The sequence below is a fragment of the Abrus precatorius genome, unplaced genomic scaffold (genome assembly GCF_003935025.1).
Source record: "Abrus precatorius isolate BTA unplaced genomic scaffold, Abrus_2018 Scaffold11, whole genome shotgun sequence".
Classification (NCBI taxonomy): Eukaryota; Viridiplantae; Streptophyta; class Magnoliopsida; order Fabales; family Fabaceae; genus Abrus; species Abrus precatorius.
The window spans coordinates 28,830,210-28,966,668 of NW_020874303.1; the positions used below are offsets into that span (position 1 = coordinate 28,830,210).

The window sequence follows — 136,459 nt, forward strand, 5'->3', positions numbered from 1 at the left end:
ATGAAATATTATTAGAAGACTTTAAATTATGATAAATGCTAATCAAACAGTTAAATTATTTCAACTAAAAAAATATAATAATGCAACTCTCATAAAATTTATGCAATCAAACATAAATTTTATTTGTTGATTTCTTAATTGTTGTTATAAAAATACCGCTTAACAAAGTTATATTTTTTAAATACTTGTTGTTTTTCTTGTTATTATTCTGAAAGCACTTGTTAATCACTATTCTTAGTTAACAAAATAATTATTTTTTAAAATGCTATTGATATTTATTTATAATAAATTTCACCATAGGAAATGTATTTTTTAATATAATTTTGTGTTGTTTTGAGAAATATTTTTAAAATAATATTTGAAAACAGTAATATTGTATCTTTCTATTACTATTTATTTAATCCTCTCTGTACTTTATTAAATACATGTATTTAATAACTGAAAAATATAAAATATATTTAATTTGTTTATCCGTGTAATAAGTAAAAGGACGTGTGAGAAATTAGTGTTATATATATATATATAAGAATTATTCTTTAAAAACGTTAATTTTAAATTATAATAGTAAGTGCACTGTTTTTAACGTACATGTATTGGCAACATCTTTTGTGGCACCTTTGTACAACAATGAGTGTCCAATAACAGTGCTACCCTGTGTTGACTCGTTTTTCGTGCCAAAATGTTCTCCAATCATCGTCATAACTTTTGTATAAGCTCAACAACACTTTAATTTGGTATTATTTAACTTAAAAAAAATATGGTAACATTTAATTTGTTAAATAAAAATTATTAATATCCGTATTTTTTTGCCATCTAATTTTTCAGGACCAGAAGCCAAACCATCCACCACCACACATGTTGCGAATCCACCGTCCCAAAGCTTCCTGGTGGATGGCGGCGAAGGTGGCGGTGCTCACGTGGCATTTATGTCTACATTTTCTTAATTATATAGCGAAATTATAGTTTATTTTAAACACAAACTAAAATTATCTAAAGACAGAGCTAGTTTTAAAATTATTAATTTATTCTATCTTTGAAAGAGAAGTTTTTAGCATTGACTGAGTTTTTTTCTGCACTAAACAAAAAGTATGATTTAGAGTCTCCAACTCGCCGTCCCATTATTATATAATAAAAATATTATTAAACAGGTTATATATATAATAAAAAAAACATTATTATAAAAATAATATAACTCTAAATTTTTGCATTAGCACGTTACTGCTTACCATGATTGCAACTATTATATAGATACATCGATTCAGTACTCTTCAGTTTTGAATTTTTTATGCAGATTCGTGTACTTCTGGTGTTGTTGCATGAACGCCATTAACTACTGTAGGAGCATATACACAGTTTGTTCATGTGTTTAGTGGACTCTATTTATTTTTGTTTTAAAATTTAATCCAAATAGAAGTACTGTACGTTTTTGTACTATTTATTGTTTCTATATATAGACTTGTTAGATTTTAAATATAAACGACAATATAAAAAATAAATCACTGGAACTATATATACATCTGTGTGTTTTTTAACTTGAATATATAGGGATTTTTTTAAGTCTGCATGTCTGAAAGTTTGATCTCAGTTGCAGAGGTTTCTGAATTCTGATGCCGCATGACTTGACTCCAGAGTTTGACCTATTTCTTGTTCCAACATAATCGTAGAACGAAATAAGAGGAGCCAACCATTAATTAATCATGATTTCTTCAGTATCTTCTTCATAATAAGGTACTATCTTGCATTTGTTTTCAAATATTAAAAAAAGACGAAGCTTATAGGATGTAATATTAGCTTATTTAAATTTTGATGATATCAAAATTTATAACTTTTTTTAATTTGTTTTTAAGTTACTTTTCTTAGTTTCTTAAAATGTTATAATATTTTCTAAAAATATTTTTCTCATTTAATTTTTTTTTTTTTTATAATACCCTTTATCTATATTTATATTTCTATGGATAAAGAAAAGGAGATACGGAGTACTATTGCGTTCACCTTTGTTCCACCCCCTCTTTTTTTTCCCTGTAATAAATACTACTTAATGGCAAAGATGAGCTGGGAGAGCACATTGTGACTTGGTCTTGCCATTTTCAAAACCATAATCATGGAAGAATAAAACAAGATAATGACAAAAGGAAATGTTTTTATATTACCATCTTTTTAAAGTTCATACGTGGTGCAGGCTACACAACCTCATCGAAAGCTGAACAAGCCAAAAAACAATGTAGTTCTGCTGTTCCCACATACTCTTTATATATTGAAACAATACAAAAAATATTCTTATACAATCAAATTGCAATATATATTTATAGAAACATTCATATTTCTTACATATAATAATATAATCAAGCATATTAAACAAACCAGACACATGTCAAGTGCAAAATATTCAATTTTATATTTTTAGCTTTCACTTGACCTATTCGTGATGCGCAGTGAAAAGCATCATAGTTACAAAATAACTTCACTCAATATTTTACAACGAAAATTAACCCCCAGACTTCAAGCTGAAAAGTCCAATTTTTAATCATTGCAAAAAGTCTTCTTATATACGACTTTAATTCTAATGTGAGGAAGGAAAATCGAATAGACCAGAATTATAATTTCAGTAATTTTTTAAGGCTAAGTTATCTAGTTTCAGTCATTTAGTCAATATATAAACACATTAAAGTAAATGATTTCATTTAAAGGGTGCACTTGTTTGCTATTATTGACCGTGGAGTCAACTTGAGCATGAGTACCGGCAAGGTAACGTTAGCCCATGTCAATGTTATTTATTTATTTTAAGTGCAAGGAGAGACTTATAACATGCATTATAAGGGGGGGGGGGGGAGAGAGAAAGAGAAAAATAAATAAAAGTTGGATGAATTGAATATTCATACTTATATTTATGGCTTGCAATTTTAATGAACTGGGTGATTATATGATATTAAATGTGTCCAATTTGATACTTGTAAGTTGAGGTTGATCCCATATTATAGTTGCGACGACATTAATAGTTTTTTTAATATTGATAATGACCATTGCGAAGTGAAAATGACAAGGCCGACCAAAAATTGCGCTTGTATAAGATACGGTGGTAATAAGAAAGGTGGAGAGGGGGCTAAGGATTTGGGAGTTTGGTAGCTTTGTCTTTGTAAATTCATAACCTAACAAATGTATCTGTTTGTTTAGATTTTAGTCCAAAGAAAATGTTGTTTGAGCGACATGTTTTTGGACACCATACGATATTATAACTAATTTAGCTATCTGGTAGAAGAAAAAGAGAGAAAATAAAAACAAATATAAAAATATTGTACAAATTAATAACAGAGGTCTTAATTTATTTAATATAGCCATGCAAAAAATGTCAGAATATTCAGCTTTTTTTTTTATAGGCAATAGTTACAATGATAACGAACAGAGAAGAATAAAAAAGAATTAAGGGAAGAAGGGAGAAGCTTTTAGCCATGCTGGTTGGAATTTAATCAATGAATCAATCATGTCACTGTAAAATTTGGGAAGCAGGGTAGGGAGGGTCCACTGCCTATGATGTTAAGTAACATAAGAGGACTTCTCTCATCCTATCATTCTCTTTCTCTGTTCCTCTCTCTCTAAATGCCTATGTTACATTACATATCTATCTATCTGCATATACAAATGATACTCTCTTTTTACATGGTTGCTTTTCCACCCCCCTTTTTCTGCTTACTTTACGAGAGAAGGGAAAGGCAAGGGCAGTGTATATATATAAACAAAAGTTTATAGCGAAAATAATTGAACTTGGTTAAAAGCAAAATATAAACATTAAACAATAAATAGAGAAAGAAAGGATTTTTCTGGGGTTGAGAAAGAGAACAGAGGAAAAGACAGAAAGCGCAACGTCAGAGTTAGCCGTAGGGTTCTCCTTGGTTTGTGGTTTCTGGTATTGTTTTGGTCTGGCTGAGATACAGAGGGAATCCCTCTTCTCACCACATCTTCATCTCTCTCTCTCTCTGATTATGAACTTTGAGTTACTGAGTCTATATTTTTGTTCATATTAGTGTGGTCATCACTGGATTTTCTTGGCAAAAAAAAAAAACGAAAATTGTCTCTTGGGTTGGTGCCAAACAAGTAGTGGAAACCATCTAATTAAGTTTAAAGTATTTTGCTTCACAGATGTAGAGAACTCTCTCCACTTTTTTTTTTTCTTTCCCATATACTTTGTTTCTTTGCTGGGATTTCAAAGACTATATTCCTGAGTTGTATATCAATTTTGACTCTTTGTTCTGTTATTTTTCTTACTACTAGTCCAGTTCGTGCTTCAAAAGTCCAGCTTTTTTCTTCCTTTCTGTTATAGGTAAGGGTTGTCCTTGGATCCCAGAAGCAAGACTTGTAACATACGGAAAACTCAGATCTATGGCTCATGACACATACTTGGGATTCCAAAATGTTCATATATGAGAAAAGGTGATGAAGGGTTTGGTGTTCCAACAACAACCGCAGCAGCTACCATTAGTGGAGGAAAACATGTCTAATTTGACTTCTGCATCTGGTGAAGCTAGTGCTTCCTCAGGCAACAGGAACGAAATTGTTACTGATTACTCTCAACAATACTTCGCTCCACCATCAACTCAAACTCAGCCTCAAGTTAAGAAAAAGAGAAACCTTCCTGGCAACCCAGGTTTCTTTTCTCTATTCAAACAAAGTTCTAAGCATCGTTTGTTTTGGTTTGTTTTTTGTATGTCCTTGTCTTGTTTATCTGAATTGGGTATTCTTTTTCCTTTTTCTATTTAAATATTTATTTAGACCCAGAAGCTGAAGTTGTCGCCTTGTCTCCAAAGACTCTTCTGGCCACCAACAGGTTCATTTGTGAGATCTGTAACAAAGGGTTTCAAAGAGATCAGAATCTTCAGCTTCATAGAAGAGGGCACAACTTACCATGGAAACTGAAGCAGAGAACAAACAAAGAGATAAGGAAGAAGGTGTATGTGTGTCCAGAACCCACATGCGTGCACCATGACCCATCAAGGGCCCTGGGGGACCTAACTGGTATCAAGAAGCACTTCTGCAGAAAGCACGGTGAGAAGAAGTGGAAATGTGACAAGTGCTCCAAGAAGTATGCTGTTCAATCAGACTGGAAAGCTCACTCCAAGACCTGTGGCACAAGGGAGTACAGATGTGACTGTGGAACCCTCTTCTCAAGGTAACTAACCTAAAACCCTTACTCTTACCAATGACCACCTACCAGTTTCAGCTTCAGTTTACAAGTCAGACATCATTCATTTATGGAGGATGCTATTTGAATCCGAGGTTGACTCAAATTCACATCCTTTTCTTTTGGGCTATTCATATTTTCAACAACAATAAATTAAATTCACATTCCTTATCCCTTCTCACAATAGAGAAGAGTTGATACTTGATACATTGATATAGCAGGCACATAGGTACCTAGCTATAATATTAATCACACCCTTCAGAAAGAAAGAGAAAATGAAACAATTTTAATGCACCGCCAGGCGCCTAACATGGTCTATCTGTCCAAAGTACTGTGGGAGAGTGACTAAAAAAATGGTTGGAAAACTGAAAATGTTACAGCACTTTAGCATATATAGTGACAACTTTTGGTTTTGTTTTTTTGTGTGTGTAAACAATATGCATGTTTTGTTTTGTTTATGAGTTTCAGGAGGGACAGTTTCATAACCCACAGAGCCTTCTGTGATGCATTAGCAGAGGAGAGTGCAAGAGCAGTGACAGGGATAGGGAACCCACTTCATCACCCTTCTCCAACTCCACAACCACAACCAGTGAACCTTGAAGACATGCATGGTTTCCCACTGAAGAAAGAGCAACAGAGTTTCATACCCCCTTGGCTTGCTCCACCCACCGTTGATCTCTCTTCATCTTCATCATCATTCTTCACCACTCCAAGGTTGGATCAAGTTCAAGACCATGAAAACCCTAACCCTAGACTCGGTCCCACTCTCCCAGCGTTCCAACCAGCACCTTCCTCTCCTCACATGTCAGCCACAGCGTTGCTTCAGAAAGCAGCACAAATGGGTGCAACCATGAGCAAAACAGGTTCCATGATTAGGACCCACCAACACACTCACGTGTCTGCTGACTCAAGTTTCAATTTGTCCTCACGTGATGACCAGATCATGACCACCACTAACCATGCCTTGGCACCTTATGCCCATAAAGCTGCTTCTGCTGGTGATGCTACTGGTGGTGGTTCTGGTGGCGGTGGTGTTCCTTCATCACTCCTTCATCATGTTATCGATTCTTTCTCTTCTCCCTTTGAAGGGACTTCTTTTGAGGATGCTTTTGCTGGCCACGGTGCCATTGCTAAAACAACCGCCGCCGATGATGGCAGCGCCGGAGGAAGTGAAGGGTTGACGAGAGATTTCTTGGGTCTTAGACCCCTCTCTCACACTGATATCCTCAACATTGCTGGCATTGGTAACTGCATGAACTCCTCCCAACATAACCAATCCCAAAAGCCTTGGCAAGGTTAAGGTTAGCTTTATATATCTTATCTTATCTTCTTATATCTGTCGATTTTATTTTTCTTTATTTCATTATTATAAATTATTTATTTTCTCTTTCTTCTAAATTTTACTGTTGTTTATGTTATACTGTCAGTCTTCCCAAAGGGAAGGAAAGAACCTTTCTGAATCCGAATATTTTCGTTCCCTATAATTAGTTATTATTTTATAAACTTAATTTTCCCTTAATATTGTTCAGTTTTAATGCAATTAATGTAATTTTGATGTGTTTATAGGTTAAATATAAAAACCTGGATGGTGCACCGCGGCATTCTGCTATATTCTATTCATGATAATTATTTGTTGGTCGGTTGTTAATTATTGAATGCGAAATTCAGAAACTAGCCAGACAATAAAATTAATTTTAGCCATATCTAGAAACTACATGAATACTAATACCTGAAAAAGACACGATATAATAAGATTTTGTTAACTAATGTTCAAATCAATAAATAATATGATTTTATTAATAGTTACATTCAAAATATATTAAAATTCATAGAAGGATTATTTTGGTATACATTTTAATGAAGAATCCAACTTTTAATTTCTTAAATAGCATTTAAATAATTTTTAAACACGACTTTAATTTTGATACATCATTAGCACGAACAATTTTACAATATTAATATGGTTTTTATATTAATTATAACAGAAATAATGATTCTTTTATATATCAATGTATATTTAGATGATAGTGTAATTTTTTTACAATCCCAATGTACTTACACTAAATTTACATAATAAAAGCGAACACATTAATTTTTCATAAATCAAATTTGGTTAATATAAATACAATAAGATATTATACCATCCTTTTAATTATTAATAGACCTATTTGTATCTTTCTTCCCTCTTTATCTCTCTTACATTGTAAGATGCAAACAAATTATGTAGGAGAAAGGTTACTCATTTTTTAAGGTACCATGTTTCTAGCATCTTGTATTAGTAATGACATCCGTCAAATAATTTTTTGTGTTCTTTAAAATACCCTTGAAACCCTGAAGTGAATTAAATAATTTTAAAATTAAGTTTTTCATTCTGTGTAATTATAATAATATTCATATTATAAATTCACATAATACTCTTAAATGAGAATGATTTTAAAAACTATCCTGAGTTATATATGTAATTTCTTTCATGTTGAATATCAAATTTTATTTTATTTTTACGATCTTTTATTCTTTTTAAGCATTATTACTGAAATATAATTTTGACCCAATTTAAAATTTGATCTTAATGTATTATATCAAATCGAAGATATTTTTAAAATAAAATAATTCTAAGATAAGTATCATCCTAGTCAAATGTAATTTAAAATTTAAATTTTCATATATATATTAACAAAGATAATACATCCTGATTCAACTATATTTTTATAATTTTTTTAATTGAGAAAATTTATCTTTTAATTTATTCTTACTTTAAAAAAAGTAAATACTCATAATCAATAGACAAATATCTATTGAATTTTTTAAGCATAAATTTTGTTAATACCAATACACGGGAGTGGTTTCAATCGATTTTAATATAACGTGGTTAGACAATAATAAATTTTGCGTAACAAATATTCACCTTTTTTTTTTCCCTTCTTTTTTCCCCCATTTCTAGAAAGGGATGATGATGTTTCTTTTAATCTTATTTTCGGATTTAGTTTAATATTTTTTTCTGACAATATTTTGTCTTTTATGCTTTCTTGCCATTGGATTGAAATTGAAGTATGTTGGTTGTGATAGGAATAACAAGATCCGTCCTTATCTCGTTCTCTTTGCCTTCTTTATTCTGTAGTCCACGCAGCTTTACCATCGTTAAAGAAAGTACATAAACATTGATTAACTACCATCATAAATGGCATTCCATAAATTGTGTCGATCAGTGTTCATATCTACTTTTGATGTTCAGTGAACCCTCTTATAAAGCAAGCTAAGTAATTATTAAATAATTGAACTTTTTGCATGAAGAACATCCTCACCCCAACAAAAAGTCACCCATTTTCACCTGAGTTTAAATGGAGTTGATTACAAGATAAATGAATTCATGTGGCGTAAGATTTATCAATCAAACCCTTCCCACTCCAATTCTTCAGTGGCACTATTTAATGGGAAAGATAATTAACACGTGGTTTGAACCAAGGATTTTAAGCAACTTTTCACTGTAGTAGGATATATTATTATTTTTAGTTCAAGTGTTAAACACAAAAATAAACACATTTTTTTTAAAAAAGAGAACAGTAGTATATATCTGACGAAAAATTAGAATATATATTTAAAATTTGAAATTTCACATAACAGATTAACTAGATGGAGAAAATGTAACAGTAAGACTGGGTATGTGATCTTCTAAGAAATCTCAAGAGACTCACTTTTAGTTGCATTGGTTCTCTAATGCCTAATAACAAAGGGTTGTTTTTCAAATAATAATAACATCAAAAGTAGTGGAATCTTTGAGTAAATCTACGATGTGTCATTGACTCAATGTGTGGTGTTAATGTTAATCCATCCTGTGGACCACTCAACGATCAAATCGGCAGAATATCCTTTTACCATTGATCAATAATTCGTTATTTAGTTTTGGCAATTATGAACTAATGAAATGTTCTCATGATAGAGCTCTGAATCTTTATAAGGTGGTCGACGAGAAATGTTATCCTACCCTACTACTTTATCCTAGTTCTTAATCATTAGCCTTTTTCTCTCATCACTTATACCAAATGTATTTTAATCATTAACCTTTTTCAGATCTCTCATCACTTGCTCCGAACTTAGTAGTGAAAACCCAACTTTTCTAAGATCAATGGGTAAGTTACCAGATCAAAACAAAACAGTATATATAACTGGACACAAAAGATGGTTTTCATAGAGATAGAAAGTTTGTTCTTTATTTTTACAATGTTAAGTTGAATTTATTGAAAAATTGATAACAAACTTGGTAGTAAGTGAAGTTACTCAAACTATGTTGAAGAATAAATTATTACTAATTAAAGGAAATTAAAAAAAAAAACACTTTAGCTCAATAAAGAAAGCAACAAAACATGGTCATGGAAGCAACATTGATATGATCAGAATTTATAAAAGAGTTTGATCATGGGGACGTATGCATGTGCTGTGAGTATAAAGTTTGTTAAGGGATATACTATGGAGGGGATGGGTTGAGTATATAAAAAAGCATTGGATTCTTTGTGAGGGGAAGGAATCAGGACTATGATATGCATGTTAGCTTAATTTAGATTTGTTGCTGTGATTTTTGAGGAACTAAAAGGAAAGAAAGATGCCCTTTGATACCCGATGGAGGCACAAGTGGGATTCAATCCCGAGGGAGGATTCTTTATATCCATCTTTTGTTTTTCTTATTTTAATTTCTAAAACAAGAAGAACAAATTTGCTACGATATTTCCTTTTCATACACACATATCATATTATATATTCTTTCTTTTTCTTAGTCATGTTGTGGTTGACAATGCGGATTATTTTGTCTTATTTTGGAACGTTATGAGAAAATTGAAGACCATTTCACGTGTTAATATTGTCTAAATTTAATAAGGCTAATTGATGATGAATTTAAATCAGAACTTAAAAAACTTTATATTAGAACAGTCATACACAAACATTTCATGATTAAAATTAAATTAAAAAGTTGTCTTCATCTTTCGTTTCCCCCCATGTGATATAAGTACGAAAAAAACTTGTATTATTTACATTTATTAAATGAGACTAAAAGCTATTTAAATAATAAAGAGTAGTAAAATGGAAACACAGTAATGATCAAAGTTAATCAATTAAATTAAATAACCTCACAACATAATTATATTACAACAAACAATTATTTATGTAAATAACTACGAACCCAATTAGCTGAAAAGTCAGTAATTATTAGTATTTAAACAATTCCAACATGGTTTGTAGTGCATATGAATATTGATTTTGTTTTTGGAATTGGAGGTGTCGTTTGCACAATGGTGGTGTGGTGTTTCAGTTCTTTAGAATATACGAAATGTGAAACAGACCGTCATCCCTGCCCTAAGATTTGCTATGTTAGGTCAGTATATGTGGATATTCATATAAGAAGCAAGTTTTGAAAGTGGTGTTGGCACCTCTCTTTTCATTGGCTTGGCAAAGGCAAAACATCTCCGCTGTTGGAAGATTCCTTTGAATCCCAATGCTCTACGCTCATGAGACTTCATCTTACACATGAAAAGGAAAGGATAAAAGAAACAAAGATAATCAAACAGATTTGAATAGTAAGATCAAATAGTCACAAAAAAAGGTTTTAGGTTCAGATCTTTAATCACACAATGAAGATTAACAATTGCATTGAAAAAAGTGGTTAAGGGTATGAAAAAAGAAAATATTTAATTAAAAATAATAATAATTTTATTAATTTAATAATTATTTAAGAGTTAATTTTTAAAAATAATGAGAAACATTGTATAAAATGTATTCAATGATATACGTAATGAAAGGGTGCCTTTAAAATGCTTTTGTAATAAATAACAGGGTGAAGATGATAACAAAAGGATAATTGCATGGTTGTCAAATTTGTGTAAAGTGCTGAGATTCCTTTGTCGGAGACAGCTAAACAACGTAAAAGGAAAGGGAAAAGAGGTAACTATGTAGAGTGAATAAAGCACAGTCCCCCAAGAGTATGTGGAGCTAGTGTTACTGTTAGCAATGGTTTAAAATGTTATTTGTTGGGGCTGCTTTTTGTCTGCAGTGTGAATTAGAATAAGTAAAATTAACAATATGCGATTGGTACCTCCAAAAGCTGAGAATTGGCAGAATGATTGGGTTGTGGGCATAGGTAGAAGCCATAACCCCAGTTGACTTGTCATTGTAAAGATGCTTCCCCACACTCCCCTTTGCCAAAAAATAATGTCACCTTTTCTGTTTGACCCAAGCCCATGTCACTTTCTTTCTTACCCTCGATCCTATATATGCTACATGTATCATGTATCATGCATCATGTCTGTCACCTTTCACTTTTCTCTCTCCATCCCCCACTTCATACCACAATGGTGTATTCATGAATATGCACCCACAATGTCTTGGATTCACGAGCCCATGCCCAAGCCCAAGGAAACTTCTCACTGCTTGCATGACTAGATTGGGCTGGAGTTGATCAATGGACTCGATGGGCTTTGGTCTCAAAAGCAAAAAATGACTCATGCAAATGGTTTGGATGTGCATATTATCCGTGAATGCTTGTTCAAGTTGTGTAGAGTTGGTAAATCTTTTTCTATGTAATGTTACCCCTTTATAACTAAGCACTTTTTTTATATTATATTAAAATTAAATGAAGTAATAAAAGTAACCATGAACACAAAATGATGTATGTCTAAGTTTTTACCCCTTCCTTTCCGATATGCTTAGTACATTAGTTGCCGTGGGATGCTATTCTACCACTCATTCTAAACCCTAAAAATCTTTAACCTCAAATCCTAAATCTCTTTGAAAAACACTCTCGTTACCAACATTCTCCTTTTTGCTTATTTAGAAGGGATATAATATAAATAATGTTAAGATTAATTACGTTTTGATTATAATAAAACTTGTACAATGTTAATTTATTTTTTATAAAATATTTTATTAAAATATTATTTAATTTTTCACATATTATTGTTTTTAACTCTTTTATATCGTATTAAGTTTAAATGATGCAACTTTTGCTTAAATAACTGTAATTAAATATTTTTGGTAAGACATAACCCGCATGAACAGTGATGTGGGTGGGTGAATGAGAATCAGAGTGAAGAGCAACTGTGCAGCTTCCAAACTGCTAGCCATGGCTAAGAAACGAAGCTACCTTTTCTTCATCTTCATCTCTTTCATGCTCTTTTGTGCCTTTCTTCCTGTTTTCGCTCCTCTTCCTTCTTTGTCAACTCACTTTCCCCTTCATTCTCATCTCAACAAGGTATCTTCATTCGACACTTCCCGAATTTAGCTTCTGTCTTCAATTCTAAGACAAATTGAACTATAATTTGTTGGTTAATCATTATGTTCGACCCTGCTTTACTCAGGTTAACAGAAACTTTGAGATTGCCGACGACATGTTCTGGAAAGATGGTGAACCTTTTCAGATCATTGGTGGTGATTTGCATTATTTTCGAGTGCATCCAGAGGTATCACTTCTTGTTCACATGACATCTCTTAGTTTAGTAAGAGGGATTTTTAACACTCTGCCAAAGGGCACATGGTAATTGCATTGCAATCAATGCATTCATTTTTAAATAGGTTTTGGTTTCTTTTATTTTGCTAGTTTATGCACATAGCTGAACAAGAAAATGGAGTGTCCTATCACCACCTCTTGTTATCTTTCGCATAAGGACAACACATACTGACAAATGAAGTTTGGCCCATTATTCTTTGAGACCTCATGAGATATTTATTTTGTGCAAGTTAAATGCTTTATTATGGGAATATGATTATTACTTCTAATATGCAGTACTGGGAAGATAGACTGTTAAAAGCCAAGGCGTTGGGCTTGAACACCATTCAAACATATGTTCCTTGGAATCTGCATGAACCAGAATCGGGAAAGCTTGTATTTGAGGGTATTGCAAACATTGAATCATTTCTCAACCTTTGTCACAAACTTGGTCTCCTTGTGATGGTTCGACCCGGACCATATATATGTGCAGGTTAGATATCTTAACTTAAATGCCTAATCACTCAGTTTAGCATTGAGCTGCAATTGCTTTAATAAAGATCTTGAATTACTTTAATTGCTTGCCTTTATCCAGCATATAGGCAAAATTATTAGTAAAAAAATATAAAGTAAACTTTAATGATCTTGCTGTAATGATTTTCAAATCTGAGAGACCAATCTAATTTATTATCAGAATCCATGCAGCAAAAAGTCATTCTTCCCCGTGTAATATGGCTAAACAAGAGAAGGCAACATTTATGTTCTATTGCCAATCCAATGTCTGTATGGCAGTCCATGCCATCTTTTGGCACAATTATTTTCATTTCTTATTCTTTATAGTTGATATAGAGAACTAAGAGAAGCAAAAGAGCATTTGTTATACATTGTGCACTAACTTTGACATTGTTCTACAATACAATCTTATGTTTTGATATCTTATTTTCTTTTTTGTACAGTTTATTAGTACCCCACCCCCTCACTTGGCATATCCTTGCTGTTGATATTTTGTTGAAAATAATGATCAAGACTATTGATTTATTTCAGAGTGGGATTGGGGCGGTTTCCCAGGTTGGTTCCATTCCATGAACCCAACCCCCAGACCAAGATCATCTGATCCTACTTTTCTTCAACTAGTATGCTTTCCTTACTCTATTTCATGATAATGTCGGTGTACCTGCAACCGACTTCTTCATATTCACAAATCTTAATGTTGGAATTGTATTTTTCTGTTTTTCATTCTAGATTTCTATCTCTTATATGCGTTTCTGTTTTTTTTGCTTTTCCCTTTCACATTTTGTAATTATGGAAACACACCTCAACATGCCTTGTGTTTTATAATTTATCCATATTTTATTAGATAGCCTCTCCATGTTCCATGTTCCTTTTTAGCATTCTCCACTTGAATTTTGAACATTTAAGTCTTTTAATGTTTAACAGTTTCTGCACTGTCTGCATGATAATCCAAGTTTTCCAAGAAGAATGTTGATGCATTTTCTCTTATTTATGTGGGAATCATACGATGCTCATTATGAATTACATTATATTTTCTTAATCAGTCCATCATCATCCTTTGATCCTTGGGCTTAGCATCTCAACTTGTGGCTTCTATAGTGGGTGCAGCCTCTTGCTGCTTGGTAGTGATGGTTGATGTAGGACTAAGATGATGCCAAGAAATTATTTTGTTCCCTCTATAACAGCAGCTTAAAGATTTTGTTTATAGGCGAGCATTTGATAGATAGTATTGCAACAAAGGAACCTCAAGGTTGAGATTATTGCTACTTCTTCTCAGACCAGGCTTCCTAGGTCTTTCCCTGCTTCTGTTACATCTTAAAGTTAAATTAAGATTATGGTAACATGTAACCTCGACATTGCTGAATTGAGTTCCATCAAGTTGTGACAGGGGAAGTGGAGATTTCACTTAGAATTTCGAAAGCTGAACAATATACAAATGCAGATGTTATTTTGAAATAACATTGCCCATATCAAGATGAACTAATACCTGTTTCATAGGTGTCTTTATGTATTTAATGGGTGTTTGTGAGTGCTGAGTGTTTGCATGTCTCTTGTTTTATCAACCACCTGACGCATTTTAGGCTTAGCTTGGGTAATAAGCTCCTTAGGTTTTGTTTCTGATGAGAGCCTCCCATGTCAATATTCCTTTTCAAATCAAAATAACCAAAATTTAGTCTGATTAGTCTTGGTTTATTTGAACTCCTACCACTATGGTTTGAACTTTGAATGTAAATATAATGAATACACAAGGATGCAATAAAAGTTTCTCCATGTACACTGCATAAGAAAATGGGAACTGTGTTGTGTCCATGACACCCAGCAGGGAATATGGGGATTTTTTCACCACCACACACATTTGGTTGGAAGTACCTTCAAACATGTATGTTGGGACTACTGCATAAGGATTCTTTGCAAATGGGGTTACTTAGCCACCTAACAATGAGCTGTGGGTGGGATTCAAACCATGGCGCTGAGCAAGTTGAATGAACCTATTTACTATTAAATCAGCCTCGTTGAAGGACTCTTTTTAATGCATTTGCTGTGAGGCTATGCTTAAACCACCTATTAGTTATTTCTAGAAAGGACAAGGTGAACCTTGTTTGTGGCATTATAACAATGTCTTATAGTGGTTTAAATGGAATAGGTTAAACAAACCCTTACGATTATTGAGCTCACATTGAAAGATTGAGTCTAAAAACCACAATTTTCTTTGAAATATCTATGTGCTTCAAAGCATTTGTTGTATTTCTTTCTCCATGTTGATACATTACTTTTATAATTTTATTGAAGTTTGGACTTATTATAGTTTGCCAATTAAGGTTGAAAAATGGTGGAGTAACCTGCTTCCAAAATTTGTTCCTCTCCTCTATGGCAATGGGGGCCCTATAATAATGGTTCAGGTATGCTGTTTTTGGGTAGAATTTATTAATTGTATCTACCTGATTGGCATTATTATTCAAGATGTCTACAAAACATAAAATATATGAAAGTTTATGTTCTGACTTCTGACTTAAAAAACAGAAAGTCTGTGTTTTTAAGTTGGAAAATGGCATAATCTGTGTGTTGAAATTATACAGATAAGATGGAAAATGAGAAGAGGTATTCTGAACGATTGATATGATGCATGTTAGAGACAAATAACTGATACCTTGTTCTGATAATCTAGGTCAAATACTAATGTTGTACATAGAACTTGACTGGTACAAGCCCAGCCCAATAATATTACTACCATCATAAGATTATAAAACAATAAGAATCCTATTATTTAACATATCTCATCCCTTTTTTTCTCCAAAACTTAAATTATGCAGTTAAAATTTAGTGGAGGGTAGTTTGTCTAAATATGAAAGTATTACTGTATTTGTGAATTCCTGAATGCTGGAAATTTTTTTATTACTGTAGGACTTTTATCACCATGATCTGTGTTCCTTCTCGTTTGAATGCTTGCCACTTATGAATGGAGAATTAGATTGACTTGTATAGAGTTGTTTGACACAGATTGAAAATGAGTATGGTTCTTATGGAGATGACAAAGCATATCTCCATCACCTAGTCACCCTGGCCAGAAGTCATCTTGGGCATGATGTTATTTTGTAAGAGTTGTTATGTTCTTGAATTCCAACTTTTGAACTACTATTTAAAGTGTACAAGTATACCCCTAAAAATTTTACATTTAAACTGATAATGGAAAAGTACAATATCTAGGTTGGTTTTAGGGTGACGACCTTTTCTATTAATCCTTTCCTTATATTCACTGTTCTTAGATACACCACAGATGGTGGATCGAGGGAAAATCTTGAGAAAGGAACTATTCGTGGGGATGCTGTCTTTTCAGGTGAAATTTCATTATTATATATGTTAAATTATGTGATTTTACAAACGTTTTTTTTCTTCTCTCATTCTCTCTTCCTCCCTAGAAATATATGTGAATAGGAAAATGACCAAAATATGCGATACAATATAGCCAGGACAGATTAGTGTGTGTGAACACCACAAACATTGCATTGATCATATCTTATCATATAACCCACTACATATTCTTCTTTTGTAGCTGTTGACTTCACTACTGGTGATGACCCTTGGCCTATATTCAAACTACAAAAGGAGTTCAATGCCCCAGGAAAATCACCACCATTGTCAGCGTAAGTGTATTCCTATAAAATATTATTTTTGTTTATTAAATGCTAAATACTCATTGCTTCTCATATCAGTGAATTTTACACTGGGTGGCTTACACATTGGGGAGAGAAAATTGCCAAGACTGATTCTGATTTTACAGCAGCTGCTCTTGAAGAAATTTTGCGAAAAAATGGTTCTGCAGTTCTCTATGTGTGTCTCAACCTCTACCTTGGTACTGTTTAAAAATCTCATTTTGAATAATCCTTTCTGGTTTGGATTTTCTAATTTTCAGATGGCACATGGTGGGACAAACTTTGGATTTTATAATGGAGCAAATACTGGCGAAGATGATGCTGACTACAAGCCTGATCTCACTTCATATGATTATGTTAGAATCTTTTAACTGTTATGTCGCACCTTCTTTCTGCAGTGAATTGTCATATATCCATATTGCAAACTGGACTGACTATCTCATATCCAGGATGCACCAATTAAGGAAGCTGGTGATATCGACAATTCAAAATACAATGGTATGAATGTTGTGTATACTTTCATTTTCAGGCTTTCAACTGAGTTGTGCAAGGAACTTTACAATGTATAATGTTTAATACTTTAATTAGTATTGTGCTGGCATATAATATCACAAGTTCAGTTGCAAATATCTTTTCATTGATCCAAACTAATATTTTTTCCCTTCTGGCTATTTCATTATTTCTTAAATTTTATTATTTGCAGTATGACAATTCAAGCGGGATTTTAAATTTGTGCGTGTATATGTTTCAGCTATTCGAAGGGTTATAGCCCGATATAGCTCAGTACCTCTTCCAGCTGTTCCCTCTAATAATGCGAAGACAAGATATGGACCAATTCACTTGCAAAGAAAGGCTTTCTTATTTGATATGTTTGATTTTGCCAATTCCACCAATGTGTTTAAATCTGAAACTCCAATGTCAATGGAGCATGTGGGTCAGGTATGTGATTGTGATTCATACTGACACAAGATTCCTAAATTGTATATTATTGAAGCTTGGCCTTTGTTCGCAGCTGTTTGGTTTCTTATTGTATGTCACTGAATATAAAGCAAACAGAGGTGGAAGAATTTTGTTCATACCAAAGGTGCTGTTGGAATTCTTTCGGTTATTCTCATTTTTGTTTTCTAGCTATTTTCTTCAGATACTATCATCTTATTTCTATTACCCAATAGCTAGAAAGTTTACAGGATGTCTTGTCTATCTAGAAGAATATAACTTCTCTATATATAATAAATGATGAATGTGCAGTTGCATGACAGAGCTCAAGTATTTATCTCATGCCCTTCCAAAGAAAGCAGTGCAAGGCCAACTTATGTTGGTACAGTTGAAAGATGGTTGAAAAACAAGCTAAGCATTCCTGACATTAAATGCCATTCTAACATCAACTTATTTATTCTGGTATATACTATATACCTGCTTTATTTATGTATTTTCATTTCTTTTTGTACTGGGAAAAATATTTTTAGCAGTTTTAACTTTTGAGTTATGCAGTTTATATCTTGGATAAAGCAAAAGCAATATTATTGTTTTGATTGTTTCACATGGTAGAGATCCATGACCTCATCTCTGTCATTCATTGTGGGGATGATAAGGGAGTGCCACGATCGTTAAATAATTATGCAATTTTAACTTTAGTTTGAATGGTAGTTAAGAGAACCACAAGTCAATGATCCTTGTTGCTTTACATTACTCAAAGAAGATAAGATAAATAATATAATTATATGTTTTTAGGCTTAAACATATTTTTGGTTCTTCTCAATCACATGATTCCATAAAAAATCAACATGTCACAGCTTCTTAATTAGTAATATGGTCAATATTGGCAGTTAGTTGCTGTATTGGCACATTTTATATGGTTTATGTAAGTTGACATTAATTATTAATTAACTCCTTAATTTAGTTATATAGCCAATTATTTATGATTACAAAGTCAAGGCATTTATATAGATTAAGATGCCAACATGAACTTCTGAAGAGTTTCCTTCAGATTTTAATATTTTTTATGGGATTTAGTTGAATGCTTTCTTTCTCCCCTTTGTAGGTTGAAAACATGGGTCGTGTAAATTATGGGCCCTTCATCTTTGATAGGAAGGTAAATGTCATCCGAAGATGATGATGATACTCTAAATGTCTGATTGTAATTGGTTGATTTTTTTCACAACTTCTACAGGGCATTCTGTCTTCTGTTTATCTGGACGGGGAAAAAGTACAAGGGTGGAAAATGTTCCCTATTCCTTTGCACAACCTGAATGAAGCGTCAACTTACAATCGCATCACTCAGGCCACATATTCTGCATTCAGTGAAATATCATCATCCCGAGAAAAGTTGATTTATAGTTATGGTATATACTAAAATACATTTGAGGAAACAAAAAAAGTACCTTTATCGTTGCTCTTTTTGTATCTCGTACTAATCATTTCTCAGTGATTACTTCATGGTATTTTATAATGTTGATGTCAAATCAATGACCAAGGCGTTTCTTTTTCTTACAGAGAATACTTCAAAAGAACCTGCTTTTTATTCTGGCCAGTTCTTAATTGATAAATCAAGTCAGGTCAAGGATACATTTCTATCATTCAGCAACTGGGGAAAAGGCATTGTGTTCGTTAATGACTTCAATATAGGAAGATATTGGCCGGTAAACTAGTTTTTATTCCTCTTAAATGTATTATATATGTGTTTATGTTGCATAATGTAAGAGTTAGTTCTCTAAATCTATTTGTTTTTGCTTACAAACATTATGGTTCTTTGATAGTCGAGAGGACCACAGTGTAACCTCTACGTTCCTGCTCCAGTCCTTAAGCAAGGAACTAACGTTTTGGTATGTCTTAGCAATAGCTTTTAACAACTCTAGCATTTATTATTGTTTATGCAATGTAAACTTATGTTTCTTAAGTTATCATCGACCAACATAAATGCAAGGAAATTCTAATTCTACTAACCACATCTTTATTCAATTGTTTCTAGTTGTCATTTAGCAATTTGCTTGAATTTTCTTATATATACAACAATGAGAATCACAAATAACTTGATTCCCAGTGCAAAAGTGGTTACACTCTTGTCAATCAATGTGCAGGTAATACTCGAGTTAGAATCTCCAGACCCCGAACTTGTTGTACACACAGTTGATAAGGCAGACTTCACATGTGGGATGAGCGTTCATCAGCTGTAATATCATCTCATAAAAATAAGCTTTACCTTTGAAAATTAATCCTTCTTCTGTATGGCTATCGTTTTTTCGAACCTTGCTATTATGCTCGTCTGTGCACAAATTTTTAAAAAAATCCTAGTGTTTTAAAAGTTGAGTAATTACACAAATTGGTACCTAAAAGTGACACTTTTGGGGGAATTCGTTGGTCCTCGAAAGTGTTATTGTCTACAATTTGATTCTGGGATATGTTAATTTTTTTATATTTTATTCTCATTTTATTTACTTTTTTTTATTAAAAAGACCTAAAATGTAAGTGAATACATTTAAGGACCAAAAAATAACATTTAACGATTAAATTGCATTAAAAATTTTCAGGGATTAAATATAATTAGGATGCTAAATTTAGGGATCAAGTTACATATTTATCTGAAGCCTTTTAATCTTATTTAGGAAAAACAAACTGCACAAACTAGTGAAAGAAAACTTATTCTTTGTAATCTTATTTCACGTCTGGTCTAACAATATTTCTTGACCCAGTCCAAAGTCCTAACCCCTTTCCCTTCTGTTGGAAGAATCTGTCGATCAAAGCTTGTTTGTTTAAACAAACCAGTTTTGATACTTTAGACTTAACTGTCTAATATATATATAATTTACTTCTAATTTATCAGTGCAAGATTTGTTTTTTTGACACATTCCTCTAAGCGTATGCTCAAATTTGTCATTCACATCTTGCTTATGACTCCCAATACTTTCCCCTAATTTGTAGATTGTGCAGACCCAGTTCTTCGATTATCATTGTGAGAATTGTTGCATGTTACCGACACAAATTGCCATTTGACTAGGGACAAATAGCTTGCAACGTATGATGCCAAAATAATGACTTGAGAAAACACATACTGAGTTTTATTAATACTGAAATTTGAATTATATGCCCAAAATAAAGTTAACAAGAGGAGGTCTTTCTGTGATTCAAATTAGGATAATGATTATTCCTAGATAAAGCATTTACCTTAAATTAGGCTTTTTTGGGTGACATTTGTCGTAAATTATATCTCTTTAAGGGAGTTGCAAGCTTTTAATTTTTAAATATAAATTTTAAAATAGGACATATTCAACTAAAATAGAATTGATTATAAATTTTAAAATAAAATATATTTGGGATAAAATAGAATTGAATTGAATTGAATTATATACCATTAAAATCACTTCCATGACATATAAATTGAATTGAATTATAAGAATTTTGGAATTATAGAGAATGATAATGAACAAAGTAAATACCCACCAAATTGTTTAATTAAGATAAAATAAGGTTAGTGAGATTTGGTCAAAAGATCTAAAATTATGCACAACTGAATCTCTCTCAGATAGATTTTATCCATCTGTTTTTTAGTTTTTTTTTATATTAAAAAATCTATAACCGATAAAATAAGCTTTAATTAACAAATCAAGGCAAGAAATAAAAGGCAAAGCTTTAGCCGGGAAAGCCGCTGTTTTATTCATGGAAAGCAACCTATCAAGAAGCTACAACACACAAGCTTGCGCTGCATGTAAATTTCAACGCAAAAAGTGTGGCACTAATTGCATTCTCGCACCTTATTTTCCTCACGATCGTCAAAACCAATTTCTCAACGCGCACAGATTATTTGGCGTTGGTAGAATCACCAATATGCTGAAGATTCTTGATCCTCAACACAGAGATATTGCTGCGAACACCATTATTTACCAATCTGACATGCGCGCCAAAGATCCTGCTGGCGGTTGTTACAGACAAATTCACCAGTTGCAGTCACAGATTGAGTACACCGAAGCCGAACTTCACCTTATTCTTCAACATCTTGCTTTTCTCAAGGCTAGCTCTCGTGACATCATCAATGGCGTCTCTCAACCTTATCTTGAATCAATGCCACAAGATCATCAACAACACGTCAGTTATAATCCTTCACATGAAGACATCAACATGGGGGTTTTACAGAACTCTATTCCTTTGTCTCATTCGTCTTTAGAAGATAACCAAGAACCTGTTGTCGATTTTAGGTACGATGATCAAAAGCCTGTTCTTGACTTCATGAACAAAATGAATTCGGATCTTGGATCTCATCATTAGTCTAGCCAAAAGGAAAACTAATGAAAATAATGCAAGTAATTGGTGTTATCGCCATATACACAATGGGTTATTTTTTTTAAGTAATTTAGTTTAGTTGTAGTTCAAAAATTTAAATTTTGGTTTTTTATTATAGTATTCAGTTTTTTTAGAGAATGTGTAATTTTTAATGCAACGTGTAGTATCTAATAATCACCCGCGAATGCATGTTGCGTGCCAAGAATCATGGCTAATTTTAAATAGGGGTATGATATGTATGACAACAAATGGGTATGATATGTATGACAATGTTATGTAAACGTGTTAGCTGAGCATAAAACTACTTGAATTCGCGTATTGGTGTTCTCCTGACAACGTTTGGAAATGCAAATGATGATATACTTTGTTCGTCAAAATTAATTCATAACATTTTCTAATAAGAGTGTGTTGCCCTATCAGAGGTTTTGTTTAAGATAGACAAGGTTTTGTTAGAGTTTTATTAATTTGCACAGAAATTAAATAATTTGTATGTAAAAAGTTTGCAATAGATAGTTTCGCGTGAGAAAAAGTGAGAATAGACAGTTTCAAATGAACAGTTTGTTTGGTATTGATTTTTAAAATGGAATCCAAATTTCAATCTAATCTAATGAAAAATTAATCGTATTAGTTTTCAATTAATTTAATTTTTGATTTTTCGATTTGATCGCTTAACGAATACACATACGAAAGCACATGGATATTATCAAGTACCCTTATTTAGATTAAGATATATGTAATCCTAATTTATTGAGAAGAATTAGAAAAAGAAGAAAGGTGATGCTTGTAGGTCTCTATCTGCAACTCCAACTGCAAGTTTTTTTTCCTCTCATTTTCCAATTCAGCCCTAAGCATTGGAATCTCATGCGCCATTTGCTCCTCGCTATGATCCCCAGTCTGAGTCTCTTCTCCCTCTCCCCTTATTGCATTCATCAGAAACCTCACTTGCCACAGCTCTTGTTCCAAGCTTCCTTTCAACACATTCAGAGTCCCCAACATCCCTTCCCTGTTCTTCACTTTCTCTTCTGAACCCCCCATTTCTTGGATAACCGTTTCCCCTCCAAACCGAACCTCTTTCACCGACGCATCGTCGTTTGGAAACACGGGGTCAAGTTCCAACCCTTCCTCATTGAAGTTCCACCCACTGATCCTTCTCTGTTTCACCACGTTTCGCTGCATATCATCATCATCATTGTCGTCATCATCACCATCACCATCAGCACGAACATTAACCTTGCTTTCCTTATACCTCTTTTCAACACTGGGCAACCCTTGAAGCACGTTCTTGACCAGAAACTCCGGTCCCTTGCAGTTTTTGAAGAAGGGGTGCTTGAGAAGCTTCTCAGCAGAGGGTCTCTTAGAAGGGTCTTGATTGAGGCAAGAAGCAACCATATCCTTAAACGCCTTAGAGAACTTCTTTCCACTACCCTTCCTGTACTTATCAAAATCAGAAAAACGAAACCTTTTAGTGATCTTAAGCATCATAGACTTGGAAGGTGGAAGATGAGAGAGAGGAGGTCTTCCATGAGCAAGCTCCAAAGCAGTGATCCCAAAGGACCATATATCAGCCTTGAAACTGTAGCCCGTATGGGAGTGAATCACCTCGGGAGCCATCCAATAAGGCGTGCCAGCAAGATCAGTGAGCATTAGAGAAGAAGAGGAGGAGGAGTCATAGATGGAAGCAGAGACACCAAAGTCAGCAAGTTTGACTTGACCATTGGAGTCAACGAGGATGTTACCGGCTTTGATGTCTCTATGGAGATGGCCTTGGGCATGGAGGTAAGAGAGAGCGTTGAGAGTGTCTTTGAGAACGAGAGCGATGCATGGTTCGGTTAAACCATTAGGGAAGGAATGAGAAATGATGGATTGTAAGGAACCAGCGGCCATGAAGGGCATCACTACCCAGAGGCGGCGGTGGACGGTGAAGGAACAGTGGGCTTTGAGGATGTTTGGGTGGGAAAGGAGGGAAAGGGTTTTGGCTTCGCGGCGAACGTCGTCCAAGTCGGGGCGAGAACGGTCGAGGTCTATGGATTTGATGGCTACGAGGGTGGAGTTCATGGGAATGCACATTGCTTTGTACACTAGGGCGCTCGTGCCTTCTCCGATCTCGTTGAGGATCTTGTATGAGGATGCGTCTAGTGGGTATTGAACCCTTTTCGGTGATTCTTCTGATTCGTTCGCTGCCATTGGAATGGGAATGGAAGAAGCAAACGAGTGAGGTTGAAGAAGAAGAAGAATGCATGGATGGGAGAAATTAATTGAGAACAAAGTGTAAGGTTTTGACGGTTTTCTTGTGAGGGTTGAAGAAAAAGGAAAGTGTCGTCGTGATTTCTCCGTGCTCTGTTTCAGCCACCCTCCATGTGAATCCCATTAATGCTGTTTCTCTTTCCATATCCTTCACTTCACTACACACTTGGAATCACGAGAATCCATCTTCTCCATTTCTTTACCGTCAATAGAGTGGAAGAACAATTGATATTTTCATCACACTTGCTTTTTCTGATTTTTTTTTTTATCTATTCTTTCATTTTTTCCCCCAAATATTAAGAGAATATTATAACCTATGCAACACACCTCACCTCATCCATTGTTCATATTAATATGCCTTCCAAGAAAAGTAAAGTTAAATTAGAAATGGATAAACTTTAATGTTAAAGATGAATATTTTTAGACTATGCGACCGAACACGTGATTAAATTGCAGGATATTATTTTAATATGTGATTTTTAAGATAATTTAAGGAAGAGTTTTATCTCTCATAAAATATACTCGGTCTGAGAGTGTGTGTCTATATATATATATATAATTGAATTTTTTTACACATTGTTCGGAAATGACTAAGAGATCATCGTTACTGACCAACTCAAAATTCTTCGACATAATCAAGCAATCCCAAGAGTCCAACTGTCCAAGGCCGTTTCCTCTCAAGTACAGGTATGATAATATTTTGATATAAACAATAAAAATTCATTATATCCTTTGGTTATAAGTTGGAATAGGTCTTTTGGACTATTCATTAAAAAAACTATCGCTGATTTTAAATATTTCTTCTTAAAAAACATTTATTATATCAAAAAATAAAAATATCACAAATATTACTTCAAAATGTTTAAAATCAATGTTAATGGACTGAAAAATAATGTGTAAAACAAATTGATCCTACGCGTTAAATATTAAACTACATCTGATGCATGATAACAAATTATGTAATTTAATTTTCTTGATAGCTCGGCATAATATCTAGCTAGCCTCTCAATTTGCAACCATGAAGAGCTCTGATTGGTCGTAAACACATTGTACTCTAAAGCAACTATTGAGTTTATAATTTTCACTCGACATGTGAAGTGCCAATTCTTCAAGGATCACATAAACTTCATCAAGTTCCAAATGGACTAAATTCCCTGCTGAGAACGTGTAAACTTTCTTTCTCACCTCAATCCAACTCTGACCAGGTATTTTTTTAAAGCCTTTTGTCTTTGCAGACACCCTGACCCTTGCAGAATCATCCCATCTTCCATTTTCAGCATAAATATTGGACAGCAGCATGAAGCTCCCAGTTATTTTTGACTTCATGGTTAGAATTTGTGATGCGGTTTCATCTACAATGTCTGTATCCCTGTACATTCTGCATGAGTTTAGAAGAGCTCCCCAAACATACTCATTAGGTTCAATTGGCATGTTTTGCACAATATCAGTTGCTTCTTTCAAGAGTCCAGCACGACCAAGGAGATCAACCATGCATGCGTAGTGCTCTACATTAGGTTTAATACTAAACTCTGTGACCATCCGATCAAAAACGTTGCGCCCCGCAGCAACAAGTCTAGCATGACTGCAAGCAGAGAGAAGAGCAACAAAAGTGATGTTGTCTGGCTTTATTCCAGCTCCAATCATCTCATCAAAAGTTCTTAAAGCATTCTCACCAAGCCCATGCATTCCATAACCCCCAATTAACGAGTTCCATGAGATTAAATCTCTACTCTTAATGTTATCAAACACTAAATGTCCTTCCTTGAAATCCCCACACTTCATATACATATTAATCAAACCATTTCCCACCAAAATATTGTCATCTATCAAACTCCTAACAGCATAACCATGGAGCTCCCTGCCAAGGTTCAACGCTGCTAACTCTGCAGAAACTGATAAAACGCTGGCCATTGTCACACAGTTGGCTTTTACATTGGCAAGCTGCATTTGCCTAAAAAGTTCCAGTGACTTCCCACCACTCCCCTTAGAAGCAAAACCACTAATCACTGCACTCCAACTTATGACATTGGGTCTCACCAAGGAATGAACATCTGATTTTTCCAGCTGCAAAAACACTGCATAGGCCTCATCACATAATCCAGATTCAGCATACGATGATATCAAAGCATTCCAACTTACTAGATTCTTGATCTTCATGTCCAAAAATATTTTATGTGCATCCCCCATATGTTCATGCTTTCCATAAGCGCCTATCAGTGCATTTCTCACAAACAAATAATCTTCATGTCCACCTTTAATAACATACCCATGAATTTCTTTGCCCCAGTCAACTCTTGCCATATCAGCACAAACAGATAAAACCACGGCTAGTGCTTCAGCACTGATTTCAATTCCCCGTGTTCTCATCACCTTAAACAACTCAAGGGTTTCATCACAAAATCCACATCTAGCATGGCTTGACAACAAGGAGGTCCACGTCACAGAGTTTGGCTGCAGACCTTCGAACTCCATCCGCTTAAAAATCCTAGAAGCACCAAATGAGTCATGGTTGAAAGCATAACCCGAAACCATAGTATTCCACGACACAAGGCTTCTCACAACCATTCCATCAAACAATTGGCACGCATCCCCCATTCGCCCAAACTTCCCATACATACCCAATAATTCATTCACAACATGAAGATGATTCCGGAAACCCATTTGCAAAGCATGGCAATGCACAATTCTACAGAGACTAAAGCTCCTCAGATACGAACAAGCCCGTGTTATCAAGGGAAGAGTGAACCCATCAGGCAAAAATCCAAGCTTACGCATTTCAACATAAAGCTGAAGCGCATATTCAAAGTACCCATGAGAGACATGGGCTCTGATAATTGAATTCCACAAAAGATAATGTTGGAGACCATCAACGGGGATCGCATCAAACACTTTACGGGCGTAGGAGACAAAACCAAAGCGAGAATAAACAGCTATGAGCCTGGCGGCCAAAAAGGGAGAACGATGCGCGGTGGTGAGAACCAATTGGGAGTGAAGCTGACGAGCTTGTTGGAGAGTGAAGCAACGTTGAAGAAGGGCATCGAAAGAATCAAGAAGTTCATTGTGGGTGGCGAAGAATGAATGCGTCGGTGAGGTGTGTACGTGGGAAATTGAACGAGTGAGATTTGAGTTTGATGATGAGAGTAGAAAAAAAGGTTGGAAACGTGAAAAGAGAGAGAGGAAACGCTCAGAGGCTGCATTGAGCATGAAGCTCGAGGCTTGAGTAGTTTTGTAGAGTGCTGCTCTCTCAATAGGTTAAATTTCAAATACTTAGGGTTTAGGGAATCAAGTCACAAATTTTAAATTTACACCATTTTTGGCCCAATTAATCGCTGAAAGGCCCAATACTAGATATCCTTTTATCGGGTCCAATCCAAACTTGCACATCCAAAGAAGTTAACTGGGTTAAGAAATAAGCCGTTCTTGGTTCGATACAAAGGTTAGTTTTTAAATGGTTTGGGTTTAATCGGATCATGAAAAATGAATTCGATGAGAGATATGCCAGTAGCCTGCTTTTCGTAATTGATTAATTGAAATTAATTAGTTTAGAGAACAATTGTTTTAACTTTTAAAATAAATTAATCATAAGGAATGTATTGAAGAATGTGTTTTTAATATGTTCATTTGATAAAAACAAATTTTTCCATAGCCTATTAGAGTAACTAATGGATTTCATAAGTTTTACAATTCATTCAAATTAGTAATATTTACATAATCAACATTGATTTGACTTCTAATTTTGAATTTTTTTAACTAGTCTTTTTAATTATATTGATAAATATGTAAAAAAAAAATATCAAACAAGTTTCTTTTCCAAAAACAAAACAAAACTATGTGACCCGAACCCCCCAAAGTGAAAACTTCGTTTCTGCTATATATATATTTGGTCTTTTTTTCTTGCTTTATATGATAGAGGAGAGTAAACTCCAATGGGTTAATTGAATTCAGGAAGACAGGATTTTACATTTAATAAGCTGCAATTTTGGGTCCCTACCTCTTTTCTTGAATAAATTGAGATGGTATTCTTTTTCTCTAAATTATTTTCCAGAAATAAAAAGAAAAGGTAGCTGGTGAAGATCTCTAGCTAAAAAGATTGATAATCTTTTTGTTCAATCATGGATAATTTATAACAAGTCAATGACAATGCATATAGGGTTGGAAGAGGAATACACTTATTGCCTTTATATTATTAGTTGGACAAGTGATTGTAAACATTCACCCTTTCCTATTTCGTTTGGTAGAGTTATAAATGTTTATCTTCTGATATTAAATGAGTTTTTCATAATAGGTACATAGAATTGTCTTTACTCTCAACAAGATCTTATGCTAAAAAGACGCAAATTTTCATTTTCATTTTTAAAAAAGAAAGTGATATAATAAAAAAAATTTAAAGAAAAAAGTGAGGTAGGTCTTTGGAAAATTGATCTCTAGTCTGTGTAGAAAGAAAAAAGCACCTGAGTGGGAAGCTGGTCCCATTGGAAAGTAGTTAGGAATGAGAAGAGCACAATAATTGAAGCCCCGGCGAAGAGGAAAGTGAGTAGCGACAGCCCCAAAAAACCAATAAATTTATCAAGTCAAGTTAATCCCCGCACCTCCCACTTCTACCATTCCTGCTTTTCAAAGTGACAGCGATTCGCACCTACGTGCCACTGCCTTGTAAGAACCACACCACACACCTCATCCTCTCCAAGTCAAATCTCTTACCCATTCTCCAATATTAAATGTTTATAACCTGCTTCCCCACCATTTTTCATGTTACTCTCAGTTTACTCATTTTAATTAATCATTCTTTATTTTTACAAATCGAACACCGTCGCTTGAAAAAATTGTGTACGCATCACTGTTTATCATTATAAAAAATTATATCTGCCTTTTCATTCCAAGTAGTTGAAAGCTGATGAATCACTGTTCATCATTATAAAAAATTATATCTGCCTTTTCATTCCAAGTAGTTGAAAGCTGATGAATGATTAGACAATGTTTATTAGATATACTTCAGCAACGACTTGGTGCGATTATCCTACAAATGTTATATTATATTCCCCCAAAAAATAAAAGATTATAAACGATGCCCTTTTAGCCAATTCAACATTATATAAGTGCTACTATGGATTAAAATAATGGTACCATGCAGGGCAAAACTATAAAGTACATACAAAATAAAATAGAAAAATACAAATCTTTGAAGCAAAAAAAATATACTAGTGTACAACATGCTAACAACTGTCACCGACGGAAACCCCAGCTGCTCTTGTTGCCATTTACACGCTTTCGAGTAATTATGAATATGGACAAATTTTCGAAAAATATATCGAAATAAAAATCCGAATTTAAACAAAAGAAGCTAAGAGAAAAAGAAAGAGAGTAAATAACAGAAACAAGAAAAAAAAGGGAAAATTAAAAAGAAAAAACACAACACACCTCTCTCTATGCTGTTCTTCGACGCTGTGATGGTGGTGTAGTTCAAACGGTCCACTTCCAGATCTTGAACCGAACATCGACCTGGCACTTGGCGTTGGAAGTGGACGCCGTCGCCGGCTTCTTACCGGCGGGGAGAGTGACCTTAATTCCGTCGCAAGAGACTCTGATTCCGACCTTGGGTGTCTTGAAGCTTCCCATCTTGGCCTTCACCTTCGTTTCCAAATTCACATTCAACGCTAACCCACTCTTGCTCTTCATGCTAGATTTCAACCGCGACGCGTCATCACTCGCCAGTGCCTGCCCACTGCTCAAGATCGAAGCTTTAAGCAGCGTGGTGTTCTTCTTCCCGTGCAGGAACGACGGGATGGTGCCGTCGCCGATGTCCACGTGGCCGGAGAGAATGGAAATGGAGGTGGGGTCGTAGGCGAAGAGGATCTTCTTGTTGGGATTGGTGGCGGTGACGTTGAGGTCGAATTTGGAGCTGAGGGTGGAGGAGGAGGTGAGATTCAGGTACGAGAGTTTGAGCGATGTCACGGTGAAAGAAGGGCGGTGGGGGCGGTAGAGTAAGTAGAAGACGGTGCCGGCAACGCCGATGATGAGAAGGAGGACAAGTATGATGAGGATGAGCCAGAAGAACAAGGTGCAGCAGCATCGGCGGCGGCTACGGCGGCGGTGGTGGGGTTGGGGGCGGTAAGTGGGACGGGTGGCGCCGTAGAGTTGGGCCTTGGTCGCCGGAAAAGATGGGTTGGCGGCGGCGCCGTTGCCGCTTGCGGCGGGCTTGGCGGAAGGGTAGACCCTGTCTGTCATAGTGACTGCTTTTGGCTTAACTTACGTTGTTGTCGGTGATCGGAAAGAGTGTCTGTTTGTGTAACTCTTTGGAGTCTACGATGCTGAATAGAACGAAGAAAAAGGAAACGCTTTCCTTTTTATTTTTTTATTTTTTAAACTATTGAAAGAGGAAGATGAAGAGCACTGAGAACGTGCTACAGCACTTGGAAATTGGAAGAGAAAATTTGGTTGAGACAGAGAAAGTGAGTGAGTGGGTGAGAGAGAGAGAGAGAGTGGTTTATTACTTATTAGGATTAGGAGGTTGTTTTGCGATAACTATGGTTTAAACAGTGACATTAGAATTTGGAAGAAGGAAGAGGTTGGAGAAAGGAAAGTGGGGTAGGAATGGTGGAGTTGAGATGGCAACATTCTAACTATAGACTCTTTAGCTGTATCCAGCTTTTTGCTCTCACATTGGCGCGTACCAAAGTTCAATGCTTCTCAAACTTCAATTCTCAATGTCATTAATCACACTTCATGACTTTATGGTCAACTTGCTTTTCTTTAACCAAATTATTTTTTTCTATTGGGATTTGACAAAATAAAACAACTCGTTCTCACCCCCCCACCCTTATTTTATAGATATTTCATGAAACTATTCTGTACGAGGGACACGAGTTGTATTATACTCGTGTTCTTATTGAGTGTGATTAAGCAATGATTATCAAGTTAAACTCGCTCTGAGTTTTCTCTCACTTCTTGTATATTCTATAAACCAATGAAAAAGTGAGTGTAGTAATAACTCACGCTATATTGTTTATTAATTGCTACTAAGATAAATTATAAAATGGAAATATATAAAGCAGAGAGTTGAATGAGAAAATTACAAAAATTTTAAGAAGTTTAGGTGTTAGGTGAAAAGAAGCTGGCATCGCCTATAAATATTATAGAGGACGAGGGAAGGGTGAAAGCAACGCGCCTGTATTGAGAGTGGACATGTTAATTCCTCAACCATTAGTCTATTTGTGATGTGAAATGCTACCCCTTTCTCCTACTACGTTCTACACTCTCTCTTTCTCAACGTGCCAAAAATTAAGCAATTTATGATGATGCAATGATCACACGGCCACGATTCAATGGTCTATGAGGCTTGATGCACTACCAAGAAGACACGTAATTAATCAAAGTCAAGAAATTATAGCCAGCTGATTGCAAATTGATTCCCTCCCTTTTATTATTTATTTTTCCTGCCAATGGAATTGATCCTATACCTTCCAATATTGCTTATTTAAGTTACATAGCTTTTCATCATCATATCTAACTGGCATGTAATATGTTGATTATTCTTTGGTGAACTAGTATATTAGGGTATTTTTGTTAGAGGTTCTAAGATGTGGTTCTTTAATCAATGTCCTTAAAAATTCGTTTATGTCAATACTTAACAGCAAAAAATAAAATAGGAGGTTCCTAAGTCTTTTTCGTTTGTTCATTTAAAGCAGATGAACTTTATTCATTAAAACTCCCACTTCCATGAAAGTTTTGGCAGGAGTTGCAAGAGTCACAGTTCCTTAATTCGTTTAGTAACAAAATTGTTCTAAATTAACACATCGTAATGGACATGTAGCTTTAATGGCGAAATGAGTTTTTGTTGCAATTGGGCATAACTGGAAAATGCAGATTTAGATTAAGTATTTTATGAAAATATGAAATGAAAGAAACTACAAAATATATATTCCATTCAAACATAAACTTATGAAAGTCATGTGGGATTGAGAGAGTTTTATTCCTTTAAATAAGTCTACTCAATATTTTCATATGATTGAACGCAGCACAAATATGTCTTCAATCCAACAATAGCCCAACCCAAATTAATACAAGTCCAATTATATATGGGAAAGCTTTCATCAATATTTTTTTTATAATAATTAATTTATGAATTTAATTTGAATGCATTGATAGTATAATTATTCTTACACTTGCGTTTAATTATTTTTATAATAATTAATTTAAATTACTTTATTGTGTATTTAAATTAATTTAAAAAATATTTATAAAAAAATATTTCTTGTAATGAATTCAACTTTTTTTAAAAACAATATTAACTAGAGCAACTTCACCGACACAAGTGAGAAATAGTTATTACTATTTCGTTTTATTTTTATTTTTTTGCCACCTAATGTCCATGCTTTGGGACATAGTCAGCAACTTTATTTAATTGTTTTATTTTCGTGTAGATACTTAAATTCTGACAATGCATTCTAAAACAACTACCAAATCTGGGGGTGTTGTCTCTACTGGGGACACAATCCCACCCATAAAGAAATTTTAATTTTTGAGAGTAAATTGAAATACTTTAAAGTGAGTAAAAATTAAAAAATTAATAATATTTTTTGCTATAATTTAACCTATACTAATATGCCTAAAAATATAATTTTACATATTCTTAAAATTAGACAGGTAATTAAACTTATAAAAAAATTATTTTTTATTGGTTTAATTGTGATTGCCAGTGATGATTAAATGTATTTTTATTATTATAATATATTAAATAATAATTTAAAATAAAATTAAAAAAATTAGGTAAAATTTCTATATAAAAATAGTATATATTTTTCAGGATTAAAAAATTATAACAAATAAACAACAACAATTCATATTTGAACCTCATCTATGATCCTTTGTTTATATAAAATTATTTTTGAATAAAAGGTTTAAACATTAAAAATAAAAAATTTTAAAAGAAGGTTTGAATTTATCCCTTGTTTGTAGTCATGAGATTTTATTAACGTGACTTAAAAGTAAAGCAATAAAAAATTATCTATTCTTACTATCTATGCTTCTGATTTATCAGGAAGATTATTATTATTATTATTATTATTATTATTATTATTATTATTATTATTATTATTATTATTATCGAGTGAAATCTTACATTACTATTTTAATTAATTAACCTAGATTCTCTCCGTTAGTGTCGTCAAAATTATCATATGAAAAAATTTATAAAATGAAACATAAAAAAGTGCTCAAATTTTAATGCAAACCAACATTTTAACTGTACAAACCAGTGCAATAGCAGTGTATATTAAATTAAATAAAAATATATAATTGAATATTTGAATCATGTTGTGGGTGAATCATTGCATGGATAACTAAACTAAAAAGAAAGTCCAGAGTTGCATTATGGTATTAACTCACAAGGTTAATTCAATGAGTCTCTTTCGTTCAATCAATGTTTATGTCATTCACATTACTTGTTCTCTCTCTCTCTCTCAAAATCAAGCACACTCACACACAAGTCCAACCCCACCAACCCTCTTACAAAGAAGTTACTCTGCTTTGCTGTTCAGATTGTACTGGAGGCTCTGCTTTTTGGTTTTATCTATTCTTACTGCTTCTATAGAACTATGAAACTGTCATTCCACAATCATCATGCTTGGATATTAATTTAGAAAATGAAGAAGCATGTGTGTCTCCCTCCTAAACCATGCTTAAGTTAAGCCATTACCACACTGTTATGTGCTACTAATTTGGTAAGCATTGTCGGTTTCCTTTTATTTTAGTTTTTCTCATACATAACTGTTCCTTGCAGTGGCTTCATTGCTTTAGCATATGCTGCTGCTGCCTCCACCAAACTGCTTGGCTTGTCGGTGAAATATCTTCAGAATTGATCTCCATTTTCTTTTAAAGGAAATGGGGTTGCAGCTTTTTTTGCTGTTAATTAAGCTACACTTTGTTATATGCACTCCGCACTTTCATGAATATGCAGGTATGAGCTAAATTTAGATGTTCCTAAACTGGTTTTTACCAGTAACATGTATGATCCTTTGGGTAGTCCATAAATTATTAATGGACATGAAATGTGGTTCGGAATTCAAGTATAGGGTATTTGTTTGCTTTGGGAACTTTTCGGTTGCTGAAAGTGAATAGATGGAGCCACTGGAGAGTGATATAGTTACAACTTAACTATTCTGCATATTTGGATGTCCATAGTCTTTGCTCTTGTATGTTTTCATGTTGATTCTCTCTTTTACATTGTAGATTTATAAATGAGATTCTTAGAAGTTTCAATCTATTCAATTCAAACATGTCAAAGTGACCTATATATCTTTAACTTCCCCATATGTTTGCTCATGTTCACTCTCGTTGAGTTGTAAAATGTGTTTGAAGTAAAGACCAAAACTCTATTATTGAGACACAAGTCTGTCTGATCTGGTATATAGCATTGCAATAACTTTGTTTGAACCATCATTATTTACCGAGACAAGTTTTCAAATTACATTAAAGAAGCTGTTATTTGAAGGGAACTTTTCACACATTAACAAGGCGGGCATAATTTAGTGTTGCTAGTCAAATATTTCAGTTTGTTATTTGTGATGGCTCCATTCAGATGATAGGATAAATGATAATATAAGTGTGCAATCATTAATAGGCATCACACTTTGGATTTTAGAAGCAGCAGGTCTAATTTTGCAATTTGGACAATAATGCATGTAATAAGCAGAAAACTAATTCTTTTGCTATGGTTTTAGAAAGGCCTAGAGAGATGAAAAATAAGTTGCTATACCCTCAGAACAGGTTGAAGGTCATCAAAAGAGGCAATCAATGAAATATTTAGTTCAGGCCATGCAATTTCTCTCTATTTTGACAGGCCAAAACAAGCAATAAAGTTGAAGTACCTTCTCGTTAATCTCAAAAATTAGAGCCAGATGGGCAGTTTTATATCAACCTATTTAATAGTTTATAACTTCTCTACAATGTTCAAACTCGTAACTATCCAAAATTAAATTGGATCTTTCTATCTGTAGTGACCAATCTGCACCATTCAAGAATCAGAAGCCCTTCAAGTATCGCATTCCCACCGTCAGAGTCATCTTCTGGAGTTCCTGCTAGTATTGCACTTCCACCTTCCAAGGCCTCTTCTAAAGCTCCTCGTAGTATTGCAATTTCACCTTCAAAATCATTCCCCAAAGTTCCTAAAATGAAATGGACGCATAGTTATGTTGGTTCTCCGATATCACACCATAAGCATCACTATTCCAGAGAGAAGTCCAGCAATCAAATTCCTGGACCAACTTATCCAATCCATCCTCATACTCATCATGGTTTGATTCTCTGAAAAACAAAGTTTTTGTATAATTTTCACATTTCTTCACTTTGACACCCCACCCCCAAAATTGATTACATTTCTTTTATAAACTTCTTATGAAAATGTAGGTCCTCAAGTCTTCAAGTCACAACCTCCTTTCTTTTCACCTTTGAGCTGGGATTTTCATGCACCCTCACCTGCACCTGCACCTGCACCATCACCAGGAGTTCTATCACACTACTTGAATGGTAATGGTATAAAACACTCATTTTGTTCATCTCTTACCTGTGTTTCTTATATTTTGTCTACCAAGATTGCTAACTAGATTTAGAACCTCACTGTTTATCACATGCATTGTCCATCACAATCAGCACCCTCTCCTTCGCCTAGAATTTCACCTCTAGGCTCATCGTTGAAGAAGATAAAGACCCCTCCACCAGCATATGCTTCGGTTCTACCATCTCCACCGCCTGACAAGGGTGCTATTCTAAACTTCATCATGCAATTCTAATGTTTTAGAGGAGTATATATATATATATATATTATATATATATTACACATCTACATTGGTTCCTTCTTTTTCATTTATCCAAACAATGTACACATATTGATCCTATTTCTATCTGTAGATTGTATGATGATAAGTTGCTCAGAGCCCTTGACATATACACCTCCTGGATCACCTTGTGGTTGTGTATGGCCACTTCAAGTTAAACTCCGAATCAGCATTGCAATATACAAGTTTTTTCCTTTGGTTTCCGAGCTAGCCAAAGAAATTGCAGCCACTGTTTTGCTGAACCATAATCAAGTACGCATTGTGGGAGCTGATGCAACTAGTCAGCAGCTAGAGAAAACTACTGTACTCATAAACTTGGTACCCCAAGGAGGGAAATTTGACGATACAACAGCCTTTTTAATATATAAGAAGTTCTGGAACAGGAAGATTCTCAATGATGCTTCACTTTTTGGTGCCTATGAAGTGCTCTATGTTCATTATCCAGGTTCTAAATTAGTTTCTTAAGACAATTTTTTTTTTTTCTAGAAATATGAAGTCAGTTTATATAGCATACTTGGTTTCATTTATACTTTTGGACAACACATGCAGGCCTTCCACCATCTCCACCTTCAAGTGTTTCTGGTATATATGTTGAACAATACCCTGGTCGTGGCCACAATGGAACAATGGTGAAACCTTTAGGAGTAGATATCTCAAGGAAGAAAAAAGAAGGGAGTGGTGGAAGGATGGTTATTATGATCGTGCTGTCATCTTTTGCTACCTTTGTTCTATTCCTTGGAGTTGCATGGCTTTGTCTCATGAAATGCAGTTCCTACGCTCTTGAGCCTGAACAAATTCCTGATGTCAGAATTTCATCCACTTCAAAGCGATCAGGTAATTAAACAATTAATAAGCATGCTGATTTATTTCTTGCAACTAGAAATAGTCCTATTCTACTACCCTTTGGTTAAAATCTTTAACATGAAAAAAGAAAATGATTCTATATAGTTATCGACAAACTACTGTATAGAACTTGGTTAGGGATTATATTTGTTTTAAGTATTCTATTAGTTTCAAATTAAAACAAAACATTTTGTGCGCAATATTTTATCATTTGTAAATCCGGTCAGTCTTTGTAGATTTTAAAATGAGTAAAATGCAGAAATGGGCATTCAATTTGATTTTTGACATTACAAAATGTCAAATTTTGTCCTCCACTTTGGTTTCAAAAATTAGTATTATCAATTACTTCGGTTCCTAAGATTGCTAAATTAGTTAATTTAGTTCCTGAATTTGACATCCACTAGAATTTTGGTCTCTGACATTGGGACCAGACTAACTGATGCGCATTTAAGTTTAAACTAATTTGACTAATAGTTACCAAAGTCGAGGATTAAATTGTTTTATAATAATGTTAATGACTATACTAACTAATGGTGACTAATTTTACTTTTTTATATTGTTAAAGATCAAATTAACCTATTAACCTTTTAGTGTTAATTTGAAGGACAAAATGAACGTTTTACTCATTTTGAAATACTTCAGGAGTTTCAGGTTAAAATGCTAACTTAGTCTTTAATTTTTCGTGACTTCTCTGGATATTTTTCTTCGGAAGTCCACATCATAGTATTTATTTGAGTCTCCATCTGCAAGTAGTTGCAAGAGGAATTCACTGTAAATATAAAACTGAATGTGTTCAAAGCAGGGGCTGCCAGTGCTAGGTCATTGACTTATGGGAGCATGCCATGTTCTAGATCAATGTCTTTCAGTTCTGGAGCAATAATATGTACAGGATCAGCTAAGAGCTTTACTCTGAATGAAATAGAGAGAGCAACAAATAACTTCAATGCTTCAAAAATATTAGGAGAAGGTGGCTTTGGTCTTGTTTACAAAGGTGGCCTATATGACGGGAGGGATGTGGCAGTGAAGGTTCTCAAAAGAGATGACCAGCATGGTGACCGTGAGTTCTTGGCAGAAGTTGAGATGCTTAGCCGCTTGCACCATAGAAATTTAGTTAAATTGATAGGTATATGCATAGACAAAAAGACTCGCTGTTTAGTCTATGAGCTTGTCCCTAATGGCAGTGTGGAATCCCACTTGCATGGTAAGCAAAGTCACTGTTCATAAGTGTCATCAACACTTTTGGAAGGCAATGCATAAGTGTATGACTTTTGAATGTTCTTCTTTTTCTCAGGTGCTGACAAGGAAACCAGTCCACTTTATTGGGATGCCCGGATGAAGATTGCACTTGGTGCAGCTAGGGGATTGGCTTATCTGCATGAAGATTGTAGCCCATGTGTCATCCACAGGGACTTCAAATCCAGCAACATCTTATTGGAACATGATTTTGCACCCAAGGTTTCAGATTTTGGATTGGCTAGAACGGCACTGGAGGAGGGAAACAAGCACATCTCAACACATGTAATGGGAACGTTCGGGTAATAATCACTTACCATAGCAGCCTTTTCATGTTGATGCTTTGATGGATGTGATAATCTAATTAACATGTTTATAGTGTAGTAATTTCAGTCCAATAAATATCTGGTATTCAACAAAACCCTGTGAATTTTTATTTTATGGATGCATTACGAATTCTGTGATGCATTTCCTCAAGATGAAAACTGATTTTGTCTCGTTGTCGAGACATCTTGATTTGCAGCTACCTAGCTCCTGAATATGCAATGACTGGCCACCTTCTTGTCAAAAGTGATGTTTACAGCTACGGAGTAGTGCTCCTTGAGCTCCTAACTGGAAGAAAGCCTGTGGATTTGTCACAGCCACCAGGTCAAGAAAACCTTGTTGCTTGGGCTCGTCCACTTCTGACAAGCAAGGAGGGTTTGCAGAAGATCATAGACCCAGTTATAAAGTCCAGTGTTTCTCTTGATACTGTGGTAAAAGTTGCAGCAATTGCATCCATGTGTGTGCAACCAGAAGTCACTCAACGTCCTTTCATGGGTGAAGTTGTTCAGGCCTTGAAGCTGATATGCAGTGAGTTTGAGGAAACAAGCTATGAAAGACCAAGGAGTTTTGGAGTAGATGGTCTCCTAACTGATGTAGAAGGGAAATTTTCTAGTGTTCCAGGTGGGAGGGTGGACTTGATAGAGTGTATCAATTACCTGTCTCAGCCTGATAATCATTCTGGTCAAGAACCAAGGTAGCATTATCAGCATTCTACTTTAGGGCCTTTCACTAGAGCCTTCTGGGAGAAACTGCTGTTAGTGTAGAAGGAGCAAGAATTTTCAGCTGAACTGTGTTCTCGATCTCATTAAACTTTTGCCACAGCCTGAATGCAAATTCTAACGACGATGCAAGTTTGTTTACTGTTGCTTATTAGGATAGGATTGGAAGTTGGTGACACAAACTTCAGACAATGTGTTCTATTCATGTCACTATTGAAGTACAGAAACTTGAGCTGCTGAAGTAAAAATCAGACATTTAACACCCACAAAACGTATTTAGTTGTGAAATGCAGATTACTGCTTTGTCCAAATTCCAGTATTAAAAGACCATTTTTTTGTTGTTGTTGCATTCTGGTGGACTAATCATTTTTCTGCTACAGAATGTAATTGGTAGGTTCCTTTTAGAACTTTTCATTGGTCCTAATAAAAGTTACTAGATTTGAATTTGATATAGGAGTTATGTCTTGTATTATTCTATCCCAAGACGCTTCTCCTTTTGAAAATCTTTAGCTATACATTCTGCAGTTGTAGGTTCATTGCAATCAAATTTATGGACTCGATGCATCATGAATACTGAATTAATTAATGCTGAACAATTGAGAGCATAGAGAACATCTAGAGGTACATATTTATAAAAGACAAATGCTAAAGGAATCAAAAGCAAAACATTTGTCTCAAAATGTAATTAATGCAATTTAACATATTTTTTAAGGAAAACTTTTCAATTGAAATTTCTAAGTCAGTACAAATGAATGGTGCATTAGTTAAAGAATGGTGTTTGTGCTAAAACTTCCTTCGTTGCACAAATGAATTCAGACCCTGTTTCATTCTAGAAAAATCTTTCAATCCAAAGATTTTGATTTTGTTGTGCGTATCCACTAATGCGTATATGATAATACATAGCAAAAGAGGTGTCACCCACGTCTCCATTATGCTTTCTTTTTTCTTTTTCTTTACCATTTTCCCATTAGAGAAAAGGCATGTGTACTATAAAGAGGTGCCATTCCAAAAGTCATGTCTGTGAGCAAACTAATGTATTACAAATGTCATGAATCAATCAACCCAAAAACCTTTTTTTTTTTTATCAGCAATCATCCCAAAAAATACACCTTAGGAAAACATTTTATTTTATTTTATTTTATTTTTACAAATAACTGTAAAATTGGGGTTAAAGTTTAAACCCGCCCTTGAGAAGTTACCGTGACTTTTCTTTTTAGAAAAACCAAAGCTTTTTTGATTGTTTAATAATCACTCTTCACTGACAATTAACAAAAAAATACATGAACTTCCACTCCTACAACTAATATTGTTCTTGTCTTCAAATTACACTTTTTTTTTTTTTTCATTTTGTTGACATAACCTTCATATTACATACTAATCCTTAAATACCAGTCTATTTCCCGAACCTATCCCTTAAAATCTTCAGTCCCATGTACCTGTCACAAACATAAAAATATCATTAGCACACCAAAAGGTGAAGATTATATTTGTTGGTAAGTTAGTACCCTAACTTCTAAATAGTCATAAATTTTATCCAAACATGTTTACTCAGTGTTATGTTATGTACATACCTTCCCATCATCATGACAGTAGCTTGAGGATTGGTTCCTGGTGACTCAGTAAAGGTTGAACCATCTACCACACGGAGTCTGTCAACACCAAGAACCTTATAATCAGAATCAACTACCTTCCCCACATGACACCCACCATGGTAGTGCCAAATAGTGATAACAGAATCTCTACAAAACTGCTGTAGTGATTTTGTGTCATTGGCATGTTTGGGTATGAGGTTGACATTAGCCTTCACACTGAGGTTAAGCAGTTTCTCTGTGGTTTGTCTATCACTCAATGTGTAGTTTGTGATGTGCTGTGACTGCACAACCTTCATAGCCAACCGGATTCCCTCCACACAGCGCTTAAGATCATAAGGGTGATTGAAGTAGTTGAAAGTAACAGCAGGGTTGTCCTCCACTTTTGTGTTGATCAACCTGAGCTCACCTGTTGACCAAGGATTGGCAACTTTTGACAAGATGAAGCCTCCCCTGAATGCTTCTACCGGTATGTCTCTCTTGCTCTTCACATAAGCTTCAACAGCTCCTTGTGATCTTTGCTTAGGTGGAATTGTGGAGAGCTGCCCAATCTGGTTTGTCATATAAATTTTTTTTAAAAAAATTATGTTTAATGCTTAGCATTGGTCTATGTACCTTGTTATTATATATGCAATTTCAGATCAATATCTTGCTAGTTTGCTTAGTGTTTTTGGCTTATGATTGATTTATTAAGCTAAATGGAATTTAGACACTAATACATGTTACAATAAGTAATAACACAATTGATAAGCATTTCAATGTGGTCCACATAAAATAAGTAAATTTAGCAAGTATATTGCACACCTCAGCTGACAAGATACCATGGTGGCAGTGAATGCTATCCCTGGACTGCCCAAACCCACTACTAGTCTCAATGTACACACCCAAATTGGTAATACCGACAGTTTCGATGAGTGACTGCTGAACTGGTCTCTTAGAAGGAACAAAAATTGTGTTCATGGGGTTATCAGCCATGCCTTTCCCAACAAATTGGTTGTCAAGCACCACAGGGATGTTCAATTTCTGAAGTTCTTCTTTTGGGCCAATTCCACTGAGCAATAGCAATTGAGGAGTTCCAATTGCCCCGCTAGACACAATCACTTCACTCTGCCTGTCATTTCCCAGAACTGCCTCATGCTGCTTCCCATTTTCATCCTTGAAAATAACCCCCGTAGCTCTTGGTCTTTTTCCTGCAACAATACCATCACCATTTTCAGTCATGTCTTTGTAACCTGATAAACTTTCAACAAACGAATATATATTTTTTTTCTCGTGTGAATCTTTTACATAACAATAACATGTGATGTGAAGAGATATATAGACACAAGGATGAAGGATCTTGCACATATAATCTCATAAATTTTGAGAGAACTTCACTTATTTAGTGTACTGTATGCTTCTATATCTCTCTTCACACAGTTCTCCCACGTGAAAATTTACATGACATGACATATATACTCCCCATCAAGTAGACCAATTTAACTATAAATATATTTTTTATAGAAAAATGTTTATTACACTTGGAGAAAAACAAGAATAAACTACAAAAGTAATACATGTGATCATGATATAATATGATAAGAAAAGAAAACAAAAAAAAAGAATAGTTACATAATTGGAATGTTCATAAATTAAAATGTGTTTTTTACATGTACCTGTTGTGTCAAAAACAATCTTTTGGACAGTGGCATAGATCAAAACAGTAAGTTTATCAGGATTCCCAGAAGCAAGGAGTTCAGCAGCAGTGTGGCGGCGGCCAAATCTGTCAAAGATGGTTCCACCAACTTTGGTTCCATACTTGTGATCATATGTGAAGCCATTAAAGGGAGAGACACCAGCATCTAGAAGGCCGTCTCTAACTGCTCTCTGCCACGATGAAAACTTTGGACGGTGAACAATCTGCTTCTCAACCCAAGGATATGACTCATTTACCAGCTTCGGATCCCACCCCACCTTCCTTATAAATCTGCACGTTAATTAGTATAGAAATGTTAAGAAAATACGTGTTTCAATTATATTAATGCTTTGGAGGAATATCATTAAATATTAATGCTAAATTGTTTCCTCAAACCAACAAAGTTTTATGTTAGTCGCAATTACTTGTTACCAAAAAAAAAATCTTTTAATTTTTAACGACCGGATACTAGTAAATAAGTCTTATTTTAGTATATTTTATTCTAAATTATTTATCCATTTATAACCTTAACAAAATATTTATTATGTTTTTCCATCATTATTCTTCCTTCTGTAAATTGGTGCTCAATAGTTATTCTTTATTTTAAGAGATAAAGGATCAGTAAGTTACACCTAAAAAGAATTAATTGAATCTTCTGATAATTTTTCCCTAATATATAGAAATTTATAATATTTATGTAACATTCTAAATAATTCTTATTTTAGAATGGAGGGATTCATATTTTATTAAGTAACTTTAATTTAGCGTATGATGTATTTTTTTAAAATATTAAAAGTATAGAGCATAAAAGTACATCACATTGCATATATACCAATTCTCAGTCGTGTGTGCGAATTTCTATTTCAAAGGTTACGACTTCCGAGGTTTCCGATGAAAAATGTTACCAACACCTTTGAGAAATATTTTTTTTTTCAGCAACCTTTCAACTATATTTTTGTAAATAGTTTTTTTAATTTAAAAATAATTTTGAAAAAAAAATATTCATAAAATAAATGCTTTATTAAAAACCAAATCAACCATATGGATAACAATTTTTGTTTATCAATTATCATTGTGTATGGGCGCATCTTAATGATTTTACCAAAAAATAGAGAACCTTAAAACAGATTGAATGACTATTGTGTAAGCTGCACTTTTTTTCCCTCCTTTTCCTTAGATGTGAATCCCTCACCTAACCCCTTCCGTGACATGAAATACGGCTATGAAGGACCACACAATGCGCATTTAATTGATGAAATAGGGATTATATAAAAACAGATAGTCATAAATGTTGTAAACATAAATTGATGGGATACCATTGACTACTTCATCTTTGAGCATATTTGGATTTGTTGAGGGAGACTTAAACCCCTTTTTAAGAAGAGAAGAAGAAGAAGAGTTAGTAATAAGTAATTTAGTTGACAGGTTAAAAGTTAAATTTTAAAAATCATGAAGATTTATTATCAACACTTCTACAAAATCGTGTTTAATGAAAATACATTGTGATTCTTAATAACTTTTATTTCTAAGAAAATTGTTTACGGTTAAACTTAATTATATTTTAAAAAGAATTTTTATGTTAGGTTAAGAATTTTACTCTAAACTTTAACACGCTTTTAAAATAATTTTTTTCAAACCAAAATTATTTTATTTTAAATATATTTATACACAAAATAAAAAAAAAATATTAAAGTTCTCAGTTGACAATTGAAAAACATAACCTGCCTGCTTGCTAGTAGGGTGGGTAGAAGGGGTGGGTGAGGGATTGCTATTTTTTATTTTTTATTTTTTGCTTCTGGTCAATAGTGGGGGGAGTGCCATAAATGTCATCTACTTTCACCTTGGTCCATCATTTAATTAATAGGTAACTTGGATTAAAATTAAATGTAAATAGGTAACATGACACCCATCTAAATGTTTCATTTTGAAAGGACTACATTGCTGTGTGCCCTTCTTATGTTCATCCCCCTACACAATTTCTTTTGGAAACATTAATCAGCTACAAAACCTAATGAATAATGAAAGAGAAAGAAAATCAAAGACATTTATTATTTAAGTTTAAGTAAAACAACGTGAAAACTTAAGCGCACAATAGAATTAAAATGTTAGTACTTGATGGTTTTCGAAGCAGACAAGTATAACACATGAGTAACACTAGAAAAAAAAATGTTTGTTAGACTCATGATTATACATTTTATTTAACATAAATGAAATAATTAACATAACATTATCATACATTGTATTAATAAATAATTTTATTGCTATAAAGAAATTAATATAGACCATCAATATATCACATTGTCAACGACTTGCTTTATATTTTTTGAGATTTATGCATTGCTATTGTTATGCGGATAATAATGATAAAAATTTCACTTAATTTACTACACTTTAAATTTCGTGTGAATTCATAAATGTAAACAACAATTGAAATAATCACAAATCAAATATTAAATCTGATCAATATTATTAATTTGTGATAATACGTACATTAGTAAAAATTTCAATATATAGATTCCTTTTCATGTTCCTTCTCGTGACTTTTTCCGTATTATAAGACAGAACAATATAAAAGTAAGTTATGAACCTTAAACAAATAATTTTAAGTTTATATTATCATTTTTTGTAGTTTTTTTTTTCTTCTCTCTCATAACATGGGAGAAGGAACATGGCCGTCAAAATCTAATTAAATGCAAAATATATAAAAGATATTTAATTATTACTTTAGCAGATATCCTGCTCGAGGGCAAGTGCTTTCTGTAAGAACTGATGTGTAAGTTAATTAAGATATCTACGTAAGGTCATTGACTAATATATATATAGAATGGGATATAAGAAAAGATTGAAAGGTACCTTGGGTTTGCTCTAGTGTAGAAGCCAGCATTAATGGAACTGCCACCACCTAAAACTCTTCCCCTTGCATTGAGGACTCCATCGGTTGAAATGAAGTATTGGGATGCTGAAGTTGGTGAAGTATCCGCCAAGGTAATGTGAAAGTTCCCTAAGAAGGACACATTGGGGTTGTTGAAAGGGACTCCTCCTCTTTCTAGCACCAAAACTTTCATGTTCTTAGACAGGGTTGCACCCAATGGACACCCTGCAGTGCCACCTCCCACTATTATGTAATCATACCCATTGTTCATGCTGCTTGGTGAAGATGAGAATGAACTTGCTTTTCTGATAAATGGGTACCGTTCATACCAGTTCTCCTTACCTGCAATCAAATTCCCTTAAGTCCCATTTTCATGAAGATCCCTCATCCCTAGAGATTATCACATTTCCTCACCAAACCAAAAAACGTAAACTAAGTATTATATTTTTTTAAAATGTTAACTTCAGTCCTTTTTAAACGTATAAAAATAACAACATTTGGTTAAAAAAAAAGTTATTTAGCATTTATATTTTTTAAAGTAAGTTACTACTTTTTATGTTTAAACTCAGCTCTAAGATTTATTTTTTCAATTAGAAAAACAGCCGCATGTTTAATCAACAAACAAACTGAACATGTTGCCTGTGATCTAAGCCTTTTGTGAGCCATTGAAGTGAAACTCCATATGAAGTAAAACCCGGATGCCATTAGCTAATGGAAACTAGAGATATGAAAAATGGAGAACCCCTTTTGTGTATTTTGATGAAAAAAATCAGCTTTGCAGAGAGAACTCTTGAAAACATGCAAGTATCATAGAAGTAGAGGGTTTGCTTGAGATCAATAATAATAATAAACCTTGACAAAGAGGTAGATAGTTGACGAGGCAAAGAACCAAATACAGCAAGAATTTGACTGCACCAATCGACGCCATTGAGTCTGAGAAAAGCACTCACTGAAGAAACTGCTTCTTCCCAACCTCTAAGTGGCTGCCTCTGGTTGGCCTAGTTTTGTGTGTGTCCATCCTATAAATATACTCCAAATGCGTCCCATACGTACGAGAAATGTCTCCATTGTTATTCAAAAATTAAAATTTCAGGAGAAAAGTGAGAAATAGAAAAATTAAAGAGAGAGAGAGAGAGAGAGGGATATTAAGTATAATATGATAAAAAAGGAAAATAAAAATAAATAAATAAAATATTAACATTGATAATACTTATTATATTTTTTATAATTTTAATATAATGAATGTGTTTTTAATGAAGAATTATATATTTTTTTATGTTTCAACTTAACTCTAAAAATTAAGATTGATAAAATTAAAATAATAAATATAAAAATATAAAAGTAGATTGTTTTTAACTTCTTACTTTTTTTAAGAAAATTTTAAGATCGCACACGAGGAGAGTGATAGGAGATTAAAGTTATCGAAAAATGGCTCCATTAAAACCAAGCTGTTTCCTTGAGGTTATAATAATATGAATTTACAACTAAGAGATGGAAATCAAGGATACTAAATACTAATAAGTATAATACAGATTGTAAGGTATTTTAAAAATAAAGGTGAAATGTGAAACATATAAGTTTAAAACAAAAAAAAAATAGTTTTAATTACATAAAATTATAAAAAATGATTGATAAGAAAATATTAATAGTTCATATATATAATGTTAAAAATTAAAATATTTAAATAAAATATATGTGGTTATAATAAAATATAGCTATAGTTATAAAAACTAAACTAGTCTGAATGGTTCAATAGATAAACCAACCAAGTAATCGGTCCTAGCACTTGTCTTCAAGATATATTTATTTATTCTATAGAATAATTTAGAGAAATTCATTGATTAAACAAAAGAAATTTAAAAAATATTGTTTAAATTTTTGAAAAGATAAATTTAGAATAATTATAAAATGATAGTAACTAAAATAGCTGAAATTATGGAAAATATTTAAAGGGTAGGACCAGAGGTTATTTATAACAGAAATTTATATCTCTGAAAAGACTGAAACAAAAACTGGAAAACATTGAATGAGGAAAGGAAGTGGAAGAAGCTGACCGTTGGATTTTTGTGATGAGATTAAGTGATGACTGATCCACCATTGACAGCTCACTGACCAGCAAGAGTAATAAAGCTCTGTATTTAATATGCCACCAAATACATGTCTTCTCTATCCCCATTCACAAAATCTCCCATCTTGTTAGGTTGTTTCATTTCAGGATTCAATTTTGGTCTCAAATTTTATATTTTTTAATTAGGGATTCGAATTTTTTTTTAAAATATTGAGTTTAAATGTTTTTTTTTATTATAAGTATCTTTCACTTAAAATAATCTTACTAAAGTCAGATATAGCTGATATTATAAATGCTAAAAACTATTTTAGATAGATTTTAATATTTAATAATATTAATTTGTATTAAAATATATATTTATATTAATAATATAAAATTATAATAAAATTTTATTATTTTTATAATAGTTTTATTTAGCTTAAACATGATTATCTCAAGTAAAAGATACATGCACTATATAAAAATCAATAAGAACTAGACTTTTAATAAAAATCATTCTTTCCAATTTTTTCTTTTAACACTTTAACAAATTCACTTTTTATTTTATTTTATAAAATTAATGAGCAATTAATATTTTATTTATAATGTTATTTTAATAATCAATGTTTATCTTATAAAAATTATAAATAAATAAGATAATTAATATAATAGGTAAGAGTATAATGTGAAGTAAAGTAATAATTTGATAATGAATTTTAAAATATAAAATATATTTTGTAATGTTTGTGCAGAATTTTAAATGTTAAAAAAAATAGAGGGAGATTGGAATGCATTAAATTTTACAAGGTATTATATTTTTTGATAAATAAAATATTTTTTTATTAAATAGACCTGATTAGTTATATATATATATACTTACAGTTTTACCTTTTGTGACAACTTTAAATGTCAATTTTTTTTATTACGGTAAACTTTTATTTTTAATAAAAATTATATATAAAAAATATAAAGAATTATACTTAAGCTTTGTCTTTATTTTTATTTTATTAATCATTTAATTTTTTTTATGATTTTAGGAATGAATACTAAAATTTTATTGTTTGAAATAATTTGCATGGACCTTCCTGAATTTAGGTATAATTATGCCTATACTTTCATTAAATAGAAAATTACACATCATTTTTATTATACATATTTTAGATGTAGATCTAAATTACATTTTTAGGTGATTTTTTTTATTTTTTTAAATAATTTTAAATTCAAAATTTTATTTGAAGGAAATAAAACACATATTACTTAAATTTATCATTTATTAATTTTCTATACTGGCACAAATTTATCTTTTAAAAGTACACATATTACTCCCATTTTCAATGAAGAAATTTATAAATGTAAATAATGCAAATTACAAGGGAGACTAACTGTAGTTACATCGTTTTAAACATTTATTAAACCACAAGCTGGACTTCGCAACTGTTCGTTGTTTTCAACTGTCACTTGTGCTTCGCTAAACAATCATTAATACTTATAAATAAGCAAAATTAAGAAAGAAGGATTCTGCCATTTCTTATTGATAAGAAAGTGAAAAAAAAAGAAAAAGACTTTTAGATCAGGTTGGATCTTTAAAAAATCTACATCAAATAAATGCCATGTTCAATTTTTGAATTTAAAAAACAAGTTAATTTCAAGCCTTACAAGATTTTTCTTAACTTAATGATCTTTACACTTACTAAATACTGTAAATTGTGTAATAAAACTTGGATGAAGTTTATCCCATAATAGTAAGGTTGCTAACTGGTATGTGACTGTATATGAAACTCACAAGTCTAGTGATGATTGTGTCTAAACTCCATCATAGAAACTACTGTTGTGCATGATTGCTGGTATTATTTGGTGACTGTGTTGGAAGACAAAAGGAGCTGATGGGACAATTAATGGACCATTATGTTAGTTGATCTACTTCCACCCTTTGAAATTTATTAAACCCTTTGATTAGGAAGTTATATATAATATTTTTCGTTAAAAAATTACGTAATATATGCATATATCGTCAGAGTTTTCTTCTGCAAGTTGGTCCTCAGGGCAGTTAAAATGATTAGGAAGTAATAACTAATAACACACACATATACACAGATCTCACATCGTTGCCATTCTTACATCCAAATGTGTTTATAACTGTTCAGAATTCACACACCATTTTTGCAAATGCTATCTGTGAATTTTTCTTCTTTTTCTTGATTTTCCAGCTATTTATCATCTTTCCTTTCCGGTGACGCATTTGTAAAGGACATAGTCTATTTTGAAAGTTGTCATGCACCACAGCATATGAGCCTGGCCTGGATCATAATTCAGGTTCAATGAAATTTATGATATTCACGTTCCTTGCCTAAATAAACAATTATTTATCATAAATGCCAACAAGGTTTGTGAATACAAGTATAGTAGATAGAGGTTGCATACTATGTGGGCTAATGCATTATCAAATAAATGTGCAATGTTATTAGGAAAAGAATAGGGCCAAAAACCCGTACCACCACAGCATATTTGACAGATTCTTCCCAAATCTAAACAGTGTAATTGACATATTCTATTTTTTAAATAATTGGAGTCACTTTTAAATAAAAATTAGCATATTTCGACTGAATAATTTTATAAAACTAAAAAAAATATATTTGCAAACATTTTCCCCACCAAACACATTGGTCATTTTCTCTTAAAAAGCAAGCAGAGCAATAATGAGAGAGAGACTTGTGCAATGTTTTCCTAGGCATAGACGTACAATTCCAATTTATGAACATAAAGATAGAGAGGGAAAAAGGCAAATTCTGCAGTGCTGGAGTGAGAGGGTGAAAGAGTGAGAGGTAGCTGGTGCATGAAATTTGAATTTCAATTAATACTATAATATTAATTAAATATTTTTTAAAAAAATTATCGTTCATGAAAGTTTCATCCGAGTTTAACAAAATTTCTTTCAATAAAAAAATTAGTGTTTTTAATTAATGATTTTTTACCATTAAAATAATATAAATATAGTATACACAAAAAAATTAATAAACATATTAATAAAATAATGTTTATTAGCCCACATAAAAGAATTATAATGTTATATTATTTCTAGAAAAAGATGGGGGCTGAATAAATGATAGGGAAACCGATCCAATTGCTACAATCTCTTTCTTTCCGGCGATGTCTGCTTTCAGCGTTTTCTATGCATTTGTGGACTAAATTACCCCTCCGAAGAAAAATGCTATACCAAGTTTATGTTGCAATTGCATTCTTCTCTGCTTTCACAACCCTTTCAACTCATCAATTGGACGTGGAACTTGGTTTTTCTAGGGTTTGGTTTCCATGGATCAAATAAGCTCAAGCTAAGGTCAGTTTAGAGATTTTCTAAATTTAAGCTCCAATCAATGGTCCATTTCACTCTCAATTTCTTTGCTGATTGCTGAGCAGAGGGCTTTCGTAAATTTCTCATTTTGAGTGCGGATTCTGTTGAATATATATATATATATATTACTGGAAAGTGAGTTCGATCATTATTAATTCAACATCACTGGAATTTACAACATTATCTTGCGTCATACTTTTGAGACTCTTACCCTCCTTCCCTCTCTTTGAATTGGAACTTGTCTAGCTTTTATATGCATAATTGCCAACATGTTTTGTGGTTATACCTCATTTTGTGTGTATAGTGCTCCAGTGGTGTTAGGACTTGGGAGAATATGTTATTTTATGAATTGTAAGTATTTGAAGTAACAGTGTGGAAGTATGTGTGACATGCATGTTCAAGAAATGGAGGATAAAGATTTTTGTTTTCGAGTACTTTAGACATCAAACTGATTCAGGTTTTTAATTTTAAAATTATTATTTTGCAGGAAGCTAGTATTCCAGCAAGGGGGTGTCATAAACTTGTGATTTTTCTCAGTTTTGGCAGTTACTAAAAATGATTCTCATAAAGCAGTACCGATGCATGCATTCGGCTAGCTGTGAATGCACAAAAGGGCATTTGAGTGAAGATGTGATATTCTTAGTATTTCATCATTTGAATTGGAATCCCAAGCTAATTGCTACTCTGTCATGTGTGTGCAAATGGTTTGATGATCTTGGCAAGCGAGTTCTATGGAAAGAGTTTTGTCGAACAAGAGCTCCAAAAATGATGCTTGATCTGCAATCTAGCGGGAGTCACAGTGTTGATGGGAACTGGAGTGCCCTAGGGAAGCTGCTTATATACTGTGCCGGATGCAAGAAAGGTGGCTTGTTCAATACAAATCAAATTCCTGGTCATTTTGTTTATCAGACTCGATTTTCTAGAACATCAGGAAGGAGCTTTCTTTTGCCGCAGTGTAGAACTGATGTTTTGTATGTATCTGATCCTTGTGAACATCTTGACCAATGTGAAGAAGGAGATGTGGGATTCTTCCGTGGACTTTTTAAGTCATTTGCAACTTCAAAGGTTAGGAAGATACTTATTAAGAAAGGTGCCAATCTCCATCCAACAGAAGTTTGCCCTTACTGTAAAGCAAAGTTGTGGAGCATGCTGCAAGCCAAAATGATCCCTCAAAGTGCCAGTTGCAGGCTGGGTTCCTATGAAGATTGTGTTGAGTATTATGTTTGCCTAAACGGTCACATGCTTGGCGTCTGCACCCTATTACCATTGACTGATTCAGAAGAAGCATCTCAGTTGGCGTAATCAAAATGATTCACTGGTATTTTCTTGTATCTGGAAAACCTTAACTTTCTCTCTTGTTTATGTTTTCCTTTTTATTTCAATATAAAATGAATTTTGATGCTGGAAATTTGTGTGTACATAAAAGTATAATTTTGATGTCACTTTCTATAATTCAGAGACTTAGATTGATGTTAGCTATCTTTCTTCAAGGATCAAAGTGATGCCAACCTTACAATTGGGGACCAAAATGAATGTTTCTTCATATCTTTTTTACCATTAAAAAATCTCATTCTTAATATTATTTTAATAACTTCGATTGTTTCAAACAGAAATGATAAATTGGATTGATTTGAATAGAAACACGAGTATTTTATAAAAGTTGTTTTAAAGTTAGTCCCAGCACAATTTGAGAATTTTTAAATAGGTCTTTACACTTTAGAAGTTTATTGTTGTGTCCTTGAACTTATAATCCGTTGGGATTTCATCTAAGTTGGATAGAATGCTTATGATCCTGGGGGTTTTTTCCAAAATTTTTAAACAATCCAATTAATTGCTGAATATAAGTTAGAGACCTATTTCTTGAACTATTTGTATATTTTCAAATAGGTCCTTGTCTTAGTAGGGTATAAAGATTCATTTAAAAATTTTCAAATAGTCTAGGGACTATCAGAAAAATTTAATGTTTATACAATTATTACAATTAAATATTTTCTTCAATCGACCATATCTATATCTTTATTTTCTGCTCAAAATTTTTGCAAACCTAACCGATTAAATCATTTTTAATCTTTTTCAACTCAATCATGAAATCTTAATTTCTTTCTCTCAAAATCCCTAATCTCATTTTCTATTTTTTTTTTTTTTGAAATTTCATTATTTGTTATCAAAAATTTTAAAGTATTTCATATCATAAATTATATCACAACTTCTAAGTGAAAATTACGAATTTCAAGTAAAATACTTACGAAAGAATGAGTAAAGATAAAAAGGAATAGAAAACTAATTTCAAGTAAATAATTGTGAAAGACAGAAGTTATACATTAATCATGGATTCATATGAGGTAGATTAAAATTTTAAAGTACAATTAAGCGTAAATAGAAAAGCAAAAACATGTCTTAGTTGTTCCGAACTTAAGAATCTATCTAGTGGTGCTATTTAATCAAGTTACATTTTTTTTAAAACAATCTAATGAAAAATTATTTGTTCAAATTATTTTTTGAAAATCCTTACAAAATGTTGAAAAATTAAAAAAAAATCAAAAATTTCAAATTATTAAAAAAAAAAGTGACAAGTCACTTGAGTTTTATAAATATTCTCATAACATATAAACGAGGTAAACATGTTTACAGTAATTTCCGGTGATTAAAATTTCTTTTGCCCAACGCAAACATATTTTACTAAGACAGGTATTTTTGCTGCCATTATCTGCTCATGAATATAAATAATTCTGAAGCATTAAACAATAGAAACCCTTGTTATGTTTGCCAAAGCCAGACAAAAAGCTGATAGAACGTCAGCATTACAGGTAGCAAACATGATCGTAAATGTAACATGCAGATACATTAGTCAAAATCTTAAAAATCTATCATAAACATACGAGTTCAACATTTAAATTTTCAAAACATACTTTCAGAAAACATATATAACTGTAAATCATGTAGAATAACCTAACTTCTCCTACTAACTAAAGAACTTAACTGGACAAGAGATATCTATTTCAAGGGGTACCTCGGACCCGGGTTGTGGCTCTTGCACAAAAATCAATGCCTTTTGAAGCAAAACCCAGCAGACCTCACCACATTCCAATAGAAGAGTTTGCTTATCAGCAAAGTAGATAAATAGCGCTAGTTACTCATATTTTGATGGACCAGGATACTCGGTTCCTTTGTCCAATGAAGTTACATGAGATGAAGCACTAGATGACGTGGCACTACCATCAGCAACAGCATTGTGATTGCTTTTTGAAGGATTTCTCCGAGGAGGATTATTGGTTGCAGGCACCTGTCCTTCCTCTGCTAGCTTTCTGACAATGTTCATGACAGTTGGAATAAGCTTGGTAGACAAGGATATGATTCCTGGAAGCTGAAAGAGAACAATAAGAAGTAAGGATACCAAACAAATCCTCCAAAGCAGAGAAACCGCCTTAGATAACTTGGCTAGAGCACTACTCTACAAGGCAACTAAATCCTAATAGTCTCATGCAGATGGAATATGTATGCTCTACTAAAGGACTAGGTCACAAGCCATCTAAATACTAGCACTCGCATCCAGACGGTACGTACATGCTCTAATGCATCTACTTAAACAAGGCTGACAGAACACGCCTTGTACGTTACTGACTTAGTATATATAGCTGGCAGCAGCCCATTACCTGAACTAGCCGCTTCTTGTTACAGCTCAGGAACCAAACTCAATAAATAGAATAGAAAGACCTAACAACAATCATAATTCGGGATTGAACTACAAATAGTAAAGGATACTCACAGCTCCATTGCGAAATTCACCCGTAATGTCAAGCTGCACCCATAGGGCTTTCATGAGGAGATAACCAACAAAGATGAGACATAAATACAAGGGATTTCTGCCATATAGAATAACAAACTTGGGTGAGAATAGCTAAGTTAAAAATAGTTGGACAAAAGGAAAGAAATTCCTTTAGGTTGAACATTTTTATGTTTTTGAAAATGTCCATTTAATAGTTGATGTCAAACACAAAATTGTTCTGGCACCCCTCCTCTTTGTGGGGGTATACAGCGACGGGATACCACTTAACAGTTAGTGGTTAATTATATTGAGCACTAATTGTTAAGGGTACCGATGGCTTCATAAAACAAAGGGTGTCGAAAGAATCTCCCAAAATATATTCTCAAAACCATTTGTTTTCTGCACTGTTCAGCTTCTAGGTACTAATAATAAGGTAGGCCCTTTGGTGGTGAGCTAGGTGCACTTTCGTATTTGTCATTCCAGAGATATTGGGAGAAGTAAAGAGGGTAAAGCCCTTTGGCAGGTTGCTATATGTGTAGTTAATTGATAATATGGTTGGACAGTAATGAAAAAAATTTCAAGGATGATGTAGTTATTACGTTTGTTATGAGATAATGTTGGCCTCCTGATGGTGCTCGCTAATGATTATTTTAGAGGGTTTCAATGGAGGACACGCATAAACTTCTTTAAGAACAGAGAAGATACATCGAGAGTTAAAGAGTGAATAAAAACACAGCTTTATTTCTTTCAAAGGAAAAAAAAAATAGAAAGATATCATGCGGGTAAAGTTAAAATGCACCTTAAAAGTGTCATAAATTCATTAAATCCAAGAATAATCAAAGCAACAATTGCCCATGGTGGAGGTAACCAGTTGTTGTTACGCTTGTTGGCATCCTGAAAATTTTTTAAAAATTACATAATGTAACATTTGTATATATATATAAATATGCATCCAAGATGCTTATCAAAATAAATATATCCACTAGTCAGCAGATCATCATGTAACATCTGCATAGGGGCCTAAACAAAAAAGAGCAAGCAGTCTTTTGGACCAAATGCAAGAAACATAAAAAAGTTGGGGTTGGGGCGGGGGAGACCATGGTACTCGCCCTAGAAAGGTCAATCTTACTCCCTCCTTGTAAGTAGCACACAAAGTGAAGCCTAGCTGCATTTCTTTGATACAATAAAACTAGACGACTTAAGCCATACAACTTTAAAATAGCCAATGATAAAAAGAAACTCATGGGATTTATATTGCTTATAATTTTGCCATTGTAAATTTTCCTGTAAGTAGAGAAACCTTGAAAATCATAAAAAGAATAGACCGAACATCTTGCCTGAGCAGAAATGGCCTGAGAGACACTATATTCTGTCTCCATCTTGAATTGCCTCCACAAGGATTTGCACTGAACCGGTGTGATCAATGTTTTAGAGGGTGGGACCTACAAAGAAAATTAACTCAGAATAGGTGATCAGTCTCGACTGTAGACTCAAATCATAAGAGCATGCAAGAGATCAAAACACAGCATTCTTTAGCCTAAAATATATATTAATCAATTCACAAGAACATCACTCAGTAATTTTCTCTTCATTTTATTTGCTGCTGTAAGCATACAGAAGGAATGAAGGATGATATACAATCAAAACACCAATCTATGAAAGTGAATGCTTTATTTAATACTTAGGTTATTTGGAAGCTCACTAAGGTGTACCACAGAAAGGGAGAAGAAGATGTAGGGGATCAGAACTTCACACAACTGCTGCTGACAATGTGAATACTGAAGTAAAGAGAAATAACCACATGCTTACAAGTCAGGAGGTGAAGAATGTGATGGAAGATGATGTTAGAGAAAGAGCAGATAATAGAGAAGAGTGAGAATGAAGGAAATCACAGAATTATGAAGTGAGGAAACTGGTGGGAGGAAGAGACTAGGTGCTCTCAAAAAGCCTGCTTCATTTATATCAGTTAGGAGTGGAGACATACCAGTTAATTCTCCTCTTAGGTTGCATTTATGATCAATCATTTATCAAATATAACTTAGCTAATAAAAATACACCTGGTCCCAAGTGCTTGAAGCCAGTGGATCAACTGCTGTGATACTCCTATCTTTAGCAGACTTGCTTGATGAATCCCCCAGTGCAATTGTTAATGTTTTCTCAATATTATAAATGTCGTCCTCATCGTCCATACGAATTACGGCCATTACAGACAGCAACTTCAAGCACTACAAATGGTTAAATATGGTTAAAAAGGTATCCCAAATGCTATACAAACGCAGGTAAGAAAATGTGAATCTTAATTATGTCATACTGCAGAGCGAGCAGTCTTAGTGATGGCTCGAACATCTTCTTGTTCCGTCCAAATACGAGGCATTGAATCAGAATCATGACTAAACAATGTCATAAACCTGCTTTAAAATTGAAGGTAAGTGCCCCTAAAGTAGAACAAGTCAACCTAAATGTTGCATAAGGTTCATACCTGTCCTTCATACGGATTAGAACTCTGCCAGCTTCTTCTCTAGCCTTGGCTTCTATTACACCCTTTGCATAATCCTCTATACCCACAATCATGTCCTTTCTTGTTTGTTCGTCCACATCAAATCTGGTAAGTTCAGCAGAGAACCCAGAAACAGCTGATTGAGTCTCACGATTAAGGAGTTTCCTTATTGATGGCCAAGTATCACTATTAGCTCCATCCAAAAGAGTTTCAACAGGTCCAGACAAGGCATCCTTCAGTTTTTCCTGCAAGGGTACTATTATCGGCAAATTTCCTAGGAAATTAGCTAGTCAAAGTAAAGAAACATAGTAGTTGACACTAACGATACAAATCTCATAGAACTGCCCACCTCAATGTCTGCAGCCACTAAGCATGAAAAGCTTCATATAAATTTTTACTTGACATTATTAATTGGCAAAATATTGACAAGAATACATTGTATCAAACTATCAATTAGCCCCTTTTTCTCCCGGATAACTGGTGGATACTCTTGCTTAGTTCTAATTTCATATCTAAAAGTTTTAAACATTGATCTATTTGGCACAAACATATATAGTCAGCAATATCACATTTGTTATCGAGCTCAAATAAACTCACTTAAGGATTTATAATGCATGAATGAACAATGTCAAACATTTACCTCATATGAGGAAACAAGTTCTGACATCTTAGCTTCACGTACAGATGCAATATGTGCATCAATATCACGCCGCAGCTTCTCCCTCACTTTAGATGTATCCCAATTTGCTATTTCAACGAAAATATCTGCAAACATAATATATGTGTCACATTATAATTCACTCGAGCAAGTTAGACGCATACTTGTAACAAATAAGTTTAACTCTCCGACAGTAGATTAGATTATTGGAATGAATGAAAAAACTAGCATTTCTGCTGTGAGCACCAAATTAATAATTGTACACAATCAACTCCATGTATATCTTTATCTTGCGGGTACCCTTTTCCTTTTCCAAGATATTGAACCTTCAACTTTAATGCATTGATGTCTAATGAAATGGGATACACAAATTTCTCAATACCTGCACATCCTTCATCAAACTGAGCCATATAAGACTCTATGCACTTATTAGCGACAGAAGAAAACCCTTCCCCTCCTCTCAAAGCCTTGTCAAATGCTTCCTTGAACTTATCCAAAGTTCCAGACCTTATATGTCCCAGTGCAATTTGGAATGCTGGTTGGACAAGCTAACCAATTGAAAAGGCATTAAGGGAAATATAATAGCACTAAAAATGTAACAATCATCACAAATCTCCGAAAGCATTTAAGAAAAATAGACACGATTTATAATCCAATATCTTAAACAGTCTGTCTAAATTCAGTATCTTCAATTTTTGTTTCTTTCAATAATCATCAATTTATTTGTGTTAACATGAAAGAAATAATAGGTCAAACAATCATGATTGTACAAGAATGAAGTTAAGAAGAATTACTTGCAACAATTTGTCTTGGAGCTGCTTTTGTTTTGCTGATCTCACACCTTCATCAAAATAAGTGGCTTCAACATCATACCTAGAGTAAAAGAAAATATCTCAACATTACTTAAATCAACATCAAGTCATTTTCATATAATGTCAACAACATGCATGACAGGAACCTGGAAGTTAAAGAATTATTTACAAAGTAATTATAGAATTAGTTAGGTGGTGATAGTAGTAGGTTTGGGAATGGAGATTCATCATGCATTGATAGCATTTGTTTTGCAGGGCACTCAATAACTGAATCATAAAAAATTAGCTATACTGACTCTGAAAGACATGCGGCAAGGAGTACATTGAGCTTTTTCCCAAATCCAGAAATTGGGCCAGATTGCACGGCCTTTTCCAACTGACACCATTCCTGAGTTGTAATCATAAAGTAGTTTCCATAGCATTAGTGCTTAAGACTGTCAAGTGTTGAACAACTATACAAAAGGAAATGTGAATACCTCATTTGCAGCAAAAAAGTCATATTTCTCATTGGAAATTTCTTCACATCGCACAGTAGCAACCATGACCTACAAGTTAGTGGATCATAAACAATTTATAAAATCAACATACATGTAAAACAAAAGCATTAGCATCAAAGCATCTATATTACCTTGTGTGCAGGAAGGTCGAGATCCTTGTTCTCCTTAATGACTTTCCAAATTTGCTGAGCACTAAAAGAAAAGCCTGAAGCAGGAACTACTCCACGTCGATCCCCTGCAAGCCCACCTGGAGCGATAGATTGATAGAACCGTTTCCTCAAGGAAGCAACCTATATTTCAAATTAATCAGAACCAACTATATATGCTAATTAGAGTATTTATTAACTTACAAATTGCTAACTCAGTTTTACACTACGAAAGCTAAACCAATACAGTTCTTAAAAATATTAGACTGAGCCACATTAAACACACATGCTGATAATGGGCCAATCAATATCATCAGCAAGTAAACCAGAAGGAAGCTAGTGCGAACTCATACCTGCTCCTCAAATTGATCTTCCTTTTCTTCATAGCTAGAAAGAGCAACAACTTCAACCTGATCATTTGATAACATAAGCAACAATTAGTGCAAAGAATTACTATGTAGTCCAATATGGGTTAGTTAAGTTTAGTGATTCTAAAGATTCTTACGTTGAAAAATTCACTTAATGGTGTTTCCGTATGAGCCTGTGGTTTAGGAACAGAGTCCCATATCTGCCATGTAAAAAGTAGTGAAATAAAGGTCAACAAGTAATTCGTATCTATTTGATATATAAAAGAGAAATCACCACATTACCTTCTGAATATCTTCTCGCAAAACGGGCTCTAAATTTTCAAGTGGGGTCTACAAAGGAAAAAGATAATCACATAGTAGATAAAGGTATGTGAAAAACAGGAAAATATTTAGAGTTGTCAAAACAAGGAGCAGAATTTTGCTTTCACACCTTTGTTTTATCGCGTATGACAAACAGCAGTGTTGTTTTGCGTGGACTAAACAATCTCATCATAACCTTAAAGCAAATAATATGATGCAATTAGATAAATAACAACTTTTAAGATTGGAGAACACTCCTAGTAGCCAATATGCCATTGAATAATACCTGAAACACAGTTTTTAAAAGTGGCTTATTTGCAGCTTGCTCACGGCCAATGTCATGACACCACCTTTACAAACATATATTAAGAAGGGTAAAGAATCAGTTGCTCAAATAAACAATATTTGACTCGAAATACATTAAAACAACAAGTACAACAACTACAAAGACTTGAAAATTTCCTGCATAAGTCATTACTAAAGAAGTTTAAAGGAAGAAGGGGGGAAAAAGAACTTACATATTTATCAGCACTATATCAGAAACAGCCAAAGCAAATAGAGAACTCTGCTTTTCAAATGCAGTATCATCCTGGAAGAAAGACAATTTCAATATAATGGAGAAACAACCAAAGGCAGAAGAATCATTTCTCATTTCTCGTTGTTCTAATTTTTCCTAATGAAAGATAAATTACACGTTTAAATAGTTAAAAATTCTGAACAGTTATCTATTGTTAACCCATTATGCAAATGCAGAATTAGAAACATTACATGAGCTCGGGATTCCTTTCACAAGTTACTAAAATGCATAAATGTAATAAATCTGAGAGATAACTCAATCCCCTTATTTAAATTTGCCAAGAAAATAAATTTAATGAATGTTATTTCACGAGATAAAAATAGTTAATTAAATGTAACACGACCACAGTAAGTTAAGGGGGAAAAAAACACACCTCTCCACGCTCTCTTCCATCGGTACCCTCCAAATCCATCACAAGTGTACAAGGCTCTATACCAACACATCTAGCCATCCAAATTCCTTTGGTTGTTTGAGACCTGAAAATAAACACATCCTATCAGGTTACCACCTTGCTAATTCAAATTGTGCTAGGTTGAAGTGATATGTGGGTATTGCAAGAACGTGCCTTCCCTTAAATGCATCCATCTCTCTGAAGTTGGTACAGAACAAATGATTTAACAGTGTGCTCTTCCCTGTATAAAATAAAATGAATAGTTAAGATAAAATTCTCAGAGCAATTAAGAAAATGACCAAAGCAACGAAACTTAATTATTAGAAATATAATTAAGTTATAAAACTATGCCAAAGATCAACTTCAAGTTATTGCTCACTTGTCAGTACCACATAAGGCACAAACATGAAACATCAATCTGATATTCGCCTCAATCATAATTTACAATAACCCTCCAGCATTCAGTATTAAGCAAAATATCTTAATAACATACACATCCTCAGGTGCAAAGACTGGTGAAAGCAATCATGAAATAAGTTATCTTATCATAAAATAAGAAAAAAATGGAGATCGTGATCGTAACGAAGAGAAAACATACCACTACTTTGTGGACCCATGATAGAAACCACGGCATAGGAAAGGCCACATTCACTTAATTTAACCTCCTTCATGAAATTTTCAATCCCCGCAACATTGAACGTACCATCTCCATCAATAAGCTGAGTGGAACAACTCTCACTCTTCGCTGGATAACCAGATAATATTCAATCTTAGTTGGGACAAAAATTAGATATAAATTAAGGAAACACGAATATTGTATCAGGTGTCACTGAAGTATTATTTGCACTTTCAAAACATGTTATGTGTGGATCAAATGATCAAGATCAATCAAATCAAACCAACACCAATAAATAACAAATTAATTCTAACATGAAAACTGAAAAATAATAATAATAACAAAGCTGAAAATGTCTTTATTCGTTATGAATCCAATATAAGGAATTGGAAATTAAAATGAAAGAGAAAAAGATAAAAATCGAAAATGGAGTTACAACAGAAGGCTTTAATTTGATGAGTAAATGGACGTAGAGAAATGCATGCATGAGGGAATTGAAAGAGACGTACCCATTTGCATGGATCACGATTGGATTTGAAGCACAGAAACAGGTTAAGAGAAAGGGTGATGTCTCATGATCTTACAGAATTATTCTATCACTTCGCTTTCTTTTTTATAAATTAGCCTTCAAACTCTCTCTGCCTTATGCATTTTCCTCTCCTCCTCGTGTCTGTCATACATCACACAAATTTTATTTTATAAATATTTGTTGGAGTCCACCATTTTCTCTTTTCTTTTCTTTTTGTTTTTTTATATTTTTCTTGTCTGTGATAATAAAAATATTATTTTAGATATATATTTGGTTATTATATATATAATTTTATAGGATAACAAATAAGAATATATATCACGCTAACAGTTGATTAGTTTAAATTATGTATGTATAATTTTTCTTAAGAAATTCTGATTTAAACATACCTTTAGTCTTAGATAAAAAAAAAATAACAGTAATTAATAGGAAAAAAAAAAAGCACACTAATAACGTCAACACAAAATTTTAAATTTCGAAGTTATTTAAAGATTTAAAATGCTTTCCAAATCGGTGTATGATTATAGCTATTCTATCAATCCTGCTTATCGTATTTGTCCGATAAATCTCACGCTAATCTGGACGTCAGAACTTTCTCCATTTTTCTTATATTGTATGTATGTATTTGTTATTAATAAAAAAGCTTAAATACGTTTTTTATTTGAATCCCTTCAAATAATTTTTTTTATATTAGTTCTTATTTTTTTATAAATTTTCATTTTTAATTTCTGATACTGATGTGGTCAAATTAAGAATAGACATGCAACAATATCCCTCAATAGAACAAATTTGTATTAAAAATTGAAAATAAAATTTATAAAAAATAGAAACTAAAATAAAAACAAAATATTTATTTAAAAAATTAAAATAAAAAATTCACTAAAATATGAGAAGCAAGAATTTTTAATTTTAATTGAGACAATATAAAGTTAAGTAATACTAGCAATACACTCTTTTACACAATCTTTAACACATTATTGTTAGCTAAAATTACGTATTTTACTCTTTTTTACATATAAATTAACAATGAATCAACAGGAAAACATGCGTCAGAAAATGTAGATAAAAGAGTGTTACTGACATTATTCTTGATCCAAAAAGCACCAAATACTCACCCTAGTTTATTCTTTAGACACGCTGGGCATAGGTTTCTCTTTATTAGTTCATTGTTTTTCACTAAAAATTAACTGACCACAACTCAATCGGGAAATTCTTATCCTTTCAGTCGACATCTTCAATTCTCGCTTGCTTGTGATGTAAGGTACACCTATGAAACTTATTTCCCGAATCAGTCCAATTTATAATTTATTGCGTGCAATTGAAGTTCAACACCATAAACCACAACACAGTTATTGAGCAAAATTATAACATCGCCAGTAATCCCCGTGTGGCCCTCTAAAAAGTTGCATGGTACTGTGCGCAAATTAATTTCAATTTAACCGGCTTCCATTTATAAATTCCCAAAATAAACTCAGTTGCTGTATCATCTATATTCCATTAACAACCAAAAATGGCACAGGCAAAGAACCAAAAAGAGCATTCCTGTGACAGTAAACTATTACAGATATTGGATTTACAAACTAAACTAAATCAGGTTACAGTTAGCACAACTAGTACAGTTATTAGCTTGCCGATAATCTTGATTTCCCATTTTTGAGCCTGTGCAAATACGAAAAAAAAAAAAAAAAGTGGTTACTGGCAAGTTGAAGCCAACCCTATCCCTCCAAGATTGAAAGGGAGAGAGGCTTTCATAAACTTACAAATATAAGACAAATATAAGAAAAAAAGATGGAAAGAGAGAACAATATGAAACTAACCAAAATGAATCCTTCTTCTCTTGTGCTAATAATTCTTCAAAAGAAATGTCAGCAAAGTCATCATCTCTGTTCTCTCCAAGTCCACACGATTTTTCCTTCTCCATGCAAGCTCCAAGTTCAAGCATCTTTGAGTAGAGGTTCAAATAATTAGCATATGTTAGTTAATACAAGAGATTTTTCATTAACAGATGCCAAGCAGGCTACAAGAAATCCAAGTACCCTATGAACAAGTAGTGCAAACTGTATGATTTAAATAACATCAACATATTTTTTAAACAAAAAAGAAATGTTTATCAATCCTCTTACAAAGGCCTCAAATTAAGGCTATACCTTCTGGTATGCTGGTGAGAGTTTGAGCTGCTGTTGAAGTGAGTTATAAACAAAAGCATCCTCTTCTAAACGTTTTTGCTCTAGTTCTAGCTTGTATATCTGAAATATTGAAAAAATTAGATACTCATTGGATGTGTCTGCAAGCTTGACGACATAAAGGTTTCCTTATGAGTTATGACATCTTGCTATCTAAATTATAACCAACCTGTTGATGAAGGCGATCAAAAGAAGATCTGTCTGCCTTGCATAGTAAAGCCTTTGTTATTACAAACTTACGCTGAATCACATCAGCTCTGTAACAAGAAGAGGATGTAAATGCATATGAATAACACAGAACATAAAATTTTGGCAACCTGAGAAAAATATTACATTAAGGAACCTAGAAAAGAAAGATTTTATTTGTTGACTGAAAATGAGCAGAACAAGGTGAAAAATCTCTCCTCCAAGGTTTTCCCCTTTCACAGTTGAGAACTTGCTCAATTCCCAAATGCTAACAATTTAGAATGATCCCTCTTCCCTTTCATCCTCCTATTTATTTATCTACCTAACCCCTTCCAGCCAACTAACTTCTTTAGCTGTTCCTAACTACTTCAACTCCCTTTTGTTCTTCCAAGCAAACATCTTTCTAACTGCTGCCCTAACAATGACTAAGTCTAAGTCCGACATAAAAGTGACAGAATCTAAATTTGTGTATAAACCCCAACCCCAAGTGGAATTTCTAAATATGAATTTCACTAGATACTTCATTCCAATAACCAGCAAAAGTCACCAACCCAGAAATCTCCAATATGAATAATAGCAAATATCAGGCTAGCATAGTTGCAAAAGGGTGACAGTGATCTTAGATGTCGTCCCACGGGTAGTTGGTGGAGGGGACCTAGAAAAAACTATCTGAAGTGCTTTAGAATAAATTTGTACTTACTTGTGTTGTAGCTCATTCCTAGCATCAACCAAACTATTAGCAAACTGCACAACCTGCATGATAATTTGATAAATGATAAGAGTAATAAAAATTTAAGGTGTTTGCAGGTAACATGAAAAAATAAAAGACTATCCATGATCCTTAAAAAAAAAAAAACCTCTGTGTGAAATATAAAATGAAAACTACGAAAGAAAAGTGCTTTGCCCTTAGCAAGCCACAAGATCATTTGGCAAGTCGTGTTGTAGACAATATTACCAACCATGAACACTGAATTTATGCTATCTGTTCATTTGCACTATGTTTACACTTTATATTACGCTCCCTAAAATCTTGCAGTATATTTCCCAAAATCTAAAACCACCCAGATATATTTAAAAGGTGAGTAAGTTGCCACTGCCTGGGCCCAATATCTTCTTGAATTACCTGTACTAGTTCAATTGAAATCATTTCAAAACTATTAACAGTTGAATTACATGATTTCATCAATCTATAAAAACTACACCACTGACTGACTTGTAAATACCCCTCCCTGATTTACTCTCCAGACTCCATTATTTATAGACTACAAGACATTACGTTGTTAAAGAGGAAGCACTAAATTAAGTCTAGTTTTTCACTTGCTCCAATGTGAACGTGAACACATTTAAAAAACAAAAGACAGATATCTGCTTCATTTTATTTTTTATTTTATTTTGTCAAAAACCAATCCAATCTAATATGCATCCTCCACAGAGAATCAGGTCTTTTTATTTTGAAGGAATTCTTCAGATAACTCCCTCACTTCAACAAATAACCAAACTAACAATCTCCACAAAGAATAAGCCTAATGCCAGTTCCTAAACATTAAGCTCGTGGCTAGTGCAATCAGCAACCATTCTTTCCCTTTATTTTCTTTCTCCATGCCATCTCAATAACGAATAACGTTCTCAAAAGCACCAAAAAATATACAATCCTTGCATATATAGAGAGCAAGCACACAAAGCTAAAGACACAGAATTGCTCATTTCCCTATTGTATTATATCACCCAATTCAACACTTGCGGGAAATGGTAGCAAGCAAATTCAAAATATAACCATGAATTTCTACAATAAAACAAAAGGGCCACAAATTAATGAAAAAAAAAAAAAAACGCATCATACACCAAACAAACAAAATTCAAAATTTAAGAAAAATATACATAAAAAAAAAAAGGATTGGAAACTAAGAAAAACCTGTGCCAGCGTCAATTTCTTAGACTCATTGCACTTGACGAGTTCATCATACTGTTGTTTGATCCTTCTCTGCATAGCACTACTCGAAGAAGTAAACGGGTACAAGCACGCGGATTCAAGTCGGAGCCCCGAATCCAAACCCGTCTTCCCGCTCTCCAACTCCGCGCCTTTCTCTTCTTCGGTTCCCGAATTCGTTCTCTTCTTCTTAGCCTTCCTTTTCTTCTTCTTCCCTCTTTGATCCCCTCCCGGGCCCTCCAAACCCGACGAACCCGAATCTGGCTCCTCAAACAAGCTCGCCCATTTCGCAGAATCGGGCGGCAGAACTTCAAATAAAATCGATCGGGTCAAATGGGTCGGGTCATTTTCTCGGTCAGGGGAAGAATGGTTGTGTGCGTGTTCCTTCTTCGAGAAGCGTTTGTAGAGAGAGAAAGAGAGAAAGGTGAGAGAGAGGAGAGAGAGGGATGCGAAGAAGAGAAAGAAGAAAATGGGATCGTGCATTTGTGGGTGGCAGTGAAGTGAGATTGAGAACACAGAATAAGAAGAATAGGAAGGTGGAGGCTCCATGGACACGGAATTTTAGAGAGAGAAAAAGAAGAGTGAGAAGCAAAGTGCAAAAGAAAAAGAGATAATATTCTATTCCCTGTTCTGATGGGCGCTTCATTTTCAAGGTTCTAATATTTTTAGTGGGAAAATAAAATTAAAAGAAATAGTCTTATATAAGTAGAAAAATATTTATTCTAAACAAGATTTATCTTTTACTGATCTAGATTAACACTTCAAATTATAAATTAAGCTAAAATGTTAATCTATGTGGAAGATGTTTTGCCATGTATATAAAGAAATAAAATCAATTTTGGATCTTGAAATACTTAACTTGACCTATAATATATCTTAAGAAATTATTTTTATTATTGAGATTATTTTCCCCTCGTTAAAGATAAGGATCATTTTATGGCAGTGAGTATACGTGTCAACACAGAGAAAACAGAATCATCCAACACGACAATATTCCAAACTTCTCCTTTCAAAAATGCTATCTCATCTTCTCCCGCTCAGTAAATTAAAGATAAGCTTACGTGTAGAATATGATAAAATATGTAATGTATTTAATCATGTTTTGAATCTTTCAAATAATATTATTCTATTTATTCTACATCTTTTTGTTCACCATTTTATGCCACTTCATTTTAGTCCTTACCCAAAAAAGGTTGTAGCAAGGATCTATATGGGCTAATGAAGCCCAAACTATAAGAATTCAACAAGGATTATGCAGAAACCAAAACATATAATGAGGAAACAAAAAAATTTGATTGAATTTAATGTGCCTGTGCCTGATCTCATTACCTTGGGAAGTTTCTTACAAGTTAAAAGAAACTAAATCACTATCAATGCAGCTTACAAGGGAAAAATAATACTACAGGAAGCAAGATACTTCCAACTAAATCTTAAAAATACTTGCACATGGACTCAATCAGTATCGTCTCATCGTGCACGATGCAAATCTTCACCTTTCGCCTTCGTATTATAACAAGCACAACACATTTATATACACGTATCCACAATCATCTCAGCAATCTCTAACAGGCTTCCAACCAGAGTGTGTTGTGTTTTCTGCAACTTCACCTTGGTGAAAGCCAAATTACTAATGCTTGTTGGTGATTTAGAATTGTAGACTTTGGTTGATCCAAAAGCCTTGTATTGAATTGTGGGAAAAAATCAATCTAGAGTTTAATCCTTTTATTTTACGAGGTTGAAATGATCAGGTACATATGGCCTCCACTGAGAGTTTCTTCATGACATTTGGACATGGATCTCCTCCAAAATTGTCAGGTGACACTGTTACTGTGCACCAATTCTGTCCAACACAATTCTGCAACAACAAATTCATCATTGAATAATGAACCAAGTAATAGCAACCGTGAACTAATAAACTATAAAAAATTCATATTTTAATTAAACATTGTATTTTGCATTAGCTCTTTATCCACCACCAGAAAGAAACCATCCCGAAAGACACAAGAGAACAGAAGAGAAAATACCCTTTCAAATGCATCATATGACTTGTGAGCATGACAGCTTCCTTCATGGAAGTTTCCACACGACCCTACTGGAGTACCAAAGCTAGCAAACTTGATTGATGAGATTTTCTGTCCAGGGCCACATGACAAATGAACTTTTGGTCTCACAGGTTTGCTAGATTTTCCAGAAGCTTGCATCTGATAGCTTATAAGATTTGGCTGCCACTCATAAATATCAGCGCATACACTATCTATATCCCTTCTAACCAAAAAGATTCCGTTGGGATCTCCACCTAGTTCTTCAAACACAACCAATAAATTTCCAGTTGGCTTCAGCCATGAATGAGGAACATGGTACCTGAAATTACCAGCAGCCAGTAATAAGTTTGTCAATACTATCTCATCAACTTTACACAATTTCAGGGCAAGCTATATATTTCTCACTAACCATCTTTGAGAAGCTTCACCACAGTTACTTCTGCATTTATTCTCATTGTAAGTTCCAGCATAGTCACAGTAATCACATGTACCAGTTGCTTTATAAGCAGGCCAGTAGCGCCCAAGATTCTGTCCATTTAACCACACTTGACCTTTGCCCATGCTGTTCATGTCTAAAGCAAACGGTGCAGTCCCGGCTGGAGCGTCAAAAGTTGTCTGTAAACAATATTAAAGGTATTGTTCAAGGTCCAGCCTCTCAGCAAGTGCGTTGAAATTTCGGGGTTTAGATATAAGAGAAAATAGAATCTGAACAAACTGAAACTGATATTGACTTGATTTGATGCAAAAGACAAAGCACTAGAACTTATTTATAAGGTACTCCAAAATATCCTTATGATAAAATATAATAATGATGTTATGCATTATTTTTTAGAATATAGATATCTAGATATTTTAATAAAGTGCAACCCAAAAGACCCTCCTCTTGGTTATTCTAGTTATTTAGTAACCATTTTCAGTATACAACTACCCATTAATTTCTTCAAGTTCATCTTTGTGAAATACCAAAAGTTAGATTTAGGAAGTATGTGGTTGATCCCATATTCAATGGAAAGTAGAAAAAATTGGTTAAGAAAAGAAAATATCTATTTCTTCAACCATAATTTCTAGTTACTAGAATTATATATAGCAATAGTAATAAAAGGAAAATATCTTAAGAACAGGTGGATATATATAAAAATAGAGCAGAGCCTACATTGGTTTAACTTTAGATTTTAGAAAGGTTACAGAGGTTTCGTGATATACTCACTCTGTACCAAGTCAATGGCTGCATTCGAGAAACTAAAGATCCCTGAATCCACTCGACTGGGGAACTTCCACTGAGAGAATGAAGGCTCAAAGCTTCACCTTCAAGACCAACCTAAATGAAGCATGCAACTAAATGAATTTCAAGTGAAGTCAAACAACAAAAAGAGGTGTGGTGAATGTTTGATGAAGAACCTTGTAAGACCATTTCTGCCATGACAAGTCCCTTCTCCCCTCATTGAGACCATTTAATGCAATTGGGCCAAGAACACCAGCATTCCATGTTTCAAAATGAGGACCAACATTCTGCATGTCAGCAACAGGCAACAAGTAATAAGTCATATGATCACAACCAACAAAGTTCATGATTATGAAAAATCAGCTATGCCCAGTGGCATTTGACAATATCTTTTACTTTTTTCTTTTTTTTTTGGGGGGGGGGGTGTGGGGGGTGAGCGAAAGAGAGAGAGAGAGAAAACAAACTGGGAGTCCAACTGCAACACTTAGAAGAGAGATCTTGTTAACACCAGCTCTGAGCTTCACACTCTCGCTAAATGTTAGTTTAGGGAATTCTAAGCTTCCATATACAGTTCCTGATCAAAAAGAGATAATAGGTTCAATGCATTAATAATAAAGTTACTGAAAAATTATTATCTTCCAAAGTAAAATAGTTTATTTACACAGTTTTAAAAACGAAAGGTCAAGCAAGCATTCATGACAACTAGATCCATGCTGTCTCACATCAGGCATAGGGTAAATTACTTGATGAAGCCTAGATGCATTGATTTTGCATGCAGTGTTTCAATTTATTGAACCCTCAAAAGCATAAGCATACAACAACTATACAAGTTGAAGAATTGGAATAATTTCAGGAACCCAAAGACTATTGTTAGTGACTGAATTAAGTGATACAGATTTTTTTAGACCAGCACATTATGCTCCTCACCTGATAGCTGACCATTCACAAAAACATGCAAAGCATGCCCAGCAGATAGAACTGTTAGGACAGGATCCTTTCCATTTCTCAAAAATCCTTCATTGGGATCAATCACAACACTAGCAAAAAAGACGCAGCCAAGTATAAATCAGTAAGTCATAGTAAAGAGGAAATGAATAATATGATTTATCAATTGTGTTCTAGCCAAAGAATGTAAGAGACAAGAGGGGACAGGAGGAAGCAGAATGCAGAGTTGTATGTCACTCACTCTGTGGAGTACCACAGGTAGTCAGATAAATCCCTTGTTGTATTTAACTGTTCCAGCAGGCCAGTCATGGTGAAAGAACTATCCTCAGTAGAGGTTGTTTGTTCATTGAATGCCTGCCAAGAGAGCCCGCCATGAATAGGAACACGAGTCATCTTCATCTGGGCACTCTGGGAACCAATCTGTACAAAGATTTAGGAATTTTTACTTTGGCTGAAATCTGCCACTTGAAAAATTTCATTCTTTTCCTTTCATATATATGTATACTTTCATGAAAAAAAAAGTCAATCATGAAGACAAAACTATAACTGCATACAGAAAGTAATTAAATCCACTTTATCACATATACTTGGTTGAGCTCTTCTGTAATCAAATCTCCATTACAAATTATAACTAACCCAACTAATCATCTGAAATAAAAATGTTTAATTTTTCTCACCCTTGCAGTGTTATAAACTGTGTTCTTGCAGTCAGGAAGAATACTTATAGACCAAGGAGGCAAGTTGTAATGCATGCTTCCAAATGCCACTGTTGCATAAGATTTTGGGTTATAGTTTGCAAGGAATGCAGCACACGCTCCTGCTTTTGATTTAAAAACATGAGCCTGAACAATAATGATGAAAAATAGAAAATCAGTCTGGTTATATAGCAGTTTAGATAAGATTGATAATTCTCACATAATTGATTTGAGTTATACCTCTTGATAACTTCCAATCTTTGTTACAGTAGGATCTCCTGATACTAAGGCTGGTTCAGAGAGTTTTATTGCTCTGTGTAAATCCTTCAGATGACCCCACTTTGGTTGTCTGGGCAATCCTGCACAGAGGAACAAACAAAAAATAAGCATATATGTATATCAAATATGTGAAAATCTTCACATATAGTACAAATGAATGGAACATTTCTAAGGCAAGGACCCACCAAAGATTTGGAACAAACACAACTGCCAATTACATGAAATAGATTTTCGTTGCCACGCATTAACAAGCAACCCAGAGAAATGTACCAGCCATATTCATTATTCACAGGACTCGCAGTATATAAAAAGATTTTGATTTTCAGTTAACATTAAAGGAACAGCAGCAATGTCTAATACATGTTATGCCTCACAATATTAAAGAACAATGGATATTTTTTCGTAGATTATATTATATTTTGAGATTTTTTCCCTGTGGGTCCTACATAAAAAGCACAAAAAATATACCATAATATCAGTACTTATTGATCATACAAGGTATTTGGAAACATTTGCGCTTACCGTATTCATCAATAGGCGCATCATAATCATAGCTTGTAGCAATAAAGGGCCCACCAGCAGTTCGACCAAAATTTGTTCCCCCATGATACTGAAAGGAACAAAATAAAGGGACTCGGTTGAATATTTAAAAAGGGTGAACAAATGAAACACACACATTAAAATCAATAAAAAATGAAGTTACCATGTAATAATTTACAAATGACCCCCCTTTCTGTATAAACCTTGCAACTGAAAATGCCAAGTCCTCAGCAGGTCGATGAGGAACAGGACCTCCAAACTCAGTAAACCTGCAAGCATAAAAGAGGAAGAGAGACAATAAATAATCATGCAATATCTCCAACCTTTATGTTTCTTATTCTCATGGAAACCTAAAAAATAAGAAACAGGGCATCAATACCAGCCAGTCCAAGCTTCTGTCCACATCTTTGGCTTGTAAGCCTTATTTGGAGAGAAGTAATCACAATAGAAGCCATTGCAAGTGTTAATCTGTAAGTTAAAAATTTTACATTTGAAGTTAGAAGTATACTTGGAGGCATAAAAGGACTGCATCAAGAACAGGATAATTAAGGTTTCAAATATGACCCTGTCTAGTATTCCCATTTTCCACCCAAGAAAACAAGCTATGGAAATAGAGAAACATGTCTATATATATACACTATAAAATGTTTTCTTAAAAAGATATACTTCAGCTGAACTTACAACAGGATCAGGAGCATCATCTTGCTTGCACATAACCCATGGAACACCCGTACCAAGTCCTATAGCCATATCTGCTGCCCAATTAGTGTATGCTTTACCGGGAGCACCAATTTCATACTCCATAGGTCCATATTCATTTTCAATCTGTACAAAAACACCAGTAGTAAAAGTAATAATCTTAGTACACCTCTCCACTCTAGTCAAGCAATGAAAAGCTAATCACTAAATAAAATATCCAACAAAATTAAAGCAAGTGAGAGGATTAACTAGAATTTCAACAGAACAATTTCCTACCTGGGATAGAATTATTGGACCTCCCTGAGACTCATATAACCTCTCTGCTTTCATCATATCGACAATCTTCTTGGTAAATTTTTGCATTTGAAACTTCATCATGGCAATGTAAAAATCAAAAGCAGTTAGAAGGTACTCACACCACTGAAAGATGAAAAGACAGAGAATATTTAACAATTCATAAGATACAGAGATGACTAGAATCCAACCTTAAATGGGCCATTGTCTGTTCTGAAGCTGATTCCTGGAATGTACTTCAACCAAACCGGGAAACCGCTGAAAAATCAATCAAGAAAAGCTGTTAAGATATTTCTAGTTTGACAAATGCCAAAATTTTTGCAATGAACGGTTTCAGTACCCAAAGTTCCACTCAGCACAGACATAAGGACCAATCCTGAGATGAACATATAGGCCTGCTTGCTGCACCAACTTTATGAACTTCACCAGATCATAGTTCCCCTCAAAATAATACTACAGTAATAAAAAAAAAACATTGGTTATTTCTCTCTACTCATTCAAAGCCATGCACTGGTCAAACAGAGCAAGCAAAACAAGAAGCCACAGTTTTCATTACTACTTACTTTATCAGGTGAAGGTTCGTGGCCATTCCAGAAAACATAAGTCTGAATCACATCCAAACCTCCATCCTTGGCCTTCTGAATAAGATCTGGCCACATCTGAAAAACAAACAACCAAAGTAACCCCACAACTTAGAAATGCAAATCGTCTAAAAACAGAAAAGGAAGAAACTTTAAGACACCCATTTGATAAAAACAATAAAAGATGAGGACGAAGAGATGACCCTGAAGCACATTTGAGAGCAATACCTCGGGGGTGCTTCTTGGGTAATGAATGGATCCAGAAATGAGGATCCTTCTCTGGCCATTAATGGTGATAGCCTTTGAATCATAGGACACTGAGGCTGTGACAGAACAAGTCAGAGAACAAGCCACAAGCAGTAGCACATTCCACATTATGAGCTTGAAGCCCATGACCATGAATGAACAGTGGAACACTGAAACCTTCTCCCTCAGCTTTGGTAAAGCTTCAAAACCTAAAGAGGGAAGTAACAAGGAAATGGCTTTGGCTTTTGTTCCCTCCTTTCTCTCTCTCTCTCTCTCTCTCACTCTTGTTTTGTCTACGAGCTCTCTTTCACTTACTATTATTCCTTTCTTTTCTTTTTGCAGAATGATGATGAAAGGGTATAATAATATACACAAAAAGAAATAAAAAAAATAAAAAGAGTAGGAGTAGCCGACTAGGAGCTTCAAAGAGGCAGTGTTTTATACTATTTTCTAAGCATTTTTTGGTCTGAGAAATTAAACTAAAAACACTTTAATTTGAAGATGGTTTAGTACGAAATGGAGGTCCTGCTTTTAAAGGGTGAGGAGTGAGGAGTGAGGAGTGAGGAGTGAACTGTTTGGCCCTTGAAAGAAAGTGGGACCCTCTTTCAGTGAATTTTGGGACCCACATACCCTTGTCCTTACGCACACCTGACGCGGAACTTGCCTCAAACCAATCCAATCCAATCATTTTCATTTTTTTTCTTTCCTTTTCTCTCAACTCTTTAATAGTTATTAAAATTTATTAGTAGTCATTTGTTAAAGAAATGGAAAATTAAGGTAAAGGCGCGTTTGGGTTGGGGGTGGCCGAAGAGCAAGTTCCCTAAAAACGAGCTTTTAGTTACCATTTTTGAGCGACAGAGAGAAAGATTCTCCGTCCAATCCCAATGTGGTCGGTTCGTATGTCATGGGCTGTATGTTTTTGTGTTTTACATTAGATTTGTTGATACCTTCATTTCCACGCGCCACATTCCCTTATGTGTCGCACGCTGCTTTAACTTCAGAGTTTCCACTTTCTACTTACATGCTTTTTCTATATAATAAATAGTACTTACTAACATTTTATTTTATTTTATTATTGTCTTTGTTCATTTTTATATCTCAACTTAAGAGAGTAGTAATATAAATTAAGAAATAAAATTTATGTCTTTAAACAAATATTTTTATACTTGTGAACATTTGCTGTAGAAGTACCAAAAGCATGTTTCTCTGTTTATATGCTCGGAAATATCGCCACAGATATAATTGAATATATGTTGTTTAATTAATATCCTTAAACTATCACGAGCATTTATCTCATAAAAAATATGAAAAAACAATTGCTATTTGTGTACTATAAGCATAATCTGATTGCATTTCTGTTACACCTTCCAAATCCACAAGGAAAGCAAAAATAAAATAGAAATTATGCATGCATGATGATGACTGTCATCACCCACCTCGACTCTCTTAATTTCAATGCGTGTCAACAGCTTGCAGGGGGTAAAATTATTGATCCATGTATTCACACTTGGTTTGTTCCACTAACTGGGTGGTGGGTTTTCCTTTTTCTTTTTCAAAGATGCATAAAACAAGTAATAGTTGTTGTTAATTGTTATCATCTCTTTGTATCAACCACATCTAACATAAAGTGATGTCGTTTTAGACACTTTTGATAAACTGAATTGATGTAACATAAACTAAACATCTAATCTATACAATAATTACGTTGAGAAAAAATGCTAAAAATTGGTGTTTGTTTGATGTTAAAGAAACTCAAGATTTTATAATGGTGTAAGAGGAGTTTGGTTTTTGCTTCTGTTGGAAGGTATTATAAACTATTGGAGATTAAATCCGAAATTCGAATCTTTGCAACCACCAAAATACATTAATTTGTGTTGGAAATATCCCGAGCAGATTCAAAATCTACATGTTGTGGAAGGCAGTGATCAATCACTCCTATTTAAGCAAATGTATTATTAAGATTGAAGATAGAGATAGTTTATTAATCAAAATCAATTTTCAGGACACTGGTTAATGAGCATTTTGTTAGAATAACCCTTTTAAAAGTCTAATCAAGAGCAGGCTAGGACACTGCCTTTGTAATGAAGGCAATTAGACACGTCAACTTGAAGCATTAGCTTTTTCTTTTATGTCATAAGTTTAAAAATTGTTGAAATTTTGTAAGTATTGTTTATTAAGGAACCTCAATCTATTTAGCACATTTATCTCTCTTTCTATTGTTTTGTTTATGCATATACTTCTTTTTGAAGTTTAAATAAGTATTTAGTCCAAATTTTATAATTTAAATTTAGTCTCTATAGAATATTTTGTTGGAATATAATTTTTATTTTTTCACACATCATTATTTTTAGTTAAATTACATTAATTAGAAAGACTAAAAATAATAGGTTATGAAAAATAATAGTTTGTGAAAAGGAAAAAACTTTTAAATTATATAACTTTTTAAAAATAAACACTTAATTGAATCTTATTTTATTAAATACTTTGTTAATCTCGGATATGTTTTGTTTGGTTAGAAGATAAATGTTATGGCACAGAAGTCTCAAGAGGAAAGATGGCATGGTGACTTACTATTAGCATCTACTTATCTACATAGTTGATGATAGCTGTATTCTAGTTAGCTTCTAAAACAAACATGGACCCAAACCTCACCATTTGCTCCAACTTTTTATGACCATCAATACCATTTTGTTGACTATATAATACAAAGCCAGCTCATGTCTTTCATTTCAACCAATATCAGTAATGGCTCAACATATATTGTTAGGAGTTATAAATTTTTATAATAATATTTTTATTTCCTTTTATTATATAATCTATTAGTTAGAGAATTAATACAATATTTTCATTTTTTATTTTTAACCAAAGATACTGTTACCAATTCTTTATATATAAAGAATTTTTCTGTATGGTTATTATTCATCACAAAAACTCCATTAATGAGCTTAATTAAAATAAGCATCTCTGTGCTGTACCCACTTGCCTGTGCCCTAATTATTGGACAGCACGTGATGTGCACGTGATCCACAGAGAGGAATCGGGTACATACATGGGCTACGGCGTGTAACGATAAACAAACTATCAATAAATGTTACAATGATTGCGCAGAATGAAAATTGGGATGCTTATTAATCTCAAAAGTTGCAGAAAATAAACTATGGTTTATCGCATTAGTAAGAAACCAAGAATGCTCTTTGTTTTACATATAGATTTTAATTATGAACTGATAATTAAATAAAGATTTTCTCATAATTTAGTGTTCCATTTTTTTTTTAATGTTGTGGGAATATAACAATAGATTTAATATGAAGAGACCTGATATTTACATGGCAAAATAAATAAATGAATCTATATACCGTTTTCTCCATATTCTGAACAAAGTGTGTGTTTAATTTTGTATATCAAAAAGTCTAATGCACACTCTTAAAAAATCATATTAACAAAAATTCAAACATACTATATGTTATATAAGAGTTTAATTATGAAATTTACAATCAGTTTTAATGGAAAATAGAGACCCCAATGTAAGATTTGATGATAAAAAGGAAACCAAAGATAAAACATGAGAACTGCAGAGGCTAAAGAAAGAACGATATGAAAAGGACAATGTAATCTTTTTCTGGACCCTATATTATATCATGTCTTTTTCCTGAACATTTATACCTGGTTTTTATATTTGACTTTCTACATTTTGCACCCTTTTCAGGCCTTTGATACATTTAATTATCATCTTTTTGCATTGTATGAATATTTATTAATTCATACAAAGATGAAATATAAATCTAAAAATTACACACATTATATGAAATTAATTAAATTGAAATCTATAAATATTTGTTTTTAAAAATTACTAGTAATTAAAATGTAAAAAATTATTTTAGTATTTTAAAACTATAAAAAAATCATTTCAAAATTAAAACATTATTTTGATGAATACTTGTAAACATCTCACTACATTTAGTATTGATTAAAAAATAACATTTATTAAAATGATTAATAATGTTTAAAATATTTTTAATTAAATAAATACAAAACTTTTACTTATTTGATACAAAAGCCCATGCTCTCTCTCTCTCTCTCTCTCTCTCTCTTTATATATATATAACTACACCTATAGTTTCAAAATTTTTAAGAGTAACATCATTTTATTTTATTATTTAACAAAAACAACCCTTTCCTTTTAATATAATTTTTTTCTTTCTGGTCTTAGCATTTACACATATTTTTGGCTATGTTTAAGCAGTCAACAATAAAAATTGCAGTTGCCATCAGATGGTCCCCCCAATGGGCCCTTACGTTATAGCCCATTGTTTATTTTGGTTGGACTTAATACAATTTTCAATTTTCCAAATTCTGTTCCATCCTATAAGGCCTCTCTTACTTGATAAAAGTTGGACCTAAAAATTCGAATTTTTGTTAAAAAAAAAAAAAGGGAGACAGAATTTCTTTAATAATTTAAAATACGAAACTTAAATTGAACAATCGACCGCCATTTGTTTTCTGAATAGAATTGTATTTCATAATGGCTCGAAATAGTCATTATTTTTGCTTTCCTTTCTGTTTAAGAAGATTTGATGTTTTTTCTTCAAAACTGAAAAAAAATAAAATTTGAGAGTGAATAATTCAAAAGTTTTTTTTTACAAGTAGAATAAATAATCCCCCCCCCCCTCCCCATGTTTCCATTTTCCCTTTATTGCAATGAATTCATAAGAGGAAAATAGTTTAGTATTCAACAATATAATATTTCCCTTTTTTCAGCTCAGTTTAATAAATGTGAGAATGTTTCTTACCTTAAAAAGACAAAGGGAATGAGAGAACATGGCTGTACTTATCTGAAATATAAAATGAAAGAAGAGTGGGAGTCACAATAAAAGTGTGAAAAAAAAATGAGGGCCACACAAGGATGAGATTGACACACAAGCACAGCATAGATATCATCCATAATAACAGTGTCGTATAAGTTTTTGGCAAATCCAAATAGTTTGAGATAGAAAAAGGTGTGGAAGCCATGCACAACCCACAATCATAGGAAGCTATCTCAAAAAGGATGAGTTTGCTACATACCCTTTGTTGTGGCTTAGCCATTGTAGCTCTCCACTGTCACCATCCTTAGTCATTGGATTTGATAATATGACCCAATATTTAATCCTATACAACAGTGGCCACTAGAATGTGTGGGTCAAAAAATAAAGTGCTAATGCATGGGATATTTGAAGGGTAATCAATAACAATTGTTCCTTGTTTTTCATTCAGGGCTTGTGTGCAAATTTTACCAATCAATAAAATAGCACATGTGAGTGATTTTACAAACATTCCTTCTTCTTTTTTTCCCTTAACTTTTTTCTTTCTATTATATGTTGTTCAACCTTGTTTATTACTGATGAGAAAATCATGTTTTATTGTACTTCGAAAGTACAAACTATATTAAAGTTAATTAGAAGGGTATTTAAATCTTCAGTTATGTAAGTATTTGTTGTTGAGCTTTATCATCATCAAACATATAAGTTATTAAGCACTTAGTAATCTGGGAGATTGAGCTCCACACGGCAATCAGATGATCATAAACTGTAAGCATGATGGTGTTTGCCATGTTATTTTATAGAATCATCAAAGAAGCATGGCATCATTGATGGCTGCTCCCGTAAGTAATTCAACAGCAAGAGTGTTTAAGGGGATTTCTTTTAGTTGAAAAGTGTCTATCATGTCTTTCTCTTCGCCTTTATGTTTTCTTTAAAATTTGAGCATGCATGTACTTTGTTTTTCAAAATATAAAATAAACTAAGATAGAGCTAGCTTCGAAATTTGTCATTATTCATTTGATCGAAATTCAAAGCAAACGCAATCACTTTTTTGGTTTTTTTTTTTTTTTTGAAAGTATTGGGTGTAGTTGTGATAAGTTTTCTTAATGCTAAAATAATTTAGAGAACTACTTTCTGTTGTCTAATATGAATGAATGTTAATGTTTACTTAGTGATAATTAGTTGGTATTTAATTACAGCCAAAAAATATCATTAGAATCATCAAATTTGGCTGGGTTATAACGAGCATCGAGGGTCTGTATCTCTTAATGTAAGAGAATTATTGAGTGGTTTGAAATTACCACGTCCATAGTTTTGGCTAAACACTTTATGGCATATGGCAAAATTTTATTATTATTTTTCTTCTTAATTAAAAAACATGGCCATGTATCACATGGCAATTGATGGGAACTATGGACACTTGGTGGTCCTAGACTGCCGGATAATTTTCCCTAACATGATGCCTCACCGATCTCTCATTTTTCTCTTTTTTCCGAGGTAGACACTTACATCTATATAATTGATAATTTTGTACCCCAAATTCTAATGATCATACCACTGTTCTATTGCAATTAATTAAGATTCACATGTGCAATGTACTCTGCTTATATGACATTTGAACTCATCTTATTGTTCTCATTATGTTTATCTTGGTGTCATCACCTGTACTATACCTAAAATATTTATTGTTTGTGAAAGAAAAAGATGTGCAAACTATGGTGAACTTGGCCTACTCATCCTCATCATTGAAAGTAGTTTCCCCATAAATACTCTATCTGTAGTCTGAGAACATCATGTACTAGTAAAAATCTACAAACCTCTTTTGGTCATGCTTGTCTGGGACCAAAATATCTGAATGAGGTTAGACCCAGTTGGCATAGTACTTGTTGTGTTTTAGGTTCAACCACCATTGCCTTCGAATAATCTGTTCTTTAAAGTTTTGAAGTTTCTGGGCCAAATGAATTGTTTACGGATAGCTCAAGTTGACTTGTTCTCTCCCTATGACTCTATGTTTTGCTTTGTTGCTAGGTAGTTGATATGGGACCAACATCCCATGCTATAACAAGGTACATTTTTTTGTTAAATGTCATTTGTCATACTCATGAGACGATGGGCCAAGTGTTCAATTAACCACACAAATTGTGCAATGTGCATAGGGATAATATTGCCTCCAAAAGAGTGTGGGCTATAGGGTATTTGTTGAAATTATATGTTCCTTTAATCGGGAAAGAGAGGCCAACCATATCACTTCTTCCTCTTGGTCTCAAATGAAACAATCCCACGATTCAAATTTTATGATAGGGTAGAATAACATGCATTTTTTATGTGATAACGATACTGTACAGTTATCGGTTCAACTTCTCTTGGTACAAAATGCATTAATTGTTTTAAGCCAATATATAATTTAAATAAACATAACCTCACCAAGATGGATATTAAATTGAAAGGATGAGGATGACACTAAGTCTTATCTACATTTGTAAAGAATGAGTTCCAACTCCCATCACTATCTTTACGTGATACCCTTCATTTGTAGCACGAGGTTAGCAGTTTCTAGTACCCAATAATGTAGGATGAAAGCAAATCCGAGGAACACACACCCCAGAAAAAATTATATTGTCTTTTTTAGTGTTTTTACTGAAATATTAGTTCTTATTTCAATATGAAATTTGTTATTAAGAGGATTAGTTGGTTAAATTTTAGGCAAAGGACTTTAAAAGGGAACAAACAGGGTTATCTCTGTCTGTGATGGGAATGCCACGTATTGAACAATGAAGATGGCCCTATTAATGGAAGCATATCCGAAAAGTCTTGGCTGGTTGGTCGTCCCACCCTACTTCATCCAAATGAGCAGTCATGTATGTACATACAATTTGGAATCATAACCTTCTGGTCATCCTCTGATAATATGAGTCATTATCTAGTTATCTTATCCGTAATCTATATCTATCACACATTCCCTTAATTCAAGAAATCAAAAGCATTGACATAAAAAAAGGAAAGAAATCAAATGCATTATAGACACAGAGGGATTGTTTGCTATATGGTGTTAAACTGCATAGGACTAGGTACACTTAAATCAATTTATAAATATAGTTTGGAGGGAAAGAATTAGATATTGTTGTTATGCTTGTATTAAAATTCTTACAATTCAATCGTAGATGATAAATCAAAGTACTTATTATTCACATTCACATGAGGTAATTTACATTCTCTCTCTTGGAATATGATGTATTTTAATAAATTTTTTTAAAATCTACTTCATTTTCTATATTTAGTTAAATACAATTTAAATTCTGACTTTTAAAAATCTGTGACATAAAATCCTATACTAGAAAGTGTGCAAAGAGGCCTTTTTATTACTCAAACCTCTAACTTCTCTTAACACAAATACTCTCAAATTTCTAATCTTTCTTCTCTCTGCAGTGATCATCAGATAGTATATGATCTGTGGAGCGCTTTCACGAATTGTTTTAAGAGCCTTTTCCATATCAATCGCATGTTCTGAATTTCAACTTCAAGCACTAGTGGAATCAGAAGGGCATCTTGTGCGTTAAAAAAAAAAGTTTCTTGTTTCCTGGCACACCAGCTAACTTGCTTACTCATCACATCTGTTAGTAACATGCGCTAAACGCCACTTACAAATTACGAGACATGTAATTGGATCGAAATTTTAACTAAATAATTATTCTACAGTAATGTTACAAATAGATATCTTAGTCTTTGTGTCCTTGGTATTCAACTAACTAAATTCCCACATGAACCAACTCAACCAAATTCGTATAAAATTGCAAACCCTAACACAAATCTACCACATATAACCAAAAGTTCCCAGCATTATTCTCTTCTTTTGACTGACCCCACTTAACAAGATAAATTGCAAACAAACTATGGTACCAAAATCTTTGCACAACATCCTCAAAGGGTTCCGATTAGCATGGAGAATGTGGTACTGATACAGCTTCTCCCACCAAAGTAAAAGAGGAGGTCAATTTACTGGGATATTCGCTATGCAGAAAAATACAATGGATCAGAACAAAATAGTCAAAAGTTGTTTTGCTTGCCCCAGTGGAAGATTGCCTGAAGATCATCTTTTATCCATTGTTTAATTCACCTGTCTAGAAGTGAAAAGAAATGGCAATTAGCACCTAGTGAACCAAGAATAGAACACCAACATGGATGCGGACTGAGAATAAATAAATAATAATACGCTGGAGTGCTGAACAGGATAACGTAAAACTTACAATTGCTTCCTCCACATTCAAAGGCATTGAAGAGTCAACTGAGAATCCCAACTCTAACATTAGTTTTTCCAAGCGATTCACATTTGTCAAATACAGATACCCAACCTATTTCAATGTCCGTGTCAGATAAGAGGCTAAAAACAAGTTTCAAATTATAGAAAATAATTTGTTTCTGATTATTCTGATCAAATTCTCTGATTGTCCAAAACTGTTGTATCGTCAACAAACCGTAAGGACCCATTAGTAAGCATTTTTTCATTTAAGTACCAAATGTATAGTGTTTTTTTTAATGGATTAAAACAAAACGTGGTACCTAATGTAGGGACAATTTTTTAATTATTTATGTTTGAGTTTTAACAATAATAAGCAAATTACTATGTTTTAGACTTGCAGTTGGCATGGCCATTTCAGATCGGGCAAGTATACAAAGGAAACTCCCAAGAATTAGATAACTATTTTGGCCATGATTTTTATTAACAGAAAAGAACTTAAAGTTTGAAGGCACTGACTAATGTTTCTAGTGAAGATGCTCTGCTATACACAGCTGCACCAGCACGTTTCTTTGTCTTGGTTTTGCTAGAACCAATATTCTTTCCCCATCGAAGAACGTCCCTGCGTAAAAGATCATTAAAGCCATAAGCCAAAACAGAAATCATAATAGATCTTCTATGATCTCCCAACTCCTATAAGGCTAGGAGTGTATTATCCCATATTGAACCAGTACTGTATTAGCATGATCATCAATAAGTCCCTTTGTTTTTTTTTTTTTTAAACAATGTTTATTATCTACTGGCTTCATCCAATCATCATCATTTACCAAGCATGAGACACAAAATCAATCTGGGAATGGATAGGATATAGGGATATAGAAGCACTGGGTTAAAAATCAAGATGTAGAGCAATAGTCATCTCTAAGCATAGACCTTTAAAATAGTGAACAGACTAAAGATCAATATGTATATAAGATTAAAGTTCATTTATTTGGAACATTTCCGAGAACCAAAATTACTATTGGAGACCAGGATGCATTCAAAATATAGACTTGAATTAGAGAAAGCATTATAGACATATAACAGGATCTTGTATTTCAGAATCTTCCCAACAAGACTTCATAGAATATTATACTAAAAGAGAAATTAGGTGTGAGCACATGCGTTGAGAACTTGAGAGAGAGAGGGAGGGGTGAGGCCCTGAAAGTAACATATTCTAACCTCTCTTGATCTGATAAGAAGTCAGTGTCAAGAAGTTTCTGCAGTAATGCATCCTGGAATGCAGAAAACATGAACAATTTATTATATGCTATAATTCAATTACAAAAAATATTTTATATTAGTCAGTAACAATCAATGTAAAAACACTAGCAATGCATAGCTAGAATAAGTAATTCAAACAATGAAGAAAAACTCACAAAATTTGGCCTACAGGAAAAGCTTCTGTAGATTGTGAGCTAGAGTTAAGAGGAAAAAAAGCTAAGCACATGATTTTATTATTAAAATTCAATCTGAAATATGCTTAGTGAATTCCTTTTGTTCCCTCCCCGGATTAAATCATTTTCCATTTAAACAAAGCTCATTATTGTGGTCCATGATTTACGTCTGGTGATGAAAACATTTAAAGCCCAATCATGAGAAACAAATTCTGTCAAACACACTATGGAAGAAATCTTATATGCATGTAAAGCTATATGAATGGATTTGGACAAAGAACACATAAATAGTACCAAAGTTGAGAAAAACATAGATGGTGTTCAAGACACAGAGACTTAAAATTAGGTGATAAGTGACAACTGAGTCTAACATGACTACCCGAAAGCAGCAAAGGGTCTCTCTCCCCACCACCACTATCATTATATTATTATGAAATTAAATAATTAATTGCCAATGCAATAATCAGAATCATCTTTTGGCGTTGAAATATCAAAGAGAATGAAAAAACCCTTCATCTGTAAAGGACAAGTATATAGATTAGATAGAAAAGATGAAAGGCAGCATTTATGCCCATCAAAATGCAACTATACAAGATCTAGCATGTGATCTAACTTCATTGCATACATAGTACACGAAGATAAAATAAAGCAGCAAGGAAGAAATCATACTTGAGCCTCACAACGCACAACTGCCATAACACGATCATTGTATTCATCGATACTAAGGGGAGGAAATAAAAAGTGCCTACGAGCATATAGCTGCATATTTTAAGAATGAAAAAAAATAAAAAACAGAATGAGAATAAGATATCTAGAAGCTTAAAAAATCACAAGAATGCTTAGAATTACGGAATACAAATTACGCAACAAACTATGCCTGTTCAATTGACGTAGTTAATGAAAAGTTATTTATCTCATAAAAGAAAGTAATGAAAAAGAAACAAACCTCATATATGCAATCGCCAATGTATGCCAAAGTAGCAGCGTTAAAAACAGATCGAGGCTTCACGACCTTGGGTGGAGTTGGCAACCATCTCTCAAGCCCCAAGTAGGTTTCATCATGCTCTTCTACGTGCGCTGTAAGAATAATATATTATAATACAATAAAACAAGCAAGCGAGAAATTCGAAGGTAACTGAAAATATAAAGGAAGAAGAAGGAAGCGAAAACCTAGAGTGGGAAGAGGGGTGGCGCGCTTGAGAAGATCAGAAATGTATTGCTCTTTTCGCGTAATTGGTGCAGTCGAAGTGGGAGTGGGAATGGGAACGGGAACGTTGTTCTTCTTAAGCTTTCTAGGAGCATTAGGGTTATAAGGGAGTCTCTGTTGTGTGTCCCATGAACCTCTCACTTCCAATTTCAGAGAAGAAGATGAAGCGGATAACACACCCTGCAATTGCATTCTGTTTGGCCAGAGTGATAGAAGTGGCAGTGCCAAAGATATTTCTGTATTTCAAATGGGCTTTTACCGCTGTTGCTCTTGGGCTTGGGCTCTCACGTTTATTTGTCGGCCCAAAAACTTGTTTACAACGTGTCTTAGAAGGGCGGTGCTGCTCTGCTTCGACATACTCGCGCTAGTAGGGCGTGCTGCTCTGCTCCACTTCCGCTCTCTGCCTCCGCCACGTAAGCATGAGCCGTTACGACAGCCGCTCCGGCGACCCTGCTTCCTACCGCGACCGAAGAAGGTAACTCCCTCTTCCAATTTCCAATCCTCTCTTTTTGGGTTCTTTTCTCTGCACGAATATCACTGTTCCCTGTTGCTGAAACGCTTCGTTTGTGTCAGTGATTCGGGGCTAGGTGCATCTTCAGCTACAGGCTACGGTGGTTCAAGCAGAAGGGAGTACGACGACGGCGGGTCAGGGTCGCCCCGGAAACTTAATTTGGATGGGTTGCCTCATTTCGAGAAAAACTTCTACAACGAAGCAATCGCCGTTAGGGAAATGACGGAGGCCGAAGTTAACGAGTATCGTCAACGGCGTGATATCACCGTCGAAGGCCGAGATGTTCCGAAACCTGTTAAAAGCTTTCACGATGTCGGTTTTCCGGGTACTTACGTATATGATTCTCGTGCTATAATTAGTTTTTTGGTTGTTACAAGGATGCTGTGTTTTTTAACGTTGTTACTGATTTTGCGACGTTGATTGATTTAACCAGAATATGTAATGCAAGAAATTAAGAAAGCTGGGTTTGTTGAACCTACACCGATTCAGTCCCAGGGTTGGCCTATGGCTCTGAAGGGACGTGATCTTATAGGAATTGCGGAAACGGGATCAGGGAAGACGCTTGCGTACTTGTTGCCTGCAATTGTGCACGTTAATGCCCAGCCAATTTTAGGTGAGCTCATGAGGAAGTTAAACAATGTGACTGGGATGTTATGTTTAAGGTGGTGCCTTTGTTTGCCTTTGACACCTTTTGTTTTGATTGTCTTTTAATTCGTTTGCTGTGTTTTTCAGATCCTGGGGATGGACCTATTGTGTTAGTTTTGGCTCCGACACGTGAACTTGCTGTCCAGATACAACAAGAGGCTACTAAATTTGGTGCCTCATCTAGGATTAAGAGTACGTGCATATATGGTGGGGTTCCAAAGGGGCCTCAGGTGCGTGATCTCCAGAAAGGTATGTGGTGAAGTAAGTATTAAGTGACTGGCCTTTTTGTTGTAATAACTTCAGGTTAGCTTTATATTTTGTAATGACTTTGAATTTGATGTTGTCTTTGGTAACTTTTGGGGTCAGGTGTTGAAATTGTAATTGCCACTCCGGGAAGGTTGATTGATATGCTTGAGTCAAATCATACTAACTTGCGGAGGGTTACCTACCTGGTATTGGATGAAGCTGATAGGATGTTGGACATGGGGTTTGATCCTCAGATACGGAAGATTGTCTCTCAGGTGACTTTATTATCTAGCATCTGATTAATATTTTAAAATTGTAAATATTAAGAAATGGTAGATGGTCATGGTAGTGTTGGTTTGCATATTCAAATTCCTTTCCTTGATACTTCATCGGCATGTTTGTAATCTTGCAATTCTATGTTAAGTTTCGTTTGGGAATGCTGTATCTATTTCATGAAAGGGAGAGAGAGATAGGTATGATGTGTGTTCTCTATCGCCGCTAATTTTATTCCTATTTCTGAACATGTAGATACCTGGAACAGAATTCATGGGGTGATTTGTTTGCTTTCCTTTCCCAGTGGCCCAAATTTCCAAGGCTTGCAATCATGGAAGTAAACTGTTTTTATTATTATCATCTGGGTGGATAAAAGAATTTTATTTGGTAGAAAGGTCACTACTAAGGAAGGATAAGATATCCTCTGAGAAAAGCAAACAACAATACACTGAACTGAAGAGCATTGAATGACATCAATGCAAGATAGAATGCAACTCCTGTAAGATTTCAGTTAAAGCCCACCCTTTCAAAGCAACCGTTGGATAATAACCATAGAAAAGGCTAAGAAATTATATTATATCCCATCGAACTGAAATGATCTGAAATTTTGGTTTGAGAAGCTCAGGATTGAGGACAAACACAATGCACCAAATAGTGGCTTCCAGAGAGGAGTGCATAATGTATTGAATCATGAGACATTACTCTAAATCACTTCTTACTAGATAGGACACCTTATGATATGAATAAGCTCATCATGGAAATTGATGGCATTCAATCTGAGTTGGATTAGCAAACACAGATTGCTGAAGCTGCAGATTAAATTAGTTTATTCTCTTGGTTATCTGATGATTGTTTGATTTTTTTTTCTTTTTTTTTTCCTTCCTTTATGTAGATTCGTCCAGACCGTCAAACTTTGTACTGGAGTGCCACCTGGCCAAAGGAGGTTGAACAATTGGCAAGGCAGTTCCTTTATAACCCATACAAAGTAAGATATTTTCTTGTCGGGGCATCTTGAGTTGTTTTTTAATACCATTTCTCTGTTTGTGGTCACTTAGATTTATATTTTTGTAAGGAAGGAGTTTGTTTGTTCATGAATGGTGTTGTTTGTGAGAATTTAATGTACATATTGATTATTTCATTAACAATTTCTGTAACCATTATGCAGGTAATTATAGGTTCTCCAGATTTAAAAGCTAACCATGCTATACGGCAATATGTTGACATTATTCCTGAAAGGCAAAAATATGATAAGTAGGATATGATAATATGCTATATTATTTTCACTCGCAGTCCTAACTTTAACCCCTTATCAGATAGAAGAACCACCTAATCTAGTCAACTTATTTGTCAGATTGGTGAAGTTGCTGGAGGATATCATGGATGGCAGCCGAATACTGATATTCATGGATACTAAGAAAGGATGTGATCAGATTACTAGGCAGCTCCGCATGGATGGTTGGCCTGCACTTTCAATTCATGGAGATAAAAGTCAAGCAGAAAGAGATTGGGTGCTCTCAGAGTTTAAATCTGGAAAGAGCCCTATTATGACTGCAACAGATGTGGCAGCTCGTGGTTTAGGTACAGAAGTTTTTGCATAGTTGTTTAAATGACATTCTTATTCAGTATAAGAAATTGAAATAGTGCTCTAACTCTAGTTTTGGAAATATACAATACTTTTGTTGAAGAGGATTTATCTGAATTAATTTAATGTTAAGACTAGGTTCCTTCCACCATATATTTTAAATACTTTTTAACTTCCTAATTTTTTTAATGCACTTTTGAGCCATTTTTTATGGCTAGATTTTGCATTTATTTACTCTTTCCTATGCAACTAATGCGAGAAACTTATTTGTTGTTTGGACCAAGCAATCTTAGTTATCCTTGCCATTATAATTTTTATTTTTGCAGCCATGAGCCCCAGTTCATATTGGCAATTTCCTCTGTGATGATGGATAATCTCTGCTTGAATTGTTTGCCATCGAAAGTTGTAATTGCCTTATGCTGCGGGTCAATCTCATATCATGTATAAGCCATTCTTACTTTATGTGGTGGCTTGAATAGTAAATGGTTGTTTCTGTTACTGATGACTTCAAGTTCTATTTTTTATTGGTTAAAACCATTGGGTTCAATTCTTTGTGCACATCAATGTAACCTTCGTATCCAAAAAGAGCCCAAGGCTATGTAATTAAAGCTAGGTTAAATTATTCTCTTAAGTCCTTATAGTTTCACTAAATTTATAAATAAGTCTTTATAGTTTAAAAAATTGGTGGAGTTCCTATGATTTTAAATAAGTCCTTACTCATGAACAGACTCCAACAACTTTTTGTTAAATTACAGTGACATATTAAAAACATAGATAAACTATGGATTTATTTGACAGACAGCACAATCAAATAAGTGTTTATACTTAATCTGAGCTTTCAAATAGGTTCATTACTTAATATGGTTTAGCAAAAGTTAAAGGTAATTAGCATTTAAGGACTAATATTTATGGGGCATAAAGACAAACAATGAGAACCTATTTAAAAGTTCAACAAATTTTATGTGGACTTGTTGTGGAATAATTTAACCAAAAAACTATTTGCATTAGGTTTCTTTTGCTCCTGGTTGAATTGGACACTTTTGTTTAAGAAAATGTTGTTTTTAACTTACACTGATCGCTGTCCATTTGTATCTTGATCCTTTCTGTTATTTGGTTGCTGATAGATGTGAAGGATGTGAAGTATGTGATAAATTATGACTTTCCGGGATCACTTGAGGATTATGTTCATCGCATTGGTCGAACTGGGAGAGCTGGTGCAAAAGGAACTGCATATACATTCTTCACAGCTGCCAATGCCAGATTTGCAAAGGAACTTATATCCATACTTGAGGAAGCTGGACAGAGAGTGAGTCCTGAATTGGCAGCAATGGGGCGTGGTGCACCTCCTCCACCTTCAGGTTAGTTGTTTAACTGGACTCGCATATAACTTGGCTACTATATACCCATACATATATTGGTTCCCTGCCTCTGCCCTCAATTTTTGGTTGAGGGTATACTGTATACCTTAATTATGTTTGGATGACATGGATTCAAAGGGAGTTATTTTATTTGGTTTCTTGGCCTGTCTTTTTTTAGTAAAATTATATTTTACCACTCACTCAATGGCAGCTTCTAATGGGAGTTATGCGGAATGATTTGGTAAGTGAAAGTTTGTGATCTAATGCTCAGTTTGAGAGTGCTGGGGCGGGAGGCTTTTTTCAAATTTATAACATTTAGCATTTACAGAATTCATGCTTTATTTGCTATGCACATTTGATTTATGAAAATCTCGTTTATATTCCTTCCATTATCAATCAGGAGGCTTCCGAGACCGTGGAAGGGGTTATGGCAGCGGTCGCCCATGGAGCTGATTGATGGAACTACCTTTAAATTAGCTTTTTGTAAGAATAGTGGTAGGAATTCGGTTTTCTTCTTTGTTAGAATCTTTTTCCATATTTATTTGGTTGAAATGTTCATGTAAGATGGAGGACCCTTGTATGTACAATCAAACAGTTGTTCATACTCTATTCATTCTGCAAAAGGCGAGGATGCACGTGATTTAACTATATCGTCGTATTGTTTTTCATATTTATGGCTCGCGGATCGTGTATAAAGAAAAGTAGGAATATAAAAAACACAACACTGTAATTGACGTAATTCTTTGACTTGAAGAAAATTAAATAAAACGAGAAAGTGGTTCAACTAAGTTTTTGTATTGGGGACAAAAAACATGAAAATATTTCTATTACTACATTTTTAACTACTTGAACTAACAAATATTTTGAAGACTTGATTGTAACAATTAAAATTTTAAAAGATTAAATTTAAATAAAAGTAGAATCTCATTAGAGAAATAAAGGAATAGAGAACATTTGAACCAAGAATATTTAAGATAGCATTACCCCGTTAATTTCTAACAATTCTTTGTTTTTCAATTATTAGAATTAACACGCAGTTCAGCGTCCTAGTTCCTCGAATTTCAAGTACTGTACATATGTATCCTATTCTTTTTGAAGTATAGAACGAGATGAAAATCTAGATCTATTGTTGCAATGGCATTACAAGATGAATGTCGAATTAGGACACTTGAATCAAGGTTAAGTAATTTAAATTAAGATATAAAAGCTAGCTGATGAATTAAGGTTAGCGTCAGAAAACATATGTAGGTAAATCAAGAAACGGGCCAATATGAAATTGATGTTAAAAGAAGAAAAAAATGGAATTAGCGACAATAATCAAAGGTTTATAAAGCTTAATCAAATTAAGTTGGGTATACATATGAAATCTTCTCCTTGGAAAAGAGATGCTTTAGTTTTAAATATCATCTTTCCTAAACATTTGGCACTCTTGTTCTTGCTCGGTTCAATCATACGAACATACTCCAACACCTTTTAATTTATTAAGAATGATTTAAACAACGAAGAATAAAATTTTAGTAAAGAGATGGTAAAAAGCACATGCATGTGCCCTCTAGCATATAATACGAGGAAAAAAATGGAAATGAACTAAATGATGGTAGCATGAGAGGTTGGGGGAAGATTGGATTGGGAAATAATTTTTTAGAGAGAGAGAAAGAGATGGACAAAAATAGGGGCGGAGGATGATGATGATGATGATGGAGGAATGTGATTGAACTTATTGAGTCTCACATGAAAGCACGAAAACAATCATGCTCTTGTGGGTGGGGACTTCTCCCTTTTATTTTGTATATATGAAGCAAAATCATAAATTAACATTTTACATTTCATAATCTCAAGAATTGAAAACCTTATTCTCTCACTTTATTGTATTTGACATTTTTTAACCAATGAAAGCAGCATTCGTATTTTGAGAACAGCAAGTTTTGATTGATATATGGCTTTGTAAAGTTAATAAAATAAGGTCATTTTAACGGTGAAACTGTGGTCTTCTCTCTCTCACTATTAAAATTAATAAAAAAAACTGTAAAGAGGTGTATTTATTCAACAAACAATCAGAGTTTTATATAATATTACTTTTTTACAAATGAGCTGTACATTTACCATCATTATACTTGTTTTATGTAGGTTGTGTGGTTTACTTCAGAATGTTTTTAGAATTATTGGATTGAAATAAAGAATGATGTTGAATTATGAAAAAAAAGAAGTAAAAACTTATATAAATCAATTTTTAACAATTTGTTGAAGTTACTATATTAGAATGTAAATACTTCTCCAAACTGTACATCCCCAACCCGATTCAGAAAGATGATGTTGACCCAGTTAAAGTCCAAAAACTCTTGTGTCAGTGCACCCAATTTATTATTATTTTTTTAAGAAAATAAGTCTCGTATCTATGCCTCTGAATGCAATGAATCTATATATTATAAATATTCTCATTGGCACCGTATAAGTTAGCACACGTGCACTACTCAATTCTTCCATAGAAAACATCGTCATGTGTGTATATATTTGTTGTGACCATCATATGATTACCAACATTTAAGCCAAAGCCAGTGGTATTATAGAGTCTGTGTGCAAAATAATGGACAACATTTGGATTGTGTTTGTGATAGCACTTCTCTTGTCCACTGTGTTACTCATCCACATGAGAACTACACTCAAAACTAAACGCATAAATCAACTTCCATTAGGCACTCTTGGATGGCCTTTTATCGGTGAAACCATTGAGTTTGTTTCTTGTGCTTACTCTGATCGTCCTGAGAGCTTCATGGACAAGCGACGCCGCATGTAAGTTCATTTGTAATAACGTTTTATAGTCATAGTTTGATAATATAATTTTCATGTGCTTTAGTATCATTTTTACCACAAGTTAGTTGTAGGTTCTGCTACCATGCATGTTTGTTGGATTTCATACTGTGATATGATGCAATGAATTTAACAAAGTAAAATCCATCTGGGGTGTTAAAGTTTCATTGTTTTCATGTTTTGCATACAGAATTGAATCTACAAATTTATATAATTTTTTGACAAGGCTTTAGGACTTTGCAACTTGTAGGTATGGCAAGGTGTTTAAGTCACACATATTTGGAAGCCCCACTATTGTTTCCACGGATGCAGATGTTAACAAATTTATAATGCAAAGTGATGCAAAGGTTTTTGTTCCTTCATATCCCAAGTCTCTTATCGAATTGATGGGGGAGTCTTCTATTTTGGTCATCAATGGAAGCCTACATAGGAGAATACATGGACTCCTTGGAGCATTCTTCAAGTCTCAACAGCTCAAGGCTCAAGTCACTAGAGACATGCATAAGTATGTCCAAGAATCAATGGCAAATTGGAGGGAGGACCACCCCATATACATACAAGATGAAACCAAAAACGTATGCTCTTTTTTCCTTCTCTTCTCTATATGCATGAAGGGGTGCATGTGTTTTTGTGTCCATCTATCTTCATCTCTCTCTAATATGGAGAAGTGGATAGAATCCATCTCCAAAGTTTTGAGTTTTAATCTTACCTCCATGATTAAGGTGACTTCTCATAGATATTCTAGCTTTTATGAAAATAACCACTTCAAAGTTGTGTGTCAAAGCGCTCTCTCTCTCTCTCATTATGTTATTGGCGATTGATTTGTCTCTCTAGCTAATACCTAAGTTTCAAAATCATATAGGTATAAAAGTAAAACGTTCAATTGTCTTTATGGCGTTCATAATCATTTTGCATATATCGTGCTGCTTTGATAATTAGATTCATAATTATAATGGTATGATATTTTCTAAGATACTAACAAGTACGTGTTTTCCCCCCTTAAGATTGCCTTCCAAGTACTAGTCAAGGCTTTGATTAGTTTGGATCCCGGTGAAGAAATGGAGCTTCTCAAGAAACATTTTCAAGAATTCATCTCTGGTCTCATGTCTTTACCAATACACCTGCCAGGAACTAAGCTTTATCAATCTCTACAGGCAAGTTTAGTTTATTAATTAGATGTTGGTTTAATACTTGGTTATTTTAGGAAATAAAATAAGGAATACAAGCTATTAATTGATCTTACTTATTTATATATAATCATATGATTTATATTTAAAATTTTTATACTCTTAGAATAAAAATTATTCCTGTTATATATATAGATATAGATATATAAGGTTAATAGTTTTTGAAAATTACATGATCAAAGAAAGTAATTTGTTTTCACATTAAGAAAAAGTAATTTTATTTGACATGTTTCCTGTGTATGTGTTATATGCTTAGCCTGTTAGTAATTACTTCACTATTGGCTCCAGGCCAAAAAGAAAATGGTGAAATTAGTGCAGAGAATTATTCAATCAAGAAGAGATAGTGGCATATCTGAAGTACCAAAAGATGTAATAGACGTGCTTCTGAATGATGCAAGTGAACAATTAACAGATGATTTAATAGCAGATAATATTATCGATATGATGATTCCAGGAGAGGACTCGGTTCCAATTCTTATGACCCTGGCTATAAAGTATCTATCAGAATGCCCTGCAGCTTTGCAACAAATTACGGTATACCATTTCTTCTCAAATGCCATTACAATGAAAGTAATTTCTCTAAATATCATAGGAATGGATAAAGCCTCACTTCTTGTGGTGCAATTCCAAACTAGTCTCGTTGTTAATTATTTCATTATTTAACTTCTCTAAAATTTAAAGAAAAAGTATTTTTAATTTATAAAAAAAAAATTATATTATTTTTCTTCTTTTATGAAAATTTATCCAAATACTCACTTAAACTACACCAAAATTGTCATTTAACATTATTTGTTCACACAGAACTTCTTTCTTTTTCTAAATCTTACAATAGATTTTGAATTTTGCTTGGACAAATAGACAAAGTAGTTGGTAAGGTGTAGTCCTTGCTATACTATTATGTGACAATGAATCCTCAAAAGAGGGACCAAGACCAACATCATACTCGTGGAAAATCTCATCTACATAAATATTAAAGAAGACTAGAATAATTCTTGGTAAACTATATATCAATCACTTTGGTTGTAGATGCGTATGAATATTTTCTTCCCATTTCCTCCATAGGTTATGGTATATGTCGCCCATCACTATTTGACTGATTAGTTTGTGGTAAATGATTTCCACTGTTTACTAGGAGGAAAATGTGAAGCTTAAGAAATTCAAAGATGAACTTGGGGAGCCCTTGTGTTGGAGCGATTATTTATCATTGCCGTTTACTCAAACAGTAAGGCAAATGAAGGATTAATAAGATGAAATTAATTAATTAAACCATAGCTTAAAACTAATTGGTTGTGTTTTATTCATACAGATTATCACGGAAACTTTGAGGATGGGAAATATAATAATTGGTGTTATGAGAAAGGCCATGAAAGATGTTGAGATAAAAGGGTATTTAATACCAAAAGGATGGTGTGTTCTTGCATATTTTAGATTAGTTCATCTAGATGACAAAAACTATGACTCGCCTTATCAATTCAATCCATGGAGGTGGCAAGTAAGAGAAAAAATTAAATATCTTTTTTGGTTATTATTTTTGTACGTTAATTGTTTATGTGTAATATTAGTAACACTTTTTTTAATATACTTTTAGTTATTAGTTAAAATTTATTAAAAATAAGAAAAAAGACATTAAATTAGAAGTGAGAAAAAATAAAACTCATCTAATTTTTTATAAATTTTAACTAATAAATAAAAATGTGTTAAAAAAATATATTATTTAGCTTTTTCCCCCTTATTTATTCAGCTTTTTAAGTGAAAAATTGGAGTCACGTCACAGGACAAAGGCATGAACACTTGCAATTTCACTCCGTTTGGAGGGGGACAAAGGTTGTGCCCTGGACTTGACTTGGCCAGGCTGGAAGCTTCTATTTTCCTACATCATTTCGTTACTCAATTTAGGTAATTATTCTATCATTCCTTCTAATCTGTTAATACAATGAGTCATTATTAAATGCAGACTCATAATGCATTAATGCCCAAATTTTGGACCCTTCATTAATGTCTCCATATGACATAGGTCATAGGAGCAAATGCCAAATCATAACAGCTAACATGCTAGTGGCTTTTAGATGGCCTTTTTCTTTTTGCTTTCACATTTCCACTCATGATTTTATCTTTTTAAACTAAATTTGATAGCTGAAAATCGTAGAATCCACACACACACCACAAAAACCAAGTGGGTTAATGACTTATATATCTTTCTCTCATATGGGCAGAGGTGGAATCAAAATTGTGAAATTCATGGGGCTACAAAGCCATGCACACTCCATCAAGGTCCAAAAAAGGCCATATGATTGTAATTTTTTGTGCTGTATAGTGTGCTATTATCAGACTTCATATAACAATTAATAAATCCTACCTGTGATGCCTCTTGAAAGTTTTTGAGTTTTTAATATGACTTACCAAACTAGAGAAACATAGTCGTCCCCCTATCCTAGTTAGAGTTTGGTACCTAAAATACAAAGGAATATTTGACCAGTCAAGTGGCATCAATCTATATGTTTGTCTTCTTGTTAATGATGACTACAGCTCAATGTCCATCGACAGACACACAAAAAAGTCAGAGAATTGGATTTTTTTCAGAAGCATGAAGCTAAATGTTCTTGTGAATATATTTGAATTCTTTTTTCCTTTCAGGGAAACCAACATGTTTTCCTGCTTGCCTCTACCAAGATGTAACCTTACAATATTTATTTAAGGGAGGGGGGGGGGTGACTATAATGTGGAGAGATGAGAGATGTGGATCAAACTAGCTTAGGTTAAACAAAAGTCCTAGTGATATTAATCAACCACGATTTTGATGGATATGCATATATAATATACAATCATATAGTGCTTTTTGTTTTAATTTTCTACAATACTGTCATTCTGTGACTACCTATTAGACAAACATCTTCAAATGTAGTGTTTCACGTGTAGATGGTATGCTGAAGAAGATACAATTGTGAACTTTCCCACTGTAAGAATGAAAAAGAGGATGCCAATCATGGTGAGGAGAATGGAATGTTGAGCTGCCTTCATAGCTGAAAGTATGAAAAAGACAAAAACTGCAAAAGAGAAAAGGGGGTCCAAGAAGAGGTTGGCTAATATCAACACACGTGTGGGTGAAGTTCATGAACTTGATGAATTTGTTCCCTGGCTTTGTCTTTGCACAAAAAGACAATCAAAAGGTTCCATCTATTGAGGGACCATGAATTAGGCATTTACTTTTATTTCCCATTTTACTAAGTATGCAATTAAAAAATAATTTGTTGTATGGGAAAACACTGTCATCTTTTGAATCCGAATTTCCTTTTATCCTCTTGCCTTCCTACTTTTTTGTCCCTTTTTTAGTTTACCATTTCCTTTCATTCTGTGGGAGATGAAAGAAGAAGATAGAAGAATGAATAATATGAGTAAGTGGGAATAGATAATGACGGTTTATGGGTCCCATAGAATAATGATATTCATAAGAGAATTAAATGGAACTCCATTTGAATGTGTATTGATCATCCAAAGATGATTAGAGTATACATACACACTCTAATCATCTTTGAACTTTTCTGCTTCAGTTCATGTACAAATTCTCCCCCGAAATAAAAATAACTTTTAAAATGGTTTTTTATTTTAATTCCTTATTAAGACAATATAAGACAATTAAATTGCTCAGATTATGATATTGACATGAACACTTATCCTATCTTATATTAAATACATATTAAATAATGAAACAGATAATATTATGATATTATTTTTAACACATTTTTTGTAGGATAAATTTTATATAGAAAAAAAGGATAAATTTATTAGTTTAATTTTAATATAATATCAATATAAACATTTTCAAATTATTAATTAATGAAAAACTACTTTAAATGTGATTTTAAAATAATTTTATTACAAAACTAAATTAGTTTTAATTATGTGATAACTTTATAAAAAAAATTACTAGTATATATTTTACACTAATATATTTTGACAACTGGAAATTGGGTTGGGCTATTACTGAGTTGTTTGAAACAAGAAGAGTCCAACTTATGCTCCTGACAATTATTACTAATGGGCCTATATAAATCTCATTTATTAAGGCTGTAATAGTATGATTTGCCCAAAATGGAAAGCTTATTTATCATAAAAAAGCACAAGGATTTTATCAGTCTTCTTAATTAATTTTTTGGTTGTACGCGAGACTATGAAATACGACTAATATCATATTGTGAGTCATAAAAAAAATTATTTAATAATAAAGAGTGTATTTAAAATTACATATTAAAAATATTTTTTAATAAAAATATAAGTTAAAATCCAACAAATGATGTTATCAATTATATTTTATTAGTTAGAATTGGCACCCAAACTCCCAATCCTTTATCGTATATGTTTATTTATATTATAAAACTGAGTATTTCCTTTTACAATATATTAATTCTTTACATATAATATTTTTAACACGATCATGTATCTTTCTCATGTTTGGATATGTACTTAAATTAATATTAAATTTTATGAGATACTTGCAAAGCACAAGTAAAATAATTTTTTTTATCAATGGACTGTTTTAAAACCTACTAACAACTTCAAAACTTGGAATGAAGTTTGAAATTTTGATGGTATAAATACTTAAAATACACTCTATATCAATATTAAAATATTTAAAATTAGATGCCAGTGAAACTGAAAGTTGTATAAAAAAGAAAAATATTACTAAAAGTTTTGTTTATATTTATTCACTATTGTGACTAGTTTCGTGTATCATTATATGGTAAATTCTTGATTTTTTAATATTAAAAATGGGATACTGTGTATACCTAATATTATTCTCATGCAATTATGTATTTTCTTTACTTTGTAACATATGCGTCACGATCTTTTATATCAATCAAAATTAAATACACACACATAAAATATCTATAAATTATAGTTAAAATAATATCATATCAATTAAACTAATTTTAAGATGTTAAAAATAGAAAATATATATTTCTATTGAGTAAAGTTAGCTTCATGGATTAAGTAAAATCATGGTATAATATTGCACGTCTACAAAAAATTAATTAAATATTAATTTATTTGAAAATGTGTTTATTTTAAAATAAATACTGATATTATTTTAACATGCATTTAAACAATAGATATAAAATAAAATGGGGATGTAACGACGTCGTAGAAGGCAACAAAATTGCAGTGTGAGGATTGATCCTTATATTCATTCATTTATTCATTTGAGGCTTGCTGGGTTTTCCGTCTTCGCGTGCTTTATTCCATTGGGGGTTGGGAATACCCTTTTCTCTGTTTTTACAAGGCTCTCTCTCTCTCTCTCTCTCTCTCGAAGCATCTATTTGCTGTATGTATCTCCTTGTGATTTTCTTTTTTCATTTTATGAAAATTATTATTATTGTTATTATTTGGGTTGCGTTTGTGTGGATGTGCTATCTCGTGATCACGCTAGGTCATCAACCCCATAAACGTTAATTTTTTCGATTCTAAAGTTCGTGTTCATTACTCGGTAATCATGCTTTCACAAACGATTGTGCTAATGAATGGTGCCTAAATTTTGGATCTTTTCGAAATTCCCAACGATGGTTTCGTTGCTGATAATGATGCTCAATTGTTAGAATATCAACGCGTATGTAATTGTGATTATAATTGTATCTGCGTTTACCATTTTAGGTTGCTTGAAATGGCAGCAAGACACCGTATTCATAGAGAACCATTGAGTGCCAGAAGGGGGTACCCACACGAAGGGCCTTATGCTCGTGGGCCTCCTCCGATGCCGCGCCCACCGCCAATTCCTCCTCATCCTGCTGTGTTGGAAGAGGAACTTGAATTACAGCATGCTGAAATACGCAGGCTTGTTGCAGATAATAGAAGGCTGATTGATGACCGAATGGCGTTGCAACGAGACCTTGCAGCTGCCAAGGAGGAGCTTCATCGCATGAATATTGCCATTGGTGACATTCGTGCCGAACATGAGGTGCATTCGAGGGAGCTTATTGAAAAAGGAATGAAGCTGGAGGCTGACCTAAGGGCAACTGAGCCCTTGAAGAGTGAAGTTATACAACTTCGATCTGAAGTTCAGAAACTCAATAATCTCAAACAAGAGCTTACAGGGAAGGTTCAGACACTTACGCAAGATGTTTCTAGGTTACAAGCTGATAGTCAACAAATTCCCATGATGAGGGCTGAGATAGATGGCCTGCACCAAGAGCTAATGCGTGCCAGGTATCTGACTCAATTGCTAATGGGGTCTCCGTTTTTCGTTTTCAAGCCCTTTTGGTGATTGTATAACCTTATTTGTTTGCTTAAACTGATGAGAAATACATTTTTGTATTCCAGAACCATGGTGGATTATGAAAAGAAGGCAAATATAGAGTTCATGGAACAGAGGCAGTCAATGGAGAAAAATTTAGTTTCTATGGCTCGGGAAGTTGAGAAATTACGTGCTGAGCTTGCTAGTGTTGATGGCAGACGTTGGGGAGCTGGTATGATGTGTTTGTTATATTGTCCTTTGCAGAATTTATAATCCTTTAATAAAGAACTCCTTTGTGTATTTATTAGCAATTCGGGTGGTTAGGAGTATTATAATTGGCTGATTTAATGACATGATTAGAATAATGGATTATCACTCAATTCAAAGACCTGAAAAGAGGCATATCTTCAATTTTTCTGACCCGTGATTAATAATCCTGATGTGTGGGTACAACTCTGAGTATCCAAGACAACATGATGCACAAGTACAAACTCTTTTTTTTATTGAAGGTATGGGTGATGCGGTATATATTGAAAAAGCATACTTATATTATGTAAAAGTGAGACTTTAAAATTATCTAATTCTGATCACCCTAACCGGAGTCCCATGCTTTCTCTAACTTGTCTGGTGACGATGAAAGTATGATACTCTATGTGATAATTTTGAGGAGGGAAATATTGCAAGATGCTTTGAGGGAGATAATTAATTATAATGGACTTGTCCATATCTTGGTTTTTTTAACTGCAATATTTTGTGGGCAGTAGTATCCCAAAAGTTATGCATACAGGGATATACCAAAAATACAGCTGCAGCATCACGTGTACTGATATTGGATACAATATGGATAGACCACTAATCTTGGAATATTTATGCATCAGAGCTTGAAAGCTAAATCATCAATCATTATAGATAACCCAGACTTACCCATATAATTTGTATTTGCAGAGATATTACTGTTGTTCATTTTGTCCCCTTTTTCATGTTTGCTTCATTTATGAAGGTGGGCCTTATGGAACAAAGTTTGGTAGCCCAGAGGGCAGTTTTCCTGCTCCATATGCAGATGGATATGGTGTTCACTTGGTATGTGCTTTCCTCAATTTATAAATTTGGTACTCAATTTCTCAAGGGTATATTCATTTTTCATATGCTGCTGTTTAGGGTGCTGCAGAAAAAGGTCCTTTGTATGGGGCAGGTGCTGCTTCAAGGAAGGGACACGAGAAGCCTCGCTTGAATCGTCGTTGAAATTCATGTGATTGCTGTTGATGATGAAGAAAGGCTTGCCATCTCTTTGGCTTTCTGTTAGCAGAATAGCTGAGATTGAGTTTGATGTCCTTCTGTGTATGCATGCCACACCAATGGTTATTTTATCTGGAACTCTGGATAAATCATTAGTCCTAAGCTGGCATATGTAGGTTTTAGCTTTAGTTTGCTTCTTTTTGTAGAGAAAACATTGCTGCAGTATCTCTAAGTTTAGTATGATGGAATTCTTCAATTTATCTTCTATTGATACATATTTTGTGTTTCATATTATTATTTTTGTGTTTTTGGCTGGGTATTGTTATTAGCCTTTCTTCTGGGTATAAACACGTTTCTATTGATCATGGGCTGGAATGCAGCATTGCAACATTGAGGTTTTGAAACTCCCATGTGGCATGTGCTGAATCATGTGGGCTGAAGTTAATATAAAATGGGTTTGTCAGGCTAGCTCTATTAGAAGTCTTTGTATAGATATTTTGCTTCTCATGTTGCTGTTTTTGCTTCTTGTTGAACTCCTAGCAATATGTTAAATGAGTGGTGTTGTTAAATACATTCATGTCAAGGATTATGGATGTGAACAGATAATTGCTACTTTGTCAGAGGAGTGACCACATGTAGAAGAATTTGGGAGCACAATTTGTTATAGGTTATATTTCATGGTTTACTAAAATGAACAGAATGAGAAGTTTCATTTTTCCTGAAATTAGAGCATTTTTAATTTGGGATAGAATGATAGCTTTAAGTTTGTAACTTTACTTAAGATTGGACAAACTTTGCCCAGAAGTGTTGAAAATGTTGGTGGTCTGGTGGATTTCTTTTAGCAATAGCCAGGGTGCTTCTGCAACTGGTAAAGGATATATTGTGCACAAAGTATTGGGAATATAAATTAGTGAATGTGACTTATGTTGTCCATCACTTCTGGGGTGTATGAATATATATTATGCCAGTTTGTCAGGATTAAGTTGCAAGCTCTCAATGATGCGTGGGGTTGATTTGGTTTCATTTGCCAGAAAAGATGCTTATATTGAAGGTGGCTGTACTTCCTTTTGGAGCCAATAAGGTACCTACACAACATATTCAAGTTTGGAAATATTCAAGCATTCTTTCTTCCATATTTTATCTGGCAAGTTTCTGGCTGTAACTACTTTTTGCTGGCATGGATGGTGGCTGGTGCAGTCTTCTGCCTTTGTGTTGAAGTGGCATTATGGATGATGCAATTGCATTGTAAGTTGTAACAACTTGTAGGGTTTCCTGTTGAGATAGTCTGGCATTGTGTAACTTTTGTTGATTGGAAAACCACAAGTCCCACAACTTTGGATGGACTGGAATCTGGATACAGATTCAGAAGTATTGTGCGCCATTATTTAGTCGTGCTCTGAAAAACTTGTTTTGTTCCAGTATTTCAGGTCCTCTAAATTGGTAAATTCTATATAGAGATTGGTATCAATTAAAAAGGGAAGCCCAATACCTGGTGTGGTCTGGGGAGGGTAGATGTACACAGCCTTACATTCATTAGCAGAGGTTGTTTCCCAGACTTGAACCTTTGACCTTTAAGTCACAAGATAGCAACCTTACAATTGCGCCAAGGCTCACCCTTAGATTGGTATCAATTAAGTGCTGTTTTATATGAGAAGAGGAGTTCATCAAACTGTTATATTTGCCTGGCAAGATGGTAGTGCTATAGGTATTGCTCTTGCAAACAGTTCACTTAAAGTGCACCAGGAATTTTTTGATCTGAATATAAAGATAGGATGAGATATTAATTAGCTTACAAATCTTCCTAGCCCAGGATTTAAAGGTGATGATATCAGTTTTATACCGTTTCAATCGTGAAAGGATTAACTGTCTGGTAGTGTTGCATCTCATACCATCACAAAAGTTTCTCGTTCTTTATATTGGTTGAGGTGCTGAAATCTCACTGATCAAGGTCCTCCTCATGATATGTAAGATTCACATTTGTTGCAAGATTCACCATGGAATATCTGAAGAGAAGGCCTTGGGCCTGCAGGATGTCTGAAGGGGGATGTTATCTGGTTTATAATATTTTTAATCTTCATAGGGAGGATTAACTGGCTGGTAGTGTTGAATCTCATGTCATTTGCAAACTTTCTTCTTTATATTGGTTGAAGAACTGGAATTTCATCTACTGAGGTCCTCCATTATATGCAAGATTCTTGTACGTTGCTACGTTCACTGTGGAATGTCTGAAGAGAAGGCTCTGGGCCTGCGGTATGTCTGAAGGCCAGCTGTCGATCTGAAGCTCATAGGCAAGTATTCTGATTCTCTTTATCGGTCTGAATGATGTTAAAAAATGTAGAACTTGCTATTGTTACCCTGCTGATTACAATCATGTAAGGTTTAGTATGCTGCTTATGAAACTTAATTGTTGCACACCTGAATTAGGGTTACTGGGTTAGATCATCTTCAGATTTTGTTTAGTGACGTTGTTAACAAGAAATTTTAGCGTAATCATCAGGAATTTAAAGTCTTAATTCATCTTTTAATTGTAGTATAATGTTGGCTGTCAATGCATCCTATTTTAAAATCTTAAGAATTAAGATCTTGTATAGGTTCAAATAATTTGCCGGCCACTTTAGCCATCTGAAATTGCAAGGTGGAAAACCTTTGATATGCAATATTCCTATAGGTCTTGATTGTCATTAGGCTTCTAATAAGAGCAAAGGAAAATTAAGATCTTGATTTGTGTACATGTAACAAATCGGGTCAAGAATCAAATCATCCAATATTGTTGGTTGCTTGTGGATTGCTGGACTACCCTGTTAACTTCTTGGATGCATTATAGCTAATTTGAGTGCTTGCATCTTATAGGTTAAATTCATTCCCAGTGCGTGGTTAAGTATACAGGTTGTAATTGCTACTTTTCTTTATGAGGGATTCATATATATCAGCATTTGGAATTTTGGAGACTACTTTGTTGAAGGGCAGAAGTAAGCTGGGGCTAGCTTATTTAGGTGGTTTTAGGTACTACTACTGATTTGGACATGAATTCTATGACTTGGAATCAGCAGTCTCTCTGGAATAACTTCGACTAAGAGAGAGTTAAGTGGAAAATATGAATATTCAGCTTCCTTAGTGAGATTAAAGGTCTTGGGTTACCTATAATGTTAGGATAACACTTTTTTGTGCAAAATTTTTTGCACCATATAGCAGCTGTAATGTTAATCTGGTTTCCTCCTAGATCTGAAAATACCAGCATTCATTTCTGTTTACCACTTTAGCTAGTACTTAAACAAGTGGCCTCATGAATCTTCTGAGGTTACTGGTACACTTTATCAGGGTGATTGATGCTAGCGGCCTTGTGGCTTACCTATTTAGCACTAAAAATTTTGAGTAAGATTTGTTCATATATATCATATATAGTGATTTTTTCGTTTTGTCTTGATTCTGCTATTCTCATGTTGTTTTTTTGTTCCCACTAAACTTTTCTTACTTTTCTAGTATCTTACCATTTATTTTTACCTAATCTTATATTTATTATGGTTGCAGATGAAAAGCTGGGAACTGTATTCGGGGCTGAGAAGTGAGGAAAAACCCAATATACATCTTTTAACCATATTTGGTTGTGAGATTTTGAGGAACACAGGTTGGTTCTTTATTGTGTCAAAATGCAAAAATCGATTGAAGTTTATTATGGGCTGGAGAACAGTCGGTCGCTGGTGGAGGGGCTGTGATGGATCAAGATAATAAACATATTAGCCTGCCTTTGTTGTGTTGGATCATTATTTTGTGTGATTGGTGGTAAGCATGAATTGGTTCAAACATAGAAATGTTGAGACTTTAGTTTTGCCTGATGGATCATGAGTGCTTGCTTGTGTTTGTGAAAGAAGGGATGCCTATTGTTTAGTGCAGGCCTCAAAATTAGATTGATTTTACAGATACACTCCCTGTTTGTTTGAAGTTGGGTAGGCCAAATGAGGTTTCTTTTTACACTTGTTTTCCCCGTCGTTAGATTTGGCTTTAAAATATGGTCATGATAAATTTTTATTTTTTTTTGCACGCACCATTTAGAATTATGTTTGATGTTGAATTATATGTTTAGAACAGTATCGATGTGAACCAACATCGCGGAGAATTCGGGATGAATTTATCCAATATTACTCAAATAAACGGCAGATGACTCGAGAACATATTTTGTCGATTTTGATCCTCTTTTGCACCCTTTATTTCTCAATTTGCTTATGATCAAAGCTGCTGAACAGCAGTTCAACGTTAATTTCCCGCCTATCTTTAGGCGTCATTTGGTGCAAGGAATGCTTTAATATTTCTAACAAGTAGTGTGAGAATAAGGTTTTTTTTGTTTGGTAGAAGAAAATAAAAATAATTTTTGGAAATAAAGTTTTTTCACCTTTTTAAAAATACAATGAATGATAGTTGAGTGTAAAGTTAATTTTTTTTTATAATAATTAAAAGGAAACATTGTTTTCAAAAACTTGAATACTGATAAATGTATTTTATTAATTTCCCAGAAATTCTATATATTTAAAATAAACACATTAAGTAGAATACGGTGACCTCAATTAAAATCTGTTAAAATTTTGCCGACTTCCTTTCTGTGTTTTTCATAAACAGAATTGCGTAGAAGTATTATTTGCTTCTCCTGAGATGAGGATACTTACTATAATTTTTAAAGCTAGAGGAAGTTAATACTAAGGTGACTCACAATATTCATTCAGTTATATCAACACATATAATGCATCTTTTGCATTACTTTCATAAAATCGACAAATTTATGATTTTTAGGAAGTAGCAAGACGCTTCAAATGAACAAATTAAGCTTCAACAAAAACAAGATTTAAGTGACGTTGTCTCATCAATGATTATTCGCGCAGCGCTTCGATTTCGTTAACAGTAATTGCAAGAACACGATCAAAGAAACGAGGAATTGTCTTTTCCACAACGAATAATGATACAGAAGAGTGAAAACAGTCGAAGAAAGAGGAACAAACACGGACATTATGGATTGAGAGTCACTTTCATAAGCAACTTTATCTTATCAATTATCATGAAATGAGAAACTCATTATTTTGTATAAATTAATAAATGAAAAAAAATTAAATAACTCAAACTAATTTTAACGACTTTACCCAAAATATGAATTGTAAGGATAAAGATGCTCTTGTACTGAAATTAAGGCTAGACAAACAAAATAAAGCGCATGGTCTTTCAGTTGCGTTTTTTTTTTCTCTCTCTCACTATAATATTATTATAATAAAAGTTTTGAATCACAAGTTATCTTTTTTTGTTAGCTTGGACCACAAATTAAGTAGAATTAGCTCAATGGTTTCAAATTTAGATAAGGTTCTGCGTTTTTTAAATATATGAATTAAAAAAATAAAACTCATTTTAGTAATCTTAGTACTTTGAAATAACTAGTCTTGAACTGATAGATATTAGATGCTTTCAATATAAAAGAAACTTTGAGTTTGAATTCCAAACTTGCTTAATAATTTTTTAAAATGGTCATTGCTTTCCAAGAAACTAGTGATGAATAATATTTATATATAAAAAAAAAGATTCTTTAATTTAAATTTATTTTGCTTCCTTAATATTCTCCAATAAATACATGTAAAGAAATTTTACTAAACTAGGATAAATATTCTTTACATTTTCTGTTGCCAACAGCCAATATACAATACAGGGCTCTAATTTTTCAGTCTCTGTAAAAAAATGATAAGCAAAAGAATGGTCAGTCGTGATTGTGTGTTGGTATGTCAATTGTATGATTAAGTGGTAAAGATAGGGGCTAAAAATTTAGATCTTTTCCCTTTCACTGGAGATTTTGTATCAGGAAAATAATTGCCACCATCATTGTGATCCTCCACAGACCCTTCTTGGGTTACTTTCACAGGGTAAGTTACAAGGTGCACCCCTTCCATGTCCACAATTTCTTCACTACTGTAGATTTCCCACATATGGTCTCCTATTGACCTCATTCTCTGCACACATGCCAAACTCTCTGGCTCTAAGAACAATTCCTCAGCACTCCCTGCGTGCTCATACCACAGTGACATTCTGTATGCACAAATATCACCACTGCTTATGTGATGATCAGCTCCATCTTGAGACTGGTAGGCCCCTATGGCAATCTCAGTGTCCCTTTGCCCATCCATAGATCTTTGGTTTACATTGGCTGATCCTATTAATATGTATAGGTCATCCACTAGTGGCAGAAGCAAGAACACAAAATTTTAGTTAGCATAGAATATCAATACAGTTTGTAACACAATTCTACAATTGTACTGTTCAATTACTTTGATGCTAATGCACGAGTTATTGTAACAAATTGAATTGCATAATTCTGTAAATAAAATTATTGTAACAAACCATTCCAAATAAGCCTTTTTAGAAAGTAATGAGGGGAAAAAGCAAGTAATTGAAGTTATAATCATATACCTATCATGAGCTTAGAGTGAACATAAACCATGAACCTCCTATTTTTTTGTGCATTCCAGTATTGTGTTTCAGGATGGGGAGAATGTGGGGGAAGATACTCCTCTTTTCCTTTATTTTCCCTATTTGCAAGGCAGAAGAAATTCAAGTAGTCTCTTGGATGCCCTGGCTGCCCACTTTCCATTATAGCTTCTCCAATCAACTTATACATCATTGTCATTGTTTCTCTGGTCCAATGCAGTATATCTTGAACTGGTTCACTTTCAGGCACTCCTTCTGGCCACATTGGTATGACTATGTACACTGCAAACCTCTCTCTTGCTTTAATCTTACTTACCACCTTGAGTGCAATTTCAACAGGAATCAGATTTCTGCAGCCACTGTGCCTATCATTCTGCCATAAATGGCATCCCCCAATGAAATATTGGTTTTCGATGTACAAAAACCTATCAGCACGCCTAATAGCTTCAACATAAGCATCGTGGATGCTTCTCTCCACACTTAGCTTTCTAAACAACTGGCTAGAAGACACATGATCAATTGACCTGTATACTTGAACTTTCCAATTCCTCTCTTTGAGAGTACCCGAGTATGTGGGAATCAGATTTTGTAAGGTGTTAGCAGGGACTAGAAGAAAAGGATCACATTGCTTTGTCCATCTTTGCTCAAAATTAGTTAACACATCCCAAGCAGCTTCACCAGTAACGCAAGCATGAGCATCATGCCAAGGTTCTCTTGGCCCTCCTTTGTTGAGGCTAGCTCCAGCTATGTTTGTTTGGTAGAAGTCATGGTATTGTGATTCCTTAGTAAGTGTTTGAAACAATGAATGTTGCTCAGTGTCATATCGGCCATCACACAAATCTAGACCACCCAAAAAGCTCATAATTTCTCTGTCATTGACAGAGTTGGGTACTCTAGTATCCACAGTTATGGTTTTCTGATGGTGAGCAAAGAGTGTGGGGAACTTGTGATGTAACCTTGGACACTTTCTGCATATCACTTTTGTGTGTTTGAAGTAAGCAAAAGCATGCTCATCATGGGTGTTCATCACACCTTTGTTCTTAATAAAAGGCAAAGATGTTTCATCATCCCAAATCATAACCCTCACAGCCACTCCTTCTTCTGCCTTTTTCTTCAATAGCTCGCCCAACTTTATTTCCCTGGCATGTGGGATTTCTGTTTGAGGATCTCTAACCTGCATAAAGAGCATATTAACTTCTAAAAAATGTACATCAGTTTAAAATAAAAGTTGAAATGAGACTATATTTACCAGAACCATCTTAGGATTGAAAGACCAGCCTGCAATATAAATTAAATATTTTGCACCCTCAATGGCTTTATAAACATCCTCCCACAGCTTTCTTGGAGCTCCACATAGATCAAAAGGAGGTTGAAAAGCAGATGAATGGTGAGCATCATGATAGAGCTGAACCTGGCAATTAGACCTTTGTGGGAATGTTGCATCCCTCAGCCCTTGAAATTCCCCATTGCTCAGTATCTTTGCCCAACTTGGTTCCAAATATGCTGGCTTGAACCATAATATAAACCTTAATTTTAGTTGTGGGTTTGGTTTTCCATTTTCCATGAGAAGAGGGAAGAATCCATTGATCAAACTCTCTTCCTTCAACTGCTTGGCCTGGATATGGAATTTACCCAATATGGAGCACGATGTTTTCATCATAATGGTGATTGTTGAATCAGATGGATGCGCACACTGAATCTGAAAGGTTTGGTTCCAAACGCGTTCACGTTCTTGGGCTGTTTTTGCCACCTTTTTGTTGTCTATCTTGATGGTCACATAAGCAGGTTTTCCATATTTACCTATACACTGAACAAAGAGAAATTCATGCATATTAACTTTACAGAGTATAGCACAATTTCATAGAATAGCTAATTTAAAATATGCATATATGTGGTAAATAGCATTGTAGATTTATAGTTATGTGGAACCCACATTGAAGGGAAATGAAGGTGAGTAAGGCGTGGCATTGAAAATAGTAGCTTCAACTGTTCCATGAATGAGCTTAGGCTTTTCTTCCACACCCATTACCTTAGGCGCTTGGCTTTCAAATATTCTTCACAAGGAGGAAATGATAGATTGAAAGGTATGAACAATGTTTTGACTTTACGTGTCAAGTTACAACAGTTAACAATGATCATATTTCATATATAAAGGTTGTAAAGGTTGCTATTGTGGATGAAGAAGCAAAGGGAACCTTGGAATGCAATTGAAATGTTCAGAAGCAGATTGGGAAAACTTGTGGAATTATCCAATTCTAGATGTGTATAATCATGGCCAAACGTCACGTCTAACCCAATAACAAGTTTTCGCTTCAATCTCAAGTTTCTTAAAACACTTGGTCTCATCGTATATTCTCAGTACACATACGAGGAATGATCCCAAGATTCTTTTAAATGGTCCTATCTTAAATTAAACACTCACTCCATTGTTATATAAAATTTTACATCAGTAACCCATCTTAAAATTTAACATGTGAAATGGTAAAGAGCTTGATTCCGTTGAATTGAAGCTTTGAGTTTGAATAAAGAAAATTAAATAAATATTAAGATGTTTTTTATTTCCCTCTTATAAATTACTTAGGTCGAATGTAATTTGCAAGTAGTGAAGATCTCGACTAAATAAATCAGCATATAAATTTCACAAAAACATGTTAAAATACTTATAAGAAAATTGTGATTAATATTCTTTGTATCATATAATATCGTGTTCGCGAAAGAAGATGTGGAGGGGCGATAGTAACGAAGGAAGTAGAATGATGATGGCTTATGGTGGATTGAAATGGTTGTGTCTATTGTAGTCCTACAAGGTTCATGGAGGCATTCAAAGATGGAGAAAGATTATTTTGATTCATGGTGGATTGAACATCATTTTTGTTTCGTTAAGCATTGAGCGCAAAAGCTTGAAAGGTGTGATAACGTCACAAACCATTATTGTTAAGTTTCAATCTATCAGAGGGAGGAGTGTAAGTGTTACACATTCCTATCCTAAAGCAACGAAATAGCCACAACACACACAAAAAATCTCAAAATAGATATTATTATTAATGTTTTCAATAGCTATTATGAAAATTTTTTAGTATTCATTCATAAATATTCTGTCTTTTACTAACTTTGAGATTTTTTTTAATATATTTTAAAAAAATTATATTAATTTTTTGACATTTAAATAATGTAGTCGTTGACAAATGTATTTGCTCTACAAGCGCCGTGTGGCAGCGCAGCTTTTTCTCCCTTAAAAAAATCGTTGTATATCAGTTGGACCTTTTACAATCGTTGTTTATATTAAAAAAATCATAAAAAGTCAAAATTCCCTAATAATAACTTTTTAAAAATAATAATAAAATTAAAAAATTGTCAATAATAATTTTAAAAGAATAATAAAAAAACATAATGAACACGTGGGCTTGCTGGCTTGGAGCCGAAACTCTGGCGTCCCTACAACGTTCCATCTCCTCTTATCCCGTCAACTAACCTGTTTCAGTGTCCCATTCTTCAAGCTATCCATTTAATATTTAATTCCCATTTTTTAACTTTTTTTTTATTTTACATTTATATTTATTTCTTATTAAACATGTTGATCGTAAATTAACTTTCAAGAAGTTTATATGTATGACAAAAATTATAGTGTGAACTTGAGTAATCTCTCTCCGTCTTAAAAGTAAAAAATTTCGAATTCAGCTATTGTTGATTGAAAATACACTTAATACACTAAAATAAAAAAACATTTAATTCTTTTGAATTTATCTCTTATAGATAAATACATATCATAAATTTTAATTCCATCTTAATTAATTAAATTTTATCTCATTTATAAACAGATATTTAAAAATTTTATTTTGTTATTACAATTAAATGTATGTTAAAAGTTATTTAATAAGTATTTATTAAATTAAATTATTTATTTAAACACGCTCTTTATCCAGTGCAAGTTAAGACAATTTAATGTCTTGCCTTAAAATAGGATTCTTTTTTCCGTTGAAACAAAATTGGAATATTTTAATTTGCAATTTCTCGGCAAGACACGTTAGTAGAGGAGTTTCTTTCACGAAATTTACAAAGATTTATAACGTTTATTACATTAATTGCAGTTTTTTTCTATTTAATTGCAGCTTTTTAATTATAAAGAAAAGTGACCTTAAAAAAAATGATAAGCAAGGACGTTTTCACGGTGTTACTATATCTTTTTATTGTAATAACATGAAAATTGATATATAAAAATTAAATAAAAATACTATATCTTTTTTTTTATTTTATTTTTAATCCAAACTCTTTCATAAAATAAAATTTATACTTAAAAGAGTTAAATAAAATAAACTTATCATTTCATATTACTTAAACAAATACTAGAAATACATTAAGATAACAAAATTATCATAGTTTATTCTTTTATTTTGAGTCAAAGTAATCTTCAAGATTCACCATGACTGTGTTACTTTTTTCATTTTAAATTGATTGTTGATTAAAGTTTTTCATAAAAATTTAAATAATAAAATAAATTTATTATTATTTAAATTTTTTTATTGATAAGAATTGATTTTATTTTAAAGAAATCAAGCAACTTATCCCTCAACTAATATCTTGAGATTAACATTTAAATCATTAGTAAATAATTTTGTTAAATATAAATAAATATCCTATATTTACCTTTTTTAAAAATTTAAAAGATCATTGTAACAAAAATCTAAATAGAGTGTAGTGTAGGATAAATTAATTATTTTCACACCAACTAAACTGTCATTAAATATTAAAAACCTCTTTGGATATGTAAGAATTTTCACCTAATTAGAAGCAAGTGAAAGAAAGCTACATGAACAACGTTACAAAATGAAGAAAGACAACAACTTAAATGTCCTCACTCGTTTGGAAACTACACATCAATCCCCATAAGATGTAAATTGAAGAGTGAAAAAGAAAAGGAACCTAAAATTTGAAAAATTCCAATTGGCAGATCCTCACAAGACAAGTTCACAGGCAGAAGGACCTTAAAATAATAAAATTGATTAAAAAATAAGAATAAATAAAAATCTCTTCCTATTAATCATTGAGTTTGAGTGAGTCTCAAAAATCATAGTGAAAGCACACGAGTTCGTTACTCTTGCGCAACCATGACTACCTACGGCACAATCCCAACCTCGTCTTCACCCTCAACCAACCTCGAGTTCATCTCACGCGCCAAATTCAAGATCAAGGAGGGGCTTGCAACTCGCCGGCCATGGAAGGTCATGTTCAATTTCCGGTCGTTCGGGTTTCCCGGCGGCTTCTCCGCTACAGTCTCGCGCGTTCGGACGAACATCGCTTACTTCCAGATGAACTACGCGATCGTGGTGCTGATTGTGCTGTTCCTGAGCCTGTTATGGTACCCAATCTCGCTCATCGTGTTCGTGGTTCTCATGGCGGCGTGGCTATTCCTCTATTTCCTCCGTGACGAGCCGTTAGTCATCTTTGGGCGCCTAATCAATGACCGCATCGTGCTCATCGTCATGTCGGTGCTGACGGTGCTGCTGCTGCTGCTCACCGGCGCAACGGTCAACATCCTGGTGGCGCTTCTCATCGGAGTGGTGTTGGTGGTGTTGCACGCCGCTCTGAGGAAGACGGATGATTTGTTCGTGGACGAAGAAGAAGCCACGCGCTTAACTCCTCCTGGTGCTCCTGCTTCTTGATTTTATCAATGTTGTTATTGATTTTGTTATTTGGTGAATTTAGTAAATAATTTTAGATTTGATTCCCTTTAATGTTTTTGGCTGTGAAGAAAGTTGTTGCTACGATGCTTGCTGTTGTTGCTGGGTATCGTGAAATTCGATTCATGCTGTTTGTTAACTGCATTAGAATTTTTATCCACTTTTTTTATTTTTTGTTGTCTATGTTCTTCTTTGGTTCTGACTTTGAACCGAATTGGTAATTGGAATTGGTTTGGAAAGTTGAGTGGAAAGGCAATGAATTGACAAATCTGCCAAAGGGAACAAGGGGTCCCTACTGCAATGGGTTTGGGTCTCTAATTGCGACCTTTGTTTATGCATTAAATGGGACAGTTTCAGGGTTTTTTCTTTGCAAATTATTACTACTTCTACATGGTTCAAGTAACTTTTGCCTGCCACCCAGCAAAGTTTTTGGAGGTAATACATGATTAAAAAACTCAAAAGTATGATTTATTATTTGATTGGGCACACCGAGACCTAAATGAGATATTGTATGATTTTAGTGTTCTTATCAATCTTCAAATATAGCAATCGATCTTAGCAAAAAAAAAAAAAAATAGCAATCGATCACCGCCTATACAAAATTATGAACCATATTACAAATTCAACGAAATAAATTATAATTTTTTAGTCTAGCTCGTGTGCCACGTGGTTTACTACTTCAACCAGTGCTTAACATTTGCGTAAATTACTCTGTTTTAAGTTTACTTACATCATAACTTCAGCAAAAATCATGCTAAAAAACATTATCGAAATAGTTTAACTTCCCCTTCTCTTTATCAAATTGATCTATAATTGCATACAATCCTTGCGTAAGAATAACGTTATTCTTCTAAATAGCCCCGCATCCAGTGGCGAATTTATTTTCTTGGGGCAATAAATAATTATTTAAATAGTTATTAGATCAAAGAGTGGATCCGTTGTAACTGGATCAAGAACAGACTTTATCTTTATTTATGTTGGTGTCGGTAGTTTTGAGGCTTTTAACATAATGCAAAAGACAAGTCTTGATTTGATTCTAAACAGGGCAGCTGGTTTAAACAAAGCAATGTAGATATTTACAAAGCTCCATCATTAAGGACCTATCTCTCTTCATTCTTTTCTTTGTCCGGAGGATAACACGGAGGATAAGAAAGAAAATGCACAGAAAGGATCATCGCAAGACAATTTTCTGAAGAAAGATTCGCTATGATATGATGGTATGGGCAAAGGCCATGATCAATAATTCAGGCTGCCAATCTTGGCCTCAAATCTAAACACCAGCATTTATAGTCTGATCTTGACAGTGCGTATAGCTCATCTGGCGTGAGGTTGTCAAGCTCCTTGGATCTCCAGCTATCAGTCATGCCAACAATGTTGTTATTCGGAGTCAAAGTTCCATGGCCTTCCTCTGGATGATTTTGCGCTCGTATTCTCTTAAACAGTCTCATGACAGAAATACAATCTTCATATGGGTCATGAGTGCCGGATTGTATGTCATAACTGTAAAGCCAAAGCACAATTATACTGGAGGCGGGATAAAACATTGTGGGATCTGCAATTAATATAGTTGCTCCTGGTAATACTACAGAGGAGTAACTGCCAATTCAAAACCTAAACAGATACGTATTATACAGTCTTTGCGGAAATATTTGCTGCTTTAGCCCACAACTTGATGTGTTCCAGAAATGTGGAAAACTAGAGTTATTATGTTTCGCACTCCGAGTACTTAAAATAATGTTTTCCAACAATTTTATTTTATTATAAAAAGAACTTTCAAAGAATCAATCATCAGCCTGGGCCAACTGAATAGATGGTCAACCTACGCACAAACGGAAAAGATAGTGTACCGATTTGATTTTAAAAACAGAAAGGAAAACTAAAATTTGGAATAAGCAATTTTAGAATGAAATAAGCTTGAGTGAAAAAATTAACTTGCCCTAGATATGTTCGGGTAAGATACTTGAGTGAATGACTGACCAAGTTTGTTTTCATCAATGGACGGTACTTTGCAGTGTCTCTGCAATGCAAAATATAAGCATGGGCAAAAGGTGAGTTCTAATAAATACATTGATCAGCTCTCAAATTCAAAACTTTCCATACGAAGAGACAATTTAATCAACCACACACAATTCAATATAAGAAACAAAGTAACTGGGGTAGTATGTATCACTAAGTCTGGAAACTTATCTGTGACAGCAAAAAATCTGATCACATAGAAAATATATTGTTCAAAAGTTTACTCTTAGAAACACCTTGCACATGATAAAAGGAGTGGGGGAGGGAGGGCCAGAAGATATTCAGGGATTTCGAACAATTGTTTTATTCAACAGAGAACAGGTCCTTAAAGGGCTGAAAAAGAGTACAAGTATAAGATATGGGAGTTAAAAATGATTTAGCATAACTATATTACTCAAGAAACATCTACCTCAGCATATGATCGGGATAACTCATTTTCAAGCAATCTAAATCATGTGCTAAGTCATGCCCCACAAGAAGCCTGGCCTTCCCACCGTCCAGTCTAACTTTGCCAATGGACTCTCCATTGTATAGAATTTGCAATACCTTTTCTCGAACTTCCTTGAGTGGCATGGCATCTCTGAGATGCACTTCAGTCAATCCTGTTATATCATATCTGAAAATGTAACGCAGAGTCAACCCGAACACTCTTTTTACCTATCCACTTGTCTCTTTGACACTAAAGGACAATAACCATACAAGTTCAAAATACCTATAATTAGTAACAGGGATTTGAGGCTGTACATAAGTATGGAAAATTAAGTTCTCATCTTCATCAACCAAGCAAACTCTAGCACAAAGTTCCAGTGATCCATCACTTCCACCACCAACCATTTCACAGTCCATTGCAACTGCTCCAGGGCGCCCGCCACCGCGGTTTTCATCAGAAGAATCTTGACAATCAATTTGGGAACCTGTATAGGGCAAATCATTTGTTCCCTGCAACAGTTTCACACACAGTATAAACTTCCTAACAAGAGCATAAAAGAATAGACAACAAACATGGATTGTAAGTAGGTTTCTTAAGTTGGTTAGGGCAAATGGTACACAAAAGACATTTTATTTCATATAAATACTTTAGGTTGTCAATAACCAACTTACTAGACGGGTGGGGGCAGATAGGCGACATATTTCTCTGTGGTCAAGGAGAGATGTGGGACTATCAAATAGTGTCAAACAAAGTTGACAACCCTGTTGAGAAAAAATCTTCGAGCAAAGACCTTTTGGCAAAGGACCTATAACATTCAGAAAGGAAAAAAACAAGACAAGATAAATAATGAGCCAAAACACGAAAGCAATAGTGTTGAATGCACAATCATGACTTACCGGTAAGATGCTCCCTCAGAGACTCAAAAGATTTGCAGTGCTTTTGACAGACCCCACATCTAGGCTGATGGACAGAGTGGTACGAGGTTTTCATGTGCTCAATAAGATGTTCTTTCTTCTTATATTGTTTATAGCATGCCGAGCATTTGTGTCTATAGGAGGGAATCAGCTATATTTTAAACAAGCTATGCAAAGAAACAATTACACTACTACACAAGAGAGTAAAAGAAAAAAAAAACAGGAACTAAAATGAGTGCACTGATTTCAATATATTTAATTCTAGCCGGAAGCATGGAAGATTCCATCATTTTAAATATATAGCATATACTCATCAGTCACTATATATAGCAAATTTATGCAATTATATAAAGCAGATACCCATTAGCACACACAAACTGACAGAAAATTAACTGGAATATTCTTGTAGATGAGAAGGAAGGGTTTGACTCTTCTAAAGTGCAGAAATACACTTAAGAAGATACAATGCACTATTAAACGTTAATTTTAAAAAATAATGATTGAAATTTTAACATCTTCCTAGTTTATATTACATGTAGATGTATTTAATGACAAAAATTTTACTTTCCAATCAATTGTTACCTCTAAAGCAGAGATGGTGATAATCATGGAAAATGAAAAAAAAAATTGAAAAAGGGAGAGAGTTGAGGAGCAGAAGAATGAACCTTTTAGTTGGGTTTAGAGGAGGGTTAGCTTCGGCATCCATCTAGAAGCTCGCTCAGTATCGCATGGATTCGATACGATTGATTGACAACAATTTCGCGTTTTACCCAAAGGAGTCAATGGAAAAATCCCCAACGATTTTTCGTATCGTATCGACGGGTACACTATATTATCGGTCGAAACAAAGAAACTGCAAACCCTATGCCATTGAGGAAGAACACGCAATTTCTGCTTGAAGTCAAAACCCACGTTGCAGTAGAGTAGAGGTTAAATATTCCTGCTAATTTTGTTCTAAGCATACTATATAATGGATTGTAAAAACAAAAAAGACATACATTTTTTACTAAAAATAATATTAATGATATTTTCAATAAAAATTAATATTTATTCCTTAATCGATTTTTTAAAATATTGATTAGTATTTATCTTATTTAAATATTGTTTAAAAATATACACTTATGTTAAAAGTATTTTTTATATTTATTACACAAAGTTTAAATTATATGTGTAAATTTATTAATATTAATAATAGAAATAGTGAAAACTTTAATTTATAAAACATATCAAAATAATCGTATTAAAATTATATACATATTTAATCACAAAAAATAGGGGTTTATTCCCAGAGCTAAAATCTAATTCAACAATGGAAACAACTTCACAACAAAATTAATTTGGTGACCATGTTATGGGCAGGTTTTAAGAATTGGTATATTGTACTAAGAGATATTTCGAGGTTAATATTTTTTTAAGTGTATAGAAAAAAAAATCATTTGATTTTAATCTTCATATTTTATACACTCTCTCCCTCGAGTGTTTAATTCTTTGTCAAGAAAACAGCTTATAAGATTCCATCTTCCTAAACGATTCGTATATTTGAAACTAAAAATTAAATTTAAGTCGTTAAATATGAAAAAAATATGATCATAAATTAATATCACATATTTTATTTAGAATATATATTCTTATAAAAAAGTTTGTGAGAATTAATTTATTTTATTTTATTTTGAAACGAATAGGACCTAAATAAGATTTTGGTCTAAAGTAGGAATGAAGGTTAGGAAAGAGACTAACGTGTGTGTAGATTTGAAGCAGTGATAGTGAGAATAGAGAGAGAATTGGAGAAGAAGAAGAGAATGTTCAGAAACCAGTACGACACGGACGTGACGACATGGAGTCCGGCGGGGAGGTTGTTCCAGGTAGAGTACGCAATGGAGGCAGTGAAACAGGGTTCCGCCGCAATTGGCCTCCGATCCAAAACGCACGTCGTATTGGCCTGCGTCAACAAGGCTAACTCAGATCTCACCTCCCACCAGAAGAAGATCTTCAAGGTCGACAACCACATCGGCCTCGCCATCGCCGGACTCACCGCCGACGGCCGCGTCCTATCCCGCTACATGCGCTCCGAATGCATCAACTACTCCTACACCTACGAGTCACCCCTCCCCGTCGGTCGACTCGTCGTTCAGCTCGCCGACAAAGCACAGGTCACTATTCATTCACTTCCGTCCTCCTATTACTGGCTAGTGCTTAGGGTTTCTGAGCAGATTGGCACAATTTTAAGGCACAAATAATTAATTTAAAGCAATGATATTACAATACAAGCAAACAAGGATGTGTCCTGACTTGTGTGGCTAAAATAGAATACATACTTGCACATTCAAGGGGGCTTTCCGGCTTATTGAAAATTATGAAACAAGATTACATTTAGCTCCAGATCCTGTAGATGAATCTGTCGATACTCATTATGTATAGAAGTGGTAAAAGGGATTTTATATGTCTGGAATCTCTTGATCAAGGTGTCACGTTCCTTGAAAATTGCTCAAAGTGAGGGTTGATATACAAAATTCCATCCATGGAGGAGTAATTGCGTATCTATTATGAAAATTAAGCCTCATAAAAATATAGTGGCTTCTGAATACAAACTCCGTGAAAAATGAAATTGATGTTAACCTAGCATTGACTTTGTTAGAGCTTTGTAGGGTTATCTTCAAATTAGATGGTTCATTTCTAATCCAACCAGCTAGCTTTATGTAATTGTGTGACCCAGAAATTGGGAATGTTGTACCCCCTGGAAGTTGTTGTGTAGCAGTAAACAGGGGGGCCACCTAGTGCACAAGGCTTTCACCAATTGGGGTCGAGGGAGGGTAGGTATAAGCAGCCTTAACCCTGCCAATAAAAATTATGAAAGTTCTAATTTCATTATTAACATTTTAACTTTGAAAATTTGCTCCTTCCCATGCATGTTTTATTTATGGAGCTGACAGTTCTTGAAGTTGATGGACTGAGAGTATGCTAAACAACTCACTTACATGAACCCTGCTCCCCTCTTTCTATTTTGTTTCGGAATGGAATTACCTTGTGCAAAACTGATATGTCAAATTTAAGATGAACGAAATCACCACGGTAACTAAACATGCATTTTTTTATGGTATAGAATCATGCTTGTGTTTTAGTTATCGAAAGTTGGATCGGTAGGGTATGGTAGGCAAATCTTGTGTTTGTATGTGCAGAATTACATAATAAAGAAAAAAAGTGTTTGTAAAATTTATTAAAACTTAAAATATCTCTTTCTCATCCATATTTGTGATGTAATTTTGAATGGCAGGTTTGCACCCAGCGATCATGGAAACGTCCTTATGGGGTTGGTCTTTTGGTAGCTGGACTAGATGAATCTGGAGCTCACCTCTATTACAACTGTCCAAGTGGAAACTATTTTGAATATCAAGCTTTTGCAATTGGCTCTCGCTCACAAGCTGCAAAGACATATTTAGAACGCAAGTTTGAGAACTTCACAAGCTCTTCACGAGAAGATTTGATCAAAGATGCACTTATTGCAACTAGGGAGTCCTTGCAAGGTGAAAAACTCAGCAGTTCTGTATGCACTGTTGCTGTGGTTGGAGTTGATGAGTCATTTCACATTTTAGATCAGAAAACTGTTCAACAATTGATTGATACTTTTGAGATTGTAAGGGAGGAAGAAGGACCTCTAGCTGAATCTCAGCCAGCAACTGAGCAGGGTGCTACCATAGATCAAAGTGGTGCTGAAAACCAAGGTGGTTCACCAATGGACATTTGATAATTTAAGATCCAGAACTATGGGGTTTTTAAATTAGATTTTTAAAGATGAGTAGGTTTCACGTTGAGCGGGTCATGGGAGAAGATATCTCCTGGATGGATTTTCTTTACTCATCATTATAAATGATTTAGTGGCTGCAATTGATGAACATGAACGCACAATTTACAATACTTATCATTTTTCATGAAAAACACTTTTGAAATGGATCTTTGCTTGAACACTTAACTTATTTGAAAGATTTGAGAAAAAGAACTCTTGAACTTTCGTTTTGTTAGAAAGGGGAGAGGGAAGAGGGAGGGGAGGAGGTTGGTTGTCAAAATCTATCTCTGTTTATGTTATGTTTCTTATGTTTGGAGGAGGGAAAGGTATGAAGAAATTTAGGTCTCACTCACCTTCAAAAGCTAACTCATAGGAAGGGGACTACTATAGTCCTTATAATGAGTATTTTAGCTCTATTCTTAAGCAATGTAAGACATCTTAACAAGGTTTCATAATTAGTTAGCAATGTTAACTTAATTATGGAATTTTTTTCTCTCTCTCTTTACTTTTATTAATATTTTTACTATTAAAATGATATATTATCTTCATCTCCCTCTTTACAAACTAAACTAAAAGATTTTTTCCTTTTTTTTCTCTGAAACTAAATCATAGGGCTTTTCTCCTTTACTTTTTCTTCCGTTAAAATTTATTTGCTCTAACTCTACCAAACCAATCAATGCGTAAAGGTAAATAAATTTAAGCTAAGAAAGTCAGCTTGATTTCTTACTTAAATCCAAGTCGTGTCATAATAGAAGTTTAGTAGAGATAATATCCAGGTAAAATTAGTGCAGATGAAAATAAAGGGAAACAGAAACACAAGCATAAAAACTAAATGAGTTTTAACCTCATTGATACCAGAAACAAAAATGACAAGACATAACTGATACCAGATGGTTTCCACATACTAGAGGAACAGATACGTCTGGATTCTGCAAGACTTCTTGTACTGATGTTTTATTACAACTTACAATTAAGATCCATGGACCATAACCAAACGGGTTGCCCGAGGATAACGTTTATAATCCTTGGTCATAAGATGCCAAAACATAACCGAGAAACAAACATTTGACATCCCTCTTGACCACGTTCAAGCTCTCAGCCTTGTCATTATCAGCCAACCAAGATTTTTTGTTTTACATGCTTCAAAATTTGACACCACTTTTTTCACTTACACTTCATCAATGTTTAAAGCTAACTTTATTTCCACGCTGTCATTGTCAATTTGCTAGCTTAAAAATCTAGCATGACAACACATGCACTCAAAAGAGAGAAATAGAGAGACTTGATTGAACCACCTTACAAAAAGTATTTTTGATCCATTTGAAGAGCACGGAATGCTCACTAGTCTGATTAAGGCCATTTAGACACAAGTTTACATAATTTTCCGAAAGAATTTCAAAAGCTTCTATACATTACTTAACCTACTTTCACTCCACTATACAGATGCAAAAATTAGATCACATTGCAGAGAAACAGAAAGGAAAGTACAAAATACAAAGGCAAGAAACATATTTAGCATTACAAGAATGCAGTTTCCAACGTGAAGCGCTTTAAATGTCATCTTCACATGATGTCCGCTTAGTGTTGTCCATTTCCCATTAGGCAGGCCTGCACTTCAGAGAGCTTCCCACTGAACACTTGCAATGTGGGACCACTGCCTTTACTACGTTTCTGGCCAAAGCCATAATCAACCACTCCCATTTCCTGCATCATAAGTGGGTGTTGACATGTAATTTGTGTCCATCACTGTGTCACCCTCCAGAATTCGCAGAACCTTCAATACAAGTGCCATCAAGGTTAACAAAATGGTGTCATGGCAAGTATAGCCTAATACTGTTCAAATCAAGATGAAAGAAATATGGAAATGTAACTCTCTAGTGACCAAAAAAATCTGTTGAAAATTGTTCCTTACCTGTGACATGCGCGGTCTAGAATAAGGATCACGCCTTATGCATAATGAGGCAGCATGCAGCATGCAATAGACCTCATGTTCCGAATAGTGAGTTCCCAGCCTTGGATCGATGAGTTCCTCAATGGCATATTCTTCTAACAGTGGCCGTGCCTGTTTAAAATCCAAATGCTCAAACAATTAATTAAGGGCAAGGCTAGGCCTGAAAAATGAAAGAAACTTATTGTTCTTGGTTTATCTATTGTTTCGCATCAGACAATTATTTAAACTCTTGAAATTATGAGAATTTCACTCAACTAAAGAGCATAATAAGTTTGATATTACTGTCATTTAACTTACCCATTCAGTAAGACACTGTTGTCCCTTTGGCCGATTGAGATCCACAGCTTTTCGTCCTGTAACCAGTTCCACTAATACCACACCAAAGGAATAAACATCGGCCTTTTCGGTTATTTGGCCACTTTGAGCATATTCCGGAGCCAAATACCTACAGTCACCAACATAGCTTAGTTGCATGGTTGATATATTGAACATTAATTAGACAATAACAACAACAACAACAACCAAGCTTTATTTCGCTGTAACTAATTAAGGATTAATAAATCGCATACCCAAATGTTCCAATTACTCTAGTTTCCACTCCTGTGTCTCCATCAGGCTGCCACCTTGCCAGTCCAAAATCACCAACCTTGCATAATTAAACACAAATATTTAATGAACTGAAAACATGTTGAAAGAAAAATAAACACAATCCTACCAGTGGTTCAAAATCATGAGTGATAAGAATGTTGTTTGGCCGCATGTCGCGGTGGATGATGCAACCCACTCTGCACTCTTCATGAAGATATCGCAATCCCCGAGCAGCTCCAACAGCAATTTTTTGCCGTGCAGACCATTCTAATGGTTCTCTCTGTCTCCCTGAAAGATTGCCAGGTAATATGTCAGGTTACAAATTAAAAAGAAGCCAGTATCAGTAAAATGTATCCTAGATTCCATTTAATCATTCATTGTATTTAACATGAAAATATTTTAACATGAAAATATCATGATATTACATATTCAAATTACATATGTAACCAAGTTTTATCTAACAGTCTAGGGGCACGGATCTCATTAGCTTTACAAAAATGAATTTGCTAAATCCAATCAATTTACCAAATATTTGATGACACAGCATTTTAAGTAACATAAGACCTTAGCCTTTCAAAAACATGACTCTCTCACAACAAAATTTGATCTGAAAGCAAAAGAAATTACCATATAAATGAGAATCCAGCGATCCATTACATATGTACTCATAAACCAATAGCCTTCTCTTGTCCTCTATACAGAACCCAATCAACATAACAACATTTCGGTGCTGGGCACAGCTCAAGACTTCTACCTCTGAGCAAAATTCTACATCACCCTGAGAACTAGCTAATTTATGTTGCTTGACAGCAATGACTTGTCCATCTGGAAGAACCCCTCTGTGAACAGATCCAAATCCTCCTTCTGCCAAGAAATTGGCCTGTGAAAATCCACCAGTGGCAAGCTCCAACTCAGCATAGCTGAACCATCTGGGAGGTTTCCCAAAAACAGGGGCCTTGTGTTGACAGATTGAACATAATGGAGGTGGACCAAGTGGATTATTTCTAGATAATGATATTGCTTCTCTTACATTTCCACTGAAATCCAAGTCAGTCTTATAAGTTGCGCTTTCAATTTCAGCTTCTCTGTCCAGTCTTGAGAACTTCTCTAGTAAAGCTCTAGTTGTAGATGATTGAAGCCTGTTATGAGATCTCTCCAATCTTTCTTCTGTAGGTTCAGATGATCGTTGATGCAAAAGTAAATCCGTGATCCATGGCTGAAATCTCAAGCTTGCTGAAGATGTGGACAAATTTTCACTGTCCGTGTCTGAAATATTATCATCAAGTTCTTGATGTTCTTTGATAGTTTCCTCTTTCTTTGACTCAGCATTCATCTCAGAGATAAAAAATGGTGAAGTTCCTGGATCGGAGCTTGAAACTGATGAAGTACCAGCTTCAGTAGCAGTAAACGGTGTACCAAGCTCAGGGCTGCTAGTTGGAGTGACAACTGGTCCTTTTATGGGATTTAAAGAATCGTTCTTCTTTTTAGTTTGTTTTCCAGGCACATCATCTTTCTCAGAAGTTAAGGGACATGCTTCTTCCAGATCTTTCTTTTGTGATCCAACCAAATTCAAGCGGAGTACCTTAGGTTGGGAACGCTTCATAACCACAATGTTGCACTGCAGCTCTTCCATGCATTGTTTTTCCTCATGTTTGAGCTGTCTGAAAAGAAAGTAACACCAAAACACCAGCAGCAAACACAGTATTATAATCTCAGACCAATAAAATAGTAAAATAGAAACTGCGAGTAAATCAACTTTATTTTGTATCACAATAGCATGCCTTAATGTGGGGCAAAAAAGAAGATAGAATATTACTTGTCTAATACAACCCAATTGGCTTGGGCTTTCTTAGCTTCTGCAGCCACTGCTCCACAGGGTGATCCAGAAACAATTTTAATCCTCACATTTATCTGCTGAACAACAGTTAGCATATGGATACAAACATAACATTCAGTATGAGCATTTCATACATCAAGGCTACTAACCTTATTAGGATCATAGACATCATGGAGCTGAAGGATCATTTGAGAGCATGAATCAGTAATATCACTTTTCTGTTCTGAACTTGTTCCTGGAGTAGACTTCTTTTGACCACTGGCACAGTCACCAGCAAACCGTGGAAAACCCCATAATCTTCGGCCTACATATGAGCAGAATAATGATAAGGTACACAAAATAAAGGAAGAGTGAAGGTTCAAATGCCCAATCAAAAACAATAACAAAGTGAAGTTTGTGCACTAGGTATAGCAATAATAGAAAACTACACTCTTCCAGAATAAGGAAAGCAAAAACTAACCAACACCAGTGTTATTACATACCTGCAATTTATTTGTCAGGGATTACAAAATAAAACAATCTCAATGATAAAAGGAAAGACACGTGGGATAAGATCCAACAGCTTAGTACTGATACAAACAAAGGCAACCCCCAGAAATAGAGAAATGGAATCTAAATAAGAAATACCTGAACTCTGTGAAGGTACAACCACTAGCAATGTAATGCAATCCCCAGGTTGCACAACATGAGTTAGGGACCAAACAAGAGCAGTCTTTGGAATTTCCTTTGATGCCTTAACGGCAACAATAACCTTCTCAGCACCATCCGAACCCTTTTCTTGCTTCCCTCGCTTCTGTTGTTCTCGACTCATCAGAACCAACAATTCCACAGAAACTGCCTTGTTCAACAGATATCACTCAGAAACAATCAAAGCCACATGTTCCTATATGCTAAACAACATGGGGCAGAAACGCAAGATCACGATCAAGTTTTCTCTCACTACTTTCCTATATAATCAACATGCAACATTTCACCAAGCAATCACTGACACGACCCATTTAACCAAAATTCAAATCTTCAGTGCTACAGAACAACAAGGTTCATCAAACTGTGCCTTTCAGTCACCAACAAGATGGATTCAGCAAGTACGTTCCCAAAATAGTATCAAATCCGTGAAGAATCAGATACCCTTTTGGCTCAGAAAGCAAGGTGTTCCATCCCCCAACCAAACTTACAAAGTAATGAGCATCTCAAGTAGCTGAAACTCAACAAGACTACAAGCACTGCATATAAAGGCCTGTGACACAATCCATTACAAGAGAACAGTTACAGACACTAGCTGAGTTCTTGAGTCTTCAAATCATTCCCCAAGTCAAAATATTTGTCTCCAACCAGTTGGCTTCACTTTTGATGAGACTTTAGAGGAACCCTTTTCCAAAGATTCCACCACAGAAATAGTAATATGTCCTTCACATTTCAACTTCAAAGTTTCCAATCACTAATGATATGACTAAAGCTAGTCGTTTGGCTCTCCGGGTCCTTGAAAGTTCAGTGTCAATTTTTACCTGCACAGTCCCCAAATCAAAAGGTTGGAAAATAGTAATAATAATATTAATAATGTAAAGTGTAATAACTAATCACTAGCAACCACCCTATTGTTGCTTTAGAATAACAAAAACATCCTTGATGACTACAAAACAAGAAGAAAAAAGATGCCCCGACTGAGATCCAAACCTTTCTTTTTCTCTGTTATTATATATTTTATCAATCATCCACGAAACTTCAACATCCAGCGAAAAAATAAATAAATAAAACAAGAAGAACAAATAATAACACACACTTTTTCTGATAATAATAATAATAATAATAATAATAATAATAATATCATCACCATAGGAGTCTGAAAATTTTCAACCGCCGAAGTTAACCTCAATTCCTCAACAAGAAAATATTAAAAAATAAATAAAACAACCAACGGCTAAACCTAACCGAATATAACGACATAATAACATGGAAGCATTGCAATGTAACCAGAGGCATGAAAAGGAAAACGGGTTGAGACCTTTTGTGATGGTTGAAAAGGGTAGCAAAAGGTGAAAGCTTTGAGAAAAACGTGTGTGGCTTACTCTGTTGGTTGCATTTGGGTAGAAGAAGGAGAAGGAGAGGAAGATGGCACAGAATGAAAGGAGAGAGAGTGGACCACTGTGACTGTGGTGTGTGGAGAGAGTGCAAAAATGGTTTGGCCGAAGGGAAGAGGTCAGCTTTGTTGTTACTACTTATTTTCGTGACCAATGGAGACAGAGACATAGCGATGAGAAAATAGAATGATATTAAATAAATAAATATATAAATAATTGCAAATTTATTTATTTATTTATTTAATCTGAAGAAGAGTAATGGTGTAGCTTGCAATTTGGTGTACAAGACAGCAGAAGAAGGTGAAATGCACACACATGACATGACATGGACATGCTGAGAGAGATTTTGTTCAGAGCTACCCTGTAAATCGCCGTCTACACCTCTTTTTATTATTATTATTTTCGAATTTGGATATACCCCTTTTGTCATCTATCACCCTTCTTTTATTTCATTCTACTTTTTAAATCATCCCTTCTTCATCTCCTTTTTAAGTTCTCGAATTTTAAATTTTATTCTCTCAATTAATTCATGTGTTGAATGATATAAACAATTTTTTAAAAATTATTTTTTTTATTTTTGAAGCGGATTTTGTTTCTTCAACAATGTTTTTTTTTATATATATACACAACTAATAATCAAACTCTTATCAACATGTTTATATACAAAATTATCTATTAATTGTGTCAAAATTTATTGATAATTTACTATAAAATAGTTTATTATAGATATCTTTTATAACGATAAAAACATGATGGTTTATTTTTTTTTCGTTCGAAACTTTCATTTGTTGTTAAATGAATCTTTCATAGTTCGTAAGATTGGCACAGTGGTGTCAGTCTTGTGTTTAAATCGCTTTCCCAAATTTCTTTTATTACTCTAGTCTTCAGAAAAGATAACATTTTACATATTTGAAAACATATACTCATTTTTTGAAGAATCAAAGCAATGCAGTATGTAACCTTAGATTATTAAATCTTCCAGATTAAAAAAGAAGAAAGAAAACGAGAATAGTCCACTATTTCTCATTTACTTTTTCGCATTTAGATAATATGAATTGTAAATGTTTTATGTTAAACAAATGTTTATACTGAATTTTAAGGTTGTAAAACTATCAACGTAACATAAGATGTTTTTTTGGGATATAATCAAACATGTTTTTTAAGGAGAAAAACAATTTTAACTATAAATGATCAAACATTAGTTTCCACCCAAAATCACGTTTGCAAACCTCCCTCAAAATCCAGTTTAAGGGTTATCACCACCTTTCAGAAGATGCTATTAAATTAATTAACGATTTTGAATTTAATCATGCAGTAGAAAAAATTATTAATAAAATATTATAAACTTAACAATAAAAACAATAATATTTATATGCATTTTCAGTTCTCCCCTTCATTATCTAACCCGTGACTCATTTGCACGTACGTCAAACTGATAATAACAATGCACCATCATTTGCTCCTTCAATACCGTAACAGCTTAGAATTAGGGTCACGAGGGACTTGACCTTTCAAACTAATTATGTCCCTATTATAATGTACCACTACTTAGTAGTAGTACATTGAAACATGTACCTATTAATTTTTATATTATTTTGCAAATACATGATAAAAAATGAACAATATTACATAATTTTTAATCGTTAAAGAACGGTATTATTATAAAAAATGAAAGATAGTAGCATAAATTGTGAAAGCATTGTTTAAAATATAATCTCAAATCCCCCAACGATAAACAAACTTTGTGTCATAAACAATAAATGAGACTGCGGTGAAACTTTAATAAAACGCACCGTCACGTCAACTTAGCATTCAACGCTTGCTGCTCTCTCTTCCAACCCCAAAACGACGAGCACAGTGTTTGTGGTACCAGTGGGAGCCACTTGCCGTTACCCATCGCCGTCCACCGCTGTCAGCCTCGGATCGTTTCCCGATGACATATTAACGTTTTCCGTCTATTCCTCGTTTCCCTTTCTTTGGGTAGACCAAAAAGAAGGAACAAGTCCATAACAAAAATATATTGCAAGAAAAAAGAAGGGAGAGGAAAAAAATATACTCGAAATTTTTATTTTTTCCATGAAAAGAAAATAGACAGGTTTTTTTAAAATGAAAATTTTAATTTTATATATATATATTGTTATATTATAAAGATATAAAAGTCCTTTATTATAAATATATTATTTCTTAATTTTAAATAAAAGGCAATTATCATTTTATCTAAATAGAAAAATATCAATGAGCTTTTTCTTTATCCTCGTTTTCTCTCTGCTGCCCACTAAAACAATAATTATCTACTACCTCTGGAAAAAGTTTCTTCATTTTTCAGACATATTTGTCTGTTTGGCATGTCAGCCATTAGAAAATGGAATTAATGTTTTTATATTGCTATAATGAATTATTAAATATATATATATATATATATACGACAATTCCTTGCTTTCCTATATTTTTTTACATATATTTGGTGAGTGGTATTTAAACTTGTACCCATTAATTTGTAGGTTAATTTGCTTACGTCCTTCTTTATATTCACAAATCATGCATGTAACGTGATTTGTTAACTAACAATGTATGTTACGATCGATATCAACGGTCAAATTAAGGTGCACCTCCCTCATCAATGTTTTTTTTGTGAGTCACTTTAATGCGAGCCTATGATTATATGAGCCATCGATGAAGGAATTTTAAAAGGTTTTAGAATCTGCAAAATAATCCCTTATAAAATTAAAATTATGAATAAGCCCTTTAAAAAAATAGTTGTCCTTATGTCTAATTTCTCCATCATCCTGATCACCATTATCTCTACATTAATCACCTACTATTGCATACTTAGTGCATATATAATTTATAAATATATATTTACTGTTAAAGAATATTATATAAATATTTATAGAGATCTTTTCACAAAAGAGAGAAAGAAAAAAAGTTATTAAATATATTGTTTGAACATTCATGAATCTTAGTTTTAGATATTAAAATTCTTCAAATTAACAAAAAAATGATCAAAGAGAGAGCAGATATGACACTGCACAAATCTCATGGGAATAAAAGATTTAGTGGGAAATAATTAAGCTCCGTATTATTAAATTAAAAGAATATATAAATAAGAAATATAAAGTATTAGGAATTTTTTATTATCAGAGAGTTGCATTAATACAGAGAAAAGGGTTTGACGTGCACGTTGAAAATGTCTGCACGATCTTAGCTGAGTTGTTTCACACATAGACGTGACCACTCAAAACTCAAAAGACACACATGGTGGCCTCAGTTTTGCGAGGAAAATGTTTCTACAATACAAAATTAAGAAAACAAAATATTATTTGTCTTATTACAATGTTTTTAAGGTATTAATTAATTAAAATATGCATTAAAAATATATAAATTATTATAATTAATATAATTTTTATTTACTATTTCTTTCTTATTATTCATTAATTAGTAGTTTTAGATATCCATTAATGTTTATTTGATTTTATGATATATTTTTAATATATTTCTGGGTGATAGAATAGTTTGAGTTTGAGAAGCTAAAAAAAATTAAAGTAAGAATTATGAGACAATGTAATTATTTTAAATATTTAATAGATTAAAGTTATAATTTTCAATAAATATACTTAGAACTCTCATTCAAAAGATTTAAAATATATAAATACAATGTATTTTTAAATTAAATATCTTTGATTTTTTTATTAAATATTTTTCATTTAATTTTGTTTTAAATATATTTAAAGCATTTATCAGCACAATTATTTTATAATTAAATTTGTAAAAAATTAATAATACATTCTTTATTATTAATTAAAGTTTATTAAAATTAAAAAATATAAAGAATAAAAATTAATTTAAAAATAAAAAAGAACAAAATCCACATATTTTAAATAATTTTAAAAAAATATTAAATAATATATTACTAATATTTACCAAAATACACAAATGATCATTAAGAATTGGTGGTTGTGAGAAAATTTAGAAATAGTGAATTATTTAATGTGGATGTTTAGTGTGTGGGGGCAAGTGGGGATTTTGGATGCTTAAAGGTCATTTAATGCTCCCACTTGGCCCTTACTTACCCTCAAAGATATCCAATTAATAGTGTGTATGCCCTGCCACGGGAACAACCTGGGAACTCGTTCTCCTTTTCCTGTTCTTCCATTAATTTCTGACCACCCCTTCTCTTCCTTCTTTCAAATTCTCACCTTCAAACTTCTAATTTGGTTTCTTTTCTAGTTGGGTCGATATCATAGAACCTCCTTGGTTTAAGAATTAAGAAAAATCTTTTGTTTAGATAATTATTAAACGTGATTTTGTTTTTATTTTCTAAAGTTTGTAAAAAAAAATGATAAAAATGTTTTTTTATTTATTTTCATCATTTCTTCTTTGCCTTTCTAAAAAAAAATAAGAAGATATTCTTTGTAATTAATTTTAAAAATGAAAAACAAAATAACCGTAAATCAAATATATATTCAATAGGAAATCTTTTACAAAGTGATAAAATACGTACGGTTTATATCTTTACAAATATATCCATATTTAATTATTCACAAGTAGGTAGGATTATTGTTTACTATGATGGATATATATAAAAAAAATTGTTAATTTCAACTTTAAGGTTGAGTTTAAGTATCTACAAATAGAAAATTTTTATAAAAATATATATATAATTTTTGCATTGAAATTATAAAAATATAATAAATACTTTTTTTCTTATAAAATTTTACTATATTAGCTATTTATCTTTAATTTTAAAAACTGAGTTTAACAAAATTTTTAAAAAAATAAACATACTTTTAATTTGCATAAAATATAAAAAAAGTTATTTTTGTCTATATTTTTTAAATGCACAATAAAAAATATTTGATATATTAAAAACATAAAAAGTATATGTGATATTTTCTAATTAATAATCAACATAATTGATTGGGAGGATTTGACATTATTCTAGTATTTTGTTTTTGTCCTTATGTTGACTACATCTACGAATCATACACCTCCATCGTTACTAATAAGATGATGATTTGGACATTGATCTTTCACTGTAAAATGACTCTCTCCTCCTCCTCTCTATTTATTATTACATTTCAATTTGAAGCACATGGATCCTTGATCATTGAGCAGTTAATATGATGAAGGAAGCTGATAATCGGGGCCATACTACAAAAATTTTACTGTAGAAACATTTTAATATTGAACAATTATTTTTACTTATTGTGCATCGTTTTTAACACTCAAATAAGATCACTGATTTGATGACAAATTAGGAGCTATTGTAGGGATTAGGGAACATGTTAGGTGAACAAGTGGGGTGCTGGAATATGCTAATCTTCATAATCAATATCCTTTTCGTTTACACTGTAATGTGCCCTACATGTACAATGCATGTTTTCCTTTATTATCTGATGCTATATGCTGGCCCTTGTGTGTTGGGGAGACACGACTGCAGGTATTACTTCAATTGTGTAAATTCCTTTTCATAGGAATGTCATTTGTATTTGGACAAAACTTTAAGTACATTATTGGCTTATTTATTTTTTTAATGTTTTTTAAAAAACAATTTCTTAAAATAATATTTTTTAAAAACATATTCCTTATCTGTTGTGTTTTTTGTCCCCTTAAGAGTTGTTTTACATACTGTTTAGATGAAATATATTTTTTTTAATTTTTTAAATGTTATTTTATCTTTAGCAGAAACAAAGCTATTAGACTGCGTCATGTATTATTATATGATGAGTTTTGTTTACTGCAGAAATGAAACTTACAGAATTATGCCATGTGTCATGATCTGAATCAATTTACGAAACTGATTAAAAAAAATTTATATTCTAATATATAATTAAAATTTATTAAAAATAAAAAATTTTAAAATTTTAAAATAAAAAATCATATAATTTTTAATTAACTTAATTAACAACTACAAATGTATTAAAAATATATATTAAAATTATACTATATAGTCTGTATGACGCTAAAAAGAATATCTCCTAATAATATCATAAATTTAAAAGCAATTATTTTAAGGTGTGAGTCACTTTTTTTCTTTTTTCAAACTAATTTGTAAGTTAGGTGTGATATTTAAAAATCTTAATAATCTATATAATAAATATGTATTTTTTATAATTTTTTATAGATATTTAAACTAAAGTTAACAAAATCTTAACACTATATTTTTTTAATATATTTGTAATTATTAATTAATTTAATTAAAAATTATGTAAATTTTAATAATTTATTATTAAATTAAATATTATGATTATTTTATTTTTAATATATTTTAATTAAATATGTTTCGTCAAGATAATAGATGAATGACGTGGCAAAAAAGACCTCAGATAGAAAATATATTTTTAAAAAATTAATATTTTAAGAATTTATTTTTTAAAAATATTAAAATAATAAATCAGTCCGATTGATATAATTATAAACATATTTAATTTTAAAAAAAAGAACTATAAAAAAATAATAAAACATATATTTATTATATAAATTATTAAGATTTTTAAATATCAAACATAACTTACAAAACTAATTTGAAAAAAGAAAATAAAATGTGACTCACTCTTTAAAACAATTAATTTTAAATTTATAATTCTATTATCAGGTATTCTTTTAGGGATGGCAATGGGTAAAGTACCCAATGGGCACCCGCAAAATTTACCCACAATGGGTAGGGTATTTACCCGCTATACGGGTACGGGTATGGGTGTGGGTAAAAACTCGCAAATTTTAATGGGGATGGGTGCGGGTATGGGTATCTAAGTACCCACCCCGCCCCATACCCGCATATATATATATATATATATATATATATATATATGCTTGAACTTTATTCTACAATTATGCATTGAATTTTTGTATTATTATATTACTTATGTGAAATTATATAAGATTAAAATAAAAATATATTTAATAATAAAGTAAACCAAAAATTTATTTTGGTTTATATTTTTAATAGAAAAATTTATTTACTATTTTATATTATTTAATTAGGCTAACACAATTTAATTATTACATAGTTAATATAAGATTGACTTTTTTTAAAATATTATTTATATATGACACACATAAAATATTTTTTACACAAATATTTTTGTTAATAAAATCATATTGATGTTTAAATCATAAAGTGAATGATAAATAATAAATATATTATAAATATTTTATAAATTTTACAATCACCTATTATTACCGTAAACTTATTATTTATTAGTAATATTTATATTTTATTTTTATATTTTAATTTAAAATAATATTTTTTATGTAACATATGTATTACAAGCACAACTATAATCTATTGAATCTAAATAATATTATTCTTACTATTTATTCACATTCAAAGAAGTTTTTGAAAAGATATAAATATAAAAAATTATTGTTAATTTTTATTTGTTAATTTTTTTAAGATAAAAAAGTATAATTTTTTTAATATACACGTATATTTCTTTATTATAAATTTTTATTGTAACTATTTATCTTTTATTCAAATTCTTTCTTTTTTAAATTTATATACATTATAAATATTTAATTCACTAAAATAATTTTTCAAAAATTTATATTTTTGATAAAATACTTTTGTATAGTATATGAGTTAAAAAATACTAGTATTAATATATATATATATATATATATATATATTATATTATATTATTTTAATTAAATCTATTATTTTTCTTACAATTTCAAATTCAAAAGTTAAAAAAAATATTTTATGTATCAACTTTCTGTTATTAGTATTGAACTTTTCTACTTTAACTCTATTCTCATTCTCAATGTCTATCTCACTAAAACTTAATAACTATGAAATGTTATTCATTAGAGTTAGTTGTTAATGCCGTCACAAGAGGTTACTAAGTGATCCCACACGAAGGGACAACTATTATATAGATCTATTTCGTTGTCTTTTTGACATTACCAACAATCAAATCTCACACAAGATAGAATTATCACTAACAAATAACTTGTGTTTAGTTTTTGCTTATTGTTTCTAAGAATTTTAGTTTAAAAAATTATTATATTAAGATACATTTAACATTTATGATCTTTGAATATTTATTTTTTATCTATATTTGTACCTTGTTCGGCAACTACATATTGAATTTTTGTATTATTATGCTACTTATGTGAAGTTATATAAACATATTTTTCTTTATAAATATTTTTTTCTCAAACAAGCGCGGGTAATGGGTACAAGACGGGTATGTAGGTACCCAGAGGGTACGGGTACGGGGATTAATATTCATACTCACGCGGGTATGGGTATTTTTTTAAAACGCGGGTATGGGGATGAGTACTGTAGTACCCTACCCATACCCTACCCATTGCCATCCCTATATTCTTTTTAGCGTCACACAGTATACATAGTATAATTTTAATATACATTTTATATATTTATAGTTGTTAATTAAGTTAATTAAAAATATATTATTTTTTTATTTTTAAATTTTATAATTTTTTATTTTTAATAAATTTTAATTAAATATTAGAATATAATTTTTTTTCTTTTTTTAACCAGTTTCGTAAATTGATCCAGATCATTACATATGGCGTAATTCTGTGAGTTTCACTCTGCAGTAGACGAAATTCACTATATGATGACACATGATGCAGTCAGATAGTTTCGTCCTTGCTGAAGACGAAATAGCATTTAAAAAATTAAAAAAAAATATTTAGTCGAAACAATATGAGAAACAACTCTTAACCTAGCAAAAAAAACTTCGGACAGGGAATATGTTTTTAAAAAATATTATTTTAAGAATTTATTTTTTAAAAAATATTAAAAAAATAAATAAGCCTACATTATTGAAGCAAAATTTCAATTTTAACTAAGAAATAACTTTAAAGGTACAAATAATACTGCAAATAAATTTTATCCTTTGATCTGCTTCAATTATTTCTGTCATAAATTGGACTCAACAACTAAAGTGAACATATATATTCCATGAATTGAAAATTTTGACTCTAATCATGAATTAATTATCAATTTGGCAGATCATAAAGGCAAGTAGACTGTCTCGAGAGTAGTTTTTGTGTAGTGAATTTTGATATATACTCTGATTAAGAAATTTACAGAATATTTCTTACAGATAGACTTTTTTTTTTGGATAAAAAGTGTAGCTAAAAGTCGAATTAACAATACTATTTCTATCGTTTTTTATACATTTATCTCCTCGAATATTAAACTACATGGT

General features: G+C 33.3%; 20 protein-coding genes and 1 pseudogene across 40 annotated transcripts; 10 read left to right on the plus strand and 11 right to left on the minus strand.

Moving 5' to 3' along the window:
* Positions 1 to 3,469: 3,469 nt before the first annotated feature.
* Positions 3,470 to 6,968, plus strand: LOC113853726 (protein indeterminate-domain 11-like). 8 transcript variants are annotated; one of them, XM_027484288.1, is made up of 5 exons: positions 3,614 to 3,901; positions 4,316 to 4,639; positions 4,765 to 5,161; positions 5,636 to 6,474; positions 6,740 to 6,967. In XM_027484288.1, exons 2-4 carry the CDS (start codon positions 4,429 to 4,431, stop codon positions 6,471 to 6,473), a joined length of 1,446 nt encoding a protein of 481 aa, XP_027340089.1. In that variant the 5' UTR covers positions 3,614 to 3,901; positions 4,316 to 4,428; the 3' UTR covers position 6,474; positions 6,740 to 6,967. The 8 variants fall into 8 exon arrangements, with proteins under 8 accessions (XP_027340092.1, XP_027340089.1, XP_027340094.1 ...); XM_027484293.1 differs by having other exon boundaries at positions 5,642 to 6,474; positions 6,740 to 6,890; XM_027484295.1 differs by lacking the exon at positions 3,614 to 3,901 and adding an exon at positions 3,921 to 4,136 and having other exon boundaries at positions 4,267 to 4,639; positions 5,642 to 6,474; positions 6,740 to 6,968.
* A 4,695-nt stretch (positions 6,969 to 11,663) lies between these two features.
* LOC113854216 (beta-galactosidase 17) lies at positions 11,664 to 20,223 on the plus strand. 3 transcript variants are annotated; one of them, XM_027485111.1, is made up of 19 exons: positions 11,664 to 11,672; positions 12,517 to 12,618; positions 12,942 to 13,137; positions 13,689 to 13,777; positions 15,476 to 15,556; positions 16,155 to 16,249; positions 16,421 to 16,491; positions 16,708 to 16,798; positions 16,868 to 16,985; positions 17,068 to 17,163; positions 17,257 to 17,305; positions 17,559 to 17,746; positions 17,820 to 17,891; positions 18,056 to 18,205; positions 18,849 to 18,899; positions 18,978 to 19,063; positions 19,233 to 19,446; positions 19,564 to 19,629; positions 19,885 to 20,047. In XM_027485111.1, the coding sequence occupies exons 1-19, from the start codon at positions 11,664 to 11,666 to the stop codon at positions 19,978 to 19,980; spliced, it is 1,920 nt and encodes a 639-aa protein (XP_027340912.1). In that variant the 3' UTR covers positions 19,981 to 20,047. The 3 variants fall into 3 exon arrangements, with proteins under 3 accessions (XP_027340912.1, XP_027340911.1, XP_027340910.1); XM_027485110.1 differs by lacking the exon at positions 11,664 to 11,672 and adding an exon at positions 12,171 to 12,410 and having other exon boundaries at positions 18,978 to 19,149; positions 19,301 to 19,446; positions 19,885 to 20,223; XM_027485109.1 differs by lacking the exon at positions 11,664 to 11,672 and adding an exon at positions 12,210 to 12,410 and having other exon boundaries at positions 17,802 to 17,891; positions 18,978 to 19,149; positions 19,301 to 19,446; positions 19,885 to 20,218.
* Positions 20,224 to 21,460: 1,237 nt separating this feature from the next.
* LOC113855997 (LOB domain-containing protein 22-like) lies at positions 21,461 to 22,066 on the plus strand. Its single transcript, XM_027487624.1, has one exon. It carries the CDS (start codon positions 21,461 to 21,463, stop codon positions 22,064 to 22,066), a length of 606 nt encoding a protein of 201 aa, XP_027343425.1.
* A 727-nt stretch (positions 22,067 to 22,793) lies between these two features.
* LOC113856112 (serine/threonine-protein kinase BLUS1) lies at positions 22,794 to 24,299 on the minus strand. The gene has a single exon (XM_027487789.1). The coding sequence runs from the start codon at positions 24,263 to 24,265 to the stop codon at positions 22,826 to 22,828; it is 1,440 nt and encodes a 479-aa protein (XP_027343590.1). The 5' UTR covers positions 24,266 to 24,299; the 3' UTR covers positions 22,794 to 22,825.
* An 819-nt stretch (positions 24,300 to 25,118) lies between these two features.
* Positions 25,119 to 27,555, minus strand: LOC113856071 (putative pentatricopeptide repeat-containing protein At1g17630). The gene has a single exon (XM_027487705.1). The coding sequence runs from the start codon at positions 27,527 to 27,529 to the stop codon at positions 25,331 to 25,333; it is 2,199 nt and encodes a 732-aa protein (XP_027343506.1). The 5' UTR covers positions 27,530 to 27,555; the 3' UTR covers positions 25,119 to 25,330.
* A 1,910-nt stretch (positions 27,556 to 29,465) lies between these two features.
* On the minus strand, positions 29,466 to 30,835 carry LOC113855105 (NDR1/HIN1-like protein 13). The gene is made up of 2 exons (XM_027486586.1): positions 29,744 to 30,835; positions 29,466 to 29,570 (listed from the first exon to the last, which is right to left on the minus strand). Exon 1 carries the CDS (start codon positions 30,548 to 30,550, stop codon positions 29,786 to 29,788), a length of 765 nt encoding a protein of 254 aa, XP_027342387.1. The 5' UTR covers positions 30,551 to 30,835; the 3' UTR covers positions 29,466 to 29,570; positions 29,744 to 29,785.
* Positions 30,836 to 34,204: 3,369 nt separating this feature from the next.
* LOC113855998 lies at positions 34,205 to 39,430 on the plus strand (annotated as a pseudogene).
* A 1,238-nt stretch (positions 39,431 to 40,668) lies between these two features.
* On the minus strand, positions 40,669 to 46,339 carry LOC113856495 (protein HOTHEAD-like). Its single transcript, XM_027488326.1, has 6 exons — positions 46,264 to 46,339; positions 45,393 to 45,768; positions 42,520 to 42,830; positions 41,669 to 42,054; positions 40,847 to 41,415; positions 40,669 to 40,711 (listed from the first exon to the last, which is right to left on the minus strand). Exons 1-6 carry the CDS (start codon positions 46,337 to 46,339, stop codon positions 40,669 to 40,671), a joined length of 1,761 nt encoding a protein of 586 aa, XP_027344127.1.
* A 4,224-nt stretch (positions 46,340 to 50,563) lies between these two features.
* Positions 50,564 to 52,270, plus strand: LOC113854584 (EID1-like F-box protein 2). Its single transcript, XM_027485674.1, has 2 exons — positions 50,564 to 50,792; positions 51,295 to 52,270. The coding sequence occupies exon 2, from the start codon at positions 51,363 to 51,365 to the stop codon at positions 52,107 to 52,109; it is 747 nt and encodes a 248-aa protein (XP_027341475.1). The 5' UTR covers positions 50,564 to 50,792; positions 51,295 to 51,362; the 3' UTR covers positions 52,110 to 52,270.
* A 1,667-nt stretch (positions 52,271 to 53,937) lies between these two features.
* Positions 53,938 to 66,037, minus strand: LOC113855999 (protein ROOT HAIR DEFECTIVE 3-like). The gene is made up of 23 exons (XM_027487625.1): positions 66,026 to 66,037; positions 61,418 to 61,559; positions 60,994 to 61,060; positions 60,802 to 60,904; positions 60,370 to 60,440; positions 60,138 to 60,201; positions 59,982 to 60,047; positions 59,834 to 59,881; positions 59,689 to 59,751; positions 59,537 to 59,593; positions 59,169 to 59,327; positions 59,017 to 59,085; positions 58,837 to 58,928; positions 58,523 to 58,601; positions 58,111 to 58,276; positions 57,711 to 57,835; positions 57,053 to 57,315; positions 56,885 to 56,981; positions 56,631 to 56,798; positions 55,911 to 56,015; positions 55,373 to 55,467; positions 54,574 to 54,670; positions 53,938 to 54,171 (listed from the first exon to the last, which is right to left on the minus strand). The coding sequence occupies exons 1-23, from the start codon at positions 66,035 to 66,037 to the stop codon at positions 53,938 to 53,940; spliced, it is 2,442 nt and encodes an 813-aa protein (XP_027343426.1).
* On the minus strand, positions 65,737 to 66,889 carry LOC113854585. The gene has a single exon (XM_027485675.1). It carries the CDS (start codon positions 66,807 to 66,809, stop codon positions 66,168 to 66,170), a length of 642 nt encoding a protein of 213 aa, XP_027341476.1. The 5' UTR covers positions 66,810 to 66,889; the 3' UTR covers positions 65,737 to 66,167.
* Positions 66,890 to 67,558: 669 nt separating this feature from the next.
* Positions 67,559 to 74,306, minus strand: LOC113856505 (beta-galactosidase 1-like). Its single transcript, XM_027488338.1, has 19 exons — positions 73,786 to 74,306; positions 73,540 to 73,635; positions 73,317 to 73,429; positions 73,168 to 73,234; positions 72,959 to 73,051; positions 72,665 to 72,808; positions 72,363 to 72,451; positions 72,147 to 72,252; positions 71,966 to 72,053; positions 71,405 to 71,523; positions 71,147 to 71,311; positions 70,711 to 70,889; positions 70,452 to 70,561; positions 69,989 to 70,098; positions 69,701 to 69,811; positions 69,510 to 69,620; positions 68,712 to 68,917; positions 68,285 to 68,621; positions 67,559 to 68,115 (listed from the first exon to the last, which is right to left on the minus strand). Exons 1-19 carry the CDS (start codon positions 73,954 to 73,956, stop codon positions 68,005 to 68,007), a joined length of 2,526 nt encoding a protein of 841 aa, XP_027344139.1. The 5' UTR covers positions 73,957 to 74,306; the 3' UTR covers positions 67,559 to 68,004.
* Positions 74,307 to 81,016: 6,710 nt separating this feature from the next.
* On the minus strand, positions 81,017 to 85,686 carry LOC113854534 (mini-ribonuclease 3). Its single transcript, XM_027485562.1, has 7 exons — positions 85,443 to 85,686; positions 85,219 to 85,349; positions 84,942 to 85,031; positions 84,058 to 84,110; positions 83,356 to 83,458; positions 82,847 to 82,951; positions 81,017 to 82,720 (listed from the first exon to the last, which is right to left on the minus strand). Exons 1-7 carry the CDS (start codon positions 85,669 to 85,671, stop codon positions 82,697 to 82,699), a joined length of 735 nt encoding a protein of 244 aa, XP_027341363.1. The 5' UTR covers positions 85,672 to 85,686; the 3' UTR covers positions 81,017 to 82,696.
* A 137-nt stretch (positions 85,687 to 85,823) lies between these two features.
* On the plus strand, positions 85,824 to 90,760 carry LOC113854096 (DEAD-box ATP-dependent RNA helicase 20). Of its 3 annotated transcripts, XR_003502734.1 has the most exons (11): positions 85,835 to 85,954; positions 86,053 to 86,315; positions 86,424 to 86,603; positions 86,723 to 86,896; positions 87,002 to 87,156; positions 87,410 to 87,653; positions 88,047 to 88,139; positions 88,320 to 88,405; positions 88,506 to 88,732; positions 89,861 to 90,094; positions 90,495 to 90,759. XR_003502734.1 is itself a non-coding variant. In XM_027484951.1 (10 exons), the coding sequence occupies exons 1-10, from the start codon at positions 85,899 to 85,901 to the stop codon at positions 90,545 to 90,547; spliced, it is 1,509 nt and encodes a 502-aa protein (XP_027340752.1). In that variant the 5' UTR covers positions 85,824 to 85,898; the 3' UTR covers positions 90,548 to 90,737. The 3 variants fall into 3 exon arrangements, 1 of the variants encoding a protein (XP_027340752.1); XM_027484951.1 differs by lacking the exon at positions 87,410 to 87,653 and having other exon boundaries at positions 85,824 to 85,954; positions 86,723 to 86,884; positions 90,495 to 90,737; XR_003502733.1 differs by having other exon boundaries at positions 85,828 to 85,954; positions 87,410 to 88,139; positions 90,495 to 90,760.
* Positions 90,761 to 92,678: 1,918 nt separating this feature from the next.
* LOC113856000 (3-epi-6-deoxocathasterone 23-monooxygenase CYP90D1-like) lies at positions 92,679 to 97,096 on the plus strand. The gene is made up of 8 exons (XM_027487627.1): positions 92,679 to 92,884; positions 93,153 to 93,477; positions 93,907 to 94,056; positions 94,378 to 94,623; positions 95,222 to 95,311; positions 95,396 to 95,581; positions 95,864 to 95,985; positions 97,006 to 97,096. The coding sequence occupies exons 1-8, from the start codon at positions 92,679 to 92,681 to the stop codon at positions 97,094 to 97,096; spliced, it is 1,416 nt and encodes a 471-aa protein (XP_027343428.1).
* A 2,206-nt stretch (positions 97,097 to 99,302) lies between these two features.
* LOC113854149 (protein FLX-like 3) lies at positions 99,303 to 105,728 on the plus strand. 5 transcript variants are annotated; one of them, XM_027485023.1, is made up of 6 exons: positions 99,303 to 99,409; positions 99,736 to 100,287; positions 100,402 to 100,547; positions 101,316 to 101,395; positions 101,474 to 103,839; positions 105,080 to 105,716. In XM_027485023.1, exons 2-5 carry the CDS (start codon positions 99,746 to 99,748, stop codon positions 101,555 to 101,557), a joined length of 852 nt encoding a protein of 283 aa, XP_027340824.1. In that variant the 5' UTR covers positions 99,303 to 99,409; positions 99,736 to 99,745; the 3' UTR covers positions 101,558 to 103,839; positions 105,080 to 105,716. The 5 variants fall into 5 exon arrangements, with proteins under 5 accessions (XP_027340824.1, XP_027340825.1, XP_027340822.1 ...); XM_027485024.1 differs by having other exon boundaries at positions 99,304 to 99,409; positions 101,474 to 101,723; positions 105,080 to 105,728; XM_027485021.1 differs by having other exon boundaries at positions 99,322 to 99,367; positions 101,474 to 101,723; positions 105,080 to 105,581.
* A 1,582-nt stretch (positions 105,729 to 107,310) lies between these two features.
* LOC113855438 (phospholipase D alpha 4) lies at positions 107,311 to 110,107 on the minus strand. Its single transcript, XM_027487081.1, has 4 exons — positions 109,938 to 110,107; positions 109,254 to 109,811; positions 107,987 to 109,178; positions 107,311 to 107,753 (listed from the first exon to the last, which is right to left on the minus strand). Exons 1-4 carry the CDS (start codon positions 110,028 to 110,030, stop codon positions 107,317 to 107,319), a joined length of 2,280 nt encoding a protein of 759 aa, XP_027342882.1. The 5' UTR covers positions 110,031 to 110,107; the 3' UTR covers positions 107,311 to 107,316.
* Positions 110,108 to 113,025: 2,918 nt separating this feature from the next.
* On the plus strand, positions 113,026 to 114,137 carry LOC113856196 (PRA1 family protein F3-like). Its single transcript, XM_027487916.1, has one exon. It carries the CDS (start codon positions 113,110 to 113,112, stop codon positions 113,662 to 113,664), a length of 555 nt encoding a protein of 184 aa, XP_027343717.1. The 5' UTR covers positions 113,026 to 113,109; the 3' UTR covers positions 113,665 to 114,137.
* A 491-nt stretch (positions 114,138 to 114,628) lies between these two features.
* On the minus strand, positions 114,629 to 117,944 carry LOC113855335 (RNA exonuclease 4-like). 3 transcript variants are annotated; one of them, XM_027486942.1, is made up of 7 exons: positions 117,708 to 117,944; positions 117,025 to 117,209; positions 116,800 to 116,933; positions 116,411 to 116,637; positions 116,108 to 116,314; positions 115,619 to 115,699; positions 114,629 to 115,182 (listed from the first exon to the last, which is right to left on the minus strand). In XM_027486942.1, exons 2-7 carry the CDS (start codon positions 117,116 to 117,118, stop codon positions 114,927 to 114,929), a joined length of 999 nt encoding a protein of 332 aa, XP_027342743.1. In that variant the 5' UTR covers positions 117,119 to 117,209; positions 117,708 to 117,944; the 3' UTR covers positions 114,629 to 114,926. The 3 variants fall into 3 exon arrangements, with proteins under 3 accessions (XP_027342743.1, XP_027342742.1, XP_027342744.1); XM_027486941.1 differs by having other exon boundaries at positions 114,694 to 115,182; positions 117,025 to 117,176; XM_027486943.1 differs by having other exon boundaries at positions 115,062 to 115,182; positions 115,660 to 115,699; positions 117,025 to 117,176.
* Positions 117,945 to 118,763: 819 nt separating this feature from the next.
* Positions 118,764 to 121,011, plus strand: LOC113856188 (proteasome subunit alpha type-1-B-like). The gene is made up of 2 exons (XM_027487907.1): positions 118,764 to 119,192; positions 120,314 to 121,011. Exons 1-2 carry the CDS (start codon positions 118,842 to 118,844, stop codon positions 120,782 to 120,784), a joined length of 822 nt encoding a protein of 273 aa, XP_027343708.1. The 5' UTR covers positions 118,764 to 118,841; the 3' UTR covers positions 120,785 to 121,011.
* A 995-nt stretch (positions 121,012 to 122,006) lies between these two features.
* Positions 122,007 to 127,707, minus strand: LOC113856678 (inactive protein kinase SELMODRAFT_444075-like). Of its 4 annotated transcripts, none has more exons than XM_027488638.1 (10): positions 127,696 to 127,707; positions 125,827 to 126,704; positions 125,349 to 125,503; positions 125,179 to 125,273; positions 123,990 to 125,023; positions 123,490 to 123,650; positions 123,344 to 123,420; positions 123,072 to 123,219; positions 122,736 to 122,885; positions 122,007 to 122,597 (listed from the first exon to the last, which is right to left on the minus strand). In XM_027488638.1, exons 2-10 carry the CDS (start codon positions 126,008 to 126,010, stop codon positions 122,511 to 122,513), a joined length of 2,091 nt encoding a protein of 696 aa, XP_027344439.1. In that variant the 5' UTR covers positions 126,011 to 126,704; positions 127,696 to 127,707; the 3' UTR covers positions 122,007 to 122,510. The 4 variants fall into 4 exon arrangements, with proteins under 4 accessions (XP_027344439.1, XP_027344437.1, XP_027344438.1 ...); XM_027488636.1 differs by lacking the exon at positions 127,696 to 127,707 and adding an exon at positions 127,266 to 127,446; XM_027488637.1 differs by lacking the exon at positions 127,696 to 127,707 and adding an exon at positions 126,791 to 126,867.
* Between the last annotated feature and the right edge of the window lie 8,752 nt (positions 127,708 to 136,459).

Bases quoted from the DNA above. Each gene is read 5' to 3' on its own strand.
- LOC113853726 (XM_027484288.1), top strand. From the start codon at position 4,429: ATGAAGGGTTTGGTGTTCCAACAACAACCGCAGCAGCTACCATTAGTG. The intron at 4,640-4,764 runs GTTTCTTTTCTC...ATATTTATTTAG, and splicing joins AAACCTTCCTGGCAACCCAG to ACCCAGAAGCTGAAGTTGTC. The intron at 5,162-5,635 runs GTAACTAACCTA...TTTGTTTATGAG, and splicing joins TGTGGAACCCTCTTCTCAAG to TTTCAGGAGGGACAGTTTCA.
- LOC113854216 (XM_027485109.1), top strand. From the start codon at position 12,234: ATGAGAATCAGAGTGAAGAGCAACTGTGCAGCTTCCAAACTGCTAGCC. The intron at 16,986-17,067 runs GTGTGTCTCAAC...TCTAATTTTCAG, and splicing joins ATGGTTCTGCAGTTCTCTAT to ATGGCACATGGTGGGACAAA. The intron at 17,164-17,256 runs GTTAGAATCTTT...TCTCATATCCAG, and splicing joins ATCTCACTTCATATGATTAT to GATGCACCAATTAAGGAAGC.
- LOC113855997 (XM_027487624.1), top strand. From the start codon at position 21,461: ATGGAAAGCAACCTATCAAGAAGCTACAACACACAAGCTTGCGCTGCA.
- LOC113856112 (XM_027487789.1), bottom strand. From the start codon at position 24,265: ATGGCAGCGAACGAATCAGAAGAATCACCGAAAAGGGTTCAATACCCA.
- LOC113856071 (XM_027487705.1), bottom strand. From the start codon at position 27,529: ATGCTCAATGCAGCCTCTGAGCGTTTCCTCTCTCTCTTTTCACGTTTC.
- LOC113855105 (XM_027486586.1), bottom strand. From the start codon at position 30,550: ATGACAGACAGGGTCTACCCTTCCGCCAAGCCCGCCGCAAGCGGCAAC.
- LOC113856495 (XM_027488326.1), bottom strand. From the start codon at position 46,339: ATGGCGTCGATTGGTGCAGTCAAATTCTTGCTGTATTTGGTTCTTTGC. The intron at 42,055-42,519 runs GTACATGTAAAA...GTATTGTTGCAG, and splicing joins GATTGTTTTTGACACAACAG to GAAAAAGACCAAGAGCTACG. The intron at 40,712-40,846 runs GTATGTACATAA...TGTTTGTGACAG, and splicing joins ACTGTCATGATGATGGGAAG to GTACATGGGACTGAAGATTT.
- LOC113854584 (XM_027485674.1), top strand. From the start codon at position 51,363: ATGATTCTCATAAAGCAGTACCGATGCATGCATTCGGCTAGCTGTGAA.
- LOC113855999 (XM_027487625.1), bottom strand. The intron at 56,016-56,630 runs GTGTATTTTTAT...TTTTCTTTGTAG, and splicing joins CTTCAAGCACTTGGGACCAG to GTCCCACCCTCTAAAACATT. The intron at 54,671-55,372 runs GTGCATTTTAAC...TCTATATGGCAG, and splicing joins GAATTTATGACACTTTTAAG to AAATCCCTTGTATTTATGTC.
- LOC113854585 (XM_027485675.1), bottom strand. From the start codon at position 66,809: ATGGAGCCTCCACCTTCCTATTCTTCTTATTCTGTGTTCTCAATCTCA.
- LOC113856505 (XM_027488338.1), bottom strand. From the start codon at position 73,956: ATGGTCATGGGCTTCAAGCTCATAATGTGGAATGTGCTACTGCTTGTG. The intron at 69,621-69,700 runs GTTCTTCATCAA...TGCTTCATTTAG, and splicing joins GGCAGAAATGGTCTTACAAG to GTTGGTCTTGAAGGTGAAGC. The intron at 68,918-69,509 runs GTGAGTATATCA...TATTGTTTACAG, and splicing joins AGCCATTGACTTGGTACAGA to ACAACTTTTGACGCTCCAGC.
- LOC113854534 (XM_027485562.1), bottom strand. From the start codon at position 85,671: ATGCAATTGCAGGGTGTGTTATCCGCTTCATCTTCTTCTCTGAAATTG. The intron at 85,350-85,442 runs GTTTTCGCTTCC...TTATTCTTACAG, and splicing joins CACCCCTCTTCCCACTCTAG to CGCACGTAGAAGAGCATGAT. The intron at 82,952-83,355 runs GTCAGTGCCTTC...ACATTGAAATAG, and splicing joins CATCTTCACTAGAAACATTA to GTTGGGTATCTGTATTTGAC.
- LOC113854096 (XM_027484951.1), top strand. From the start codon at position 85,899: ATGAGCCGTTACGACAGCCGCTCCGGCGACCCTGCTTCCTACCGCGAC. The intron at 88,733-89,860 runs GTACAGAAGTTT...GGTTGCTGATAG, and splicing joins TGTGGCAGCTCGTGGTTTAG to ATGTGAAGGATGTGAAGTAT. The intron at 90,095-90,494 runs GTTAGTTGTTTA...ATTATCAATCAG, and splicing joins TGCACCTCCTCCACCTTCAG to GAGGCTTCCGAGACCGTGGA.
- LOC113856000 (XM_027487627.1), top strand. From the start codon at position 92,679: ATGGACAACATTTGGATTGTGTTTGTGATAGCACTTCTCTTGTCCACT. The intron at 92,885-93,152 runs GTAAGTTCATTT...TGCAACTTGTAG, and splicing joins ATGGACAAGCGACGCCGCAT to GTATGGCAAGGTGTTTAAGT. The intron at 94,624-95,221 runs GTATACCATTTC...ACTGTTTACTAG, and splicing joins CAGCTTTGCAACAAATTACG to GAGGAAAATGTGAAGCTTAA.
- LOC113854149 (XM_027485023.1), top strand. From the start codon at position 99,746: ATGGCAGCAAGACACCGTATTCATAGAGAACCATTGAGTGCCAGAAGG. The intron at 100,288-100,401 runs GTATCTGACTCA...TTTGTATTCCAG, and splicing joins CAAGAGCTAATGCGTGCCAG to AACCATGGTGGATTATGAAA. The intron at 101,396-101,473 runs GTATGTGCTTTC...GCTGCTGTTTAG, and splicing joins ATGGATATGGTGTTCACTTG to GGTGCTGCAGAAAAAGGTCC.
- LOC113855438 (XM_027487081.1), bottom strand. From the start codon at position 110,030: ATGGGTGTGGAAGAAAAGCCTAAGCTCATTCATGGAACAGTTGAAGCT. The intron at 109,812-109,937 runs GTGGGTTCCACA...CTCTTTGTTCAG, and splicing joins CACCTTCATTTCCCTTCAAT to TGTATAGGTAAATATGGAAA. The intron at 107,754-107,986 runs GTATATGATTAT...TTCTGCCACTAG, and splicing joins TCACTCTAAGCTCATGATAG to TGGATGACCTATACATATTA.
- LOC113856196 (XM_027487916.1), top strand. From the start codon at position 113,110: ATGACTACCTACGGCACAATCCCAACCTCGTCTTCACCCTCAACCAAC.
- LOC113855335 (XM_027486941.1), bottom strand. From the start codon at position 117,748: ATGGATGCCGAAGCTAACCCTCCTCTAAACCCAACTAAAAG. The intron at 116,934-117,024 runs GTAAGTCATGAT...TGAATGTTATAG, and splicing joins TCTGAGGGAGCATCTTACCG to GTCCTTTGCCAAAAGGTCTT. The intron at 116,638-116,799 runs GTAAGTTGGTTA...AAACTGTTGCAG, and splicing joins TATCTGCCCCCACCCGTCTA to GGAACAAATGATTTGCCCTA.
- LOC113856188 (XM_027487907.1), top strand. From the start codon at position 118,842: ATGTTCAGAAACCAGTACGACACGGACGTGACGACATGGAGTCCGGCG. The intron at 119,193-120,313 runs GTCACTATTCAT...TTTGAATGGCAG, and splicing joins AGCTCGCCGACAAAGCACAG to GTTTGCACCCAGCGATCATG.
- LOC113856678 (XM_027488638.1), bottom strand. From the start codon at position 126,010: ATGAGTCGAGAACAACAGAAGCGAGGGAAGCAAGAAAAGGGTTCGGAT. The intron at 122,886-123,071 runs GTAAGTTAAATG...GATTTTAAACAG, and splicing joins AACAGTGTCTTACTGAATGG to GCACGGCCACTGTTAGAAGA. The intron at 122,598-122,735 runs GTAAGGAACAAT...CTTGTATTGAAG, and splicing joins CTAGACCGCGCATGTCACAG to GTTCTGCGAATTCTGGAGGG.